At 50.0% G+C, this 117,060-nt stretch overlaps 5 protein-coding genes across 13 annotated transcripts; 3 read left to right on the top strand and 2 right to left on the bottom strand.

The window, feature by feature from the left end:
- Positions 1-28,987: 28,987 nt before the first annotated feature.
- On the top strand, positions 28,988-32,037 carry TMEM265 (transmembrane protein 265). The gene is made up of 3 exons (XM_066577162.1): positions 28,988-29,145; positions 30,039-30,242; positions 31,702-32,037. Exons 1-3 carry the CDS (start codon positions 29,122-29,124, stop codon positions 31,852-31,854), a joined length of 381 nt encoding a protein of 126 aa, XP_066433259.1. The 5' UTR covers positions 28,988-29,121; the 3' UTR covers positions 31,855-32,037.
- A 9,910-nt stretch (positions 32,038-41,947) lies between these two features.
- Positions 41,948-56,151, top strand: PHKG2 (phosphorylase kinase catalytic subunit gamma 2). Its single transcript, XM_066577163.1, has 9 exons — positions 41,948-42,138; positions 45,460-45,635; positions 47,312-47,366; positions 47,454-47,519; positions 52,919-53,082; positions 53,244-53,334; positions 54,409-54,562; positions 54,645-54,770; positions 54,899-56,151. Exons 1-9 carry the CDS (start codon positions 42,044-42,046, stop codon positions 55,157-55,159), a joined length of 1,188 nt encoding a protein of 395 aa, XP_066433260.1. The 5' UTR covers positions 41,948-42,043; the 3' UTR covers positions 55,160-56,151.
- Positions 56,152-57,939: 1,788 nt separating this feature from the next.
- On the bottom strand, positions 57,940-66,433 carry CFAP119 (cilia and flagella associated protein 119). 6 transcript variants are annotated; one of them, XM_066577175.1, is made up of 9 exons: positions 66,179-66,424; positions 64,983-65,014; positions 62,954-63,028; positions 62,710-62,879; positions 62,489-62,559; positions 62,292-62,408; positions 62,046-62,115; positions 58,371-58,440; positions 57,940-58,282 (listed from the first exon to the last, which is right to left on the bottom strand). In XM_066577175.1, exons 1-8 carry the CDS (start codon positions 66,242-66,244, stop codon positions 58,388-58,390), a joined length of 654 nt encoding a protein of 217 aa, XP_066433272.1. In that variant the 5' UTR covers positions 66,245-66,424; the 3' UTR covers positions 57,940-58,282; positions 58,371-58,387. The 6 variants fall into 6 exon arrangements, with proteins under 6 accessions (XP_066433272.1, XP_066433270.1, XP_066433269.1 ...); XM_066577173.1 differs by lacking the exon at positions 58,371-58,440 and having other exon boundaries at positions 66,179-66,433; XM_066577172.1 differs by lacking the exon at positions 62,046-62,115 and having other exon boundaries at positions 66,179-66,426.
- On the top strand, positions 66,392-84,428 carry RNF40 (ring finger protein 40). Of its 4 annotated transcripts, none has more exons than XM_066577168.1 (20): positions 66,392-66,465; positions 73,993-74,188; positions 74,271-74,438; positions 78,784-78,934; positions 79,870-80,097; positions 80,536-80,654; positions 80,819-80,965; positions 81,052-81,126; positions 81,199-81,318; positions 81,393-81,572; positions 81,642-81,777; positions 81,855-81,976; positions 82,173-82,510; positions 82,625-82,742; positions 82,828-82,977; positions 83,058-83,270; positions 83,348-83,473; positions 83,554-83,694; positions 83,777-83,878; positions 84,059-84,428. In XM_066577168.1, exons 2-20 carry the CDS (start codon positions 74,057-74,059, stop codon positions 84,233-84,235), a joined length of 2,943 nt encoding a protein of 980 aa, XP_066433265.1. In that variant the 5' UTR covers positions 66,392-66,465; positions 73,993-74,056; the 3' UTR covers positions 84,236-84,428. The 4 variants fall into 4 exon arrangements, with proteins under 4 accessions (XP_066433265.1, XP_066433264.1, XP_066433267.1 ...); XM_066577167.1 differs by having other exon boundaries at positions 66,449-66,538; XM_066577170.1 differs by having other exon boundaries at positions 66,449-66,538; positions 81,855-81,967.
- A 703-nt stretch (positions 84,429-85,131) lies between these two features.
- Positions 85,132-112,182, bottom strand: LOC136578074 (coiled-coil domain-containing protein 42-like). Its single transcript, XM_066577982.1, has 5 exons — positions 112,012-112,182; positions 98,996-99,100; positions 94,384-94,584; positions 93,981-94,202; positions 85,132-85,465 (listed from the first exon to the last, which is right to left on the bottom strand). The coding sequence occupies exons 1-5, from the start codon at positions 112,180-112,182 to the stop codon at positions 85,241-85,243; spliced, it is 924 nt and encodes a 307-aa protein (XP_066434079.1). The 3' UTR covers positions 85,132-85,240.
- Positions 112,183-117,060: the final 4,878 nt, after the last annotated feature.

Below are 117,060 nucleotides of genomic sequence, written 5' to 3' on the forward strand. Positions count from 1 at the left end.
GGTTACCACTGCAAATTTGGTAAAGTGGTCCACCATTACGAGGCAATACTGATGCCCGCTGTTGGATGGGCCCACCATTAGATAGTCTATCATGACGATTTCCAAAGGTTCCTGGGTCACTATGGTTTGCAGGGGAGCGCTCTGTTCTATTGCCTTATGTGCCTTTAGGAAAAGCATAGATGTACCGTTAGGTGTCACAATTGCAAACCGGCCCCTGCGGTGAGGGAACTCAGAGGCCTCCACCATATAAAGAATGTGCATGGAGTGCGTTACTAGCCTGCCGCACTGCCTGTTGTGGGAGGGGGTGGAGGGTTGGCCAACGCAGTGTACATTGCGGAGCTGGATGATGACATCATCATTCTTCTGCTCCTGGCACCCGTGTTGTCTCCTCACACTACCAGACGCCTGTTGTGGGAGGGGTGGAGGGTCGGCCGACGCGGTGTACGGCGCGGAGCTGGATGATGACATCATCATTCTTCTGCTCCTGGCACCCGTGTGGTCTCCTCACACTACCAGACGCCTGTTGTGGGAGGGGTGGAGGGTCGGCAGACGCGGTGTACGGAGCGGAGTTGGATGATGACATCATCATCCTGCTCCTGGCGCCTGTGTGGTCCCTTCACACTCCCGGACGCCTGTTGTGAGAGGGGTGGAGTGTCGGCCGACGCGGTGTATGTAGTGGAGCTGGATGATGACATTATCATTCTTCTGCTCCTGGCACCTGTGTGGTCTCCTCACACTGTAGAGAGCATTGGTCCTGTTCCGGAGGGCTGATCCCATGACTGTCCTATTCTGACTGCCCTGTGTTTGCCCCCCCCCCTTCCCCACAGCTCAGGGGTCAATGTATTTCTTGGAAGCCCCTTGAGGACATGGCCATATGAGGGCTGGTGAAGTGTAGTTCTTATTTTCCCATCTCTCGACGCCTGTGATGTATTCCAGCATTAATGCCCGGATACATTGTGTCCTGCTGGGGGCAGATTATCTCCATATCAAACACAACACTTGGTTTTGGAAGTTCTTTTCCCATCCCTGCATTCAGCATCCCATAACTTCTGCATCTTCCCCGGTCAGAGGTATGTGAGGCCTTGCTTTCTATGTGACGAGCTTTTTGCCCCATTTTGGGTCCATACTTTTGATCACTTAGTATTTTGCCTCCATTTATTAGAGGTTTGTCTTTTTCTCCAGTTTTTTTGTGTTTAATAGTGTATTCAGTGTATTGTACAGGCCATTACGGATATGGTGATACCAAATATGGGGGTCTTCACCCCCCCCCCCCATAAGAAATAGAGGAAAATGCACAGAAAAGTTGAATATCTATATATCTCTCTATAGGGGCCACAACAGCTATGATTATACAAGAGGCTTCTGTACCGCAATCCCTCATCAGTTACAGTAGTGATCATAGGTAATGGCAAGCAGGGACACCTGTTGTCATGGCAACCCATCGGCCCGCCACGATTACAAGGGCCAGGCGACATAACATAGGGAGCACACTCCCTCGGGGAATCCTTTACTTTCTGCCATCTCAAAAGAATGTAGGAGTTTAATAGTAGGGATCGCTATCCTTATGTACCACGCTGTAGCAGTGGGAAGCCCGCTATCGGATGGTGTGAGCTCAGCTTCTGATCCCACGCCATCCACATGATGTACGTTTGTGTCCTGTTGTGGCAAGTACCACACAGCCAGAACAGACGTACATCCGGTGGCATTAAGGGTTTAACCCCTTAAGAGATAACTTATGTCCTGGGTGGCTGGTACTTGCTGTAAACTCATGGGAGCAGCATCTGAGCCTGTACTATCCCACAGTGGGAGATGGCTGGGACTGACAGCAATCTATGCTGACCGCGGCATGTAAAGGGTTCACAGAGGGAGCTGGCTGGGGCTGACAGCAATCTATGCTGACCGTGGCATGTAAAGGGTTCACAGTGAGAGCTGGCTGGGGCTCACAGCAATCTATGCTGACCGTGGTATGTAAAGGGTTTACAGAGGGAGCTGGCTGGGGCTCACAGCAATCTATCCTGACCGTGGCATGCCGCACTGCCTGTTGTGGGAGGGGGTGGAGGGTTGGCCAACGCAGTGTACATTGCGGAGCTGGATAATGACTTTGTCCCAGCCTTATGGCAATAGGAGTGCTGCTTCTGTGCATATACTTGTCCTAATATACAGCCTAATGATGTGCCAAGTTTCATTTGTTTAAACTGTGTTAAAGTTGAGTGTATATGTGTTTCTGTGATTCTGGTCAGCAGCCCCTGCACTGGGAATGTGATGCTGGAGGGACCCCTATGAGGTCAGCCTGCCTGTCTGCAGACCCAGTATGAGAAGGAAGCAGGATGTGACGACACAGAGAGAGCAGCAGCCATCTTTGCAGAGAGAGAACCAAGTGTCTGTGCTGCATTGAGAGTGTGTGGAGATCTTAGAGGACTTTCCTGTGCAGCTAACCTGTGTGTAATTCAGTCCAGACAGAGTATAAAGAGACAGAATGTTCAGTGGAGCCATGCTGAAAGGACTGTGCCCAGTGGCTAACCAGTAATACTGACATTGTGGCTGTGGACATTGCCGCCAAAGCTAAAGACTGGCAGTGCTGTTGAGTACCGGACGGTAACTGCACAACCCCTGGCTTATATCACCCCGCGGTGTATGGATTCTGCAGGACTGTCAGTGTGCTGAGCTACTTGCTGTTGGATCCAATTTCATCCATTTTGTTTTCCTGCCTGCTGAGAAGAATCTTATTGCCTCGGATGTTGTGATAACCGTGAGGAGAGGACACTTTGCTATACTAGAAAGGGACGACATCGGGCCCCAACGCGCGCTTCTACAAACTGTAAGCAGTCCACCCAGACCACTGGTAAGAGGGGTGCGCACCCAAATGTGAAGTTAGGGTCAGTTAGGGATAGTTTTGGGACTATTGTTCTTTCAGTGTCCGTGCTGTGGAGGTGGACATAGTAAACGTGGAATATATTGTGAAATCTAACTTGAATTGTTCAAACTATACTGTGATTTTGCTTGTCCTTATTCCTGTTCTTTTACCATTAATTTGCCTTTATTAACCTGTAGTAAATACATTTTTCTTAACTTGACCACCCCGTGTGCGTCCTTTCTGGTTGCGGAGACCAAACCACCTGCCTTGCTCTCGGTTCACAAATCCTAGGCTTGCAGAGCCTGCAGGACTCATCACCTCCCTACGCAGGATGGTTAAGCAGGCGATGACACTAGAAGCAAGCACTAGTTTGCCTCTAAAGGTGCGTCCGTCGGTCGGTTTGAGAGATCTATTTTTGCTGGACGCATTTCGAGTGGGGACGGACGGAAACTTTTTCCCAAAAATGAGGAAAATTGGCTTCGACCCCATAGGGCTTTATTGGCTTCCCCTGGGCTGGCATTAGTAGACCCTAGTAAGAATAAGAATAGATCAGCATGGTCAACTGAAGAAGTTAAAATGTACAGCAGGCCTTTTTTTCCCCCCGCCATACATAAATAAATCCATCCATCCATCCATCCAACTATAGATTATATAGAGAAATAAATCTTGCTATTTGTATAGAGATAGATAGATAGATAGATAGATAGATAGATAGATAGATAGATAGATAGATAGATAGATAGATAGATAGATAGATAGTGTAGATTATAGACATACATTATATCCAGATGAAAAGATTCCTGAAAGTCGCCCAAAGAAAATATGGCGGAGCGAGAAAACCAAACTAAACTGACGCAGACTTTTTTTGTCTCCATTTGACTAATGAAAGCTTATTGTTGTGTCCGGGAGCTCCGTCTGAATGACCTGGACATACAAGATCTGTGACTGAAGGCTTAGAAGGGTATTTCAATCTCAGCAAATAAAAGTAATACCTTGTATAATCAAAAATTAAAATTTTCCAATATAATTTATAAGCGACTATATGCATAAAACAATGCGGGTGTCCCGTAGTGTACTAACGGTCTATGTGATGCCGACTCTGTCGGCAGAGACTGCGTATGGCAGCGAGTGTACTGCGCATGACTACGTATCTCACGTACACGATCATGCGATGTGTGACTGTCTTTTTTCTTCTAATTCCCTGCTCTGTTTCATCGTGGGGGTTGCATATGTATTGCGTATGGACAGTGCTGTATATACGCTGCCCATACAAAAGTATAGGGCTCACACTGCGTGGTATGTGGAGAAATAGAGCAAGCTGCCATCTTTTCCTCGCTCGGATCTACACACAGTGTTTACACGCTAATGTGAATGGATCAATAAAAGTCAGACAACAAAAAAAAAAAATCACAGAGAGCGGCCATATACTCACTGATATACTGATTCACCACGTGTCACACGGCAGTACATCGCATGAGCCCTAAAGTAGAACATGCTGCGTACCTATTTATGTGCGTATTATACACAATGATTATACACAAGTGTTAATGGATCAATGTACTTTCATAGACTCCATTCACCGTGTATCATGTGCTCGTTATACGCAATGCAGGCCTACACTAAGGCGGTATTTACACACAAGAGAATTGTTGCAGAAATTTAATTTGGGTGATGTTTGCAGAAACCCATGTCTGTGCGGCCGAGACGACCCCATTACACACGGATGGGACAGATGTCTGCAACAAATCTGACACGAGTGAAGAGAACATAAAGCCGTCCGTAGACTAAACGTTTCAGGCGGCCTTTATTGAACATCCTGTCATTCACGGTTGGCCTGTGAAGGCTGTGATGATGATGATGATACCACCATAATTTTAAATGACAATTTGAACAAAGCGACTGAAGGATCTGTTCCATGATCGGAGACTGAGCCCGGGCTTCTGTTAATGAGATGCAAATCTGTCATTCAACAGGAGGGGAGATTAAACTTCAACTTTTACGTGATCACCATTATCATTTGGATAATGGTTAATCATTAGAGATGAGCGAACATGTCCGTTACGGACACATCCGCACCCGGACACCGGCTTTGCCGAACACTGCAGTGTTCGCGCGTAAAGGTCCGGGTGCCGCCGGGGGGCGGGGAGATGCGCGGCGGCGCGGGCGGCAGTAGCGGGGAACAGGGGGGAGCCCTCTCTCTCTCCCTCTCCCCCCCACTCCCCGCCGCACCCCCCCGCGCTGCCACGGCGGCCCCCGAACTTTTTCGCCCGAACACTGAAGTGTTCGCAAAGTTCGGTGTTCGGGCGAAAAAGGGGCGGGGCCGAACGTGTTCGCTCATCTCTATAATCATGTGATGAAGGATAAAGATCCCGTCGGGGACATTGCCGGAGGCTTTAGGGAAATATTTTCATCTCCCCTCACCAATCGGATCCATGTCGGGAGATGAAACATTAACTTTTTTTTTACTTTTACACGTAACCAGGGACCGCGGCCCATCGTGAAATCTCCAGGCTTTCAGCTACGTTTGCTAGCCAGCAACAGGGAGATTTTAAATTACCCCGGCAATCTGGGGTAAGGTCCGCGGATAAATCCGGGGGCTCTAGGTATGTAATTTCATCTCCACTCACGGATATGAGGAAAGATGAAATTTTAAAGTTTTTAACTGTTTACTTGGATAACGGCAATAGCGTGACTGGGGGTCACTGCGGCAGCTTTCAACAAGGAGCTGTCATGTCCACAGCCCCCAGGGCTTTAATCCTCAGAGTGAGCATGTTTTTACGGCCCTAGGGATCAAAAACACTATAGGGCGGTCAATAAGGGGTTAAGGAGCAAACAGACGTTGTCACTAAGGCCTCTTTCACACAGAATGTTTTTTACAGCATTTAGCGTGGTTTGTGAAAAGCCACAAAAAACCCACTGATTGATCACAATGGAGCTGCGTTCGAACACTACAATTTTCTAACGCTATCTGCTCTAGTTTAGTTTGTTTCAGCCCTTTTTAACGCCCCTCATCACCCATTGTAATGATGGAGTGCGTTACACAACGCTGTTGAACACATTTAAAAATGGCGTTCGAAAACGCTTTAAAATGCAGCATTTTACCAGACGCCTGTGTGAAAGCAGCCTTAGGGCTCATGTCCACGGGCGTATACGTAATACATTGTGGGTCTCCCGCGGTGTTTTACAAATTACAACCAATACTCTCTGCCGGCAGAGGTCGTGTATGTGGCAAGTATAGCACTGCGCATGCCCACTAATCTCACATCACGGACATGCGCAGTGTGATTTTTTTTTTTTTAATTCCCGCTCTGTTCAGAGCAGGAATGTGTATGTGGTGTCTGCTCCGTCTCTGCTACCTGGTGCCCGGTACCCTGCTGACACTTTGCGCCGCTACCGCAGACACTCCTAGTGGAGGCTCTACTACACTGTTGTATCACCCCTGGCTTGGATACTTGATGTGATACAGGCAGGCATGGAGGCTGTAGTATCCTGTTGTACCGCCCCCAGCTTGGATACAATATGTGAAACATGTGGGCAAGGAGGCTCTGGTATCCTGTTGTACCACTTCTAGCTTGGATACAAGAGGTTATACAGATGGGAATGGAGGCTCTAGTACCCTGTTGTACGCCTTGTAGCTTGGATAAAAGATAAGATAAGGACAGGCAAGGGGACTCTAGTACCCCGTTGTACCACTTTGAGCTTCTAGAATAGAAGAGGGGGAACAGGCGGCTATAGAGGCTCTATTCTAGAGAATCAATACAGTAAGCAGTGGAGTAGGTCAGTAAATCAATGGCTGAAATAACAGTTGAATTGTGTTACCACGTTACTATAATGAAAACAAAGATCTGGTACCGTGTTAGCCAGTAGAGCAAAATGTGATTGTTCTCAGCAAGAGAAACCACGTAATCTTGTGGATATGATACCTTTTAATGGCTAACAAATATACATGATGTAATAATAGCGAGCTTGCGAACCAACGCAGGGTTCTTCTTCAGGCTTATGGATTGGATCTGAAGAGGCATGGATATTTATACACACTTATAACATACATACTTATGACAAGGCACAGATATGGATGTGATTGGTTCGCACTTAAAAGGAATTCTGCAACAGCAAACAAACTTTTTTTGTCTAGGCACTGATAGCGGAGTGAAAGTTTTATGGTCCCTAAATTACCGTTGGAGGCGGGGAGGTCAGCAGGCTTGAATTGCTACAAGATGTACACAAACATTTTTAGCTAAACACTGATTAGGGAGTGAAAGTTTATGGTCCCAGAATTACTGTTGATGGGGGTCTTATCTGTGCAATCAAGTCTCACACTTCCCATTCATGCATAAATCCTGGTGCATTCCACCCCACCATAAAACTGACATTAAGCTACTCACATACAGAAATCAACTTTTTGGACACCACCATAAAGATTTCAAACAACTCAATACAGACATCCCTATACCGAAAACCGATTGACCGACCCACATACCTCAGGTGGGACAGTTTCCATCCTAAACACATCAAAAAGTCCATTGTCTACAGCCAGGCCATCAGGTATAACCGGATCTGCTCCAACCCAACAGACAGAGAGGAACATTTGTACCATCTTAAAAGAACATTTATAAATCAGGGCTACCATCCCACCTCAATTGATGACCAAATCACCAGAGCCACCAGGATACCCAGAAATCAACTACTCCAATACAAGGAGAAGGAAAGAAACAATCGTGTGCCTCTAGTAATGACCTACAATCCACAACTAGAGGTACTAAGGAAAACCGCAAAGAAACTCCACCATACCCTGCACAAGGATGACAGTCTGAAAACCATAATCCCGGACCCTCCGCTTCTGTGTTACAGGCAACCCCCTAACTTGAGGAACGTTATAATCAGGAATGCATTGCCCTCTGACACACAAAAAGGAACTTATCCCTGTAATGTAAGGAACTGTAAGACCTGCTCACATATACTGACTGCGGACAGGATACGGATCCCCAACACACAGCAGGACTATAAGATCCCAGGGACATTTACGTGTTCCTCGTCCAATGTTGTGTACCTGATCATGTGCAGTAAATGTCCTGTTGGGGGTCTTTATGTTGGAGAAACGGGACAGAAACTGAAAGCGAGGATGAGATCTCATCGCCACACGATTGAACACAGAAAAATAGAATTACCTGTGGCCAAGCACTTCTCTAACCATGGACATGACATAGGAGATATGAGAGTTTTGATATTGAAGGGTGGTTTCAAGTCACAAAACCACAGAAGAATTTGGGAATATAAATTGATAACAACCTTTGACACGCTGAATACGGGGTTAAATTATTCCCCAGGATTTATGCGTGAATGGGAAGTGTGAGACTTGATTGCACAGATAAGACCCCCATCAACAGTAATTCAGGGACCATAAAACTTTCACTCCCTTATCAGTATTTAGCTAAAAATGTTTGTGTACATCTTGTAGCAATTCAAGCCTGCTGACCTCCCCGCCTCCAACAGTAATTTAGGGACCATAAAACTTTCACTCCGCTATCAGTGCCTAGACAAAAAAAGTTTGTTTGCTGTTGCAGAATTCCTTTTAAGTGCGAACCAATCACATCCATATCTGTGCCTTGTCATAAGTATGTATGTTATAAGTGTGTATAAATATGCATGCCTCTTCAGATCCAATCCATAAGCCTGAAGAAGAACCCTGCGTTGGTTCGGAAGCTCGCTATTATTACATCATGTATTTTTGTTAGCCATTAAAAGGTATCATATCTACAAGATTATGTGGTTTCTCTTGCTGAGAACAATCACCACGTTACTACTGACAGTCCTCACCTCTTTAGTAACCGGTGGCAGGGCTGAAGCCTCATCACAGTATTTCAGTCCCAGAGCTTTCTGTCCTCGGTCTTTGAAGCACTGGGATGAAAGATAAAAAACACCAAAAAAAACAAAAACCAGTAAAGCAATAGAATCTTACAGTAACTTTGGGGCATTACAGCAGCACACAATGTCCCTGCAGGTTGGATTACAGATGGGTGCTGCTGTATGGTGCCTTCATACCTCTAGGGCAGGATACCTACCTGATATGTATTGTCATGGGGCGCACCAAGAGTTTAATCATATTAATGCTGAGGTACACTATAGACCCATACAAGGCCAGGACAGCCCTACAACACAGATCTGTAAGACAGCAGCGTGCATGAGGCCTTCGCCTTTCTGGCAATGGTAGGAAGAACACTTCGTAGTTGTATTTGCAGTACCCAGGATGCATTTCTTCAGCCTTTAATATAATGAACAAAGTTTTATTAATAAGAGTATTATGAAAGCAGTTAAAGGGGTTGTCCCGCGCCGAAACGTTTTTTTTTTTTTTTTTTAACCCCCCCCCCCCCCCCCCCCCCGTTCGGCGCGAGACAACCCCGATGCAGGGGTTAAAAAAACAAACCGGAGAGCGCTTACCTGAATCCCGGCGGTCCGGCGTCTTCATACTCACCTGCTGAAGATGGCCGCCGGGATCCCCTCTCTCTGTGGACCGCAGGGCTTCTGTGCGGTCCATTGCCGATTCCAGCCTCCTGATTGGCTGGAATCGGCACGTGACGGGGCGGAGCTACACGGAGCCGGCATTCTGCACGAGCGGCCCCATTGAAGACAGCAGAAGACCCGGACTGCGCAAGCGCGGCTAATTTGGCCATTAGAGGCCGAAAATTAGTCGGCACCATGGAGACGAGGACGCTAGCAACGGAACAGGTAAGTATAAAACTTTTGATAACTTCTGTATGGCTCATAATTAATGCACAATGTACATTACAAAGTGCATTAATATGGCCATACAGAAGTGTATAGACCCACTTTGTTTCGCGGGACAACCCCTTTAAGGATACAATATACTGTACGGGCATTACACCCACAGCAATACCGTTATATAAAAAGTGGGGGAATGGGAAGGGGCATCTTTATAATGCAGAGTGGGGCATGAGAAGATATGGAGATGGTCAGTAAGTGCCATACTAACATTTACATTCATTGCTGAACAATAGTAAGAAACTGGACAACCCCTGTAAGCACTCCTGTAGGGCATCATGATGATGGGCTCCGTCAGTGGAGGTCCAAGATCACAAACACCACTGTAATAGCCTCACATGTAGCTATGACATAGCATAGGATCTCTCTTTACGTTTCACGTAGATATAAAGATGTTGCCCCGTACAACAAGCTTTCTGACCCTTCGGTATAACACTTGAATATTTTGCTCTGGAGCCTCCCATTTCATTTGATCGTCTTTGAAATGTTTCTACACCTTGATTGGAGTATATAAGATTTCACAGCTCACAATGCATATCAGAACAAAAAAAAAACCAAGAATTAAAAAGGTATGCAAAATGATCAGTTCTTCCAAAAACAAAGCTTATTACACTGCAAGGTTCGTATTCCCATTTCTCATTGAACAACTGCACTGACTATAAGACACCATAGAAATAATGCTTAGCAAACGACAGCTATCGAAGACAGCACTTTGTTATGTGGGTACAATAAATAATAGCATGAGGTCTGTACATTTAAAGAGCCGATTCCATGGGAAAAACGCATTTTCCGTCAGCTCTGTACAGGTAAGCGGAAACATTTGTCCATTTTCATCAACAAATATTTAATTGATTTTCTAAATTATTGATTTGACAAAGTATATAAAATGCAAATCACAATAATAAAGTATATAATAAAACAAAAGAACTGTTGTGATGAGTCTATGGATGAACCTCGCCTTGTTTCTCAGTGGTAACGGGTCTAAATCATATTCCACATTATTTGAAAGATGCAAAATTGGCCATTCGTTACATTTCGTATTATTCGGTTTGCATAATTTAATTCTTAACCCCTTAGTGACCAGCCCATAGTGTTTTTACGTCCTGCCCAAGTGGGCCTTAATCCCTGAGGACGTAAAAACATGTGTCTGGACAAGACAGCTTCATGCTGTCTGTGTCCGCAGGTAGCATGGAGCTGTCATCCCGGGCTGCGGGGAAGCCCCCCGGCAATGCAATCGGCGCTATCCAATGGATAGCGCCGATCGCATAAAAGTTCAAAAAAGTTTTTAAAAAGTTAAAGATTCAGCTGCCCTCATGGGAGCAGCTGAAATTACTTATCCCCATCCGCCGCACTGTTCTCCGCTGTCCTGGTCCTCCTGATCCCGAAGCCGGCCTTCTGCGCATGCGTCATTACATTAGCCACATGCGCAGAAGGCCTGGAGCTGCAGGAAATTTAAAATCACCTGGCCCCCGGCTCCTTAGGTAGCAGGGAGGAAAGAGGGGTCACCGCGTTGAGCGGTCCCCGATACCGTGATGGCTGTTACCCAATGAATAACGGCGATCACGGAAAAGTTAAAAAAAGTTTTAAAAAAGTCAAAGTTTCACCTCCCCTCATGGATCGGATCCATGAGGGAAGGTGGAGATACTCACCCCACTTCGTATCCGTAAGGGGAGATGAAATTATGTACCCAAGGTCCCCGGATTTGTCCCCTGATGGGATGTTGATACGCGGACCTTACCCCGGCGATCAGCGAGAGGAGATAAAACATCTTCTCGGAGGCTTCCGCATTTGAATCCAGATGCGGTTATCCTCCATTGACCCTTCTGGCTTCTGCGCATGCACCCGCCAGCAAAATGCCGGACACATTCGCAGGAGCCCAGGAAATTTTAAACCTCCCTGCTGTCGGCGACCAATGGTCGCGGAGTGCTTGGAGCAGTGATTGGTGGCCTTGATGAGCGGTCCCTAGTCACATGATAAAAAAGTAGGGATCTAACATTGGGCCGGTCTCACTCGGCCGGATAGGAATTACGGGTTCTGCATGCGCTTGATCAGCGGTAATCCATGGATCAATCACAATTCCCCCCAATTAGCATGTCGGAATTACCTAATCCACTCGCAGAAAACAGAACACAGCATGTTATATTTTACCGCGGATATCCACGACCTCGAGCCCATTGTGCTCTATAGTCGCGGATATACCCGCAGCCCATACGCAACTATATTGTGCATGGGCTGCGGGTACCCGAGTCATATCTAAGTGATGGTGCGGGAAATACAAACAAAAACCGGTGTACTGCGCATAAACAGGCAGTCATGCTCAGTACACCGTTTTTTGTTTGTATTTCCTGCATCCGTATGCAGCGCCATGGCTGGGCTCACAGCTGGGATCTGCAGACGGCCTCCACAAGTGGATTCTACATACGGCAGTGTGATCCCAGCGTTATTCAGACCACTACCTAGAATACATAATTTACAAGAACCCCCGGGAACGCTTGCCTTCCTGCAGTTCCAAGAGCAGCTTGTTGAGAGTCTTCTGTGTGAGACTTCCGCACCATGGCAAGCATACGAAGCCTCACAGAGCGGCACTTTTTACACCCCATACCCGCCGCTGAGGTCAAGAAATACCCCCAAAAAAGCATGAGAGGAGTGGGGATACCTGATTTTCTTGCCCCATGTGCCCATCTCAACCAGCCTCTGTAATTACCCCCGCCGTCGGACATAAAACGCAGTTTACATTATTACTTTTATCTAAGAGGGGGGGTTGTAGAGGGGGGATTATTTTTAGAAAGTCATTTTTTTTTCCCCGCACAAGTGGGCAATGGGGCCTGGAATTTTTTTTAGTTGTGCACTGAAATCCAACGGGTGTTCCCTCCATTATAGGCCGAGCCATGTCTCCTGTAAGCAGATTAGGGCCACAACGAGTATATTTCTGAACACGGGACAAACAGGGGGATCCATTTTGGCGTGAAAGTCTTCATTTATTTGTATGCTGTACAAAAAAAGCTATTTTTAAAATGACAGAATTGACCACAAAAACGAAAATTGTAATGTTTTCCTTCTGCTTTGCTTAGATTCATTCAAAAACGGTGCGATCAAAATATGCAGTACACCTCTAGATGAATTCGTTAAGGGGTCTAGTTTTCAAATGACCCAGGGCGTATGAATTAAAAATGGTATCAACGCAAGCTACTGGGCGTCCTCGCACAACTATGTCAACGGGAAATATTATAATAATAAGGAGTTATCCATTGGCTAACAGCAATCACGTGACTGGGGACCACGTACTGCGGCCCACCATGAAATCTCCAGGCTCTCGGCTATGTTTGGTAGCCAGGAGCAGGGATATCTTAAATTACTCAGGCAATCTGCGGCTCTTGCATCGGCCAATGTTGACGACGGGCGCGTGCGCAGAAGCCGAGGTGAGGTCCAAGGGTAAATCCGGGGGCCTTAGGTATGTAATTACATCTCCCCTCACGAATATGAGCGAAGATTACATTTTACCATTTTTTAACTTTCTGTTTACTTTTAAGGGTGACTGGTGGTCGCGCCAACAGCAGGGAGTTGTCATGTCCACAGCCCCCAGGGCTTTAATCCCCAGAGCAAGTGTCTTTTTAAGGCCCTGGAGATTAAAGCCCACTTAGGCAGGAAGTCACTAAGGGGTTAAGGAGCAAACAGACTTCGTCACTAGGGCCGCTCTCACACAGACAGTTTTTACAGCGTTTAGCTCGGCGTTTGAAAAGCCACGGTAAACACTGTAAAACACCTCCATTGATTTCAGTGGAGCTTCTCAGTGATGTGGATTTATTTTGGGGTCTATGGCGTAATCAATAGGAATGTTTGTACCCTTCCAGATTTATGTTCAGAGATTGTGCGCACAATGTAAGAGATCACACGGAGACAAGACTGTCAGTGTAAAAAGTCTTCCTGACTGTTTATTAGTAGGCGTATAGCATCTTATATAGCATGATGAGTTAATTGCCCTTTATGGGCAGCAGGAAGCCATACGTGGTTGGGAATCAAAGCATGGGATTGGGTGGTCCAAATATGGTCTTTTTCCATCCGGTCCTGCGTGAGTTGCTGTAGTCATGGACGTCCGACATCACGTGGTTTCAGGTACAAAATCAGCGCCATCTCTCTGAGTTTGATGGAGAGGGCAGGGGCGAGAATGAGCAATGTGTCGTCAAATGACGCCTGAGGGTTATGTGCAGGTAAAATGTGTCCTGAGGTTATGAGCGTGTGTTTCTATCATGCTGCATATTCTGATGACGGTTAGCAGTAATGAAACTGTCTGTTTTACTAACTGTCCCTACACTACCCCGCAGCCCTCAACGGTTGACCCTCCTCGACCTCCCAGATCGAGGCAGGCCCATCGAGCAAGCTAAGGCAAGCTCTCCGGGTCTACCACAGGGTTTTTCACAGCCCTTGCGACTGGACCACAGCTAGCCTGAGTCCCCTGTATTAGTTTAGTCGCTCTTCTTTGAACCCCCTCCAATACTGTAACATCTTTCCTGAGCAGCGGTGATGAAATAAGAACATCTAAAATCTATTTGGTATCTTCGTGTCCATAACAATTTGAACTCTCAAAAAATCAGCATCATTTATGTTGTCAGAAAAAAAGCCAAAATGTCAGAATTGTACTTTTTGGGTCATTCAATTTCCCCCCCAAAAAATATCATAAAAAACGATGAAAAAGTGGCATGTAGTCCAAAATGATACCAAGAGAAACCATAGGTTGTCCTGCAAAGTATGAGCCCTCACAAAACCCCATTAATTAAAAGATAAAGCTATGGCGGTCAGAAGATGGCGAGAAAAAAAATAATTAAAAAAATATATATAATTTTTTAAAAAAAGGGACTTCCGGTTCCGGCGCCATGGAGTGAGGGAGCACCGCTCCGAAAACAAGCAAATACAGCCGCCGGACGGACTTCACACACGCTCTCCCCGCTGTCAATCAAACCCGAGCATATCGGAGGAGCGGGGAGACCCGAGGGAAGGCTGTACAAGCGGCGCTAACCACTGCAAGTGCCCCACAAAACTCACCCGGCCCGCTGCAGGGACCGAAGGAGACGACAGCAAGCTACACCAGGATCCCCTCTGACAGGAGCTGCTGCCGTGGGGTAGGTGACTTGCGGGCTCAAGCTGGGCTTTGCATGAAGCACTACACTGAAAAGCTGTAGTGCAAGGGAGAAGACTCTGCTATACATCGCAGGGCAGGCACCACATCGGGACAGCTGCAGCGCGGGAACCCTGCACTCAGTGAGGAGAGAGCTCAGCATACACCATAAGGCTGTAGCCACCCAGTGGTGAAATATAGGAACTGCAACCCCCAGCCCAGGAAAACCACCTAATAGACATGCTGGAATATATGTGTATATATATATATACATAAAATATAAAAATAAAATAAAATAAAGAAAAAAAGAGCCCAGCACCTTCAACTCCCCTGAGACAGCCGACTGGGAGATCCAGTGACTTCCAAATACATAAAACCCCACACCGAGACCCTGCTAAGATATATAGACTTATCCTAAAATCTACAACCAACCTGATGTAGAAGCAGCACCATAATAAGAGACCACACTGGTGTCCTTTCACAGAAACCGCACAATAAGTCCCATCCTAGTGCGAAATACAGCTGTCTATTACTATACTGTATGGAGGAATTTATCCAGAAAATGAGCCGCTCTAAAACAAGACAACCCGAATTAAACGCAAAAACAGCCCCAAAGCAAAATTCAAGGACTGGAACCATGAATAAGACAACCAAGTCGCCCACTATACCACCTACATCCCCTACAACATTAGAGAGTGAAAACTCCTTGGGAGATGAAGGAACAACGATGGATTATAAAAAGCTGGCAATGGAGGTGGCAAAGATAATATCCCCTGATATCCAGGAAACATTAGCGAATACAGTCGCAAGCTCTCTACGTCAACTTCAAGAGGTGGTAACGCAGCACGGCAACCGCCTAGATGCCCTAGAACAAGAAATTGAAGAGGTATCATCAGAATGTAATGCAACATCCCAACATATAGAGAACCTCACGAGAGAAAACAAAAAACTCTGGGAACGCATGGAAGATCTGGAGAACAGATCCAGACGAAACAATCTCCGTATTATAGGGGTACCAGAGTCATATCTACAAAAAGACCTACGTCACCTCTGCGAGACTACAATTCCAAACGCCCTGGGCATCCCTTCCAACTGCAAAACGGAACGCGCACACCGCCTAGGCCCAGATAACAGAGCCTCAATAGCTAACCCACCTTTAGCGATAAACATGCGACCTAGGCCAGTTATAGTAAAATATCTGGACTATACAGATAGAGCCCTAATTCTGCGAAACTTCAAGGGCCGACAGAATGCGCTGGAGATCAAAGGACACAGAATCCTAATCTTTGCTGATTTCTCTGCAGAAGTCCAACGCAAACGAAAGGCTTTCTCCCCAATTTGCTCGGCACTCTTTAGAAAACAACTTAAATTCGCACTCATGTACCCGGCGGTCTTGAAAGTGTACAAGAAGGACGGAACCACACTAACATTTTACGACCCAGAAAAGGCGGAGAGCGAGCTCCGTTTAACATCACCTCAATCCTCCCCGGCCAGACAAAGAGACGAACCTTCTCAAGAGAACACGACAAGTAACAACAAACAGAAGGCGGATCGAGTCCCTCCGGCGGCACCAAAAGAACAACGCCAAAAGCCTACAGCCCCATCAACACCAACGCCTAAACAATTGGGAGGCGAACCGTGAGTGTGATATAACGAGGGAAAGGACTATGTTGTGGGGGGACTGTTGAGAGACACTAGAAGAGAACTCTAGATTTACGAGAATCATATAGATACTGAATGTAAAAATGTAGAAAGTAAGGATAGAAATGCTGTTTGAAAAGATTAGAGATGTCATGCGAAAATTATGGGTAGGGGAGATCTATGGATCACCCGCGGTGCATTCAAAGGCAGGAGTACTATTACTAATTAGGAGGGGGGCAGGTCTAACGGTAGAAGATCAGTGGCACGATTCAAATGGAAGGATCTTACACGTCCACCTGAAAAATAATTTAGAGAATTTGAGTATCTATAATAATGTATACGGCCCCAATGGCAATAATAAAGAATTCTTTAGAGAACTGACAGACAGACTTACGATGGACGCGGTGGAACTTAAAATACTGGGAGGTGATTTTAACTCTGTGCTTAATGCAGCCGAAGACCGACGCAGCCACGCGACCAGCGGAAACTCCCAAAGACACCAAGACGCCATGTTCTATAATTTCACCAATACACAACAATTAAGAGATGTGTGGAGGGAGATCAACCCAGAAGGCCGGGAATTCACACACTACTCCCATGCACACGACTCCTGGTCCAGGATCGATTATATACTAATGGCCCCTAGCTTACTACCCAGAGTTACTAACACAGACATAGCAGAGCTTGTGATCTCAGACCATGCCCCGGTGCTGTTGACACTACAAGATAAAATCCCCAGGGGCACAGACTACCTATGGAAATTCCCTACATTCCTGGCTGAAGACGAGACATTTCAGGGGTTGTTGCGGGGATGGTGGCTAGAATTCATATCAGATAACGAGACACACTCAGATAATCCCCAACTTTTATGGGACACAGCGAAGGCGGTCATTAGAGGTAAACTGATTGGTTATACAATATCACTGAAAAGGAAAATTAAAGACAAGATCAGACATTATAGCTCCCTCCTACGAGTGGCATACACAACTTTTCAATCCAAACCAAACTTGGAAAACAAACAGAAATGGACAGAATCTAAAGAATCATATGAAACATGGCTACATGAACAAGAACAACTGTCATACTCCTATAACGAAGCACGATTATTCAAATTTGGGAATAAAGCAGGCAAATTAATGGCTAAACTAGCAAACGGACCTTTCGCGGTATCAAATATTTCGGGTCTGAAAGACCAATCTGGTAAAGTACAATCCCATCCGGCAAAAATAAATGAGATTTTTTATCAATTTTATTCACAACTCTACGCAAAAACCCCAATGCATTCAGACGTCCCATTAACCCTCCCCCCTGACATCCCGTTGACCGCGCTGAATGAAGAACAATGCTCTTTCTTAGGGGCCCCGATCACACAAACAGAAGTGCAGGAAGCCATATCAAATTTAAAAAACAACAAGGCTCCAGGCCCGGACGGATACACAGGAGAGTTCTTTAAAATACTAAAAGACCAGACGACACCATTAATAGAAAAGCTATTCAACGGCTACATGCAGGGGACTCCTATCCCATCAGATATAAATATGGCCCACATTAAACTTCTCCCCAAACCGGGTAAAGACCCTACGGACGCAACAGCGTACCGTCCAATTTCCTTAATTAATACAGACCTAAAACTGATGGCAAAAATCATGGCAGACCGCCTGGCCACCCTGCTGCCCCTTCTGATTTCCCCACTTCAGAGCGGCTTTGTAAAGAACAGATCCGCGACAACTAATATAAGAAAAATATTAACAATCCTGGATGATATAAAAATGAACCCAGCAGATCACCCTCAATCGGCACTCTTGACAATAGATGCCGAAAAAGCGTTCGACAATGTCTCGTGGAGGTGGTTGGAGACAGTGATGGACAAAATGGGCTTTAAAGGCCCTTTTCACACTTCTATATGGAATCTATACGCCTCCCCGCTGGCTCAAATTTATACTCCAGGCTTCCTGTCCCCAAGGTTCCCATTACAAAAAGGCACCAGACAAGGGTGTCCACTGTCCCCGCTCCTTTTAAACCTTGCGATAGAACCACTGATACACATATTGGAGGGAAATAAAGACATAGAGGGAATCAAAATCTGAAACAAGACTATCAAATCTATGCTCTTCGCAGACGACATTCTGTTAGCCCTAGCATCTCCGCATACAGATCTGCCACAGGTATTTGCCCTCCTAAAATCATTCGGGAAGCAATCAGGATTTAAGGTCAGCACCACAAAGTGTGAGTTACTTGACTTTTCTCCTCGAAGTAATCTACACACCATCGACACTAAAAAAAACTCCTGTCACCATGGCAGGGAACTCTATTAAATACCTGGGGATAAATATAGGAAGGGTACCCAAGAGCCTATACAAGCTAAACTACCCCCCAATAATACAAAAAATCATAAACGAACTTCAAAGATGGAATAACCTCCCGCTAACATTTATGGGGAGATGTCACCTAATTAAAATGATCAGCTTTCCAAAACTACTATACTAACTACAGACTATCCCACTCTTATTAAAAAGACAAGATATAGGAAAACTATATGCAGCATTCTCAACGTTTATCTGGTCACGCAAACGACCTCGTATTGCCATGAAAAAACTAATGATGTCTAAAAAATAGGGAGGCGAGGGGGGGGGGGGTTGAACCTACCAGACATACGCACATATAATGTGGCCAGTTTGATGAGACATTCATTAGAATGGCTCCAGGGATCGGATCACTTTTCAAACTACACACTTGAGAGGGAATTACTACACCCATGGAATTTAAACACCCTATTACACACAGGCTTTGCTAAGCTCCCACCTGAGGTTAAACACTCAAACATGGCAAGAGACACTATCGCAGCTTGGAAAACTGCACGCAAAGCAAATAAACTATCATTCAAGCTCTAAAAGCATATGGAGTTATGGGGGCACCCTGAATTTAGAGAAGAAAGGACAAACAAAATGTTTAAAGAGTGGCATAGTAAGGGTATTGGAAGAGTTCAACACCTTCTCCACCATAAAGAGCCTAGGTATAAAACATTCAAGGAGATGCAGGAAACATATGACTTATCTCCATCTCACTTCCTACCATATGCACAAATGCGGGGATTCCTGCGGACAAGGCTAATTGAGATCTCAAAAGAAGCAATAAATAACCCAATGGATCTACTTATAGGGAACCCTCCCCCAAGACATTCCATATCTGACCTATACCACCGATTCAGGGAAGGATGGGCTTTATCAGACAATAACCAAATGTTTAAAAGATGGGCACGAGAATTATAAGACCCCGAGATAACCCAAAAAATCATCCAAAGCTGGGACGCAGTAAGAAAGGCCATAACAAACGAAAGATGGCGCGAAACTTTCTTCAAAATAATACATGGCGCAATATACGGCTTTAACATCCCCCCACACCAGGGAAATCCAGACAGATTACAGGCATGCCCCAAATGCTCCCAACCAAATTCTGATCTACTACACGGACTCTGGCACTGCTCCAAAATTAAAATGTATTGGGAGCAAGTACAAGTGTTGATACAGGAGATAGGGGAGATACTTATCCCCTTGACTCCACAGGCCTACGTATTCCATGTCCTAACCAGCCTCGGCATTCACACTAAGATCATTCATACTATCCTTATAATAAGCAAAAGATGTCTCTTGTCAAACTGGCTACAAGCAACTCCACCGACAACCCTAGATATAATGAAACAACTAAAATACCTACTAAAAATGGAGAGACTGGAAATAGAAAGAAGCGCAGAAGCCCGGGCACCAAAGTTTTTCGCAAAATGGCAAATCTTTATAGAAAAATTTCTAGACCCTGAAGAGATCACTACATGTGTAACGCCATTTAGAAATACATCTTGGTACTATATCCAGACAGACACCAATCGTCTGGGGAGACTTAAATTAGATTAACATCAACAAATAACGCCACAGCAGATGGGAGAGGAAGTAGGCAGAAACGAAGGATAGCTATAAAGTTAGACCTAAGCCCGACCCAGGTTTCAGTCCCAAATCTAATCTAATCCTAAGAATAATAGAAAGATCAGGAAAAAGCATAAGATATTAACACAAAGTTCACATATGGAAGAAAATGATCACCACCACGATCTTTGTTATTGATTTGTATATGTATATGTATATACAAGTACTGTATGTGGAAACGTACATATATATTATCCTCTCTATTTCTATATTTTTTTTCTCCCCTTTCTTTTTCACTATTATTCTACTTTCTCTTCTTATTCCATTATTATACCTTATACAATATGTTGATACCAGCCGAATGAACACAAACAGAAACCTTTGAGATACACCAAGGACTTTTCGACTGGAAAATGTTATGTTATATATTATACTATGCTGTTTAAACATATGAAAAACTTCAATAAAAAAGAGTTTATAAAAAAAAAAAAAAAAAGGGAGCATAGGTGCAGCACATTTCTGTAAAACCAATAGAGGGCGCTGCCATGTTACTGTAGAAACCAATGGACAGCATGGCAGGTAGCTATACATAGATTTTAATGAGGACCACTGCCAAGGCTAAAGCCCGTGTATATTCCATAGACTATAGCTATCTCCAGGATAGCTGCATGCGCAGTCGTGTGCCGGGTTTGCACGTGCGCAGTCGCGCCATTGTCTCGCACAGCTGCTTTCATTCCGCGCTTCCTGACAAGGCAATGTACGCATACGTCACTAGTGAAGGAAGCGGAAGGTAGCGCAATGCACGCTTTTTGACCGGATGGAGGAAAATCGGGTTGCTGGAGGTCACGTGACCGAAGTGACAAGCGGCTCCAGGAGAAGATTTGGGATAAGAAGAAGAGGTAAGCAGGCTGCCTGGGGAGCAATAGGTAAGTATATATTTTTTTGTTTTTAATGACAGAACCCCTTTAAGGCTCTATTATGACACTTTTCGAACCGTGGTATGGTTACATGCGGGGAGTGTGAAGACGGTATGGTTACATAAGGGGGGTGTGGTGACAATACGGTTACACTAGGAAAGTGGGCTTACATGAGGGGAGCGTGGAGGCGGTGCGGCTACAGAAGGGGAGTGTGATGGAACCCCTAACAATAATCTGTGCCGTGTCATTTCCATAAATGTCATAGAAGGTAATGAAAATGAAGTGAACAGTTTAGCATACAGTAATTCCCCTTTCACACGAGCCAAAACTCTACGTCTGTATGCTCCACGTATTCGGGTCATGGGCGTATGTACAGTGGGTGCGGTCGCACCTGGGGCCCGGAGCCCTAGGGGGCCCATAAAGTCTCTCTTTCCCACATTGTAAACCAATGCTATCAATGAAGCTTTATAGTTGGGGGCCCAGTTCCAGACTTCGTACTGGGGCCCCGCAGCTTCAAGTTACACCTCCGGATTAGGATAATGCTAGGCCATTCCAACCAGCCTGTGTGAGTGACCTACAGTCGCTGCTAGTTCAAAAGCGGCAAGCATGCAGGCTGGCCCCTGATGCGTGCTTCAGAGCCAACGCTTATAGATGGAGCGACATTCGGGGAGCAAAAAACTCCAATGAACGGATGTCTACTTTAAAAGGATGTATTGCTTTATTCAATGCCTAGACACAGCAACAGTTCAACCGCTCGATAAAGACCGCAGTCAATAAAGCAAATAAAGAAATGTGTCTGTTTAATGTAAACTTGCATGGGAAACGTTTGCGAGCCACTGACTGACTGAATGCTGCTGGTGCCGCTGCTGCATGTCTGAAACTTGGTCTGACGTTACATGCACCACCAGGAATAAGGCCTTGCCTATAAGCATTCCACAGCTGGCAAAAACGGAACCTCCCTGCCTATTCCTCACTGTGGAAGGACAGAACCTACCTTTAAAAAAAAAAAAAAATAGGCCACAGCGGCAGCCAACTGGATTTTGGTAGGCCGCTGTCTCCCCCTTGTGTGCTGCATTCAAAATGCACTCTGCTAAAAATAAAAAAGATCCAGTTCTGTGGCTTCTCGGAGGAGATAGGGGTTCCCCCACCTCCCGTCTCCGAGCTGCAGCGGAGACTGACTAACATGGCTGCCAAGTCTGGTATTTATACTTCTAAATTGATGACATCACAATGCAGTGACATCAGCCTGCCAGACACCTGGCTCATTTGCATACAGTGTGTATGTATGTATGAATGAATGAATGAATGAATGAATCTATCTATTTATTTATTAATTATGTAGATTATAGATATAGATTATATCTGAATTATAGATTTCGTGCATATAGATAAAAGATAGATTTTAGATGAGAGATATATATATATATTTATATATCTACATACATACACAAACACATATAGCTGTATTATGTATATATGTAGATTCTATAATGTATGTTGATTATATAATAGATCTATTGATTGATAGATAGATAGATAGATTGATAGATAGATAATCCATAGATCTATTATATAATTAATATAGATGATAGATTTTAGATTATTTATATCTATGTATTCAGTTATTCCGTCATGAGCGGTTTTCGAGATCGTCCGCTTTTTGTCTCCAGTACTCGGCTTTCTGTGTGAGGTCTCGTATTGCGGCCAACATTGGAGAGACAGAGTCATCTAGTGTAGAGATCCTGTCTTCCGTATTAGTAACCCGTTCTCTTAGGTTTTGAAGATCTTGTCTCAATAGGCTCACGTCCATTTTTACTTCGTCAATTTTGCCAGTGAGAGTGGCCGTGGACGTTTGTATTGCGGATAGAAGTTGTTCGGATAACTGTTGCAAAGTTTGGACCGTGCCCTCTGGTGGGCCTGGGCTGCCGCTCTTTGCTACTGATGTTCCTGCTGTGGCGGGCGTAGTGGGTTCAGGGCTGGAGTCTTTACGCGTCTCCCCCTGGCAAATGCTTTAAGTTTGTCGACAGATGAGCTCTGTCTAGTGGGGCCCATGATGAGATAGTTTAGTATTTTGTGCTGGAGGGAGGTTCTGCGGCGTATTCAGTTCCCCACAGGGAGCTTATAAATGTCTCTGCTATGTTGTATGATTTCTTTAAGACTTTAATGGCTGTTGCGACACTAGTTCACACCAGTAGGGATGCAGTTCTGCGTTTCTTTCCCTCTGGGTGGCTGCTGGTTATGTTATGTTCCCTGTATATGAGGGTTAGTAGCTGTATACCCTTGGGGGGTGGCAGCAGTGCGATGGAGTTGGTGAGTGTCTCTCTCAGGAGTATATGCTGTGCTTCCCTTCTCTGCCCTCGCTCTGCAGCTTCCCCCTTGGCCCCCCCCCCGCGGGTTATGGCGGGAAAGTATGCAGCTCCCTCTCTCAGGATATTATAGGGCCTTCTATTCGGTTACTCTCCCCTCTATTCCTCCATGCACTCAGTACTGCTTCAGGGTACTGTTTCCTCCACCTGGGGGGGACCTCCATGTATTTCCTCGGCTCTCCCCTTCTCCTCGCGGCCGGCGTTAACTTCAGTATAGTAGCGGAGGCGGTCGCGACGTCGCGGGTCCGCCGCCAGCGTCTCCTCCGCCTCGGATACTGCGAGGTTGCTGCAGGGGGTCCGGTCTCTCCCCTCTTCATTTCGGTCTCGCGGCCGGCGTTGCCTTCCAGACGGCGGCGGCAGCGGTCGCGGCGGGTCCGCCGACTGTGTCTCCTCCGCCTCGGTTGTTGCGGGGTTTCTGCAGGCGGCCCAGTCTCCCCCCTCTTTTCGCTTCAGCTTCGCGGCCGGCGTTACCCTCTAGATGGCGGCGGCAGCAATCGCGGGCCCACCGCCGGTGTCTCCTCCACCTCAGGTGCTGCGGGATTGTTACAGGTGGCTCGACCTCTCCCCTCTTCACTTCGGCCTCGCGGCCGGCGTTGTCTTTAAGATGGCGGCAGCAGCGGTCGCAGCGTTGCGGGTCCGCCGCCGGTGTCACCCCTGCCGCGGATGTTGCGAGGCCGTTGCTGATGGCTCAGTCTCCTCTCCCTTCACCTCGGCTGGTGTGCTGGTGGGTCCAGGGGCCCTCAGGATGGTTGCAGAATATCAGGTATGCCGGCTTGAGCGGGAGCTCTCCTTACATGCGGCCGGTCTGCTCGGCTGCTTGGCCACGCCCCTGGAAATCATTTTTGAACTAAAATGAGCCACTAAAACAGACTAAAATGGTTTCTTCTTCCTGTGAGGCTCCTCTTAGTACATTTACACTTGTGAGTAGCATCTGGAATGTCTCTCTGAAGCATCCAACGGTAGGCTGCCATCATTGGAATGCTCCATCTTCCCTGGTATCTTTCCATCTCTATAATGTTCTGGTGGAATCGTTTACCTTCTTCTTCACTCACAGCTCCTGCGTTTTCAGGAAAGTAGTCAAGCTGGGATTGGAGGAAATGCACTTTCAAACTTATCAGGCAACCTAAAGCTTGAGATGCCTTCAGCATTCGTCCGACGATCTTTTTGTAGTCAGGATCTTTCTTATTGCCTATAGGTTTCTCTACGATCTCTTTAAATGCAATCCACCCTTCTTTTTGAGAATCTGTCCTGGTATTGACAAACTCTTGATCAGCTATAAGCCTTCTAATGTCTGGTCCGACCAACACACCTTCCTTCAATTTTACCTCCGAGAGGCCTGGAAACTTGGTGACCAAATATTTGAAGCATTCTCCGTCTATTGGAAGTGATTTCACGAGTTGGTAGAAGAACTTTATGTGGAGGTACCAAAGTTTCTCTGAGAACATTTTTTTGACTGACTGTGAGCACCCTCGGCTGCCAACTCTTCTTAGTCCAGTGATTTTGTCGGTCTTGACTGTCCCATAGACACAGAAAACAAAGTATTTGGTATATCCAGCTTATTGCCCGAGCAGCATGCACAAGACCTTTTAAATCCTCACACACTTGCCAATCGTGGTCTTCATATTTAAGTTTACGAAGAACCAATTCCAAGTTCTTGTAGGTTTCCTTCAAATGTACGGAATGACCTACAGGGCTGGAAGTGTAAAAACCGCCATTGTGGAGCAAAACTGCTTTGAGACTCCTTTTTTAAGAACCTATGAAAAGACGCCATTGCGTTGAATCATATTGGATTCTGAATTGACCCATCAAACCTTCGACATTGATGCAATAAACCAGCTGGTCTTCCTGGGCAAAGTAACAAACAAACTCCTTTTACACAATGTCTGAACCATGAAAAAGACACTCCTGGCAATAATAAATTCCTGCTTTTGAGCCTTGAACCGAGTAGCTCAGCAGCATCTTTGGGAAGATTCAAGTCTCTTTAACAAATCATTCATCTCCTCCTGGGAAAAAAAATTTGGTCTTGTATCATCTTCAAAGTCAGAACTTGATTCTTCATCTGGTTCAGGTATGACTCCACCTTCATTGGAGCTGGGTATCTCTTCCAAGGTAGCAGGGGGCTTGGGTACTGGTATATCTGTGCCATGGGGGATGGGACGAATTGCTGAGTAAAGATAACCAAACAGCTTTTTAGTCGTAGAGCTGTGTAATTGAAAGCTGGCATCCTGCGTTTCTTCCGTCTCCCACCCTCTATAATGTTGCATCTGGGAGGCTAAGAAGTATGCTACTGGGTTAGGCAGAGCCAATACTCCCTCTGCTTTAGAGTTGCAAAATGTTTCTAATTTAATAAGGGCACTTTTTTCCCGCCTTTTAAGATCTCTAAATAAGCTATTCACTTTATAGAAGCCGCGTTGGACTCACGGGGACATTCTAATAAATAAATAGAATCATGTAGTTTTTCTATTGTTGGGTTCCCCCCCTTTCCACTGTTGTTTAGTTCTATGTTTAACGCAATTGTATAGGTGGAAACCACACCTATAGCCCCAACAATAGGCTCTAGGGTGTTAGTGACATTATACATTATATTCCCAAGCTTATTCTCAGAGATGATGGTGCCAGAAGGTTCTTCAAGGTTTTCCCATTTCCGAAAATGGTACAGGGTTTTTGGGGATTAGGTCTTTTAAAACTTTTAGCCTTTTAGCTGACTCCAGGTAGAGCAGGTTTTTATGGTCACTGTGTTGTGCCCCTTCGAGGAAACGATGCCACTCTTCCGAAGCTAATTTGATAGATAACAGTTCCCTGTCCATATATACATATTAGTTTTGTCCTGCTGCCAAGAATTTTCGTGAGAAAAGGGCATGGGACAGAGGTTCCGCAGTGTGTCCATACCGTGAGAAAGCACAGCCCCGACCCCATCTTCAAGGCGTCCACCTCCACCACAACAGAGACATAAACTGTTTATAATGTCCAAATGTTGTGAATTAAAAAGTATATTTACTTACTACCCTCCTGAGTAGTAAGGACTACTTCTTTTTTTTATTACTAGATTGACCTGATGCTTGCTACGCGAACATAAAATGTTTGGAAAAATGGTTGTTGTGAATCTTCTAAATCAGCTTGGTTAGGTGATTATTCAGTGTCACTTTATATTTGGAGCAGATATCTAATATAAAAAAGTCTACAGGCGTCTCTCTGTCTATCTCTCGCTCTGTCGGTCTGTCTCTCTCTCTTACTCTCTCTGTATGCGTGTGTGGATATATGTGTCTATGTGTGTATAAGTCTGTGTGTATCAGTGTGTATATGTGAATGTATGTGTCTATGTGTGTTTGTATGTACGTGTATGAATGCATTTGTGTGTCTGTGTGTAGGTACATGTGTCTGTGTGTTTATGTATGTGTGTAAATGTATGTGTCTGTGTGTGCATGTGTGCGAATGTATGTGTTTGCGTGTCTATGTATGTGTCTGTGTGTGCATGTCTATGTATGTGCCTGTGTGTGTGACTGTGTGTATGTATGTACGTGTGTGAATGTATTTGTATTTGTGTGTGTGTGTCTGCCTTTGTATGTATGTGTCTGTGTGTGTATGTATGTGTGTGTATGCATGTGTCTGTGTGTGTTTGTATGTACGTGTGTGAATGTATTTGTGTGTGTGTGTGTCTGCGTTTGTATGTATGTGTCTGTGTGTGTATGTATGTGTGTGTATGCATATGTCTGTGTGTGTTTGTATGTAAGTGTGTGAATGTGTCTATGTGCATGTGTTTGTGTGTGGGTCCTTTGCTTCTCTTATAGCAGCGCTGCAGCCAGCAGTGATGTTAATAGTCTCGCGATGGTGAGGAAGATGCTGCGAGACTTTGAACAATGCTTGAATCTCCCTAATGGAGCTCGCCGCTATACTTAGAAGTCTTCCCTTCTCATACCTTACACCACAAAGAACCGACAGTCCTCCATCTTCATACCTTACACCACACAGAACCCACAGTTCTCCATCCTCATACCTTACACCACACAGAACCCACAGTTCTCCATCCTCATACCTTACACCACACAGAGCCCACAGTCCTCCATCCTCATACCTTACACCACACAGAGCCCACAGTCCTCAGTCCTCATACCTTACACCACACAGAACCCAGTCCTCCGTCCTCATACCTTACATCACACAGAACCCACAGTCCTCCATCCATATACCTTACACAGCACAGGACCCATAGTCCTCCGTTCTCATACCTTACACTGCCCAGAATCCATAGTCCTCTCACCTTATACCTTACACCACACAGAACCCACAGTCCTCTGTCCTCATACCTTACACCACAGAAAACCTACAGTCCTCTGTCCTCATACCTTGCACCACACATAACCCATAGTCTTCTGACCTCATACCTTACACCACACAGAACCCATAGTCCTCTGTCCTCATACCTTACACCACACAGAACCCACAGTCCTCAGTCTTCATACCTTATATGGCACAGAAACCACAGTCCTCCGTCCGCATACCTTACATGGCACAGGACCCATAGTCCTCCATTCTCATACCTTACACCGCCCAGAATCCATATTTCTCTCACCTCATACCTTACACCACACAGAACCCATAGTGCTCCGTCCTCATACCTTGCACCACACAGAACCCATAGTCCTCTGACCTCATACCTTACACCACACAGAACCAACAGTCCTCTGTCCTCATACCTGACACCACACAGAACCCACAGTCCTCCGTCATACATTACACCACACAGAACCCACAGTCTTCCTTCCTCATAGGTTACACCACACACAACCCACAGTTTCCCGTCCTCATACCTTACACCACACAGAACTCCTAGTCCTCCGTCCTCATACCTTTTACACCACACAGAACCCACAGTCCTTCGTCCTCATACCTTACATGGCACAGAAACCTGAGTCCTCTGTCCGTATACTTTGTACAGCACAGGACCCACAGTCTTCCGTCCTCATACCTTACAGGGCACAGGACCCACAGTCTTCCGTCCTCATTCCTTACAGGGCACAGGACCCACAGTCTTCCGTCCTCATACCTTACAGGGCACAGAATGAGCTTTCTACATCCAAATATATTACACCACACATTACAATGTATGCGCAGCTGCCCCCCCCCCCCCTCTTATCTTGAGAACTTTAGTTTTTTCTGTAAACTCATTATTAATGAGAACTTCCCTGCGCTGCTCACGTTGCACATATCTTTCCACTGTTATTCACACGAAAACTTCCTAATGACACAGTAAGAACATGTCATATTGTCATACTCCGCTCATGTCACAGTGCAGGGGACGGGCCTGGACAGAGGAATGTGGTTTCATTCCAGGCATTGTGCGTCACAACAACGAGAGTCCCACACCTTTCTCAGGTATGTCATACCTGTCGCACTGAGTCATGGTCTGTGGTGAATATCACAGGCTCCAATAACACGGTGTAGAGCTCACCACACAGCATTGTTTCCTCTACATCCACAAGCAAGGACGTGGAAAGTACCGTCAGTTTTTCGGCACCCTGCAGGATGAGAGAACATGACTGAGGCACAGCAGCCACAGGTAAGGAGAGTGCAGAGAAGGGATCCCCAGGTGGAGGAGCACAGAGAGGGGGCCCCCAGGTGGAGGAACACAGAGAGGGGGCCCCCAGGTGGAGGAACACAGAGAGGGGGGCCCCCAGGTGGAGGAGCACAGAGAGGGGACCCAAGGTGGAGGAGCACAGAGAGGGGACCCCAAGGTGGAGAAGCACAGAGAGGGGGCCCCCAGGTGAAAGAGCACATAGAGGGAACCCCCAGGTGGAAGAGCACATAGAGGGGACCCCCAGGTGGAGGAGCTCCGGGCACACTCTCAGGAAAGTCACTGACTCCAAGGTGCTAAGAGCCAGTTGTCTGATACCATCGGTGTGACTGTCAGTGCCTGTGTTGTTGTCAGGCAGGATCACACACATGGAGTCAGTAGCTTTGGGCCATGGGGAGGGATCACAGGCAGGCTTTCTCATCAGCAGGGTACAAAAGCTGTGTGGCAGGTCCCCAATGGGCAGTGACAATGGTTGGTGGAGGAAGACCAACGCCTGGGGAAGGGGCACTGTCGGCTCTTGGCTGGTGGCTTTGGGATGGATGTGTGTTCGTTCAGCATGTGAAGGGCTGCATTTCTTGCCACATGAAACTGTTCTATGTAATTGAGATGTTTTTGAAATGACTTATATCAGTACCTCTCGTTATGCCTCCTGTATAACTAACATCATGTTACAGCCAAAATGACTTAAATATCTCTCCTGGTTTGTGGAAAACAGCATTTATTGGATTTATCCCTTCAACACTTATAATGTTGGTAGAGGGGAGAAGGAAGGCGGGGGGAGAGATGGGGCTCCAAAATAGCACTGTATGTAAGTTAAAATAATGGCGTCCTCAGATACACCCTCATACGTCTCCCATCTTGTCCTAACTGTTGACCAGAATCTTCAAAATGGAGCAAGAGAAGAAGAAATCCAGATACTGGTTAGCAACCCCTCACAGCCTTCGAAACCTCCCGGCTTTCAGCAGAATGGACGGAATGGTTGTGGATATTTCGCATCCTGCAGTCTCCGAAGATTGGCAATAGTGAGCATCGTATGCGGCTTCTCTTGTGTTGGGATCAAGGCTTTAATTCTGGCTCTGCAGGTAAATGATGTAGCGACCCGGTTCTCTGTCTTCCACCTACTGACCTCCATCCATTGACCCCTCAATATCCTTTATCTACTATCCTCCATCCAGTGATCTCAGCTGTCCTACTTATCTTAATTTACTGACTTCTGCATTCTGCCCACCCACTAGTGACCCCCATCCCTGTACCACCATCTGCAGAGCCCCACACTCAGTCCATCCTCTGCTGCTGAGCTTCACGCGTGGGCCAAACTCTGCTACTAACTCTTGCACTCGGTCCACTGCAGACCCCCACACTCTGCCTAGCCTTTACTGCTAACTCTAACATTCCACTCACCCTTTGCTACTCTACTCCGCACTCTATCCACTCTTTGCTGTTCTACCTCGCACTCTATCCACTCTTTGCTGTTCTACCTCGCACTCTATCCACTCTTTGCTGTTCTACCTCGCACTCTATCCACTCTTTGCTGTTCTACCTCGCACTCTATCCACTCTTTGCTGTTCTACCTTGCACTCTATCCACCCTTTGCTGTTCTACGCCACACTCTGTCCACCCTTCGGTGTTCTATTTCGCACTCTGTCCACCCTTTACTGCTCTACCCCGCACTCTGTCCACTCTTTGCTGTTCTACTCTGCACTCTGTCCACCCTTTGCTGCTCTACTCCGCACTTTGCCCACCCTTTGCTGCTCCACGCTGCACTCTGTCCACCCTTTGCTGCACTACGCCGCACTCTGTCCACCCTTTGCTGCTCTACGCCGCACTCTGTCCACCCTTTGCTGCTCTACGCCGCACTCTGTCCACCCTTTGCTGCTCTACGCCGCACTCTGTCCACCCTTTGCTGCTCTACGCCGCACTCTGTCCACCCTTTGCTGCTCTACGCCGCACTCTGTCCACCCTTTGCTGCTCTACGCCGCACTCTGTCCACCCTTTGCTGCTCTACGCCGCACTCTGTCCACCCTTTGCTGCTCTATGCCGCACTCTGTCCACCCTTTGCTGCTCTACCCCGCACTCTGTCCACTCTTTGCTGTTCTACTCCGCACTCTGTCCACCCTTTGCTGCTCTACTCCGCACTCTGTCCACCCTTTGCTGCTCTATGCCGCACTCTGTCCACCCTTTGCTGCTCTATGCCGCACTCTGTCCACCCTTTGCTGCTCTATGCCGCACTCTGTCCACCCTTTGCTGCTCTATGCCGCACTCTGTCCACTCTTGGCCGCTCTATGCTGCACTCTGTGCAACCTTGCCATTGATACCCACACTCTGCCCACTCTGACCCCCTCAGCTTATTCTTTGCTGCTGATCTCTCTGTACTCTGAACCCCCAGCTCATTCTTTGTTGCTTACCCCTCTGCACTCTGACCCCCCCCCCCCCCCCAGATCATTTCTTGCTGCTGACCCCCCTGCACTCTGCCCCCCCCAGCTCATTCTTTGCTGCTGACCCCCCTGTACTCTGCTGACCCATCTATTTCTTATCTCACAGGCAGAGCAGGAAAGTGACCAAGGGAAAAGAAGGATCCTGTCTCAACTCTCCCGAAAATTCTCCATCCTCAGTATCCTGCTATTTGTGGTGGCTCTGCTGTCACTGCCTGGCGTTTTGGTTCTCATATCATACCTGATGACACTGATTGAGTGATGGCAGCCGTGGATGGGTCACTCAACAGATGGCATTCAAGCAGCCTCATGACTGGTTCAAGGATCTGCATTTTGAAGGCCACAAGAAGATGCCTCTCCAAAGAATGTGAACCTCAATATTTCTGTAAAAAGTCCGTGTATATAGAAAATTTTATACTATTTAATAAAACCACCTGAAACAAGAGACGTGTCCACAGTTCAATTTACCGCTCACCACGGCGATCACTACAGCCCCAAATAAGACCATACCAATGACCAGAGCAACTCTCCGTCCATCAGCTGTCATCTCCTATATCAAGGGTGTCACTGAGCGGCAAATCAGACTTATGGTTATCTTCAAAGGGCCGATTGTAATTGTATAGTAAGAACTCGTTCACATGAGCGTCCCTGCACATAGTACGCAGTAGAAGAAGCCATTGATTTCAATCAGTTTGTTCACATGAGCACATTTTTTCACGCGATGTGCAATTGCATGAAAAAAAACACAGCATCGTCCTCATACCTTATACCACACAGAACTCACAGTCCTCCGTCCTCATACCTTACACCACTCAGAACCAACAGTCCTCCATCCTCATACCTTACACCACACAGAACCAACAGTCCTCCGTCATCATATCTTACACCACAAAGAACCCACAGTTCTCCGTCCTTATACCTTACACCACACAGAACCCACAGTCCTCCGTGTTCATACCTTACACCACAAGGAACCCACAGTCCTCCGTCCTCATACTTTACACCACACAGAACCAACAGTCCTCCGTGTTCATACCTTACACCACAAGGAACCCACAGTCCTCCGTCCTCATACCTTACACCACAAGGAACCCACAGTCCTCCGTCCTCATACTTTACACCACACAGAACCAACAGTCCTCTGTCCTCATATCTTACACCACACAGAACCAACAGTCCTCCGTGTTCATACCTTACACCACACACAACGCACAGTCCTCCGTCCTCATACCTTACACCACACAAAATCAACAGTCCTCCGTCCTCATACCTTACACCACACAGAATGCACAGTCCTCCGTCCTCATACCTTACACCACACAGAACGCACAGTCCTCCGTCCTCATACCTTACACCACACAGAACGCACAGTCCTCCGTCCTCATACCGTACACCACACAGAACGCACAGTCCTCCGTCCTCATACCGTACATGGCACAGAAACCAGAGTCCCCCGTCCTCATACCTTACACCACACAGAACCCACAGTCCTTCGTCCTCATACCTAACATGGCACAGAAACCAGAGTTCCCCATCCTCATACCTAACACCACACAGAACCAACAGTCCTCCGTCCTCATACCTTACACCACACAGAACCAAAAGTCCTCCGTCCTCATATCTTACACCACACAGAACCCACAGTTCTCCGTCCTCATACCTTACACCACACAGAATGCACAGTCCTCCGTCCTCATACCTTACACCACACAGAACGCACAGTCCTCTGTCTTCATACCTTACACCACACAGAACGCACAGTCCTCTGTCCTCATACCTTACACCACACAGAATGCACAGTCCTTCGTCCTCATACCTTACATGGCACAGAAACCAGAGTTCCCCGTCCTCATACCTTACACCACACAGAAATTAGTCTTCCATCCACATACCTTACATGGCACAAAAAACCACAGTCCTCTCTCTGCATACCTTACACGGCACAGAACCCACAGTCCTTCGTCCTCAAACCGTACATGGCACAGAAACCAGAGTCCCCCGTCCTCATACCTTACACCACACAGAACCCACAGTCCTTTGTCCTCATACCTTACATGGCACAGAAACCAGAGTTCCCCGTCCTCATACCTTACACCACACAGAACTTAGTCTTCCATCCACATACCTTACATGGCACAGAAACCACAGTCCTCTCTCTGCATACCTTACACGGCACAGAACCCACAGTCCTCCATTCTCATACCTTACACCGCCCAGAATCCATAATGCTCTCATCTCATATCTTACACCACTCAGAACCCACAGTCCTCCGTCCTCATACCTTACACCACACAGAGCCAACAGTTCTCTGTCCTCAAATCTTACACCACAAAGAACCCACAGTTCTCCGTCCTTACACCTTACACCACACAGAACCAACAGTCCTCTGTCCTCATATCTTACACACACAGAACCAACAGTCCTCCGTGTTCAAAACTTACACCACACGGAACCCACAGCCCCCCGTCCTCATACCTTACACCACATAGAACCCACAGTCCTCCGTCCTCATACTTATACCACACAGGACCAACAGTCCTCCGTCCTCATACCTTACACCACACAGAACACACAGTCCTCCGTCCTCATACCGTACATGGCACAGAAACCAGAGTCCCCCGTCCTCATACCCCACACCACACAGAACCCACAGTCCTTCACCCTCATACCTTACATGGCAGAGAAACCAGAGTCCCCCGTCCTCATACTTTACACCACACAGAACTCACAGTCCTCCGTCCTCATACCTTACACCACACAGAACCAACAGTCCTCCGTCCTCATATCTTACACCACACAGAACCCACAGTCCTCTGTCTTCATATCTTACACCACACAGAACTTAGTCTTCCATCCACATACCTTACATGGCACAGAAACCACAGTCCTCTGTCTGCATACCTTACACGGCACAGAACCCACAGTTCTCCATTCTCATACCTTACACCGCTCAGAATCCATAGTGCTCTCACCTCATTCCTTACACCACACAGAACCCACAGTCCTTGGTTCTCATACCTTATATGGCACAAAAACCAGAGTCCTCCGTCCTCATGCCTTACACCACACAGAACCCACAGTCCTCCGTCCTTATACCTTAAATGACACAGAACGCACAGTCCTCCGTCCTCATATCTTACACCACAAAGAACCCACAGTTCTCCGTCCTCATACCCTACACCACACAGAACCCACAGTCCTTTGTCCTCATACCTTACATGGCACAGAAACCAGAGTCCCCCGTCCTCATACCTTACACCACACAGAACTCACAGTCCTCCGTCCTCATACCTTACACCACACAGAACCTACAGTCTTCCATCCACATACCTTACATGGCACAGAAACCACAGTCCTCTGTCCATATACCTTACACGGCACAGAACCCACAGTCCTCTGTTCTCATACCTTACACCGCCCAGAATCCATAGTCCTCTCACCTCATACCTTACACCACACAGAACCCACAGTCCTTAGTTCTCATACCTTACATGGCACAGAAACCAGAGTACTCCGTCTTTATGCTTTACACCACACAGAACCTACAGTCCTCCGTCCTCATACCTTACACCACAAAGAACCCACAGTTCTTTGTCCTCATACCTTACACAACACAGAACCCACAGTCCTTCGTCCTCATACCTTACACCACACAGAACTCACAGTCCTCCGTCCTCATACCTTACACCACGCAGAACTCACAGTCCTCCGTCCTCATACCTTACACCACACAGAACCCACAGTCCTTGGTTCTCATACCTTACATGGCACAGAAACCAGAGTACTCCGTCCTTATGTTTTACACCACACAGAACCAACAGTCCTCCATCCTCATGCCTTACACCACACAGAACCCACAGTCCTCCGTCCTCATATCTTACACCACACAGAACCTACAGTCCTCCGTCCTCATACCTTACATGGCACAGAAACCAAAGTCCTATGTCCGCATACATTACACAGCACAGAACCCACAGTCCTCCGTTCTCATACCTTACACCGCCCAGAATCCATAGTCCTCTCACCTCATTCCTTACACCACACAGAACCCACAGTCCTTGGTTCTCATACCTTACATGGCACAGAAACCAGAGTCCTCCGTCCTCATACCTTACACCACACAGAATCCACAATCCTTCATCCTCATACCTTACATGGCACAGAAACTAGAGTCCCCCGACCTCATACCTTACACCACACAGAACTCACAGTCCTCCGTCCTCATACCTTACACCACACAGAACCAACAGTCCTCTGTCCTCATATCTTACACCACACAGAACCTACAGTCTTCCATCCACATACCTTACATGGCACAGAACCCACAGTCCTCCGTTCTCATACCTTACACCGCCCAGAATCGATAGTCCTCTCACCTCATACCTTACATCACACAGAACCCACAGTCCTTGGTTCTTATACCTTACATGGCACAGAAACCAGAGTCCTCCGTCCTCATACCTTACACCACACAGAACCCAGTCTTCCGTTCTCATACCTTAGACCACATAGGACCCACAGTCCTTCGTCCTCATACCTTACATGGCACAGAAACCAGAGTCCTCTGTCCTCATACCTTACACCACACAGAACCCACAGTCTTCTGTTCTCATACCTTACACCACACAGGACCCACAGTCCTTCGTCCTCATACCTTACATGGCACAGAAACCTGAGTCCTCCGTCCTCATACCTTACATGGCACAGGACCCACAGTCTTCCACCCTCCTACCTTGCATGGCACAGAATGAGCTTTCTATATACTCATATTTTACACCACACATTACAATGTATGCGCAGCTCCCCCCCCCCCTTATCTTGAGAACTTTTTTCTGTAAACTCGTTATTAATGAGACCTTCCCTGCGCTGCTCACGTTGTACATATCTTTCCACTGTTATTCACACGAAAACTTCCTAATGACACAAAAGAACCCATTGATGTCAATCAGTTTGTTCACATGAGCACGTTCTCACGCGATGTGCAATTACATGAAGAGATACACAGCATGACTTATTACACCCCTCAATAGGCCACTGAAGTGAATGGAAGGAACCCAGTGTATTTGCAGAAACCCAGTGTGTTTGCGCACCATTTCTATGAGGCTTGTCTGCGTTCTTTTTTTGTGTGAAAATACGCAATGTGTCTGTACACCTAAAAACACGTTGGACAGCCAAAAAATGCGGGCATGAGTGATTTTTGGCTGTGCAAATATGAAGCAAGTCTCATGATCGAAATGCCCTTACACACATGTGAACAAGCCCTAATAGTGACCACATAAGTTATAGTGACCCCCCACAGTAACCCCAGCAGTAGTAATAGTGACAGCTGTAGAGGCCCCTGGTAGTTTCAGTATTCCCTATAGTGGACCCAGTTGTAATAGTGTCTCCCATACTGGCCCCAGTTGTAATAGTGACCCTCATAGTGGCCCCAGTAGTAATTGTGGCCCCTAGTAGTTACAGTATTACCCATAGTGGCCCTAGGGGTAACTGTAGTAATAGTGGCCCCAGTAGTAATAGTATCCCCCATAGTGGCCCCAGTAGTAATAGTGTCCGCCATAGTGGCCCCATTAGTAATAGTGACCACCATAGTGGCCCCAGTAGTAATAGTGACCACCATAGTGGCCCCAGTAGTAATAGTGACCACCATAGTGGCCCCAGTAGTTTCAGTATTCCCCATAGTGGCCCCAGTGCTAACAGTAGTAATAGTGACCACCGCAGTGGCCCCAGTAGTTTCAGTATCCCCCATAGTGGCCCCACTGGTAACAGTAGTAATAGTGACGCCCACAGTAGTCTCAGGATGTTGCCCAGCCACAGGCCAATAGCAACTCCCCTATTGGCTTCTGGCCAGGCAGCATCCGTTCAGGCCTTAAACTCACCCCGCCTGCGGCTCTGGTCTGGCGGCAGTGGCAGACGCCGGTGAGTGCGTGACTGCTGACCTCTTACCTTGGTGCAGACGTCAGCGGTCAGAGAGATCGGCGGTCACAGACTCTGCACTGCGTCACCGGACCAGAGCTGCAGGCAGGATGAGTAAAATTCATTTAAATGGGATACACTGAGGTCATAGTGGAAGAGCTGCTCCAACCTCGGTGCAGGCCGACGCTCAGAACTACAGGCTGGGGTCCTACTGATTTCAATGAGAGCTGCGCCTGCAATTACAAGCGCCGGCCACCGGGGTCAGGGCAGCACTTCTGCTACAACCTAAGTGCATTCTGGCAGATGCTGAATGGAAAACTGATCTAAGGTCCAGTGTACGGCCAGTGGCAGTCCGTGGCCCTGTATGGAGAGGGCCCCTCCCGGAATGTTCAGCACCTCAAGGTGACCAGACGACCCAATTTAGGCAGGAAAGTCACGCTTTGGGACCCTGTGTCCCGCTTTCCCAAGAGCACCCCCTGCTGTTTGTAACATGTCATTCCTACATAAGGAGCGCCCTCTGCTGTCTGTCACGTCATCTCCTATAAAGAGAGAGCGCCCTCTGCTGTCTGTCACCCATCATCTCCTATATAGAGAGAGCGCCCTCTGCTGTCTGTCACCCATCATCTCCTATATAGAGAGAGCGCCTATGCTGTCTGTCACACGTCATCTCCTATATAGAGCGCCCTCTGCTGTCTGTCACCCATCATCTCCTATATAGAGAGCGTCCTCTGCTGTCTGTCACCCATCATCTCCTATATAGAGCGCCCTCTGCTGTCTGTCACCCATCATCTCCTATATAGAGAGAGCGCCCTCTGCTGTCTGTCACCCGTCATCTCCTATATAGAGCGCCCTCTGCTGTCTGTCACCCATCATCTCCTATATAGAGAGCGCCCTCTGCTGTCTGTCACCCGTCATCTCCTATATAGAGCGCCCTCTGCTGTCTGTCACCCATCATCTCCTATATAGAGCGCCCTCTGCTGTCTGTCACCCATCATCTCCTATATAGAGAGAGCATCCTCTGCTGTCTGTCACCCATCATCTCCTATAAAGAGAGAGCGTCCTCTGCTGTCTGTCACCCATCATCTCCTATAAAGAGAGTAACCTCTGCTGTCTGTCACCCATCATCTCCTATATAGAGAGCATCCTCTGCTGTCACCTATCCTCTCCTATATAGAGAGAGCGCCCTCTGCTGTCTGTCACCCGTCATCTCCTATATAGAGAGCGCCCTCTGCTGTCTGTCACCCGTCATCTCCTATATAGAGCGCCCTCTGCTGTCTGTCACCCGTCATCTCCTATATAGAGCGCCCTCTGCTGTCTGTCACCCGTCATCTCCTATATAGAGAGAGCGCCCTCTGCTGTCTGTCACCCATCATCTCCTATAGAGAGAGCGCCCTCTGCTGTCTGTCACCGATCATCTCCTATATAGAGAGAGCGCCCTCTGCTGTCTGTCACCCGTCATCTCCTATATAGAGCGCCCTCTGCTGTCTGTCACCCGTCATCTCCTATATAGAGAGAGCGCCCTCTGCTCTGTCACCCGTCATCTCCTATATAGAGAGAGCGCCCTCTGCTGTCTGTCACCCGTCATCTCCTATATAGAGCGCCCTCTGCTGTCTGTCACCCGTCATCTCCTATATAGAGTGCCCTCTGCTGTCTGTCACCCGTCATCTCCTATATAGAGAGAGCGCCCTCTGCTGTCTGTCACCCGTCATCTCCTATATAGAGAGCGCCCTCTGCTGTCTGTCACCCGTCATCTCCTATATAGAGCGCCCTCTGCTGTCTGTCACCCGTCATCTCCTATATAGAGTGCCCTCTGCTGTCTGTCACCCGTCATCTCCTATATAGAGAGAGCGCCCTCTGCTGTCTGTCACCCGTCATCTCCTATATAGAGCGCCCTCTGCTGTCTGTCACCCGTCATCTCCTATATAGAGAGAGCGCCCTCTGCTGTCTGTCACCCGTCATCTCCTATAAAGAGAGAGCGCCTATGCTGTCTGTCACACGTCATCTCCTATATAGAGCGCCCTCTGCTGTCTGTCACCCGTCATCTCCTATATAGAGAGAGCGCCCTCTGCTGTCTGTCACCCGTCATCTCCTATATAGAGAGAGCGCCCTCTGCTGTCTGTCACCCGTCATCTCCTATATAGAGAGAGCGCCCTCTGCTCTGTCACCCGTCATCTCCTATATAGAGAGAGCGCCCTCTGCTGTCTGTCACCCGTCATCTCCTATATAGAGAGAGCGCCCTCTGCTGTCTGTCACCCGTCATCTCCTATATAGAGCGCCCTCTGCTGTCTGTCACCCGTCATCTCCTATATAGAGAGAGCGCCCTCTGCTGTCTGTCACCCGTCATCTCCTATATAGAGAGAGCGCCCTCTGCTGTCTGTCACCCGTCATCTCCTATATAGAGCGCCCTCTGCTGTCTGTCACCCGTCATCTCCTATATAGAGTGCCCTCTGCTGTCTGTCACCCGTCATCTCCTATATAGAGAGAGCGCCCTCTGCTGTCTGTCACCCGTCATCTCCTATATAGAGAGCGCCCTCTGCTGTCTGTCACCCGTCATCTCCTATATAGAGCGCCCTCTGCTGTCTGTCACCCGTCATCTCCTATATAGAGTGCCCTCTGCTGTCTGTCACCCGTCATCTCCTATATAGAGAGAGCGCCCTCTGCTGTCTGTCACCCGTCATCTCCTATATAGAGAGAGCGCCCTCTGCTGTCTGTCACCCGTCATCTCCTATATAGAGCGCCCTCTGCTGTCTGTCACCCGTCATCTCCTATATAGAGAGAGCGCCCTCTGCTGTCTGTCACCCGTCATCTCCTATAAAGAGAGAGCGCCTATGCTGTCTGTCACACGTCATCTCCTATATAGAGCGCCCTCTGCTGTCTGTCACCCGTCATCTCCTATATAGAGAGAGCGCCCTCTGCTGTCTGTCACCCGTCATCTCCTATATAGAGCGCCCTCTGCTGTCTGTCACCCGTCATCTCCTATATAGAGAGAGCGCCTCTGCTGTCTGTCACCCATCATCTCCTATATAGAGCGCCCTCTGCTGTCTGTCACCCATCATCTCCTATAAAGAGAGAGCGCCTATGCTGTCTGTCACACGTCATCTCCTATATAGAGAGAGCGCCCTCTGCTCTGTCACCCGTCATCTCCTATATAGAGAGAGCGCCCTCTGCTGTCTGTCACCCGTCATCTCCTATATAGAGAGAGCGCCCTCTGCTGTCTGTCACCCGTCATCTCCTATATAGAGCGCCCTCTGCTGTCTGTCACCCGTCATCTCCTATATAGAGAGCCCTCTGCTGTCTGTCACCCGTCATCTCCTATATAGAGAGAGCGCCCTCTGCTGTCTGTCACCCGTCATCTCCTATAAAGAGAGAGCGCCTATGCTGTCTGTCACACGTCATCTCCTATATAGAGCGCCCTCTGCTGTCTGTCACCCGTCATCTCCTATATAGAGCGCCCTCTGCTGTCTGTCACCCGTCATCTCCTATAAAGAGAGAGCGCCTATGCTGTCTGTCACACGTCATCTCCTATATAGAGCGCCCTCTGCTGTCTGTCACCCGTCATCTCCTATATAGAGAGAGCGCCCTCTGCTGTCTGTCACCCGTCATCTCCTATATAGAGAGAGCGCCCTCTGCTGTCTGTCACCCGTCATCTCCTATATAGAGCGCCCTCTGCTGTCTGTCACCCGTCATCTCCTATATAGAGAGAGCGCCCTCTGCTGTCTGTCACCCGTCATCTCCTATAAAGAGAGAGCGCCTATGCTGTCTGTCACACGTCATCTCCTATATAGAGCGCCCTCTGCTCTGTCACCCGTCATCTCCTATAAAGAGAGAGCGCCTATGCTGTCTGTCACACGTCATCTCCTATATAGAGCGCCCTCTGCTGTCTGTCACCAGTCATCTCCTATATAGAGCGCCCTCTGCTGTCTGTCACCCGTCATCTCCTATAAAGAGAGAGCGCCTCTGCTGTCTGTCACCCGTCATCTCCTATATAGAGCGCCCTCTGCTGTCTGTCAGCCGTCATCTCCTATATAGAGAGAGAGCGCCCTCTGCTGTCTGTCACCCGTCATCTCCTATATAGAGAGAGCGCCCTCTGCTGTCTGTCACCCGTCATCTCCTATATAGAGAGAGCGCCCTCTGCTGTCTATCACCTATGATCTCCTAAATACAGAGAGCGCCCTCTGCTGTCTATCACCTGTCAACTGTTATATAGAGAGCGCGGCCTCTGCTGTCGTGCATCTGTCATCTCTTATATAGAGAGAGCGCCCTCTGCTGTCTGTCACCCGTCATCTTCTATATATAGAGAGCGCACCCTGCAGCCCGTTAGCTGAATAAACTTGCTCGTTGTCTAATCCCCACGACGTCCGTTACAGGTCACATGGCTATATGTCTGTAGAGTGATTGGCTGATTCGTTGCCTGGCAGCAGAGCCTCACAGTGGCTGCGGCGCAGGCGTCCATGACGTCACTTCCTGTCGGTTAGCATGGCGGACGGGCTACGGCAGTGAGACACTGCAGTTGAATTGCCGCTCTCGCAAGCTGCAGAATGACCCGAGATGCGGAGTCACGCGACGAGCTGCCGGACTGGGCCGGGGCCAAAGAGTTCTACCAGAAATACGACCCCAAGGAGATCATCGGCAGGTAGAGGCGGAGCTTGTGCGCGGGGGCGGAGCTGGAGGGGCTGACGCTCCGGGTGGGGGACGCGGGGATGAGCTGTTATACTGTAGGGGGGACACGCGCCGAGTGGCCTCCCGTGGTAGAGAGTCATGGTGATTCTCCGCTCGCGCCCGCAAAATTGCAGCATGCTGCAAATTGTCGCGATTCTTCACGGTGAGCCTGTCAGGCTCACAACGGAGATCCGTCTGCGGGCTCCTGCTGCAGGGCGGCGGAGATCCGTCTGCGGGCTCCTGCTGCAGGGCGGCGGAGGCCCGTCTGCGGGCTCCTGCTGCAGGGCGGCGGAGGCCCGTCTGCGGGCTCCTGCTGCAGGGCGGCGGAGGCCCGTCTGCGGGCTGCTGCTGCAGGGCGGCGGAGGCCCGTCTGCGGGCTGCTGCTGCAGGGCGGCGGAGGCCCGTCTGCGGGCTGCTGCTGCAGGGCGGCGGAGGCCCGTCTGCGGGCTGCTGCTGCAGGGCGGCGGAGGCCCGTCTGCGGGCTGCTGCTGCAGGGCGGCGGAGGCCCGTCTGCGGGCTGCTGCTGCAGGGCGGCGGAGGCCCGTCTGCGGGCTGCTGCTGCAGGGCGGCGGAGGCCCGTCTGCGGGCTGCTGCTGCAGGGCGGCGGAGGCCCGTCTGCGGGCTGCTGCTGCAGGGCGGCGGAGGCCCGTCTGCGGGCTGCTGCTGCAGGGCGGCGGAGGCCCGTCTGCGGGCTGCTGCTGCAGGGCGGCGGAGGCCCGTCTGCGGGCTGCTGCTCCAGGGCGGCGGAGATCCGCCGCGGGATATCACAACGCCTGTGGACAGGCAGCCTAACTCTTCTCTGAACTTGCTCCAGTTTGTCTATGTCTTTTTTTAAGTGGGGTGCCCAGAACTGGACACAGTATTCCAGATGAGGTCTGACTAAGGAAGAGTAGAGGGAGATAATGACCTCACGGGATCTAGACTCTATGCTTCTCTTAATACATCCCAGAATTGTGTTTGCCTTTTTGGCTGCTGCATCACATTGTTGACTCATGTTCAGTCTATGATCTATTAGTATACCCAAGTCTTTTTCACACGTGCTACTGCTTAGCCCAATTCCTCCCATTCTATATGTGCTTTTTTTTTTCTTCATTTTTCTTGCCCAGTTGTAGGACTTTGCATTTCTCCCTGTTAAATACCATTCTGTTAGTCGCTGCCCACTGTGCAAGCTTTTCTAGATCTTTTTGGATAATCTCTCTCTTCCCTAGTGTTAGCTATCCCTCCTAGCTTTGTGTCATCAGCAAATTTGATCAGTTTTCCATCAATGTCCTCCTCCAGATCATTTATAAAAATGTTGAACAACACTGGGCCCAGGACAGAGCCTTGTGGTTCCCACTTGATACATTCTTCCACTTGGATTTACAGCCATTTATGACCACTCTGAGTACGATCACTCAGCCTGTTGTGAATCCACCTAACAGTCTCCTTGTCAATCCCATATTTGGTAATTTTCAATAAGTATGGTATCAGATAGTTTGTCAAATACTTTACTAAGGTCAAGATATACTATATCCACCGCATTTCCCTGATCAACCCAGTCAGTGTTACTATCATAAAAGGAAATTAGATTAGTCTGGCATGACTTGTTTGTTACAAACCCATGCTGGCTCTGCTTAATTTCTCCTTTTTCCTCCAAATACTTGCATACATGCTGTTCAATAATTTGGTCAAAGATCTTTCCTGGTATAGAAAATTCCCAACAAATGTCTGATGGGTAAAATCTCCCATGATCACCATGTTGGGCTTTTTTGAGAGCTTGGCCATCTGATGTAGAAAGAGTTCATCCATATCTTCTGCTTGTCCAGGCGGCCTATATAAATGCCTACAATGGTGTCCTTTCTGTTGTTCTCTCCTTGTATTCTTGCCCAAACACTTTCTACAGAACTACCAGCTCTGAAGTTTGAATCTCTAATTTTCCTAACGTACAACACAACACCTCCTTCCCTTTTTTTTGGTCTGTTTCTTATAAATACATTGTATCCTTTAAGCCTGGTATTCCAGCCATGTGTATCATTCCACCAAGTTTCCGTGATGCCTATGACCTCATATTTCTTCTCCTGTGTGAGGAGCTCCAATTCTCCTTGTTTGTTTCCTATGCTCTGTGCATTTGTGTAAAAACATTTTAGTTTGTGTTTGGTGTCTCTTAGGCCTCCTGAACAGCTGCAATAAATGGGAGTTGAATGTGATAGATTTGGTCTTCAGTGAGTGGCAGAGTACAGCCCCTCCCCCAGGTAGTGGCAGAGTACAGCCCCTCCCCCAGGTAGTGGCAGAGTACAGCCCCTCCCCCAGGTAGTGGCAGAGTACAGCCCCTCCCCCAGGTAGTGGCAGAGTACAGCCCCTCCCCCAGGTAGTGGCAGAGTACAGCCCCTCCCCCAGGTAGTGGCAGAGTACAGCCCCTCCCCCAGGTAGTGGCAGAGTACAGCCCCTCCCCCAGGTAGTGGCAGAGTACAGCCCCTCCCCCAGGTAGTGGCAGAGTACAGCCCCTCCCCCAGGTAGTGGCAGAGTACAGCCCCTCCCCCAGGTAGTGGCAGAGTACAGCCCCTCCCCCAGGTAGTGGCAGAGTACAGCCCCTCCCCCAGGTAGTGGCAGAGTACAGCCCCTCCCCCAGGTAGTGGCAGAGTACAGCCCCTCCCCCAGGTAGTGGCAGAGTACAGCCCCTCCCCCAGGTAGTGGCAGAGTACAGCCCCTCCCCCAGGTAGTGGCAGAGTACAGCCCCTCCCCCAGGTAGTGGCAGAGTACAGCCCCTCCCCCAGGTAGTGGCAGAGTACAGCCCCTCCCCTAGGGAGCGGCAGAGGAGCTGCATACAGAGTAAGGTCTGAGACCTCTGCACCTTGCGTTACGGCCTTGTTCCCTCCAGGAGAACGTGCGCTGGAAGAATTTACACCTGGTATCTGCTTACACGGAGCCTGTCGTCATCTTTGAGCCCCATGAACTGTTATGGGCCTCAAAGGTGAGGGAACAAGGAGTCGGGGAGCGGTGTATCATAAGCCAGTGAGTATGAAGCGTAGCTCTTCTGACTCCCCTCTACCTCACTTTTGAGTCCCACAGCTTAGTGTAGGGGGACAGGAGTGCTCTATACCGACCTCTATACAGGGTGCAGGATGGCGGAGCAGGAAACCCATCAGACACCCTCAACGTCTTCATTTCACAGTATAGTCGCAGGTTGGCACAGTCGTGGCCTTCGAGGGTGAAGACACTTTGTAGCATTTAAATGACTTCTTATTGTAGTCTGTAGAACTGCAGAGACCTGACTGGGGAAACTACACTGGTAACCAATCTTCTCTGCTGGTCTAAGGGGAGTGTCCAGCACAGTGCGGCGCTGCATCCACCGAGAGACAGGGCGACAGTATGCTGTGAAGATCATCGAGGTAACACCAGAACGCATGAGTCCAGAACAGCTGCAAGAGGTCCGACTGTCAACTGCCAAAGAAATGGAGATCTTGCACCAAGTATCCCAACATCCCTTCATCAGTATGTGCCTACTCCCATCTACATTACATACAGTACACTCCACTCCTGTGTACATTCTTCCTTTACCAGTAACCATCTGTAATCTCCTTTCCTGTGTGCACCCTCTCACAACTCTTCTCCATCGTTTGATCATCTACTGTAACCTCCTTCCTGCTCTTCCTCCATCAGTGACCATCTATTGTAACCTCCTTCCTGCTCTTCCTCCATCAGTGACCATCTACTGTAACCTCCTTCCTGCTCTTCCTCCATCAGTGACCATCTACTGTAACCTCCTTCCTGCTCTTCCTCCATCAGTGACCATCTACTGTAACCTCCTTCCTGCTCTTCCTCCATCAGTGACCATCTACTGTAACCTCCTTCCTGCTCTTCCTCCATCAGTGACCATCTACTGTAACCTCCTTCCTGCTCTTCCTCCATCAGTGACCATCTACTGTAACCTCCTTCCTGCTCTTCCTCCATCAGTGACCATCTACTGTAACCTCCTTCCTGCTCTTCCTCCATCAGTGACCATCTACTGTAACCTCCTTCCTGCTCTTCCTCCATCGGTGACCATCTACTGTAACCTCCTTCCTGCTCTTCCTCCATCAGTGACCATCTACTGTAACCTCCTTCCTGCTCTTCCTCCATCAGTGACCATCTACTGTAACCTCCTTCCTGCTCTTCCTCCATCAGTGACCATCTACTGTAACCTCCTTCCTGCTCTTCCTCCATCAGTGACCATCTACTGTAACCTCCTTCCTGCTCTTCCTCCATCAGTGACCATCTACTGTAACCTCCTTCCTGCTCTTCCTCCATCAGTGACCATCTACTGTAACCTCCTTCCTGCTCTTCCTCCATCAGTGACCATCTACTGTAACCTCCTTCCTGCTCTTCCTCCATCAGTGACCATCTACTGTAACCTCCTTCCTGCTCTTCCTCCATCAGTGACCATCTACTGTAACCTCCTTCCTGCTCTTCCTCCATCAGTGACCATCTACTGTAACCTCCTTCCTGCTCTTCCTCCATCAGTGAAAATCTACTGTAACCCCCTTCCTGCTCTTCCTCCATCCTTGAAAATCTACTGTAACCTCCTTCCTGCTCTTTTTCCATCGGTGACCATCTACTGTAACCTTTTTCCTGCTCTTCCTCCATCAGTAACCATCTACTGTAACCTCCTTCCTGCTCTTTTTCCATCGGTGACCATCTATTGTATCCTCCTTCGGTGACCATCTACTGTAACCTCCTTCCTGCTCTTCCTCCATCGGTGACCATCTACTGTAACCTTTTTCCTGCTCTTCCTCCATCAGTGACCATGTACTGTAACCTCCTTCCTGCTCTTCCTCCTTCCTTGACAATCTACTGTAACCTCCTTCCTCTACCTCCTCTGGTGACCATCTACTGTAACTTCCTTCCTGCTTTACCTCTATTGGTGACCATCTACTGTAACCTTCCTGCTCTTCCTCCTTCATTGACCATCTACTGTTACCTCCTTCCTGCTCTTTTTCCATCGGTGACCATCTATTGTATCCTCCTTCGGTGACCATCTACTGTAACCTCCTTCCTGTTCTTCCTCCTTGGGTGACCATCAACTGTAACCTCCTTTCTCTGTTTTCCCCTCCTCACGATCCTGCTATCACTGCTTGTTACGTTCTTCCGTTTCTCAACATGTGACCTCTTCTCTCTTGTCTCCCTTGTAGTAACACTGATTGACTCGTATGAATCTTCCACGTTCATATTCCTGGTTTTTGACTTGTGAGTATTATATCGCCATATGGTGCTTCAGAGAATAATGTTCCGGTTATTGTCATGATTTACATTTTGACAGAGTTTTTTTGTCAGAATGAAGAGGGGAGAGCTGTTTGACTACCTAACAGAGAAGGTGACCTTAAGTGAAAAGGAGACAAGGTAAGTCCAATAGTGTTTTACGTCTGCGTGCTTTGGTTGTCTGTACGGTATTTGCTTCCTTCCTGGCTTCATCTGATGTTTGGTTCATGAGGAAATGATACAATTATGTACAGAGGTTTAGCAGATTTAGACTATTGATGTCATCAATAGGTAATTGGTGGGGATTCGCCACTCATGATCCCTACCAATCAACTGTTTGCTGTGCCCATTGTGCTATTAAAACAGACCTGCTGTGGACCTGAAACCTACAGCGCCGTGCATTGTGAAATGGCCCTCCATGGTATTGCAGGCACACTTCACATTTAAGTGGATAGGAGAGCCTGCAGGAACCCTGGGCTTTTACAACGGCTATAGAGGGCGTTCCTGGAAACCCCTTTAATCGCCTAACAGTACCAATAAAATGGAAAAGCCCTCCCAAAAATGTCACTTTTATTGTAAATATGGCACTTGTCTCATGTAGAGGTATTTGGTGCAGAACTGAGTCGCTTTAGGTCCACCTTTAACCCCTTAGTGACCTAAATAATGTTAGCCTTAAGAATCAGTAAATCGTTTCCCCTTTGTGTTGCAGCGGTCACAACCTTAGCTTTTCATCAGTGTCGCCCTACGGCATCTTGTAGTGGAACAATTACATATAATGTATTGAAAAACTTTTATTAATTTTTGCTTTGGTCAAAGAAAAATAAGCCATTTTCACCACAGTTTTTTGTGATTTTTAGTTTTCTGGCGTTCATCACGTGGTATAAATGTTACCTTCATTGGAAGCCGTCCGGATCCGCGGAACACCCGTACGTGAATTAAAACTCACCTGTCTTGGACGCTGCGGGTCTCCCCTCCGTCGCGGCCGGATCTTCTTTCTTCGGCCCAACACATGCGCCGGGCTGATGAAAGGAGGTCCGGCCACGACAGAGGGGAGACCCGCAGCGTCCAGGACTGGTGAGTTTATTCTTATTTTTAGCCTCATGTCCCCGGGAAAGGAGGGACCCGCTGCGAATTCTGCATGGAGAATCCGTGGTGGGCCTGATTTTCCCCGTGGACATGAGGCCTTAATGATACTTTAGGAATCATCTGTAGTATTTAACCCCCCTCTACAGGCCCAATATCTGCCTCCCACTCGCTCTTACATGTATCTATGAGCTGTGAGTTGAAGTGATCCTGCAAATGGGAATATGACAGCGATATTTGCCCGGCTGATGAGGACGATGTTCCTGTAATACTGGCCAATGGAGAATGAGTTCTCTTCATGCCTGGAGACCAGCTCTGTCTTAAGGGCCTCCGCTGTAGGTATCTATGGAGCTGTGCATGTGACGGAGTGCCATTAGTTTGTATCGGGTCAAACGACTTCATTATTTTAATACGTGTGAGACGTCTTGTACCTCTGTTTTTCCAATGTTCAAAATCTATTAAAGGGGTTGTCCCGCGGCAGCAAGTGGGGGTATACACTTCTGTATGGCCATATTAATGCACTTTGTAATGTACATTGTGCATTAATTATGAGCCATACAGAAGTTATAAGAAGTTTTTCACTTACCTGTTCCGTTGCTAGCGTCCTCGTTCCCATGGAGCCGACTAATTTTCAGCGTCTAATGGCCAAATTAGCCGCGCTTGCGCAGTCCGGTCTTCTTCTTTTCTCAATGGGGCCGCTCGTGCAGGATGCCGGCTCCGTGTAGCTCCGCCCCGTCACGTGACGATTCCAGCCAATCAGGAGGCTGGAATCGGCAATGGACCGCACAGAAGCCCTGCGGTCCACCGAGGGTGAAGGTCCCGGCGGCCATCTTCACCAGGTAAGTAAGAAGTCAACGGAGCGCGGGGATTCAGGTAAGCACTATCCGGTGTTCTTTTTTAACCCCTGCACCCTGCATCGGGGTTGTCTCGCGCCGAACGGGGGGGGGGGGGGGGGTTGAAAAAAAAAAAACCCGTTTCGGCGCGGGACAACCCCTTTAACTTATTGAGTTCTGGCAACCAGGGGTACCCCAAATAGGTGTGTGTTGTGTGCAGCCCTCCAATCTACGATACCTCTAGCCTTCCACCAAATCTTTAATCTGCAGCCCTCTGGATCCTTAAACAGGTATGTACTTTTACGTCTTCTAGTGAACGTCTTATGCGTCCTCCAACTTCAGTGCTGCATCTGCGAGGCCAGGAAGTATGTCATGGACCGGGGAACGCTAAAGCACCCTGTACTTTAGTCCTGTAGACCAGTGTTTCTCAACTCCAGTCCTCGAGGACCTCCAACAGGTCATGTTTCAGGATATCCTATAGAGAGAACACCTGCGGTAATGTCTGAGGACTGACAATAATCACCTGTACAACACTGAGGAAATCCTGTAAACATGACCCGTTGGGGGTCCCCGAGGACTGGCGTTGAGAAACCCTGCTATAGGTCGTCTCCAGCTTTATGCCTGCACCTCCCTTCCACCATTTAAGGTCCCGGAACAGACTCTTTACCTTGGGGGTTATCCATTGTGGAGAGTTCTGCAATAGATACAGTAATTGCAGCAGCCAGATCATTTTTATCAAATGGACGTTTTACACGGGTGGGCAGTCGTTTAAATGGCTGCATGGGCGCCGATGTCACCGCTAAGGTCGTCCGCACTCGTGCAGAGCGTTTACACTGAAAGACCGCATTGGCTTCATGCTCAGTGCTTCACCTTCTATGCGAAGCGTTTACACACAACGAGAAACCAGTGATACTTTCTTCGCTGACTGAAAGTCAGAAAAAAAACCCAACCACGAGTGAATAGTGAGGGATTTTTTTTCTGCGTTCACACGAAACGATTGTCGCTCCAATTCGTTTGTTTGAATTTTGAGCGATAATCGTTACGTGTAAATGGGTCATATCTCTCCCACCGAAAGAGGGAGATCTGCAGATCTCGTTCCAGAGACAGATTTTGCAGTCAAACTACCTCCGGCCGCATATCTCTGAGGGCTCCCACACACTTGGGATTTTTTTTTTTTTTTTTTTAGCGCTGCGATTATTAACGCGGCTGTCCCATGGTGCCATTATGGCGGGTCCTGAGAATACAACTAAGCCGTTATTATGCCAGACACAAGTCAGCGGTCCTGACAGAACACACTGACCTACCACCACTGCTGTGGGAGGAGCCATTCTGGAGTTTGGTAGTACTGTATCCTGTATAAGCCAATAGAAACTATCAGGACCTGTGATGTCACACCATCATGTGATCACCTGTGTGAATGGAGCCAGGGATCACATGACCAGGGGCTCATCACTGTATCCAGGAGCTGTGTGTGTCATGCGTGCAGTCAGCATAAGGTCTCATGTCCACGGGCGGGGCGGGTTCCGTTGGCGGGAGCCCACCCTGCCTGCGGCATCAGGACATTACTTACCAGTCCAGATGGATGCGTGCGGGTTGTCCTTCATTTACTCCATGCATGTGGGCAGGCGCCGGGCCGCCCCCCCGCACATGTGCAGTGGAGATTTTCAAATTTTTTTTTTTTTTTTTTTTTTAAATCTGCTTTCCCGCAAGACCCGGAGTGACAGTTCTGGGTGTACTGCAGATCGGACGGCTTCCATAGACTTCAATAGAAGCCGTCCCTGCGGGATCCGCAGCAAGATGGAGCATGCTGCTCTCAGTGTGTTCAAATAATAAGGTTCTTTGTCCCACCTTTGTCGATTCACTGCTCCCAGGTCCTAATAGCTGTCCGCAGGACTTCACCTTCGCCATCCGGTTACTCTGGCTTTCTTGTACAGATAAATTTATGATCATTAAAGGGGTTATCCAGCATTTTAAAATTGGTTATCTTTCCGATGGACCATCAGTATCTGATGGGGGCATTCCAAGCAGTGGACCTCCGCTGATCAGATATTGATGACATATCCTGAGGATATGTGTAAAGGCTGTATAACCCATTTATACCAAGTGCATGGTGGAATAGGACTTTCGTATACTGTCCTTGGTAAATTTGTCAGAGTAAGGTTTTTCAAGGAAAATAAGTTCAATGAGGATATTATCCCAGTTCTAGCTGTTTTGTGACAGAAAGCAAACAGCTCTGTATATTGTGCTGTGGCCCAAGCTGGTACTGCAGGCCGAGTCCCATTCACTTCAATAGTATGCTGTCTGCAGTATGAACTTCAGCAGCTGCACAATGTACTGTTATCTGCTTCCTGCACCAAAACAGCTGGAAGTGGGCTAACCCCTTTAATCAAGGTTGTATGCTAATTAACGCCTTTAATCAAACTGTATGTTAATTAGTTACCTGGAGTCCTGAGGTAAAAAGGAGGGCAGCACAGTGATCCCAACTGATGGTGTCATGGTCTGTAGACTACACCCTGCATGACTCAATAAGACCTGAGCATTACGGCTGTCTGTGCGTTACTAGTTATGTTGTGTTGGTCTAGAATTGTGACATATATATATCGGCCCATTTTACTAGCTACCCCAGCAGAAATACAGAGTGAATTTCAAAGGGTTCACTTACTTGTCCTTGTTCCTGGAAATCCTGTGTAAAAAGTTACAGGGGTTTTTCAAGGAAATATTATTGATGACCGATCCTCAGGATAGATCATTAGTAGCTGATTGGCTGTGGTCTGCCACTCGGCACACCGGTTGATCTGGTGCCTGCTGACAGCGCCACAAACACACAGGGCCCAAAGCAGAAGCCGCTACTCTGACCCTCAAGTAGTGGTCAGCTCTTGCAGTTACAGGTGTTGGCCACTACACTGGTTGGAGCATTTGTGGTGCTGTCAGCAGGCTCTCGATCTAAGCAGCGGATCTCAGCTGATCAACTATTGATGGCCCATCTCAGCTGATCAACTATTGATGGCCCATCTCAGCTGATCAACTATTGATGGCCCATCTCAGCTGATCAACTATTGATGGCCCATCTCAGCTGATCAACTATTGATGGCCCATCTCAGCTGATCAACTATTGATGGCCCATCTCAGCTGATCGACTATTGATGGCCCATCTCAGCTGATCGACTATTGATGGCCCATCTCAGCTGATCGACTATTGATGGCCCATCTCAGCTGATCGACTATTGATGGCCCATCTCAGCTGATCGACTATTGATGGCCCATCTCAGCTGATCGACTATTGATGGCCCATCTCAGCTGATCGACTATTGATGGCCCATCTCAGCTGATCGACTATTGATGGCCCATCTCAGCTGATCGACTATTGATGGCCCATCTCAGCTGATCGACTATTGATGGCCCATCTCAGCTGATCGACTATTGATGGCCCATCTCAGCTGATCGACTATTGATGGCCCATCTCAGCTGATCGACTATTGATGGCCCATCTCAGCTGATCAACTATTGATGGCCCATCAGTAGTAATTTTCATGGAAAACCTCTTTAGATAAGATTTAAAATTTCACAGACGCTCGCTGCCCCCCTCCTGTAATGGGGGCGTCTAACCTCATTGTTGTATTCCAGGTGTATCATGCGCTCTCTCTTGGAGGCGGTCTCATATCTACATGACAATAACATTGTTCACCGGGACCTGAAGCCAGAGAATATTCTCATGGACGACTGTCTGAACATCAAGCTGTCTGACTTTGGCTTTAGCTGCGTCCTGACGCCCCCGGAGAAGCTGCGAGGTGCTTTCCTTCTCTTACACTCTTGAAGTTGACTCTTAGATAGTAATGACTCAGTGACATTGATGGGACCGCGGTGGGTACTCCCGCCGTGGCTTTAGTGGTCATTGCGGCTCGTGCTGTTCCTTACACATCGCATTCTCTTTCTTCCATGTGGCTCTCAGAGCTCTGCGGGACCCCAGGATATTTGGCTCCAGAAATTCTGAAGTGTTCAATGGATGAAACACACCCAGGATATGGAAAGGAGGTGGATCTGTGAGTATGTCCGTCTGTTGGAGCTATACGAGTCCTACTGGATTAGAGACCCCCTATCTAGCAGCACTTTTAGACTTTCTGTGGCCCTCAGACGTAGAAATTCGTTGTATCGTCCATCCTTGGGTATCAAAGGACCCAAGATGTGCCAGCCTGAATAACTCATTGATTCATGGTGCTTGCGCCAAATTCTGATCTCCTATCAGCACGATGCAACAGAAATCTGGACTCCCCGACCAGGCGATGTTTTTACGCTGCTCAGTGATACAATTTTTGTGCTCTTGCCCCCTGAAATCACATTTTTGTTTCTCTTAGCAATAGAACTAGAATTAGTTGTCTGCTGTTACAGACCATCCATGCTAAGGAAACTGTAAGTTGTGCGTTCGGACACGTTAGTTGGAGCTCTAGTGTTGTATTCTGCTGCTCTTGACTGTGCAGCGCCTGTTAGAACGACTCCTGACATCCTCCTCTGACCCCTTTCGGGGATGAGTTGTTTCCTTCTACAGGGTTCCCTTTTGCTGGATGTTTTCCTTCACCCCACAAGCTTGGCAGTGTTGCCTAGCACCGATGATCAGGCTTGTTGGAAGTAGCTCAGATCGCTGGATTTTCCCATCTAAAGATACATGCACACGGGTGTTAAAGTTGTGACTGAGATTCGCACAGCACACGGACATCCGGTCCGTGTGCTGTCCCGTGTACACAACATGTGCTATTCTTGTCCAAAAATCGGGACAAGGACATGCTGCAATTTTTTAGTCTTTTTTTTTTTTTTCTCTGACTCTTCGAGTAAAAAAAGTAATAAAATCGCCCATGTGCATGCCCCCAAACGAATGGGTGCTATTCCCGTCCAATATTCAGACTGCAAATCGGATGGGGAAAAAGGCCTGTGGATTTGCATTCCAACTGATCCATGGAAAACTTGTCACTTGGTTTTATGCTGCACTCCGGGGTCATCGTGGGTCTGGTTTCCATACAGGGAAGCTTCAGTTGTGAGAAGGCGGTCAAGGGGCCATTCGGTGCATATTAGGCTGGCACGCCGTGGTAGGAGGCTATACATGTTCTCTTACTACTCTCCAGGTGGGCCTGCGGGGTCATCATGTTTACCCTACTGGCTGGCTCTCCTCCATTCTGGCATCGCAGACAGATGCTAATGCTCCGAATGATCATGGATGGACGGTATCACTTCAGCTCTCCGGAGTGGGATGACCGATCGGATACAGTGAAAGATCTGGTAAGGTCTCTGGTAGCGTACAGTTGGGTGGGCAGACATTCAGGGGCATCTGATCCAGTCTGTTCTTACATCTTCTGTTTAGATCTCCCATCTTCTGCAAGTGTCTCCAGAGAGGCGATTCACAGCAGAACAGACTCTTCAGCACCCGTTTTTCCAAAGTCACCAGAGAGACCGTGGCTCCACTGTCACTCCATATCATCGCTTCAGGGTGAGTGCTGCCCATCCCACAGCTGCGGTTTATGACGTGCCTGGGCACTAATATGGTCAGGTCTTGTACATGATATGTAGATATAGGTCACGCCCTGACAGATGGTTTCTATATGCTTTATTCCACAGATTGCAGCCTTGACAGCTTTGGCTTGTGTTCGGATTCTGCTGGGATGGCGACGAGCCCGGCCCGTTACCCGAGAACTTCTCATAAGAGATCCATACGGGGTGAAGGGCATTCGAAGACTTATCGATGCCTGTGCCTTCCGGATCTATGGGCACTGGGTGAAAAAGGGAGAAAGACAAAACCGTGCAGCTTTATTTCAGAACCAGCCGAAAGCCCTTCTATGGACAATAGGTGACGATGAGGACCACGATGGCGAGCTTTAACTTGACGATTGTAGCTGAACGGTGAAAGACGACCTCTCGGATGGGTCATCATGTGCGCGGGGCATTTCTCACATAGAGGAAACTACGGGTAATAAACATTTCCTGCAGGCTGTAGGTGGAGATTTGCTGCTTAAAGGGGTATTCCCATCTCAGTCCATCATAGCTAAGATGAGAATACCTGCCTATAGAGCCATGTCTAGCGATGGCCAGGATTATGGAAACCTCCGAGCTGGCTGTCCTGCACGGTTTCCGTAGCTCACTCCCATGGGTTTTACAGAAATTGTAGAACAGTCCTTTCAGCTGTTTCTGTGGTCTTGGCCACCTCTGGTTGTGGTATACAGACAGATATTCTCTTCTCAGCCATGACTGATTGAGTTGGGATTACCCATCAAAACCACAAGCCTGTTTTCCCGATGATGTAATGGCACATACATCCGTCCTGCTGCGACAAAGCCCGGTCTCCGTGACCTCTTGGGGAAACTTCGTGGCCAGCAGATTTGTCTGTCCGTTCATCTGAATTTAGGTGCATAAATTCACGTTCTTGCTGCTAAAATGACCCCGTTGTGATGAATGGAAGGGATTTCCAGTTGTAGAAATGCCTGCAGTAAATCTGCAGCGTGCGAAGATTTCGAAGAGCAGATTTAATATTCTGCGGTATTGTCCCCCCCCCCTCTTAGAACCGGGTGCGTAGTGGGGTTGCATCTACCCACGGCACACTTGTTGTAGGCAATTTTCATTTATCTGACTTCTTTTGGTGGTAAGCACATGGATTTCTTTAGCCTCTCCCCCCCTTCAGATAATAGGGCAGTCACAGAAACGTCTGTCGCATGTGAATATATCCCCTTGTTAGAATCCCTTACGTGACTGCCCCCATAGTCTCATATTAGACCTCGGTATGTTAGTCTACTGCCCTACTTCCTATGTTTTGTATGACCGTATTACATGACTGTGACTTTAATTTCAGTTAATAAAAGATTCCCTGTAAATGCAAACCTGCCCCGGGACCTGCAATTAGTTGCAAGGGGTTGTCCCGCACCGAAACGAATATTTTTTTTTTTTTTTTTTTTTTTAACACCCGCCCCCCCCCCCGCCCCCCCCCCCGTTCGGCGCGAGACAACCCCGATGCAGGGGTTAAAAAAACAAACCGGGTAGTACTTACCCGGCGGTCCGGCGTCTTCATACTCACCTGCTGAAGATGGCCGCCGGGATCCTCTCTCTCTGTGGACCGCAGGGCTTCTGTGCGGTCCATTGCCGATTCCAGCCTCCTGATTGGCTGGAATCGGCACGTGACGGGGCGGAGCTACACGGAGCCGGCATTCTGCACGAGCGGCCCCATTGAAGACAGCAGAAGACCCGGACTGCGCAAGCGCGGCTAATTTGGCCATTAGAGGCCGAAAATTAGTCGGCACCATGGAGACGAGGACGCCAGCAACGGAGCAGGTAACTATAAAACTTTTGATAACTTCTGTATGGCTCATAATTAATGCACAATGTACATTACAAAGTGCATTAATATGGCCATACAGAAGTGTATAGACCCACTTGCTGCCGCAGGACAACCCCTTTAATAAAGGGATTTTCAGGACTTCTGGATGGACTATGGCTGGTGATGGGCCAACTAGATGCTGTGGCCTCTTCACGGTCTACCGACAGTCATTTACATGATTGCACTAGCATTGATGTCACCACTAAAGTCGTCAGCGCTCGTGCAGAGTGTTTACATAGATTTGCCTCTGGGTTGCAGGTTTCTCCCTCAGCATTTCACCCCTTCTGTGAAGCCCTGAGCAGGGAGCATTTACACTTGGCGAGCCAACAGGTTTCTCTCTGGCCCAGCTGCTGATAGTGCCCAATGACCATCTATTAGTATTAAAGTGAGATACCACAATCTAAAAACAGAAGTCTTGCCATACAAAGGTGAGATTAAAGGCAGTCGGAGTAACAGACAGGTCAAAGTAGGTAGCGATCCAAAGGCAGGAAAGAAGCAATCGTCACAGATGGACAGGAAGCGTGTAGTTAGCCGGGGTACGACAGTTCTGAATGTAATACGGGGAACTCTGTGGCCAAATGGCATCTGCCAGTCCCAGCCCAACATCTAGTGATCCAACCTTGCCTGATGGACAGTGGCCACATAGGCAGGTGGATGAGCAGCTGGCCTCCTGCTGTCAGAACGTGGTGGTCAGAGAGTGGAGGACTTTCTCCGCAGCCACAGGCCTGGTTCACAGGGCCAGATTTTGAATCAATATTTGCAAGTCAAAACCAGGAGGGAAGGAGTAACCAAAAGGTGAAGGTTTTCAGTCACACATTCTGCAGCTGGAGGCTCCTGGTTTTGACTTGAAAAACATGTCTGTAAAATCCAGAGGAGTAAATAATCTATTCCTGTCCTTGGCCCTACGACAAAGCTGCCCCGTTCCCTGGAGTGGATGGACACCAGGTATCTAGTGACTGCTACGGCCAATCAGAGGCTGCAACCTCACCATCATGGCACCAAAGATGTAAGCAGTGGCCTCTGCATGGCCACCGCAGTCACCTGCCCTCCAGGAGCTGTCCCCTCTGGGTGATGGGGGGAGGGCAATGGGTCTTAGAATATAGCGACACAGAAGCATTTTTGGTTTTCTCTTCTAGAATACATGAAAAAAATGGAATAAATTTGGTATCGCTGCATCTGTACTGACCAGCACAATAAAGCTGAGCTGCACCATACAAATGGTCCTATGGTGGGCTTACCCTTTCCTCACACTTAATGTATTGAGAAACATTTAAAAAAAAAACAACTTATGGGGTACATTAAAAAGCACTATTCAAAAAATACAACTTAGCCAACAAAAACCAACAAGCAGCGTTCACACCGTTACGGTGACAGAAAGTGACGGTTGTAGAGCCTGAAGAGTAGGGATGAAAAGGTGGGAAATCTCTGGTGTTTAACCGGGTTCTGATTGGAGCGACCACTCCGAGGTGACAGATTTGTTTTTGCTCTGACAACGTCCGGCCGGTGCAGACTGGGGTGCTGGTCCAGCTGAGAGCAGGACATCACATGATTCGTTTTGATCTATATTCCCTTAGCGGCGTCCCTTCCTCTTCCTTGGACGCCCCGTCTGCGCTGCTGCAGCTCATGTGCTGTCAGTCCTGGGAAACGGTGGAAGGAAAACAGTAAATCGGGAGGAAACCAGAGCAAACCTCAACAGATGGTCTCCAAGAAGAGAACTTGTCTTACGTTGCATGCTGCGTGCTTCAGTCACGCCCAGATGTCTCCTCTCCAGGATAGACATCAGTCTGCTCTTTGGCTGAAAGGCACAGCAGTTCTACATGTTAGCATGGTGCAACAACCCGGATTAGTAGTGGTGGCAGTGTGCCTAGTCAGTACTCCCAATCAATACTCCGTGTTAGCCTCACTGTCCAGTACTCCTCCATCAACAGTAATAGCATCACCATCCAGTACTCCACCATGAACGTTCAGTGTTTCCTCAACCGCCATGACTGCCCCTTCTGCTGCCCACTCCTCAGTATACAGTAGTCCTAGTCACTGCTCAGCACTCCCGGGTTACTGCTGTCCACTCCTCAACATACAATTGTCCCCCGTCATTGCTCAGCACTCCCTCATATCTGCTGTGCCACGGCTCAGAATACAGTAGACCCGTCACTGCTCAGCACTCCCTGTTCTCTGCTGCCCACTGCTCAGTAAACACTAGTCCCCGTCACTGCCCAGCACTCCCCGGTCTCTGCTGCCCATTGCTTAGTAAACACTAGTCCCCATCACTGCTCAGCACTCTCCAGTCTCTGCTGCCCACTACTCACTATTCAGTAGTCCTCGTCACTGCTCAGCACTCCCCGGTCTCTGCTGCCCATTGCTTAGTAAACACTAGTCCCAGTCACTGCTACCCACTACTCAGTATACAGTAATCTTAGTCACTGCTCAGCACTCCCCGGTCTCTGCTGCCTACTGCTTAGTATACAGTAGTCCCCGTCACTGCTCAGCACTCCCCGGTCACTGCTGCCCACTGCTCAGTATACAGTAGTCCTAGTCACTGCTCAGCACACCTGGGTCACTGCTGCCCACTGCTCAGCACTCCCTTTTCTCTGCTGCCCACTGCTCAGTATACACTAGTCCTCATCACTACTCGGCACTCCTGGGTCTCTGCTGCCTACTCCTCAACATACAGTAGTCCCCCCTCACTGCTCAGCACTCCCTTTTCTCTGCTGCCCACTGCTCAGTATACACTAGTCCTCATCACTACTCGGCACTCCTGGGTCTCTGCTGCCTACTCCTCAACATACAGTAGTCCCCCCCTCACTGCTTAGCACGCGCTGGTATCTGCTGCGCCACCACTCAGAATACAGTAGACCCGTCACTGCTCAGCACTCTCTCGTCTCTGCTGCCCACTGCTCAGTATACAGTAGTCCCCATCACTGCTCAGCACCCTCTAGTCCCAGTCACTGCTCAGCACTCCCAAGTCTCTGCTGCCCACTGCTCAGTATACAGTAGTCCTAGTCACTGCTCAACACTCCCTCGTCTCTGCTGCCCACTCCTCAGTATACAGTAGTCCTAGTCACTGCTCAGCACTCCCAGGTTACTGCTGCCCACTCCTCAGTATACAGTAGTCCCCATCACTGCTCAGCACTCCCGACTTACTGCTGCCCACTGCTCAGTATACAGTAGTCCTAGTCACTGCTCAGCACTCCCCTATCTCTGCTGCCCACTGCTCGGTATACAGTAGTCCCCATCACTGCTCAGCACTCCTTGGTCACTGCTGCCCACTACTCAGTATACAGTAGTCCTAGTCACTGCTCAACACCCCCGGGTCTCTGCTGCCTACTGCTTAGTATACAGTAGTCACCGTCACTGCTCAGCACTCCTTGGTCTCTGCTGCCCACTGCTTAGTATACACTAGTCCCCGTCACTGCTCAGCACTCCCCGCTCTGCTGCCCACTCCTCAGTATACAGTAGTCCCCGTCACTGCTCAGCACTCCCCGGTCTCTGCTGCCCACTACTCAGTATTCAGTAGTCCCAGTCACTGCTCAGCACTCCCCGCTCTGCTGCCCACTCCTCAGTATACAGTAGTCCTAGTCACTGCTCAGCACTCCCCGGTCTCTGCTGCCCACTGCTCAGTATACACTAGTCCTCATCACTACTTGGCACTCCTGGGTCTCTGCTGCCTACTCCTCAACATACAGTAGTCCCCCCTCACTGCTCAGCACTCCCTGGTCTCTGCTGCCTAATGCTCAGTATACAGTAGTCCCCATCACTGCTCAGCACTCCCGGGTCTCTGCAGCCCACTGCTCAGTATACAGTAGTCCCTGCTCAGCACTCCCCGGTCACTGCTGCCCACTACTCAGTATACAGTAGGTCCCTGCTCAGCACTCCCCGGTCACTGCTGCCCACTACTCAGTATACAGTAGGTCCCTGCTCAGCATTCCCGGGTCTCTGCTGCCCACTACTCAGTATACAGTAGGTCCCTGCTCAGCACTCCCCGGTCTCTGCTGCCCACTACTCAGTATACAGTAGTCCCTGCTCAGCACTCCCCGGTCTCTGCTGCCCACTACTCAGTATACAGTAGGTCCCTGCTCAGCACTCCCCGGTCCCTGCTGCCCACTACTCAGTATACAGTAGGTCCCTGCTCAGCACTCCCCGGTCACTGCTGCCCACTACTCAGTATACAGTAGGTCCCTGCTCAGCACTCCTGGGTCTCTGCTACCCACTACTCAGTATACAGTAGGTCCCTGCTCAGCACTCCCCGGTCACTGCTGCCCACTACTCAGTATACAGTAGGTCCCTGCTCAGCACTCCTGGGTCTCTGCTGCCGACTACTCAGTATACAGTAGGTCCCTGCTCAGCACTCCTGGGTCTCTGCTGCCCACTACTCAGTATACAGTAGGTCCCTGCTCAGCACTCCCCGGTCTCTGCTGCCCACTACTCAGTATACAGTAGTCCCTGCTCAGCACTCCCTGGTCACTGCTGCCCACTACTCAGTATACAGTAGGTCCCTGCTCAGCATTCCCGGGTCTCTGCTGCCCACTACTCAGTATACAGTAGGTCCCTGCTCAGCACTCCTGGGTCTCTGCTACCCACTACTCAGTATACAGTAGGTCCCTGCTCAGCACTCCTGGGTCTCTGCTGCCCACTACTCAGTATACAGTAGGTCTCTGCTCAGCACTCCCGGGTCTCTGCTGCCCACTACTCAGTATACAGTAGGTCCCTGCTCAGCACTCCCCGGTCACTGCTGCCCACTACTCAGTATACAGTAGTCCCTGCTCAGCACTCCCCGGTCTCTGCTGCCCACTACTCAGTATACAGTAGTCCCTGCTCAGCACTCCTGGGTCTCTGCTGCCCACTACTCAGTATACAGTAGGTCCCTGCTCAGCACTCCCGGGTCTCTGCTGCCCACTACTCAGTATACAGTAGTCACTGCTCAGCACTCCCCGGTCACTATTGCCCACTACTCAGTATACAGTAGTCCCTGCTCAGCACTCCCCGGTCTCTGCTGCCCACTACTCAGTATACAGTAGTCCCTGCTCAGCACTCCCCGGTCCCTGCTGCCCACTACTCAGTAGGTCCCTGCTCAGCACTCCTGGGTCTCTGCTGCCCACTACTCAGTATACAGTAGGTCCCTGCTCAGCACTCCCCGGTCCCTGCTGCCCACTACTCAGTAGGTCCCTGCTCAGCACTCCCCGGTCCCTGCTGCCCACTACTCAGTAGGTCCCTGCTCAGCACTCCTGGGTCTCTGCTGCCCACTACTCAGTATACAGTAGGTCCCTGCTCAGCACTCCCCGGTCACTGCTGCCCACTACTCAGTATACAGTAGGTCCCTGCTCAGCACTCCTGGGTCTCTGCTGCCCACCACTCAGTTTTCCCTCTAACACTACAGCTAATTCTGCCTGCTAACATCCGCACCTTCATCACTTGTCTTTGGATCTTCTGTCTCAGACATTCCATTGTAACTGAGTGAGATGTCCAAACGAAGCTGCAAGGGAAAGACAGTGGGGCTTATTTACTGTTTAGAATACGACTGCCTTCTGTCGTGAATTACCTGCTTTCTGCCACATTTACTGTTTGTAGACACTTTCAGTTATCTAACTTGTCTGAAAAAGGGACGTAGCCTAAATTGGTAGAAACTAAGCCAACTAATAGGAATCTTACCTGAGAACTAAACACGCATTTATACAGCTTGAAGTGGCGGAAATAGGTGTTCAGAATATAGTCCCGTATGTGGAGAAGCTCTTGTGGGGAGAACAGGTTAATGCTGAATGGAGGTCGCTGCAAAAGGAAAGGAAGACAACTTCCATGCACGCTCCGCAGCACGTGGATGGCGACTCACTACGTAACACAGAACTTACAGATACGGCGTGACAAAGGAGCAACTGCTGACAGTGACGGTAACACTCGGTCACGTCTCCAAGCGTTGAACCTAGAGAGACACAGCAGAATGAGGGGGGTCAGTCCAAGATGTGTGACACCAAAGGGCGTCATGCTTTATCCACACCACTGGCGGTATTCTAGGGGCTCCAGGATGTACCTGGAAATACCTCACAAACCAGCCGAGTCCATGGCTGCTCACCTACACAAGCTGCATGGATCTCCTTCACGATGGAGAAGACGCAGGAGGTCTGCTCCGCGCTGAACCCACAGTCCCAGCAGAAGCGCAGAGTGTAGTAATGGAGGTCCAGCAGTGCCGAGGCTCGGACATCACACGGGCCACTCCTCACACCCAGCACTTCAGACAAGGCCCTGTGTACAGAGGAGACATGAGGAGGCGGAAGGTGTGGAAGGGGGGCAACTGGTCAGCGGGGTTCGGTCACTACCTGCGCACATCTTCATTGCTCTGGGCACGCTCCAGTTTCTCCAGGTCACACAGTGTCACATCTTTCCTAAGAAACCTGAATTTGTAACGCCCCTTTTACACGAACACATAACAAGCAGTGATCACTGATATAACAAGTCATATAGCACATTTTATTATGGCCTTTCAACTATACAAAACTGGCATTAACACCACTGGGCCCACTGTGGGGGACACTAACACCACTGGGGCCACTGCTGGGGGCACTAACACCACTGGGGCCACTAACACCACTGGGCCCATTGCAGGGGGCACTAACACCACTGGGCCCACTGTGGGGGACACTAACACCACTCGGCCCATTGCAGGGGGCACTAACACCACTGGGCCCACTGTGGGGGACATTAACACCACTGGGCCCATTGCAGGGGGCACTAACACCACTGGGGCCACTGTGGGGGACAGTAACACCACTGGGCCCATTGCAGGGGGCACTAACACCACTGGGGCCACTGCGGGGGGCACTAACACCACTGGGCCCACTGTGGGGGACACTAACACCACTGGGGCCATTGCAGGGGGCACTAACACCACTGGGGCCACTGCGGGGGGCACTAACACCACTGGGCCCACTGTGGGGGACACTAACACCACTGGGGCCATTGCAGGGGGCACTGCGTGGGGCACTAACACCACTGGGGCCACTGCTGGGCGCACTAACACCACTGGGGCCACTGCAGGGGGCACTAACACCACTGGGGCCACTGCAGGGGGCACTAACACCACTGGGGCCACTGCAGGGGGCACTAACACCACTGGGGCCACTGCGGGGGGCACTAACACCACTGGGGCCACTGCTGGGGGCACTAACACCACTGGGGCCACTGCGGGGGGCACTAACACCACTGGGGCCACTGCGGGGGGCACTAACACCACTGGGGCCACTGCGGGGGGCACTAACACCACTGGGGCCACTGCGGGGGGCACTAACACCACTGGGGCCATTGCGAGGGGCACTAACACCACTGGGGCCACTGCGGGGGGCACTAACACCACTGGGGCCACTGTGGGGGATACTAACACTACTGGGGAAACTCTAATACTACTGAGGCCACTGTGGGGGGAACAATATTCATACTAAGGCCACTATGGGGGACACCATGGGGGACACCATGACTACTGAGGCCGCTGTGGGGGACATCATTACTACTGAAGCCGCGGTGGAGAACACCATGACTACTGGTGCCACTGGGTGGGACACCATGACTACTGGGGCCACAGGGGGGGTCACTATTACTAGTGAGGCCTCTGTGGGGGACACCATTACTAGTGAGGCCACTGTGGGGGACACCATTACTAGATAGGCCACTGTGGGGGACACCATTACTAGCGAGGCCACGGTGGGGGACACCATTACTAGCGAGGCCACGGTGGGGGACACCATTACTACTGAGGCCGCTGTGGGGGACATCGTTACTACTGAAGCCGCTGTGGGGGACATCATTACTACTGAGGCCGCTGTGGGGGACACCATTACTACTGAGGCCGCTGTGGGGGACACCATTACTACTGAGGCCACTGTGGAGGACACCATTGCTACTGAGGCCACTGTGGAGGACACCATTGCTACTGAGGCCACTGTGGGGGACACCATTACTACTGAGGCCACTGTGGGGGACACCATTGCTACTGAGGCCACTGTGGGGGACACCATTGCTACTGAGGCCACTGTGGGGGACACCATTGCTACTGAGGCCACTGTGGGGGACACCATTGCTACTGAGGCTACTGTGGGGGACACCATTGCTACTGAGGCTACTGTGGGGGACACCATTGCTACTGAGGCTACTGTGGGGGACACCATTGCTACTGAGGCTACTGTGGGGGACACCATTGCTACTGAGGCTACTGTGGGGGACACCATTGCTACTGAGGCTACTGTGGGGGACATCATTACTACTGAGGCCGCTGTGGGGGACACCATTACTACTGAGGCCACTAGAATAACAGAGTTAAAAGCATACATTGTAACACATTGCAGCCCGACTCACCACAGACAGACTTGTGGCTTTCTTATCTTTATCTGAGGTAAAAGAATATACAAGTTAGAATTTTAGCTCCAGAAGCCAGGACCCCACATCCCTCCGCTCACCACACATCCCCTTACATACCCCTCTACTCACCCCACATCCCTCCGCTCACCACACATCCCCTTACATACCCCTCTACTCACCCCACATCCCTCCGCTCACCACACATCCCCTTACATACCCCTCTACTCACCCCACATCCACCCTGCTCACCCTACGTCCCCCCTGCTCACCCTACATCCCTCCGCTCACCACACATCCCACATCCCTCCGCTCACCACACATCCCCTTACATACCCCCCCGCTCACCCCACATCCCACATCCCTCCGCTCACCACACATCCCCTTACATACCCCTCTACTCACCCCACATCCCCCCTTCTCACCCCACGTCCACCCTGCTCACCCTACATCCCCCCTGCTCACCACACATCCCCTTACATACCCCTCTACTCACCCCATATCCCACATCCCTCCGCTCACCACACATCCCCTTACATACCCCTCTACTCACCCCACATCCACCCTGCTCACCCTACGTCCCCCCTGCTCACCCTACATCCCTCCGCTCACCACACATCCCACATCCCTCCGCTCACCACACATCCCCTTACATACCCCTCTACTCACCCCACATCCCCCCCTTCTCACCCCACGTCCACCCTGCTCACCCTACATCCCCCCTGCTCACCACACATCCCCTTACATACCCCTCTACCTCACCCCACATCCCTCCGCTCACCACACATCCCCCCATGCTCAGAACACATCCCCTCACATCCCTCCCCCGCTCACCCCACATCAACCCTGCTCACCACACAATTCCCCCCTGCTCACCACACATCCCCTTACATACCCCCCCCTCACCCCACATCCCCCCTGCTCACACCACATTCCGCCGCACACCACCCATCCCCTTACATACCCCCCCTCACCACACATCCCCTCACATACCCCCCTGCTCACCCCACATACCCCCATGCTTAGAACACCCCCCAAATCCCCTCACATCACCCCTGCTCAATCCACATCCCCCCGCCCCCGCTCACCCCAAATCCCCTCACACCCCCCCACTTACCCCACATCCTCCCATGCTCACCCCACATCCCTTCACATCTTTTCACATCTCTTTACATCTCCTCACATCCCCCGCTCACCCCACATCCTTTCACATCCCCCCGATTAACCGGGCTCGGGCTCCAGCTCTCTCTCTCAGCAGACATTGCAGCTCGGCGTCTGGTCTCCCTGACAACCGGTTACCATGGGTGACGGCACTGGGCGGGCTCAGAAACCAGCAGCCACTGGGAGCCGCCTTTGCTCTGACCGACACTCGCACCAACCAATAACCGAAAGCTGGAGTACCCAGGTCCCGGAAGTGACGTAACACTTGCTGCTGTAGGCGAGCATGCGCAGAAGAGCGAGATCGACTTCCGGCTGTCCGCAGGTAAGATGGCAGAAAGCGTAAGAGCGAAAGCATCAGCATTTACCTGTCAGATGTGTCTTCTTCGCCGCAGACGGTGAGCACTGAGCCCCGGAGGAGCCAGAGCCGTCAATGGGAGTGATATGCGCCGGAGGGGAAGAGAATAACATGTAATGTCGGGGTGTAGATGATAGTGATGGAGTGGCTGGTCCGGGGGGGGGGGGGGGGGGTGTGGTCGTCATATAATGTGCAGGGGGGCATATAGATAATAATGTTCACCGCGGGGGCTACAGGGTGTAGATAATAATATAATGTCCGCTGCGGGGGGGCTGTACGTAGATAATAATATAATGTCCGCTGCGGGGGGGCTGTACGTAGATAATAATATAATGTCCGCTGCGGGGGGGCTGTACGTAGATAATAATATAATGTCCGCTGCGGGGGGGCTGTACGTAGATAATAATATAATGTCCGCTGCGGGGGGGCTGTACGTAGATAATAATATAATGTCCGCTGCGGGGGGGCTGTACGTAGATAATAATATAATGTCCGCTGCGGGGGGGCTGTACGTAGATAATAATATAATGTCCGCTGCGGGGGGGCTGTACGTAGATAATAATATAATGTCCGCTGCGGGGGGGCTGTACGTAGATAATAATATAATGTCCGCTGCGGGGGGGCTGTACGTAGATAATAATATAATGTCCGCTGCGGGGGGGCTGTACGTAGATAATAATATAATGTCCGCTGCGGGGGGGCTGTACGTAGATAATAATATAATGTCCGCTGCGGGGGGGCTGTACGTAGATAATAATATAATGTCCGCTGCGGGGGGGCTGTACGTAGATAATAATATAATGTCCGCTGCGGGGGGGCTGTACGTAGATAATAATATAATGTCCGCTGCGGGGGGGCTGTACGTAGATAATAATATAATGTCCGCTGCGGGGGGGCTGTACGTAGATAATAATATAATGTCCGCTGCGGGGGGGCTGTACGTAGATAATAATATAATGTCCGCTGCGGGGGGGCTGTACGTAGATAATAATATAATGTCCGCTGCGGGGGGGCTGTACGTAGATAATAATATAATGTCCGCTGCGGGGGGGCTGTACGTAGATAATAATATAATGTCCGCTGCGGGGGGGCTGTACGTAGATAATAATATAATGTCCGCTGCGGGGGGGCTGTACGTAGATAATAATATAATGTCCGCTGCGGGGGGGCTGTACGTAGATAATAATATAATGTCCGCTGCGGGGGGGCTGTACGTAGATAATAATATAATGTCCGCTGCGGGGGGGCTGTACGTAGATAATAATATAATGTCCGCTGCGGGGGGGCTGTACGTAGATAATAATATAATGTCCGCTGCGGGGGGGCTGTACGTAGATAATAATATAATGTCCGCTGCGGGGGGGCTGTACGTAGATAATAATATAATGTCCGCTGCGGGGGGGCTGTACGTAGATAATAATATAATGTCCGCTGCGGGGGGGCTGTACGTAGATAATAATATAATGTCCGCTGCGGGGGGGCTGTACGTAGATAATAATATAATGTCCGCTGCGGGGGGGCTGTACGTAGATAATAATATAATGTCCGCTGCGGGGGGGCTGTACGTAGATAATAATATAATGTCCGCTGCGGGGGGGCTGTACGTAGATAATAATATAATGTCCGCTGCGGGGGGGCTGTACGTAGATAATAATATAATGTCCGCTGCGGGGGGGCTGTACGTAGATAATAATATAATGTCCGCTGCGGGGGGGCTGTACGTAGATAATAATATAATGTCCGCTGCGGGGGGGCTGTACGTAGATAATAATATAATGTCCGCTGCGGGGGGGCTGTACGTAGATAATAATATAATGTCCGCTGCGGGGGGGCTGTACGTAGATAATAATATAATGTCCGCTGCGGGGGGGCTGTACGTAGATAATAATATAATGTCCGCTGCGGGGGGGCTGTACGTAGATAATAATATAATGTCCGCTGCGGGGGGGCTGTACGTAGATAATAATATAATGTCCGCTGCGGGGGGGCTGTACGTAGATAATAATATAATGTCCGCTGCGGGGGGGCTGTACGTAGATAATAATATAATGTCCGCTGCGGGGGGGGGGGGCTGTACGTAGATAATAATATAATGTCCGCTGCGGGGGGGGGGGGCTGTACGTAGATAATAATATAATGTCCGCTGCGGGGGGGGGGGGCTGTACGTAGATAATAATATAATGTCCGCTGCGGGGGGGGGGGGGCTGTACGTAGATAATAATATAATGTCCGCTGCGGGGGGGGGGGGCTGTACGTAGATAATAATATAATGTCCGCTGCGGGGGGGGGGGGCTGTACGTAGATAATAATATAATGTCCGCTGCGGGGGGGGGGGGCTGTACGTAGATAATAATATAATGTCCGCTGCGGGGGGGGGGGGGCTGTACGTAGATAATAATATAATGTCCGCTGCGGGGGGGGGGCTGTACGTAGATAATAATATAATGTCCGCTGCGGGGGGGGGGCTGTACGTAGATAATAATATAATGTCCGCTGCGGGGGGGGGGCTGTACGTAGATAATAATATAATGTCCGCTGCGGGGGGGGCTGTACGTAGATAATAATATAATGTCCGCTGCGGGGGGGCAGTACGTAGATAATAATATAATGTCCACTGCGGGGGGGCAGTACCTAGATAATAATATCGTCTACACGCCGTTCCATCCTCTCAGCCCCGCAGCGGACATTATAACGGTATAACGGATGGTGTGTAGATAATATGTCCGCTGCAGGGAGGGCGGCGCGGTATTAGTGTACCTTGACTCCACCAGAAGTTAGGGGTTTGACAGGAGCAACGCCCCTCTCACCCCCCCAGCTCCCGATAGGGTCAAGGCACCCAGGTCCTAGTAGGACGCTGAGGATGGCTTACTGGCCGCCCTGCTGCCTTAGGCTGACGGTGACTTCCCTTCTTTGCCTTCCATTAACCGGTGTAGATGCTGGCGTGTTCCTGCAGTCACCGTCAGCCTAAGGCAGCAGGGCGGCCATTAAGCAATCCACAGCGGCCTGCAAAAACTGTGAGCGAAGCATTCGTCCCCGACTCCTGCCGCCTCACTGCTGCTGACTACTGCTCCCCCGCTGACCGCGATGTTGCCACTTGGTGCGCCTCGGTCGGGAAAGGCTCCCTGACGGACGCTCACAATCTTGCTGGGCCTGACTTCTATCCGCTCACCTCCCTGAGTCCTAGAGTAAGTGACAGCTCAGGCGGGGAAGGTGGCGGCACAGCGAGGGGAACAGTGGGCCCCAGCCAGCAGCGGATGACTGGAAGTCAGAGCGGACGCCGGAAGACTAATGGAAAGGCGCCTAAGTGATGCGGAGGAGGGGGCCGAACATCAGTGCCCACACAGTGCGGATGGTAAGCCGTAGCCAGCACTGCAACTAACTAGTGGCCTTCCAGGACCTGCAGGTGACCATTTTCTGCAGCCAATCACATACAGGGGGCATCACCCTCCTGTCAGTCTTGTCTCCACCAACAGTTGCTGGTGGCGTCAAGCTACACTAATACTGGGCTGCATGTAGATAATATATTGTCCGCCACATGGAAGACGGCGCGTAAAGGTATAACGCCCGCCGCGGGGAGGTCGGCGCGTAGAGGATAACGGTATAACGGTCGGCGCGTAGAGGATAACGGTATAGCGCCCGCCGCGGGGAGGTCGGCGCGTAGAGGATAACGGTATAGCGCCCGCCGCGGGGAGGTCGGCGCGTAGAGGATAACGGTATAGCGCCCGCCGCGGGGAGGTCGGCGCGTAGAGGATAACGGTATAGCGCCCGCCGCGGGGAGGTCGGCGCGTAGAGGATAACGGTATAGCGCCCGCCGCGGGGAGGTCGGCGCGTAGAGGATAACGGTATAGCGCCCGCCGCGGGGAGGTCGGCGCGTAGAGGATAACGGTATAGCGCCCGCCGCGGGGAGGTCGGCGCGTAGAGGATAACGGTATAGCGCCCGCCGCGGGGAGGTCGGCGCGTAGAGGATAACGGTATAGCGCCCGCCGCGGGGAGGACGGCGCGTAGAGGATAACGGTATAGCGCCCGCCGCGGGGAGGACGGCGCGTAGAGGATAACGGTATAGCGCCCGCCGCGGGGAGGTCGGCGCGTAGAGGATAACGGTATAGCGCCCGCCGCGGGGAGGTCGGCGCGTAGAGGATAACGGTATAGCGCCCGCCGCGGGGAGGTCGGCGCCTAGAGGATAACGGTATAGCGCCCGCCGCGGGGAGGTCGGCGCCTAGAGGATAACGGTATAGCGCCCGCCGCGGGGAGGTCGGCGCGTAGAGGATAACGGTATAGCGCCCGCCGCGGGGAGGTCGGCGCGTAGAGGATAACGGTATAGCGCCCGCCGCGGGGAGGTCGGCGCGTAGAGGATAACGGTATAGCGCCCGCCGCGGGGAGGTCGGCGCGTAGAGGATAACGGTATAGCGCCCGCCGCGGGGAGGTCGGCGCGTAGAGGATAACGGTATAGCGCCCGCCGCGGGGAGGTCGGCGCGTAGAGGATAACGGTATAGCGCCCGCCGCGGGGAGGTCGGCGCGTAGAGGATAACGGTATAGCGCCCGCCGCGGGGAGGTCGGCGCCTAGAGGATAACGGTATAGCGCCCGCCGCGAGGAGGTCGGCGCGTAGAGGATAACGGTGTAGCGCCCGCCGCGGGGAGGTCGGCGCGTAGAGGATAACGGTGTAGCGCCCGCCGCGGGGAGGTCGGCGCGTAGAGGATAACGGTGTAGCGCCCGCCGCGGGGAGGTCGGCGCGTAGAGGATACCGGTGTAGCGCCCGCCGCGGGGAGGTCGGCGCCTAGAGGATAACGGTATAGCGCCCGCCGCGGGGAGGTCGGCGCCTAGAGGATAACGGTATAGCGCCCGCCGCGGGGAGGTCGGCGCCTAGAGGATAACGGTATAGCGCCCGCCGCGGGGAGGTCGGCGCCTAGAGGATAACGGTATAGCGCCCGCCGCGGGGAGGTCGGCGCCTAGAGGATAACGGTATAGCGCCCGCCGCGGGGAGGTCGGCGCCTAGAGGATAACGGTATAGCGCCCGCCGCGGGGAGGTCGGCGCCTAGAGGATAACGGTATAGCGCCCGCCGCGGGGAGGTCGGCGCGTAGAGGACAACGGTATAGCGCCCGCCGCGAGGAGGTCGGCGCGTAGAGGACAACGGTTATAGCGCCCGCCGCGAGGAGGTCGGCGCGTAGAGGACAACGGTATAGCGCCCGCCGCGGGGAGGTCGGCGCGTAGAGGACAACGGTATAGCGCCCGCCGCGAGGAGGTCGGCGCGTAGAGGATAACGGTCGGCGCGTAGAGGATAACGGTATAGCGCCCGCCGCGGGGAGGTCGGCGCGTAGAGGATACCGGTGTAGCGCCCGCCGCGGGGAGGTCGGCGCGTAGAGGATAACGGTGTAGCGCCCGCCGCGGGGAGGTCGGCGCGTAGAGGATAACGGTGGGGAGGTCGGCGCGTAGAGGATAACGGTGTAGCGCCCGCCGCGGGGAGGTCGGCGCGTAGAGGATAACGGTGTAGCGCCCGCCGCGGGGAGGTCGGCGCGTAGAGGATAACGGTGTAGCGCCCGCCGCGGGGAGGTCGGCGCGTAGAGGATAACGGTGTAGCGCCCGCCGCGGGGAGGTCGGCGCGTAGAGGATAACGGTGTAGCGCCCGCCGCGGGGAGGTCGGCGCGTAGAGGATAACGGTGTAGCGCCCGCCGCGGGGAGGTCGGCGCGTAGAGGATAACGGTGTAGCGCCCGCCGCGGGGAGGTCGGCGCGTAGAGGATAACGGTGTAGCGCCCGCCGCGGGGAGGTCGGCGCGTAGAGGATAACGGTGTAGCGCCCGCCGCGGGGAGGTCGGCGCGTAGAGGATAACGGTGTAGCGCCCGCCGCGGGGAGGTCGGCGCGTAGAGGATAACGGTGTAGCGCCCGCCGCGGGGAGGTCGGCGCGTAGAGGATAACGGTGTAGCGCCCGCCGCGGGGAGGTCGGCGCGTAGAGGATAACGGTGTAGCGCCCGCCGCGGGGAGGTCGGCGCGTAGAGGATAACGGTGTAGCGCCCGCCGCGGGGAGGTCGGCGCGTAGAGGATAACGGTGTAGCGCCCGCCGCGGGGAGGTCGGCGCGTAGAGGATAACGGTGTAGCGCCCGCCGCGGGGAGGTCGGCGCGTAGAGGATAACGGTGTAGCGCCCGCCGCGGGGAGGTCGGCGCGTAGAGGATAACGGGTGTAGCGCCCGCCGCGGGGAGGTCGGCGCGTAGAGGATAACGGTGTAGCGCCCGCCGCGGGGAGGTCGGCGCGTAGAGGATAACGGTGTAGCGCCCGCCGCGGGGAGGTCGGCGCGTAGAGGATAACGGTGTAGAGCCCGCCGCGGGGAGGTCGGCGCGTAGAGGATAACGGTGTAGAGCCCGCCGCGGGGAGGTCGGCGCGTAGAGGATAACGGTGTAGCGCCCGCCGCGGGGAGGTCGGCGCGTAGAGGATACCGGTGTAGCGCCCGCCGCGGGGAGGTCGGCGCGTAGAGGATACCGGTGTAGCGCCCGCCGCGGGGAGGTCGGCGCGTAGAGGATACCGGTGTAGCGCCCGCCGCGGGGAGGTCGGCGCGTAGAGGATACCGGTGTAGCGCCCGCCGCGGGGAGGTCGGCGCGTAGAGGATACCGGTGTAGCGCCCGCCGCGGGGAGGTCGGCGCGTAGAGGATACCGGTGTAGCGCCCGCCGCGGGGAGGTCGGCGCGTAGAGGATACCGGTGTAGCGCCCGCCGCGGGGAGGTCGGCGCGTAGAGGATAACGGTGTAGCGCCCGCCGCGGGGAGGTCGGCGCGTAGAGGATAACGGTGTAGCGCCCGCCGCGGGGAGGTCGGCGCGTAGAGGATAACGGTGTAGCGGCCGCCGCGGGGAGGTCGGCGCGTAGAGGATAACGGTGTAGCGGCCGCCGCGGGGAGGTCGGCGCGTAGAGGATAACGGTGTAGCGGCCGCCGCGGGGAGGTCGGCGCGTAGAGGATAACGGTGTAGCGGCCCGCCGCGGGGAGGTCGGCGCGTAGAGGATAACGGTTGTAGCGGCCGCCGCGGGGAGGTCGGCGCGTAGAGGATAACGGTGTAGCGGCCGCCGCGGGGAGGTCGGCGCGTAGAGGATAACGGTGTAGCGGCCGCCGCGGGGAGGTCGGCGCGTAGAGGATAACGGTTGTAGCGGCCGCCGCGGGGAGGTCGGCGCGTAGAGGATAACGGTGTAGCGCCCGCCGCGGGGAGGACGGCGCGTAGAGGATAACGGTGTAGCGCCCGCCGCGGGGAGGACGGCGCGTAGAGGATAACGGTGTAGCGCCCGCCGCGGGGAGGTCGGCGCGTAGAGGATACCGGTGTAGCGCCCGCCGCGGGGAGGTCGGCGCGTAGAGGATACCGGTATAACGCCCGCCGCGGGGAGGTCGGCGCGTAGAGGATAACGGTATAGAGCCCGCCGCGGAGAGGTCGGCGCGTAGAGGATAACTGTATAATGACCGCCAGATATCATCATTGTCTACACATCGTACTAATATAGTCTCCGTTCTGTCATTTCCAGGTAGGAGACATTTGGTGCAGTCACATGACCGCTATATCCTATGAAGTGACTGATTGGGTCCAACATGTCGGCTTCCAGCGGTAAGAGGGCCTCCGGGGACGGAGCGTCAGGTCCTCCAGAGAAAAAGCCCAACCATGAAGAGAAGACGCCAACAACCCTCATTGAGCCCATCCGCCTGGGCGGCATCTCCTCCACGGTCAGTGTACTCGGGGTTTTGTGGATCCCCGCTCTCTGTCACCCCCTCCTGGCCTCATGACGTTGCTTCTTCTGTTCCACAGGAAGAAATGGACATGAAAGTTCTGCAATTCAAAAACAAGAAACTAGCAGAGCGTCTGGAGCAGCGGCAGGGGGTGGAGGACGAGCTGCGGGAGAAAATCGAGAAGCTAGAGAAACGGCAGGCCACGGATGATGCCACGCTGCTCATCGTCAACCGCTACTGGAGCCGAGTGAGTGGGAGAACTCAGACTTGTGAAAAGGGAAAGAACACTTATTATTGAGGTCATATCCAAGATGGGGGACACTGAGGAGCTCCTGTCCAGCGCTGGTAGTAGAGTTAAGGGACATTTTGAGGAGCTAACGTCCACCGCTGGTGGTAGATTTAGGGGACTTTGTGGAGATCGTCTCTAGCGCTGGTAGTAGTTGGACTTTGCGGAGATCGTCTCTAGCGCTGGTGGTGGTTGGGGGACTTTGCGGAGATCGTCTCTAGCGCTGGTAGTAGTTGGACTTTGCGGAGATCGTCTCTAGCGCTGGCGGTGGTTGGGGGACTTTGCGGAGATCGTCTCTAGCGCTGGCGGTAGGGTTGGGGGACTTTGCGGAGATCGTCTCCAGCGCTGGCGGTGGTTGGGGGACTTTGCGGAGATCGTCTCTAGCGCTGGCGGTGGTTGGGGGACTTTGCGGAGATCGTCTCCAGCGCTGGCGGTAGAGTTAGGGGGGACTTTGCGGAGATCGTCTCCAGCGCTGGCGGTAGAGTTAGGGGGGACTTTGCGGAGATCGTCTCCAGCGCTGGCGGTAGAGTTAGGGGGGGGACTTTGCGGAGATCGTCTCCAGCGCTGGCGGTAGAGTTAGGGGGGGGACTTTGCGGAGATCGTCTCCAGCGCTGGCGGTAGAGTTAGGGGGGGGACTTTGCGGAGATCGTCTCCAGCGCTGGCGGTAGAGTTAGGGGGGGGACTTTGCGGAGATCGTCTCCAGCGCTGGCGGTAGAGTTAGGGGGGGGACTTTGCGGAGATCGTCTCCAGCGCTGGCGGTAGAGTTAGGGGGGGGACTTTGCGGAGATCGTCTCCAGCGCTGGCGGTAGAGTTAGGGGGGGGACTTTGCGGAGATCGTCTCCAGCGCTGGCGGTAGAGTTAGGGGGGGGACTTTGCGGAGATCGTCTCCAGCGCTGGCGGTAGAGTTAGGGGGGGGACTTTGCGGAGATCGTCTCCAGCGCTGGCGGTAGAGTTAGGGGGGGGACTTTGCGGAGATCGTCTCCAGCGCTGGCGGTAGAGTTAGGGGGGGGACTTTGCGGAGATCGTCTCCAGCGCTGGCGGTAGAGTTAGGGGGGGGACTTTGCGGAGATCGTCTCCAGCGCTGGCGGTAGAGTTAGGGGGGGGACTTTGCGGAGATCGTCTCCAGCGCTGGCGGTAGAGTTAGGGGGGGGACTTTGCGGAGATCGTCTCCAGCGCTGGCGGTAGAGTTAGGGGGGGGACTTTGCGGAGATCGTCTCCAGCGCTGGCGGTAGAGTTAGGGGGGGGACTTTGCGGAGATCGTCTCCAGCGCTGGCGGTAGAGTTAGGGGGGGGACTTTGCGGAGATCGTCTCCAGCGCTGGCGGTAGAGTTAGGGGGGGGACTTTGCGGAGATCGTCTCCAGCGCTGGCGGTAGAGTTAGGGGGGGGACTTTGCGGAGATCGTCTCCAGCGCTGGCGGTAGAGTTAGGGGGGGGACTTTGCGGAGATCGTCTCCAGCGCTGGCGGTAGAGTTAGGGGGGGGACTTTGCGGAGATCGTCTCCAGCGCTGGCGGTAGAGTTAGGGGGGGGACTTTGCGGAGATCGTCTCCAGCGCTGGCGGTAGAGTTAGGGGGGGGACTTTGCGGAGATCGTCTCCAGCGCTGGCGGTAGAGTTAGGGGGGGGACTTTGCGGAGATCGTCTCCAGCGCTGGCGGTAGAGTTAGGGGGGGGACTTTGCGGAGATCGTCTCCAGCGCTGGCGGTAGAGTTAGGGGGGGGACTTTGCGGAGATCGTCTCCAGCGCTGGCGGTAGAGTTAGGGGGGGGACTTTGCGGAGATCGTCTCCAGCGCTGGCGGTAGAGTTAGGGGGGGGACTTTGCGGAGATCGTCTCCAGCGCTGGCGGTAGAGTTAGGGGGGGGACTTTGCGGAGATCGTCTCCAGCGCTGGCGGTAGAGTTAGGGGGGGGACTTTGCGGAGATCGTCTCCAGCGCTGGCGGTAGAGTTAGGGGGGGGACTTTGCGGAGATCGTCTCCAGCGCTGGCGGTAGAGTTAGGGGGGGGGACTTTGCGGAGATCGTCTCCAGCGCTGGCGGTAGAGTTAGGGGGGGGACTTTGCGGAGATCGTCTCCAGCGCTGGCGGTAGAGTTAGGGGGGGGGACTTTGCGGAGATCGTCTCCAGCGCTGGCGGTAGAGTTAGGGGGGGGACTTTGCGGAGATCGTCTCCAGCGCTGGCGGTAGAGTTAGGGGGGGGACTTTGCGGAGATCGTCTCCAGCGCTGGCGGTAGAGTTAGGGGGGGGACTTTGCGGAGATCGTCTCCAGCGCTGGCGGTAGAGTTAGGGGGGGGACTTTGCGGAGATCGTCTCCAGCGCTGGCGGTAGAGTTAGGGGGGGGACTTTGCGGAGATCGTCTCCAGCGCTGGCGGTAGAGTTAGGGGGGGGACTTTGCGGAGATCGTCTCCAGCGCTGGCGGTAGAGTTAGGGGGGGGACTTTGCGGAGATCGTCTCCAGCGCTGGCGGTAGAGTTAGGGGGGGGACTTTGCGGAGATCGTCTCCAGCGCTGGCGGTAGAGTTAGGGGGGGGACTTTGCGGAGATCGTCTCCAGCGCTGGCGGTAGAGTTAGGGGGGGGACTTTGCGGAGATCGTCTCCAGCGCTGGCGGTAGAGTTAGGGGGGGGACTTTGCGGAGATCGTCTCCAGCGCTGGCGGTAGAGTTAGGGGGGGGACTTTGCGGAGATCGTCTCCAGCGCTGGCGGTAGAGTTAGGGGGGGGACTTTGCGGAGATCGTCTCCAGCGCTGGCGGTAGAGTTAGGGGGGGGACTTTGCGGAGATCGTCTCCAGCGCTGGCGGTAGAGTTAGGGGGGGGACTTTGCGGAGATCGTCTCCAGCGCTGGCGGTAGAGTTAGGGGGGGGACTTTGCGGAGATCGTCTCCAGCGCTGGCGGTAGAGTTAGGGGGGGGACTTTGCGGAGATCGTCTCCAGCGCTGGCGGTAGAGTTAGGGGGGGGACTTTGCGGAGATCGTCTCCAGCGCTGGCGGTAGAGTTAGGGGGGGGACTTTGCGGAGATCGTCTCCAGCGCTGGCGGTAGAGTTAGGGGGGGGACTTTGCGGAGATCGTCTCCAGCGCTGGCGGTAGAGTTAGGGGGGGGACTTTGCGGAGATCGTCTCCAGCGCTGGCGGTAGAGTTAGGGGGGGGACTTTGCGGAGATCGTCTCCAGCGCTGGCGGTAGAGTTAGGGGGGGGACTTTGCGGAGATCGTCTCCAGCGCTGGCGGTAGAGTTAGGGGGGGGACTTTGCGGAGATCGTCTCCAGCGCTGGCGGTAGAGTTAGGGGGGGGACTTTGCGGAGATCGTCTCCAGCGCTGGCGGTAGAGTTAGGGGGGGGACTTTGCGGAGATCGTCTCCAGCGCTGGCGGTAGAGTTAGGGGGGGGACTTTGCGGAGATCGTCTCCAGCGCTGGCGGTAGAGTTAGGGGGGGGACTTTGCGGAGATCGTCTCCAGCGCTGGCGGTAGAGTTAGGGGGGGGACTTTGCGGAGATCGTCTCCAGCGCTGGCGGTAGAGTTAGGGGGGGGACTTTGCGGAGATCGTCTCCAGCGCTGGCGGTAGAGTTAGGGGGGGGACTTTGCGGAGATCGTCTCCAGCGCTGGCGGTAGAGTTAGGGGGGGGACTTTGCGGAGATCGTCTCCAGCGCTGGCGGTGGAGTTAGGGGGGACATGGAGGAGCTCCCGTCCAGCGCTGGTAGAAGACGAGGAAATTGAAGGGATCAAGTCCAGTTCTGACAGTAGAGATGGGGACATTAAATACATCCTGACCAATGCTTAAAGTTTAAGCAGGGAGCAGCATCAGAAAGGTGTAGTTCAAATTTCCAAATGCATATTGGAAAAAGTCTAGTTTCTTCAGAAAACCATCTTTATTCCCGCAACCGTAAAACAGCTGTTGGATTTTTGGGATATTAGTCCAGTCCCTTTAAGGAGCATGCATTATCTGAGCCCCTCTGGAGCCGGATGACTGGTGAGTGCCGCTGATTATACGTTTGGTGAATTAAATACATCATGACCAGTGCTGGTGGAACATAGGGGGACATTGAGGAGACCACTTCCAGCAGCAGATGCCCCCCCATACTCCTGTTGTCCCAGAGGCTTCTGTTGTATATCTCAGGGGTCCCCAACTCCAGTCCTCAGGTACCACCAACAGGTCATGTTTTCAGGATATCCTATGGTAAGAACACCTGTGGGAATGTCTGAGGCACCGACATCATTACATCACCTGTACAACACTAAGGAAATCCTGAAAACATGACCTGTTGGCGGCCCCTGAGGACTGGCGTTGGGGAACACTGGTATATCTCACCTGATTCTTTCTCTCATGTTTCTAGCTGGATGAGAATGTGCAGCTGCTACTGAAGCGTTACGACTCGGAGCCGGGTGTACAGAGTGCTGCTGCCGATGTGCCGTCTGACACCACAGAGGTTCCAATGGAGACGGAGCCTGTCGAGAAGGCAGATACAGAAGTCCCTGACAATAAAGGTACGTGTGGTGAGCGGCTGATACATTTTTATCCCTGTGGTTGATGCAGTGTGGACCGGATCACCCGGGGTTGGGAGGATTATCCTTCCTTGATCACCCGGGTGGTTTCCTCCCGACTTGCGTTCCTTCAGAAGTGTTGCGTTCCTTCTCTCGTGTTACTGTGCAGCAGCTGCAGCTCTTCTTTTCTCTTTCTTGGGCACTATAATATAGGGAGAACTTTCAGGGTCACCCAAGGAGGAGTAAGATGCATCTTCACCATCTTCTTCCAGTATTTCCTGTTCTTATTAAATATATTAAACCCAAGAGATTCTCCCTGCTTCATGGAAGAAGGGATCCTTGTGGCATAGTAGCTGCTCTCCTGCAGGGAAATGGGTTGGGGGGTTGGTGTACACCCCCACTTGTGCCACGGCTCCTTGTACTATCTCCATGGATATTGAAATGAGCTATGTTCTCCGGAAGCCCCATAGAATCCTGTCTATTGAGAGTTTCGGTTCTGATCAGAGGTCTCCACAGGCGCATGCATTTGATTTACGTGTATAAGACTAAACCATAGAAAGGTGCAGCTTCATTCTAAGAAGAGATGTGTGGTGATTGGCAGCGCTGCCTACTTCTCCTTGCCAAGGGATGTCCTCCTTGTGTGAGTGTTGGGATCCGTTCACATGTAGCAGTAATGGTGTGGGTTTTCTGCATCACAATCCACATACATGTAAGACACGTGTGGCCTCATCCACGCTGGAGCACAGTAGAAGATTGGGAGGCAGGAGGGAGTATGTGACAGTCGGCTTCTCCCTGGGTTGTTGTCTCCCTCTGAATCTACGTTGTAGGACGATGGGGTGAAGTGGATGGGGATCGCTAATATCCGTGACACTTGTATGACGTACACTAATATACTTTACTATGACTTCTGTAAATTAACCCCTATTTCATTTCTGCAGACTCTGCTGCACCTCCGGCTGCTCCACCAGCGCTTGCTGCATCAGGCATTCTCCCAGAATCCTCTCTTACCTTTTTGGCTACACTGGCCTGCAGCACCACCGAGGAGATTGAGCTTCAGCTGCAGGAACGCATGGAGTTCAGCAAGCGAGCCGTGTCCTGCATCTTCGACACCTCTAACAAGCTGCACGGCCGGATGCAGGAGCAGTGTGTGCGGGTTCACAGCGCCGGTAAGTGGTGCCGGGCCAGAGAGGATTATGGGATGGCATCAGTGGGAAGTTACAGGGAAAGTATTTATGCTGGTATGAAGGTCTCCGCTTCTAGCACATTCCACGTACTTGTGCAAACATTTGCGACTAACTTTTTCTGGCTGGGGTAGACTTCATACAGACATCCTGAAGATGCCTGTCTGGGCGAGAATGTCTGTAAGTAAATGGTCAGGGATAGAAAGCAGAGGAGGGCTGTTAATGGCGCATACTCTGATTGTGTTACTACTGGGGTACCACAGGGGGCAGTACTGGAGGGGTTGCAAATATAGAACTGAATGGACATATGTCTTTATTCGGCCTAGCATACTATGTAAGATACATGTCATGTTTCATGTAAAATAATGGTCTAAGTAAATCCCACTCCCCTCCCCCATCCTTGTATTTCTGGGTGTTTTGTAGACATTGAACAGGTAGATGAGACTCCTCAAACTCAGAACAAAGATCTCCTTTGTGAGAACCACAAGCTCCAGGACCGGGCAATCATCCTTCAGGAGAAACACCACCGGATCTCCTTACAGGTAAGTGACCTGCCCTGGAGGATGGGTGGGGCCTCTTTGCGTCTTACTTACTCTTTTATGACCTTGACCCTAAAATCTAAAGTATGAGTTGCAGAGCGTTCCCACAGCTTCCATGTATCCCCTTGTATCACATCATGTGTGATATGTATGATATCTGCCACTAGCATCATGAACTGCAAGATCGAGTCACATCATCGGAAACCAAAGTGTCTGAGATGGAGCGAAGCATCGAGGATCTGCAGTGGGACATAGAGAAGCTGCGCAAACACGAGCAGAAGCTTAACCGTCACCTTGCGGAGGCCCTAGAGCAGGTATGGGCCACCCCGTCACCGTGCCAGCGTGTATATGTGGATTTCTTTAAAACTTCATGATGTTTGCTCATTTTTCTCACGTGCAGCTGAATTCAGGATACCACATTTCTGGAAGTTCTGGCAGCTTCCAGGGAGGACAGACAACATTGACTGTGCAGAAGGTAAGTTGGCTGTGACTTACCTGCTTCATGTCTACCACTGACTGCGCTGCTGACTTAATTTTCTTTGTCCAGTTTGAAATGCTGAACGCAGAGCTGGAGCAAAACCAAGAACTGGCCAATGGTCGCATATGTGAACTGGAGAAGCTGCAGAATGAGCTGCAGGCTGCCGTCCGGCTAAAGGAGAAACTGAAGGTATATGGAGATGGCTAATTGGTGGGAAAGGGTCCCGAGGGCCTGGGGTCTTTACTAAGATTATATTATTCCAGCTGGATCTGCGGACCCTCCCAGAGGAAGCGGTGAGGAGCACGCAGGACTTCCGCTGTCTGCAGTCCCAGTTCTCACTTCTGTATAATGAGTCCCTTCAGGTGAAGACTCAGCTGGATGAGGCACGAGCTCTTCTCCTCAGCACCAAGAACAGCCATCTACGCCAAATTGAGCGCATGGAGGTGGGTTTCATCAGGGGGAAAGTGGGTGTCATTGCACTACCCCTATTGTGACCATTGATGCTTCCTCAGAGCGAGGAGTTGTCTGTCCAGAAGAAACTGCGCACAGAGGTGATCCAACTCGAGGACACGCTCGCCCAGGTGCGCAAGGAGTACGAGATGCTGAGGATAGAGTTTGAGCAGAATCTGGCTGCAAATGAACAAGCAGGTAACCGAGAGCACAAAATGTTACCGACGCGGTGGAGAGGGGTCAGGGAATGATTGTGGACATGACTTGTCTTTCAGGTCCCATTAATCGTGAAATGCGTCATTTGATTGGGAGTCTTCAGAACCACAACCACCAGCTTAAGGGTGATGTCCAAAGATACAAGCGCAAGGTGCGAGATGCCCAAGGAGAGGTGAGCAAGGTGAGGGAGGGTTGAATGAGACAAAGTTTGGGGGGTGGGGGGGGGTTGCGGCTAGAGGCAAGCTGTATATATATGACATTGGCGAACAGATCCATCAGTTCAGTGTCCATCACAGGTCCCTGCCGTCACCCTCCATGCCACAGCATCCAGTAGGAGGGTGCAGACTGCTTACTTCTGTCCTCTCCTTTCTCTCTAGATGCGTTTACAAGTCCCCCTATGTCCAGCATCTGGACTGTCCAGCGCTGAAGTCACCGCTCCGGCCATTAAAGAAGAAGAACCAGCAGCAGAGGTGAAGAAGGAACCTCCTGTTGTAGTTGCACGAGACTTGGAAATGCCAACTACCCCTGAGGTGAAGAAAGAAGAAGAGGAGCAGAAAAAAGAGCTAGAACGCAGCAAGACACGAGAGAGAGAACTAGAAAGGGAGCGCGAAAAGGAGCGGGAGAAGGAGCGAGAACGGGATAGGGACAAGCAGAAGGGCGAAGATACCAAGAGGAAGGACTCGGACATCTTAAAACAGCTCAGAGCAGAACTCAAGTAAGGGAGATGTTCCTTTCAACTCTTTGTGTCGCTGCTAGTCCCTATTTCTCTCCTACTTGAAGCCTATGAAGCCCTACAGCTACCTCATCTTCACTTCTTCCTTTTCCGTAGGAAGGCCCAGGAGAGTCAGAAGGAGATGAAACTGCTACTCGATATGTACAAGTCTGCCCCCAAGGAACAGAGGGACAAAGTACAGCTAATGGCGGCTGAGAGGAAGACCAAAGCCGAGGTGTGTCTGCGGCGTGTCGCCACTCCCTGGGGGTTCTGCTTGTCACATGCTGGATCTATAACTAACTTCACTATACTTCTGTCAGGTGGAGGAGCTGAGATTACGAGTTCAGGCTCTTGAAGAAAAGGATCGGAGAGAACGGAAGAAGCTGGCTGATGAAGAAGCGCTACGGAAGATTAAACTGGCTGAGGAGCAAATTGACCATTTACAGCGGAAACTCAGTGCAACCAAACAGGCTAGTGGGAGTCCGACCATGCGCTGCGAGAGAGTACCTGCGCGTATGCTGTCTCATGAGACTCTGTTCTTCCTCTGCAGGAGGAGGAGGCTTTGTTGTCTGAAATGGACGTGACTGGGCAGGCCTTCGAAGATATGCAGGAACAGAACATCCGCCTGATGCAGCAGCTGCGAGAAAAGGATGATGCAAACTTCAAGCTCATGTCTGAACGGATCAAATCTAATCAGATCCACAAACTGCTGCGAGAGGAGAAGGAGGAGCTGGCTGAACAGGTGCAAGGCCTGAAGACACAGGTGAGCGTCCTGCTGCGGTGACCCTCGGGGGCTCGGGGTGGTGCCTTACCTCTGTCTCATGGCTTCTCCTGTGGTAGGTGGATGCTCAGCTGTTACAAGTGCAAAAGCTGGAGGAGCGGGAACGGGTCCTGCACACGTCACTGGCTGCCATAGAAAAGGAGCTAACGCTCAGGACGCAGGCCTTAGAGATCCAGAAGAGGAAGGTGAGGACCTGGAAGACTTCAGGTATGAGGGGGAGCTGTGGGGGACCATTTTGGTTACTGTCCTTGCGTTGGTATTACAGGCGGTGGAAGCAGCTCAGCTGGCAGAGGACCTGAAGGTTCAGCTGGAGCACATCATGAGTACGCTACGTGACACCCAGAGCTTTGTGTCCGACAACCGCTCTGCCAAGGAGAAAGAATCTTTCAGCCTAAAGCGAGCGCAGGTAATGTCCCACCTGTCTACTGCCTTCCCATCTTTCAGTATTTGGTGATCTTCCTTCTACTAACACTTCTGATTCTTTGTAGGAAGAGATCTCGCGGCTGCGCAGAAAACTAGAAAAACAAAAGAAGATGGAGGTGTACGCGGACGCTGACCAGATTCTGCAGGAGGAGATTAAAGAGTACAGAGTAAGATGAGTGATAAGGGTGCTGCTCTTCTTCAATGTCCGTGTCAGAAAAGTAAAAAAACACAAAACACATTTGGGGGGGCAGGAACTGACAACTCAGGAGGGATGGGCAGAGGACATTGGTGACCAGTGGGAGATGGGGTAGAGGACCAGACTTGATGTATTGATGCTTTCTCCATAGGCTCGTCTCACCTGCCCATGCTGTAATACCCGCAAGAAAGATGCCGTCCTCACCAAGTGTTTTCATGTCTTCTGCTTTGAGTGCGTAAAGACCCGATATGACTCCCGACAGCGAAAATGTCCCAAGTGCAACGCCGCTTTTGGAGCACACGATTTCCACCGAATTTATATCAATTAGTGGAGGAAACGTGAACAGACTCTGAGAGAAACTTCTCGCTTTGGACCATAGGGTGGGGGAAACGCTGTTCAGATTGAACAATAAAAGACCAATTTGATCAAGCAGATTGATCGGCAGGACATGTGACCCGTTTTGCTGTATTACACGTATGTTTTTAATGTCAGATAAAAGTACATGCAGCTGTAGATCACAAGAGCTTGTGGGTCTGTAAATGGCGGTGCGTGTTCCTGGCATGTCTGTTTACTTGTGTGCGTTCAGCTGAACGGCCGCCTGTGAATACTGCCAAACAGATCACTTTGGTGCGTCCTACCTGTGAACTGGGAGACATCGGTCCGGACCATCCTCCCATGTGAGGTGATGAGATGTGGCAACTGTCACCTCAGTTATTTCTGTCACATCAAGCGTCGGCTGATCAGTTGCCGATGCGATGATAGAAACCGAACTCTGGCGTCTGTGGAGTCCAGAATACAAACAGCTTTTTATTTGTAAGTTTCATGTGGGTATATCCCTGCAGTGCGCACCAGCTTGGAGTTGCATGCTTATGCGGTGCTGGCGCAGTCTGCCTATAAGGAGGACAGGATGGGGTCTGGCAGTTGTGGGAACTCATGTTCTTTATTTTCTCTTCACGCTGCATCGGTCATCAGTTTGCGTCATGTCCTCCATAGATGTCAGAAAGATCCAGGATATATTGCTGGACCTGTGCCAGAGGAGTAGTTAATAATACGTTCATAAATACGTAAAAGCATTTACTCTTCTATAGGTACCCCAGGCCTAGAAAGTCCCCTACTTGAAGACCCTGTGTTGCTTCTATGCTGCTGATGGGGCATGATGATGCTACTTGTACCTCCTAACACTATCCTCCCCATAGGGACCAGTGACTTGCCCTGACCTAGAGGCTACTCCACTAGTATTAATGGAACTAGAGGGCCGTGGGTGAAGTAAGACTATAATAATCTGGGGTTCCCTGTCACGTTACCTCATTAATGTACATAGTGTGAGCACAATTTAACTCCACATCTTTATGCCCTGTATAATGCAGAACTGTAGCCTGTGTGATGCCCCTGTTAACCCCATCCTCACCAACTCCAGCTGTCTCACGGTGTCATCCATGGCAATAATCCCGCTTGGCATAGCGATACATTGGAAGAGGTTCAGCACTGCCATTTTTATTGTACCAAGGAGTAGGGTCTTCTTTGTAACCAAGTTCTGAATATGTCCCCAACGTGCCTCCTGGTGCGGATAGAAGCAAAAAAGAAAAAAATCATCTCTTGCATCCCACCCTCGCCCTTGTGATGTTCCATCAGTGGCGCTCCTGCACACCAACATGACCTGTCTGTAGTGCAATTTTCCATGACAGTAGAAGCCGGACTCCCACCCAGGAGAATGTTCTCCAATGGCGCCTCCAGTCCTCCCATCACGTCATGATTTTAGAACTTCCGCTAGACAGAACACCTGTGGTCATTTCGGAGGTGCTGACACTAATGACCTAGCGCTGCAATACTAAGGAAATCCTGAAAACATGACCTGTTGAGGGGACCAGAGGAGAAGCTCTATTCTAGAAGCTCTTGGGGCCTTTTGGCCCTTTTATAAATGATCTGGAGGGGGGAATTGATGGGAAACTGCTCAAATTTGCTGACCACACAAAGCTAGGAGGGATAGCTAACACTAGGGAAGAGAGAGAGAGGATTCAAAAGGATCTAGACAAGCTTGAACAGTGAGCAGCGACTAACAGAATGGTATTTAACAAGAAGAAATGCAAAGTCCTACATCTGGGCAAGAAAAATGAAAAAAGCGCATACAGAATGGGAGAAAGTGGGCTAAGCAGCAGCACATGGGAAAAAGACTTGGGTATAGTAATAGATCATAGACTGAACATGAGTCGACAGAGTGATGCAGCAGCACATGGGAAAAGACTTGGGTATAGTAATAGATCATAGACTGAACAGAATGGTACCAAGAAAGCTACAACTCTTGCCATAAAAAATGAGACTTCACAAAACGCTGCTGCCAGAAAAATATTATGGGAATGTGGCGACGTGAAGGCCATAGTTTAGAACAATAAAAACACGTTTTTAAAGAAAAATAGTAAAAATTTAAAACCCGTTATTGTGGTAATCGTTCTGATAAAGTTATCAGGTTATTTTTACTGAATGGTGAACGCTGTAGAAACAAAACCCAAACGAAAAAGGTGGAACTTCTGGACAATTTTGTGATTCCCACACGACCCCCCAAAAAAAAAAAGTGATGTTCTACACTAGATGGACCCCTGAGTGCTGCTAATAAATTGGTGACAGCCGTGTGAGAGCAAGTTGAGTTAAGGCAACATTTCAATAATCTGGAATTTTAAGAACTCAATTCTACAGAAAAATAGTGTGATTATTGCATAAAACGTGTCTATTTTTAAGAGAAGGGAGGTTTTGAATGAATCTGTTGAGATTGCAGGTTGGGAGCAGGCTTCTTCTAATACTTTGGCTACTGAGTGGTCGCAATGTGTGGAATGTGGTCGCATGTTTGCAAAAAGTCAAATTGAGGAAAGACAGATTTTATGAATGTGAGCAGACATGGATGGATATTGGTAGCAGCTTCGCGTATACAGCGATAAGAGAGCGAGCGAATGTTAGTGCGAGAATTAGAGAAGCAGTTGTGTGATGCAGAGAGTGCACGGAGTATCACACAATGTCAGAACAAGCTGCTTATGGATAAATGCGATGGGCATCAGAAAGTGGCTGAGAAGGCAGTAGTACGAGTGGCTCAGTATAAGGGTGCATTCACATGAACGTATATCGGCTCGGTTTTCACGCCGAGCCGATATACGTTGTCCTCGGGTGCAGGGGGGGGGGGGGGGGGAGGATAGAAGAGCCAGGGCCAGGAACTGAGGCTCCCGCCCCCTCTCTGCCTCCTCTCCGCCCCTCTGCACTATTTGCAGCAGGGCGGGGCTAATTCCCGGACTTTAGCCCTGCCCCTGTTCCGCCTCCTCTCATTGCAAATAGTGCAGAGGGGCGGAGAGGGGGGCGGGAGCTCAGTTCCTGAACTTGGCTCTCCCATCCTCCCCCCCCCCCCCCCCCGCACCCGAGGACAACGTATATCGGCTCGGCGTAAAACCCGAGCCGATATACGTTCGTGTGAATGCACCCTAAGTGTAAGAAAAGACGAAGAGTAAATAAAAGGAAAGTTGCTTTGGCCATAGCTGAAGCAGGGGTTAAATGGGATGGAAATATCTGCGATTCCAGCAGTAGTGAAGAAGATGATGAGGGTTGTGATGAACAAAGAGGAGTAGATTCCTTATCTGTTGAGGCTAAACCAGCTATTAGGGGAAAGCAGGTAAATACTCATGGGAATGGACAGACACTAAAATGACTAATATGATCGAGGACTTTTCTCAACAAGAACTAACTGATCTTATTGATAGATTTCAGCAGAAGTCAGGAGAAAGTAGCTTGGATGGTACAAGGAGCGTGCGGTTATCTTGGATGCACATGATATGAAAATGTTTATCACCTTAAGGCCTATTTACACCAGCCGATAATCGCAAAAAAAAAAATCACTAAAAAGCAATCATTTTAGCGATAATCGTTGAGTCTAAATGTGCGCCCATTACGATATATGGCTTAAATGGCTACACACCTTTGGTCTTATTGGCTCGGACTTACTCAGAAACTAAGGGTGCATTCACACGAACATATATCGGCTCGGGTTTTACGCCGAGCCGATATACGTTGTCCTCGGGTGCAGGGGGGGGGGAGGATGGAAGAGCCAGGGCCAGGAACTGTGCTCCCGCCCCCTCTCTGCACTATTTGCAATGGGGAGAGGCGGGACGGGGGCGGGACTAATTCCCAGACTTTAGCCCCGTCCCGCCTCCTCTCATTGCAAATAGTGCAGAGGGGCGGAGAGGAGGCAGAGAGGGGGGCGGGAGCTCAGTTCCTGCACTTGGCTCTTCCATCCTCCCCCCCTGCACCCGAGGACAACGTATATCGGCTCGGCGTAAAACCCGAGCCGATATACGTTTGTGTGAATGCACCCTAAGATAGTAAATGTACTAAAATAATTGTTGTTTGGGGAGAGGGAGAAAGAATAGCGTCACCAAGGTCACGGAATTAATTGAACATGCCACTGATCAACACATGGAAAATCCCCACAAACAAGAAGAGTGGATCAAGAGCACAGCGGACTTATCCTCGCGGAGCGTGAGAGACTATTTGGGATATGTTTTAGTGTTTTGTATTGTTACTTAAACGTCTTCGGACGAGGAAAATTCAATAAAAAATATTTGAATTAAAAAAAAAAAAAAATGTGCGCCCATCGTGCACTGCTAGCTGATGGATAAATTCTGTCCAAACTAAAAATCGTCATTCAGCCTTATCAGCAGTTCTCCGCGGATAGTGCCGATAGCATAGTTTCCCCCTGGAGAACAAAGGATCTGAATGCAGATAAGAGCCCTAGGGCTGTTAACTGCATTCAGCTAAAGGCTGGTTTACACAGGCCGATGATCGCTCAAAGTTGGCTCAAATGAGAGTTTGAGTGACAGCTTTAAGCGATCATTTTGCCTAAACTATTAAGTAGCTACTTAAATACCAATTAGGGGTGCAAATGAAGCCTTCCCTGAGAGCACCTTATAGCCCCAGGCTCTCATCTGCACTCAGATCCTTTGTTTTGCACAGGAAAACAATGCTATCAGAACTCCCCATGGAGAACTGATAAAAGTGAACAACGATTTTTAGGTAAGCTTGAATTTAACGATCAGCTAACAGTGCGCCCATCGTCTGCTTTTCGGGCACATTTACACACTGATGATTGCTAAAACGATCACCGATTATTTTTTTTTTAGCGATCGGCTGGTGTAAATGGGCCTTAGCGTGCATTCACACGAACGTATATCGGCTTGGTTTTCACGCCGAGCCAATATACGTTGTCCTCGGGTGCAGGGGGCGAGGATGGAAGAGCCAAGTGCAGGAACTGAGCTCCCGCCCCCCTCTCTGCCTCCTCTCCGCCCCTCTGCACTATTTGCAATGAGAAGAGGTGGGACGGGGGTGGGGCTAAAGTCCGGGGATTAGCCCCGCCCCCATCCCGCCGTCCCCATTGCAAATAGTGCAGAGGGGCAGAGAGGGGGCGGGAGCACAGTTCCTGGCCCTGGCTCTTCCATCCCCCCCCCCTGCACACGAGGACAACGTATATCGGCTCGGCGTGAAACCCGAGCCGATATACGTTCGTGTGAATGCACCCTTAAGGCTTCATTTGTACACTTAATTGCTCTTAAGTAGCTACTTAAAAGTTTATGCAAAATGATCGCTCAAAGCTGTCACTCATACGGTCATTTAAGCGATCATCGGCTGGTGTAAATGGGCATTTAGTCATGGACCAAATGTCTAAACAGCATTCCATGATTATAGAGCAAGAAGGGTTAACGAATGTGTTAGCTGTAGCAGCCAGGGGGTGTAATGAGGAATATCCCAGTGAAGCTGATTGGCCTTCTAGTGATAGACAGCGGTTTACGGTAAGAGATTGTATTCAGCGTACTAAAGAAGACATGATGAAAACAGCTCTTGTTGTGGGACGTCTGTTATTATGACGTTATAGGTGAATGGGACTGGGCAGGAAACGTCCTGGAGACGGTCACACAATTGGGAGACTTAGGAGAATGGGGGCCCCAGCAATTTTCTAATAGGGAAAGAGGAGATGGGAACAGAGTATAAATGTTAAAGGGGTTGTCCCGCGCCGAAACGGGTTTTTTTTTTTTTTTCAACAGCCCCCCCGTTCGGCGCGAGACAACCCCGATGCAGGGGTTAAACAAGAAAACCGGACAGCGCTTACCTGAATCCCCGTGCTCCGGTAACTTCTTACTTACCTGCTGAAGATGGCCGCTGGGATCTTCTCCCTCGGTGGACCGCAGGGCTTCTGTGCGGTCCATTGCCGATTCCAGCCTCCTGATTGGCTGGAATCGGCACGTGACGGGGCGGAGCTACAAGGAGTCGCTCTCCGGCACGAGCGGCCCCATTGAGAAAAGAAGAAGACCCGGACTGTGCAAGCGCGTCTAATCCGGCGATTAGACGCTGAAAATTAGACGGCTCCATGGAAACGAGGACGCTAGCAACGGAACAGGTAAGTGAATAACTTCTGTATGGCTCATAATTAATGCACAATGTACATTACAAAGTGCATTAATATGGCCATACAGAAGTGTATAGACCCACTTGCTGCCGCGGGACAACCCCTTTAAGAATTGGGTTTTCAGAAAAGAAGTGTTTGTTGCATTATTGAATGATGGTGTCATCAGAGATACAATAGATGGTATAAGCACAGGAGACATGTGGAGGATGTACTAGGAAAGGGGGCTGAATAAGAAACGGGGGTCCCAAAATAAAAAGGTAATGATTAAAGATGCAGAAATTCCACAGTGGAGGTGCAGCAAGTCACATGGCAAGAGAGACGTCCTTCCTTCCATGTCGCCGGAACAACCCACTGCATCCAGGTTAGAGGATTTTTATTCAGAGGTAAGATCATTGGTGAAAGAGTTAAAACAAAAAGAGGAGTCGCAACAAGATAGAAAACCCAATCCTACTAGAAGAACTCAGGTGACTGCAGACAGAGTAAGCAGGAAAGAGATGGGTCCCACAGGAGAAAATAGACGGGATCCGTACAGATAGAGAATGTGTAAGAAAAGGGGATTCTATGACCCGGGGGAAGAATTCAGAAAAAACTCCAAATCCTCCAATGTGGAAAGATTATAATGATTGCTATAATCTTTTGAATAATGTGATATTTGTCTTGGTCATGCATTGATGTGTGAGATCACCAAACACTAGATACAAGATACAGTGTTAGGGTGCATTCACACGAACGTATATCGGCTCGGGTTTCACGCCGAGCCGATATACGTTGTCCTCATGTGCAGGGGGGGGGGGGAGGATGGAAGAGCCAGGGCCAGGAACTGAGGCTCCCGCCCCCTCTCTGCCTCCTCTCCGCCCCTCTGCACTATTTGCAATGGGGAGAGGCGGGACGGGGGCGGGGCTAATTCCCCAGACTTTAGCCCCGCCCCCGTCCCGCCTCCTCTCATTGCAAATAGTGCAGAGGGGCGGAGAGGAGGCAGAGAGGGGGCGGGAGCCTCAGTTCCTGCTTCTGGCTCTTCCATCCTCCCCCCCTGCACACGAGAACAACGTATATCGGCTCGGCGTGAAAACCGAGCCGATATACGTTCGTGTGAATGCACCCTTAAGGCCCATTTGCTCGAGCTTTGAGCAATCATTTTGCACAAAAATTAATTGGTATTTAAGTAGCTACTCAGCTACCTAAATACCAATTAAGTGTGCGAATGAAGCCTTCACTGAATGCAGCCAATAGCCCCAAGCTATTATCTGCGCTCAAATCCAATGTTCACCACGGGGAAGCAATGCTATCAGCACTCCCCGTGGAGAACTGCTGATAAGAGTGAAGGATGATTTTTATGTTGGACTGATTTTAATGATCAGCCGAAAAGCTGACGATGGGGGCACATTTACACGCACCGATAATCGCTAAAACGATTGCTGATTAGCGATTTTTTTGCGATAATCGTCCAGTGTGTATGAGCCTTTAGATTTGCTTCAGCCCTGAATGTTGTTAAAACAACATAAATTTAGACAAAGTTTTTTTAATTTTCATTTTTTTCTGGAGCTCCAGTGCATATGGCGTTCAGAAGAACTCCTTTACAGACTGTCTTTATTATGAACATTAGCTGTAGGAAGACCCTTGTTCAATCTCTAATGTCTGTCTGGGTACAGCCACATTGTTAAAGGTTAGTAGATCTCGGTAACATCTGAGACGATGCAGAACACAATACAAATGGGGGGTTTATGAAGTGTCTGGTTATTTGTGTAGAACAGAAACTACTGCATGTTGAATGGATTGGTGAAGATAGGGAAGGTGTGAGATGCACATGACTGAGGACCTCAGGCAACAAAATGGTGTATAGAGGGCATCTGCAGCAGTGGAATCTAGAGAGGAAAGTGGCTCTATAGTCGGTTATGTATATCTGCACTTTTTAATGGAGATGATTGACTGACACCAATGGAATGGGTGAGGACAGAGTCCTGCTTAGGGTCTGTTTGGCTAACCAGGCAAAGCAGTAAGGGCACAATAATCTCCCTGCTTCCCTGCATCAGAGACCTTGTAGGTATAGGGACCAAAAAAGATCAAGAACAGAAAGTCCTTGAGATAAAGAGACATTTGTATTCAATAGAAGACCGTTTTTGAATTTCTCATTTTTCTTCGAGCCAAGATTTGTCGAGATTTGTTTTATGTTGCTAGCAAATGAAAAGATGTAATAAAGGTGAATGTATCACTGCTATGAAAAAATATGGAACATTAGAAAGAAACGTGGAAGCTGCTAATCATTCATTATTAGGACTTGAAAATCAAACCATGATGTCAAAATGTATAAATCATAAAAAGCATAAAGACAGGAGAGGCTTTTGGGGAGTGAGGGCATTCCCCAACCCAGGTCCAAAATGCTTCTGTCACAGTGTCGTTCCCAGGAGGCCCCCCTGTTCTCTGCCTTTTTTCAGTTGCTTCTCAGGTTGATGCACAAAGCAGATAAGTATACTTAAAGGGGTTGTCCCGCGGCAGCAAGTGGGGGTATACACTTCTGTATGGCCATATTAATGCACTTTGTAATGTACATTGTGCATTAATTATGAGCCATACAGAAGTTATCAAAAGTTTTATACTTACCTGCTCCGTTGCTGGCGTCCTCGTCTCCATGGTGCCGACTAATTTTCGGCCTCTAATGGCCAAATTAGCCGCGCTTGCGCAGTCCGGGTCTTCTGCTGTCTTCAATGGGGTCGCTCGTGCAGAATGCCGGCTCCGTGTAGCTCCGCCCCGTCACGTGCCGATTCCAGCCAATCAGGAGGCTGGAATCGGCAATGGACCGCACAGAAGCCCTGCGGTCCACAGAGAGACAGGATCCCGGCGGCCATCTTCAGCAGGTGAGTATGAAGACGCCGGACCGCCGGGATTCGGGTAAGTACTACCCGGTGTGTTTTTTTAACCCCTGCATCGGGGTTGTCTCGCGCCGAACAGGGGGGGGGGGTTAAAAAAAAAAAAAAAAACGTTTCGGCGCGGGACAACCCCTTTAAGGCTCTTGGTGATGTAAGTATTGATGTAACCGTTGTTTAAGAATTGTTTACAAAACGTTTGGGCAATATCACCTATTTTTATGTAAGGGCACCTGCAGGCGGGCGGGTCGGATCCGGCGGCGAGAATTCTCGCCGCGGGACCCGACCCCAGTGCCTGCAGGCAGGAGCACGTACTCACCCGCGCCTGGCGGCCCCGGCTCTTTCATGAGCCGGCGGCCGGGTGAGTGACGTTTCTGTGCGAGGCTCTGCAAGCCCCGCACAAAAATAGGACATGCCGCAGTTTGTTTGCCGCGCGACATTTCGCGCGGCCGTCTGCATAGGAGTGCGTATTGTAATGCACTCCTATGCAGGCTTTCAGTGGCGGAAATCCCGCGGATAATTCCGCTACGGGATTTCCGCCCGTGTGCAGGCGGCCTAACTTTGTTTTATTTTTATTATTTATTCATTATTATTACTAGATTGTGTTAACCCACTTGTCCTTCTTTAAAGACGTATCCAAACTTGTTTTCCAGTTGGCAAAACAACTGCAGACCTACTCCTAGGCTGTGATCTATCCAACCTCCTGCAAATCCCATGATAATGATCTGGTAAATTATAACTTTCAACATCTGGAGTACCTACAATGGTTCTGTCCTCACCCACAGAAGTCGCTGGTTCTGAGCTTGTTCTAGGTCGGCCTGCAGTTGTCCCAGCTGGTTGTCGAGTTGCTGCATCTTATCGCTGTTGTCTTCCAGGAAGCTGGAGAGTTGCCCCTTGGTCTGGTCGATGGAGGCTTGTGTGTCCTGCACCACTTGCTGGAGATACTGGGACGTAGCAAACAATGTGTGGAACCGACTGAGGACATCATCAGAGCACTGGAACTAAAACAAGATCAAATGACAGTCATCGCATTGTCAACTGAGCCTTGAGGGTTGTCAGCAGCCATGAGCTTCTTCACCACAGAAGCTGTGAGAGTCTGAGTGCCTACTGTCCTGTCTGCCCCCTCCATGCCTCCTCTTGGATTGCTCTGTGTTTCTTGCTGCAGTCATTTCCTTCTCTCACCTCTTCTGAAGCCTCCACGATGCTTTCCAGGTAGTCATAGAACTTTCTGTACTGCTGGATTTGGGTCTGGATCTTCTTCTTCCTTTTGAGCAGCGATTGTTGCTCCTCCTGCAGGAGGCGCAGCTGTTGCTCCTTCAGCTTACAGAGGTCTTGTGCCCCCTTCGCTTTCTTCACCGCCTGCAGGCATTTCACCTCCTTCTCCTGGAAGACATAAGCAATATATATAAACTAGCTGATATACCCGGCTTCGCCCGAGTTCATATGGTACTGGTGTTTATCTGGTGTTCAGAGATGCTAAGGAAAAACATATGTTCACCATTTTGCATGGTTCTTTGTGTTACCCAGGAAAAACCACGGGAGGTAACCATGCGATGTTTCCTTTATATAAAAGGACATCAGGAAGTGAGAGAATTACATTCCGTACGTAAAATTTGGACGCTAATTCTTTTGCGCTTAGAATTGAATAATCGAGTTGGGACCCATTAGCTTCTCCTATTTATGACATAATCAATGCTCGTGCCAAATTTCCCGTTTCTATGACACCGGAAAGTGAGAAAATTACATTCCGCACGTAAAATTTGGACGCTAAATCTTTTGCGCATAGAATTGAATAATGGAGTGGGGACCCATTAGCTTTTCCTATTTATGACATAATCAATGCTCGTGCCAAATTTCCTGTTTCTACGACACAAGCCTATCACCGAGGGAATCACTAAAATATAACTTTTATTAGGTAAAGATAAAAATAAAAATGTATAAAAGGCGTGGACTCTTATTCCAGTTACACTCCTACTGGACAAGTAGATATTCTAACAGTAGTAAGTCCATATAAGTATATACCAGATGATGCGCTAAGTTCTAACTCCACAACCACAATGACCCAATCTATACCATTGCTGCTCATTTTCACACAGCCGTTCAGGCTGTTCGGTTCTATAACCTAGACTCACCATCCTGATGATGCGGTCACTGCATTAAGGACCGTGGAAACGCGTAGATGGTGTTAGCCAGCCTAAGATAGCCTTATTGTTGTGCTTGACATGCCACAGATGTCCACATCATTGTATATCGGGCTATCTATGCTTAAATGGTGATAGTGAATGCAGCAGTTACTGACAAAGAGGGTTCATTATATATCTTATTGAACCCTCTTCAGTTCAGCTGCTCGTAGCTGCTGGTGATTATAAAATCTCACAAACAGCGGCATTCATCTTTAGTGAAGCAGTGATCAGCTGTTTTTATTAGCTGCACTCAGCAGTGTTTAGTCCATGTGACAGGGTCTTATGAGTTAATGACCCTGGTCTAAGACTCTCCGCTGTGTCTGTCCCTAATGGGAATGTGGTAAAATAAAAGGAACGTTTGGTGCTGTAATATGTCCTTGCACCATTTAACTCCTAGTTACAGACCACTCAGCGCTGCAGTCTATTTGCCAGCTTTTATATAAACTAGATAAACACGCTAAATGACGTCAGTCAAGCGAGTCACTATATAGATGAAATTAGTGACCGTGTTTACTATAGCTGGTTATCACATCAGGGTATTATCCACCATAATAGGGGATATACCACATAGTATATACCTGATTGATGCTGTATTTCCTGGGCATTAATATATGCCTCAATACTCTGCCAGACGGGGGTTACATTTATTATTCTGGCCTTTACCCATTTATCGGCTCCAACGTATAAATACAAAAAATATAACCTACATTGTGCTTTGTTAGCCCTTGTGGCCATTTATACACGTGGAGCTGTACACAACCATAATATATATCTCGACCCATGCACCAACAATATAGATTGGGTCATTGTGGTTGTGGAGTTAGAACCTAGCGCATCATCTGGTATATACTTATATGGACTTACTACTGTTAGAATATCTACTTGTCCAGTAGGAGTGTAACTGGAATAAGAGTCCACGCCTTTTATACATTTTTATTTTTATCTTTACCTAATAAAAGTTATATTTTAGTGATTCCCTCGGTGATAGGCTTGTTGACACACAGGGTTTTCCTTTCTGTCATGGTGACAAATTCTATGACACCGGAAAGTGAAAAAATTACCTTCCGCACGTAAAATTTGGACGCTAATTCTTTTGCGCATAAAATTAAATAATCGAGTTGGGACCAATTAGCTTTTCCTATTTATGAAATAATCAATGCCTGTGCCAAATTTCCTGTTTCTAGGACACCGGAAAGTGAAAAAATTACATTCCGCACGTAAAATTTCGACGCCAATTCTTTTGTGCATAGAATTGAATAATGGAGTTGGGACCCATTAGCTTTTCCTATTTATGACATAATCAATGCTTGTGCCAAATTTCCCGTTTCTATGACACCGGAAAGTGAAAAAATTACATTCCGCACGTAAAATTTGGACGCTAATTCTTTTGCGCATAGAATTGAATAATGAAGTTGGGACCCATTAGCTTTTCCTATTTATGACATAATCAATGCTCGTGCCAAATTTCACGTTTCTATGACACCGGAAAGTGAAAAAATTACATTCCGCACGTAAAATTTGGACGCTAATTCTTTTGCGCATAAAATTGAATAATCGAGTTGGGACCCATTAGCTTTTCCTATTTATGACATAATCAATGCTCGTGCCAAATTTCCTGTTTCTATGACACCGGAAAGTGAAAAAATTACATTCTGCACGTAAAATTTCGACGCCAATTCTTTTGCGCATAGAATTGAATAATGGAGTTGGGACCCATTAGCTTTTCCTATTTCTGACATTATTAATGCTCCTGCCAAATTTCGAGTTTCTATGACACCGGGAAGTGAGAGAATTAGATTCTGCACGTAAAATTTGGACGCTAATTCTTTTGCGCATATTATTGAATAATCGAGTTGGGACCGATTAGCTTTTCCTATTTATGTCATAATCAATGCTCGTGCCAAATTTTAAGTTTCTAAGGCATTGGGAAGTGACAGATTTAGATTATGTACGTAAAATTTCAACGCCAATTATTTTGCGCTAGAATTGAATAATCGAGTTGGGACCCAATTACTTTTTCTATTTTGGAGATAATCTATGCTAGTGCCAAAATTCATGTTTCTACGATATCGGGAAGTTGGAGAACTTTTGGCGAGTCAATCAGTGAGTCAGTGAGGGCTTTCAGCTTTATATATATATATATAGATATACTAGCTGATATACCCGGCTTCGCCCGAGTTAATTTGGTACTGGTGTTTATCTGGTGTTCACACGGAAAATCTTATGAAGTCGTGGTTACTTTAGAGATGCTAAGGAAAAACATATGTTCACCATTTTGCATGGTTCTTTGTGTTGCCCAGGAAACACCACGTGAAGGTAACCATGCGACGTTTCCTTTATATAAAAGGACATCAGGAAGTGAGAGAATTACATTCCGCACGTAAAATTTGGACGCTAATTCTTTTGCGCTTAGAATTGAATAATCGAGTTGGGACCCATTAGCTTTTCATATTCATGACACAATCAATGCTTGTGCCAAATTTCATGTTTCTGTGACATTGGGAAGTGAGAGATTTAGATTATGTACGTAAAATTTGGACGCTAATTCTTTTGCGCATAGAATTGAATAATGGAGTTGGGACCCATTAGCTTTCCCTATTTATGACATAATCAATGCTCGTGCCAAATTTCCCGTTTCTATGACACCGGAAAGTGAGAAAATTACATTCCGCACATAAAATTTGGACGCTAATTCTTTTGCGCAAAGAATTGAATAATCGAGTTGGGACCCATTAGCTTTTCCTATGTATGACATAATCAATGCTCGTGCCAAATTTTCCGTTTCTATGACACCTGAATGTGAGAAAATTACATTCCGCACGTAAAATTTGGACGCTAAATCTTTTGCGCATAGAATTGAATAATGGAGTTGGGACCCATTAGCTTTTCCTATTTATGACATAATCAATGCTCCTGCCAAATTTCCTGTTTCTATGACACTGGAAAGGGAAGAAATTACATTCCGCACGTAAAATTTCGACGCCAATTCTTTTGCGCTAGAATTGAATAATCGAGTTGGGACCCATTCGCTTTTCCTATTTATGACATAATCAATGCTCGTGCCAAATTTCACGTTTCTATGACATTGGAAAGTGAGTGATTTAGATTATGTACGTTAAATTTTGACGCCAATTCTTTTGCGCTAGAATTGAATAATCGAGTTGGAACCCAATTTCTTTTCCTATTTTGGAGATAATCTATGCTTGCGCCAAATTTCATGTTTCTACGACATCGGGAAGTTGGAGAACTTTTGGCGAGTCAGTCAGTCAGTGAGGGCTTTAGCTTTATATATATAGATATAAACAAGAGGGGCAGAAAGGATGCAGCACCAACCTGTTCTGTTACCCTGTAGGGAATCATGGCATTTTACAGAGTGACCTCATTATATTCAGTGATGTCATCATATAATGCTTCTAATACTGTAGCATGATCTCCTTATATGCAGGGATCTCCAGCTATACAACAACATCTCCCGATACATTGAAATCCCATCATATAGTGTCCTCATTGTGTACATATACGGACCATATAGGGAGTTCATATACAGCAATCTCATTCTATCCTTGGCACATACAAGGTCACTAATATTTAAATAATTTTTATATACTCACCGCAATGTGAGGCTGGAACCTAAGTAAGTGACCCTTCAGCTCTGCCTCCTGTGCACGCAGCTCCTCCCATCGCAGGGCGAGTACTCCTATGGTGCTGTGTCCCTCCTGAGCAGAGCAGCAAGTGGTATATTGGGAGAGATTCACAGAACAGTCACTGAGAGGCGCTTCAAGTAACAATTCCATTATAAACACACACCCTATGTGGGAGGGGCCTAGAGATCTTTATCTTGCACAGTCTACAGTGAGGACTGACACATGGGCGGAGGAAGGGCAGATCGGGAAAAAGTTGTCTCTTACACGTGAGACTTTGGATTCAGTGACTTTGCAAAAGTTCAAATGTATTGATTTATGGCTCATCTAAGTGACTCTTCCATATACTACTTTCATCTAATCTCCCTGTACGATCCCCATTTAGAATGGGCTCCATGACTGACAATGCCGCCCCGCGTACATCTTGTGCCATGTATGCAGTCCTGACCAGCTGGGTGCGTACTGCTGTATGAGATGTGAAGGTGTTGTACATTTGGAAGCCCAGATCCTGGATCTAAATGAGCAGCTTGTAACACTGGGATCTACTGGCACCATGGAAAGGAGTTTGCTGCTCACTGAGCACTCGCTGGGGTAGATGTGGGGGATGGATGGTAGTATGGGAGTGCAGGATGAGAACGGCAATAGGATAGGTCGCATAAATCTAATCAAAATGAAGCTACTGCCCATATTTCTATGTATATATATTCTAAAACACACCTATTTTGATCCCTAAAAGGGTTTTTTACAGCTCTCCAGAGGATACTTGTCCATATAGCGTGGCAAGGATCCACCCCGAGAATTCAACTAGAGCTCCTCTGTCTGCCTGTGGAGGGTGGGGGGCTGTCTCTCCCCCATTTTCACTACTACCTGGCCAGTCAGCTTGTATGTGCGGGGGTGGTGGTTGTCCTCTACTGACTACAATCCAGTGGTGGGGCTTGAACGCAGAATAGTAAGTCCCAAGCAAAGTTTGAGCAGATTTTTGCTAAGGGGCCTGACCTCACACATAACTACGCTGCCTATGTGGGTGACACTTAAAGGGGTTGTCCCGCGAAAGCAAGTGGGGGTATACACTTCTGTATGGCCATATTAATGCACTTTGTAATGTACATTGTGCATTAAATATGAGCCATACAGAAGTTATTCACTTACCTTCCCTAGGCTGGCGTCCCCGTCTCCATGGCTCCGTCTAATTTCAGCGTCTAATCTCCCGATTAGACGCGCTTGCGCAGTCCGGTCTTCTCCCTTCTGAATGGGGCCGCTTGTGCCGGAGAGCGGCTCCTCGTAGCTCCGCCCCGAACGCACATGGCCCACGGTGCACCATGGGAGAAGACCTGCGGTCCACCGTGGGTGAAGATCCCGGCGGCCATCTTCGCAAGGTAAGTAAGAAGTCACCGGAGCGCGGGGATTCGGGTAAGTACTATCCGTTTTTTTTTTTTTTAAACCCCTGCATCGGGTTTGTCTCGCGCCGAACGGGGGGGCTATTGAAAAAAAAAAAACCCCGCTTCGGCGCGGGACAACCCCTTTAAAGTTTGGAGTAAAGCCCTCAATTTGACTTCGGACGAGGCAGCAAAATGGTCCCCTCCATACTCCCCTAACCTTTAGAACTTGCAGTTAATGCCAGACATTATCTTCTGGAGACATCATGCAATAACTACCCTCGCAGATGTGGTTGACAATAGGCTTCTTAGTACCTTTTCACAACTACAAATATGATCGGACCTTCCCAATAACTCCCTCTTTAGATACTTCCAACTGCATCATGCCCTCGGAGCCCAATTTGGAGGCCTGAACATACCCCTCACACTGACCAGGCTAGAAGATCTGGCACAGATGGCCAACACTCTGAAGCCACTGTTCTGCATCTTTAGACAACTGACGGGGGGGTTAAGAGATGGGACTCTTGAAAAATGGGGCTTAGACATACCAAACCATGACTCAGATGACCAAACAGCCGTTTGAACCACCTGTGATTAGTGCAAGAAACAGGTTAATCCAAGTCAGGTTCTTGCACATAATCTACTATACTCCCACTTGTTTGTGCATCATGGGCCTAATTCCTAATGCAGACTGTCCAAGAGTGAGGGAGGGCACCATCATGTTCATGTTTTAGGAATGCAACGTTTTACAGACTTATGGGAGAGATGTCTGCAGCATCCAAAGAGTGGGCCCTCAGCCTAGGAGACAGCAGGGTTGAGTTTGGGCCTTGTCACGGGGCTCTACCGTCTCCCACCCTGAGTGTAGCTCGGGACCCGTCCAAGTAGTTGAGGGACGGCCTACAAACAGGGAAACCCATGGTGCGATGTACCTCCTTCCTTCACGGTGAATCCGGATGATGAAAGAACTGGTGCACACGCAGGGAGTAGTTTGAATTAGCAAAGTCGGGAACGGTCAGCAGCGCCACTTTATTTAAATAAACTTATTTATAGTCCAATAAGAAATAATCTACAGCAGCACGATACTCAGTACAAACTTCACAAAGTGGTGTGACAGGGAGGAAGATCACGGGTACACCAGGTAGTCTATAGTTATCTGTATGGCTGCGGGCCCGACACAACTTCTCCAGCTACCAGTCAGCACTCACGTCCAACACACAGTCCCCTCTGCCATGGCGGGCCATTGTCCTTGTTTACTTTAGTACATCAGTGGATTGAAACCATCGGCATCTCCTGGGAGAAACCGAGTCCAGGGAAAGTTGTGGTCACCTTTTTCCCTCTTCCATCATTGCACCCACAGACTGAAGGTGTCCGCGTGGGTCTCAGGCAGCTCCACTCCCTCCATCTGCTGCCACGTTCAGCACCTCAACCACCAACTCGCTCACTCACTCCCTTGCATACACCTTGCAGGCACATATATCAAATAGGATCACATGACATACACAAGATACATTTCCAGACATAACCCAGGTAACCAATTTAGTGCTGCAGAAGTGCAATACACATCAAACTCATGCAACATGAAAGACATTGAAGACACGTAGGCACAAGACGATTTCATTTATGCATTATGGAGGGGCCCCGCTGTTCCGGGTCACTACATGTCCTCGAGTCTATGGAGACGCATCTGGGGGCCCGTGCATCCTGCATCCCAAAATTTGCCTCTTTGGCCTTATGGAGGATATTCTGGTTGACACAGCAACACGCACCCTATACAAATTGCTGTTCTTTAATGCTAAAAAAATGTGATATTTCTTAACTGGAAACTCCCAAAAAGCCTACTAGAGCTGCCTAGCAACGTGAAGTAAATGGGGTCCTACCTATTTATAATCTCACATATATGGTCCAAGGTTGCCCCACCAAATTCACTAGGATATGGGGCCGATGGATTGACCGCCCTAATACTGCATTAGGGGTATCTGGCTAACGTCTCTGCCAGCAGGCCAGGGCCTATCATCTTTCACTCCTCAATATACACGAGGATACTGAGTGCTTACTGTGATGACAGTCGTGTCGTCGGGAGAACGTTTGTTTTGTTTTTATGTTAAGTTATTAAAATTTCCCAGGTTGGGAATCTTGGGCTCTGTTTCTGGAGGGGAAACAAATAAAAAGGGTATATGCAATTCTTAAACATAGTAACATAGTATGTTAGACTGAATGAAGACAATGTCCATCTAGTTCAGCCTGTTTCAACCCCTTCCTTGTTGGTCCAGGAGAAGGCAATTCCTTCCTGACTACATAAGGGCAGCCAGAGCAACGCCTGGATCAACATGTGAGATCATCAACCCCACTAGACTCCTAATGTCTAGATCCTGTAATATCCTTCCGCTCTAGAAAGACATCTAGCCCCCTCTTAAACTCCTCTATGGATTTTGCCATCACCACATCCTCAGGCAGAGAGTTCCACAGTCTCACTGCTCTTACAGTAAAGAACCCCCTTCTGTGTTGGTGATGAAACCTGCCTTCTTCTAGACATAGCGGATGTCCTCTTGTTACCATCGCAGTCCTGGGTATAAACAGATCATGGGAGAGATCCTTGTATTGTCCCCTCATATACATAGTTATTTGATTTGATCGCCCCTTAGCCGTCTTTTTTCCAGGTTAAATAATCCCGGTTTTGATAGCCTCTCTGGGTATTCCACTCCTCTCATTCCATTTATTAATTTAGTCGCCCTTCTTTGAACCACCTTCAAACGCTGCTACATCTTTCCGGAGCACCGGTGTCCAGAACTGTATACAGTATTTGATGTGGGGCCTGACAAGTGCCTTTTATATCAATTCTGAACTTCATTTGCCATTTTTCTGCCCAAGCCCCCAGCTTATCTCGGTCCGTTTGTAGCCGTACCTTGTCCTCCGTTGTATTAATTGTCTGGTATACTTTTGTATCATCAGCAAATATTGATATTTTACTGTGCAGTCCCTCTATCAGGTCATTGATAAATATATTGAACAGAATGGGGCCCAATACTGAACCCTGTGGCACCCCATTAGCGACGGTGGCCCAATCAGAGTACGAACCATTTATTACCCCCCTCTGCTTTCTATCTCGGAGCCAGTTCCTTACCCAGATACACACGTTTTCACCCAGTCAGAGCTTCTCATTTTATATATCAACTTATTATGCGGCACGGTGTCAAATGTTTGGAAAAATCCAGATATACGAGATCAATAGACTCTCCCAGGTCCAGCCTAGAGCTTACTTCATCGTAGAAACTGATCAGATTGGTCTGACCTGATCGACCCCTCATGAACTCATGCTGATCAGGAGTTATACCGTTTGTTTTCCTTGAGGTATTCTAGGATGCCGTCTCTCAGAAACCCCTCGAATATTTTTCCAGTTATTGAAGTGAGACTTACCGGCCTGTAGTTAGCAGGCTACCTTCTTGACCCCTTTTTGTATACTGGAACCACATTGGCAATGCGCCAATCCAGTGGTACAACCCTGGTCTCTATAGTTTCCATAAATATAAGAAATAGCGGTCTAGCTATCATGTCACTTAGTTCCCTTAGAATCCTTGGTTGTATTCCATCTGGGCCTGGAGATTTATCAATTTTATTCCTTTTTAATGGATTCTGCACTTCCTCCTGTGTTAGGCATGCAATATTTAGCGGGGGGGGGGGGGGGGTGAGTGGGTGGTTATTTTATTCCCCTGCATCTTGTGTGACATTTCTTGCTCATTCGTGAATACACTTGAAAATAAACTATTTATAGATAGTTATAGGCTTCTTATTGTATGACAGCTGGAAATTAACTATTTCCCAAGTACCCCTCAACCTGCACCGTCATGATTCGGTTTGTTAGTTAATAGGTTCAGAGTGGCCCTCCCTCTAGTTGACTCCCACACAAGTTGGGAAAGGTGGTTGTCTTTAATTGTTCTCAAGATCTTAATCGCCCTTGTGAGATTTGCAGGTTTCGTCTTCCTATACAATATCCGGATAATTATAAAATTCCCCCATAATAATTACTTCATTGCGGTTTGACACCTCTTGTATTTGCCTTAATAAGATTTCCATTTCTTCTGTTGCTAGAGTTCCGATGACTTAGCTCTACGAAATACTGCTGATGTATCTTCCTGTACATATTTGTATTGTATGCGAATACCCAATAAATGTTTCTTAAGATATAAAAATAGAAAGGGAATTAGAGCGCAGGGCATGCTAGACAGGTCCTGGTAGTGGGAGACTCAATTATTAGGACAATCTGCCATAAAGACCGGGATCGTTGAACGGTGTGTTGTCTTCCTGGCGCTCGAGTTCAACACATCCCTGATCGGGTTGACAGATTACTGGAAGGGGCTGGTGAGGTTCCAGCGGTCATGGTACACATTGGCACTAATGACGAAGTTAAAGGTAGGTGGAAGATCCTTAAAAATAATTCCAGGGAACTAGGATGTGAAAGAAAAACCGACAGTTATGTGGAGGGCAAACTCAAGGGCCTGGGTCACCAGGCAGATCTTTGTGCAGTGGGTGAATTTGGTCTTTGGTCCTGACGTCAAGAAATATCTCCAGGAAAATAACCTACACCTGCAAGCCCTTCTCCTTGACAACGCACCTGCTCACCCACCTGACCTGGAAGAGGACATCATCGAAGAGTTCAGGTTTATAAAAGGTTCTCTACCTTCCACCCAACACCACCTCTATCCTGCAGCCCATGGACCAGCATTTGATTTCTAATTTCAAGAAGTTTTTCACTAAGCACCTATTCCGCCGCTGCTTTGAGCTGACGGAGAGCACAAACCTCACCCATTGAGAGTTCTGGAAGAACCACTATAACATTGTGATGTAAACGGACTTTGAAGTGGCAGTGGTGGAGGAACCCGAAGAGGCAGTGGTGGAGGAACCCGAAGAGGCAGTGGTGGAGGAACCCGAAGAGGCAGTGGTGGAGGAGATTGTATCCCTCGGCAAAACTATGGGCTTGGACATGGATGAAGGTGACATCAACAAGCTGATAGAGGAGCACTCCAAGGAACTGACAACAGAGGAGCTAAAGGAGCTACAAACGCAGCAGCACACAAAGGTTTTTCAGGAAGCGGGGTGACGTGGAGTTGGCGGAAGAGGTGATCTCTACAAGTGAGATAAAGGAAATTTTGGGAACGTGGGAGAAACTTTCATACGGGTCACACAAAATAAGAAAATAAGTTAGCACTTACCAATAGAAATCTATAAGTGCATGCTACCATGGCAGCAATATACAGTAAGGCTGGGTTCACATGGGGTTGAATTGCGGACATTCCACACGGAAATTCTGCATACATTCTTAAGCCCAAGACGAAGCAGCAAAGTGGAGGAAATTTGCGGAAATCTCATTCACACGCTGCGGCTTGGGTTTTGAAGTAGCCTTTACACTGCGTAAATCTCTCGAAATTTCTGTGCTGTCCCGCTGCAGACATTCCGCGAGATTTCCACGGGATTACCGTCCCATGGGAACCCAGCCTAGAAGGAGAAACCAAAAAAGTGGTAACAGCACTCAAAATCCTTTTTTTTTTAAGGTGGTTAGTGTATTATCTTAGTTATGTATATTTCTGATAAAAAAAAAAGTATTTTGGGGTGCAGTTACCACTTTTTTTGGTTTGAGCTAGCGGTGACATCATTCGCTCGTTTAAACGATAAATTGGCTCATCTAAAGGCCCATTTACACCAGTCAATGATCGCTTTTAAAAAAAAGAAAAAAATTAAAACAAAATTGCTAATCGGCGATCGTTTTAGAGATCATTGGTGCATCTTAACACGTGCCCATTGTGCGCTTTTCGGTCACTGCTAGCTGATCGTTAAAATTAGTCCAACCTAACAATGCTATCAGCACTTACCTGTGGAGAACGACTGATAAAACTGATCACTAAAATCAAGCTCACTTGATTTTAACGATCAGCGAAAAGAGCCCGAGATGCGTGTGCCCCGCGCCCATTTACACGCACCGATTATCGCTAAAATGATCGCCGATGAGCGAAGTTTTAGCGATAATTGTCCAGTGTAAATGGGCCTTAACTGAGTATAGCTACTTAACAGTTTATGCAAAATGATCGCTTAAAGGGGTTGTCCCGTGAAACAAAGTGGGGTTATACACTTCTGTATGGCCATATTAATGCACTTTGTAATGTACATTGTGCATTAATTATGAGCCATACAGAAGTTATAAGAAGTTTTATACTTACCTGCTCCGTTGCTAGCGTCCTCGTTTCCATGGAGCCGTCTAATTTTCAGCGTCTAATCGCCAAATTAGACGCGCTTGCGCAGTCCGGGTCTTCTTCTTTTCTCAATGGGGCTCCGTGTAGCTCCGCCCCGTCACGTGCCGATTCCAGCCAATCAGGAGGCTGGAATCGGCAATGGACCGCACAGAAGCCCTGCGGTCCACCGAGGGAGAAGATCCCGGCGGCCATCTTCAGCAGGTAAGTAAGAAGTCACCGGAGCGCGGGGATTCAGGTAAGCGCTGTCCGGTGTTCTTGTTTAACCCCTGCATCGGGGTTGTCTCACGCCGAACGGGGGGGCTGTTGAAAAGAAAAAAAAAACCCGTTTCGGCGCGGGACAACCCCTTTAAAGCTGTCACTCAGACTGTCGATTGATCGATCTTTGAGTGATCATCGGCCCGTGTAAACCAGCCTTAACCCAGGAAGACGTGCAGAGCCACCTTGAACAGATTAAAATAGACAAATCACCAGGTCCTTATGCCTTACACCCCCGGGTTCTAAGAGAATTAAGTAATGTGATAGACCGTTGTTTTTTGTGATGAAATCTGTGACACTAGATTGGCGCGTCGCCATTGTGGTGCTAAAGGGGTCAAAAAGTGAACCTGGAAACTAAAGGCCAGTAAGTCTGACTTCCATTGTGGGTAAAATGTTTGCAGGGGTTCTAAGAGATGCCATCCTGGAGGAGCTCAAGAAAAACAGCTGTATAACTCTATACCAGCATGGGTTTATGACAGATCGCTCCTGTCACACCAATCTGATCAGCTTCTACAAGGAGGTAAGTTCTAGACTGGTTCGGGGAGTCACTGAGTCTTGTGTATCTGGCCTTCTCCGAAGCGTTTGATACTGGGCTGTATAACAGGTTGGTATATAAAATAAGAATGCTCGGTCTGGGTGAGAATGTGTGTAAGGGGGTAAGTAACTGGTCAGTAATAGAAAACAGAGGGGGTTATAAATGGTATATAAAAAGCATTGAGAAAGGCGCCACTGAGTACAGAAACGCATTGCAGTTATTTGTTGGTGGGTGAGAGGACCCTCTGTCCACATCCATGCTATTTTCGTGATTCTATGTATTGAAAACTTTTTCATCTTTCCCTGGTGGGGTAATAAATACTTGGATTACACAGAAGCTTTGAATGCGGAAGAATTTTTGTGCTGCTTTTGGCAGTTTCTTTGGTCTTTTGGACATTTACCCCATCCACCTAGCAGGGTTGAGGTCCTTCTTCTGCTGCCGCCTATGCCTTGATAACTGAGGTATCAGGAACTGCCTCTGATACGATAAAAGTGCACCCGGTCTACAGGTGCTGAGTGGGCAAATCCCTTTTATAGGGGTCCCCACTCAGCGCCAGGTGAGTCAATACCTTTATTACTATGAATTTGTGTGCAAAATATCTATAAGAAGATCCAATTGGCGCTCTACTACTTATTACATACTCTGATTAGGTCACCGTTACTAGTAGGGTACCACAGGCAGCAATATTGGAGGCATCACCGTTACTAGTGGGAGACCAAAAGAGTTGGTATTGGCGGGAGTCACCGTTACTAGTGGGGTACCACAGGGGGCAGTAGTGCGGTGGGGTCACAATTACTAGTGGGAGACCACAAGAGTTGGTATTGGAGTGGTCACTGTTACTAGTGGGGTACCACAGGGGGCAGTAGTGCGGTGGGGTTACCATTACTAGTGGGGTACCACAGTAGTCAGTATTGGAGGGGTTACTAGTGGGCGGTATTGGTGGGACCACAGTTACTAGTGGTGAACTACAGGGGGCAGTATTGGAGGGATCATCGTTACTAGTGGGGTACCACAGGAGGCAGTATTGGGGGGGGGGTCACAATTACTAGTGGGGTACTACAGAGACCAATATTGCATGGGTCACCGTTACTAGTAGGGTGCCACAGGGGGCAGTATTGGTGGGATCACCACTACTATTGCGGTTCCACAGGGGGCAGTATTGGATGGGTCACTGTTACTAGTGGGGTACCACAGGGGGCAGTATTGGTGGGATCACCACTACTATTGCGGTTCCACAGGGGGCAGTATTGGATGGGTCACTGTTACTAGTGGGGTACCACAGGGGGCAGTATTGGATGGGTCACTGTTACTAGTGGGGTACCACAGGGGGCAGTATTGGATGGGTCACTGTTACTAGTGGGGTACCACAGGGGGCAGTATTGGATGGGTCACTGTTACTAGTGGGGTACCACAGGGGGCAATATTGGATGGGTCCCTGTTACTTGTGGGGTACTACAGGGGGCAGTATTGGATGGTCACAGTTACTAGTGGGGTATCACAGGGCACAGTATGGGAGGGTCACAGTTACTAGTGGGATACCACAGGGGCAGTATTAGAGGGGTCATTGTTACTAGTTGGGTACCACAGGGGCAGTATTAGAGGGGTCACCTTTACTAGTGGGGTACCACAGGGTACAGTATTGCAGGGTCACTATTACTAGTGGGATACCACAGGGGCAATATTAGAGGGGTCATCTTTACTAGTTAGATACCACAGGGGCAATATTAGAGGGGGTCACCTTTACTAGTGGGGTACCACAGGGGACTGTATTGGAGGGTCACTATTACTAGTGGGTTACCACTAGGGCAATATTAGAGGGGTCATTGTTACTAGTTGGGCATCACAGGGGCAGTAGTAGAGGGGTCATTGTTACTAGTTGGGTACCACAGGGGCAGTATTAGAAGGGTCACACCAGGAATTCCTGGTGGAGTCAAGATTGACATGGGGTCACGCACCCTGTACCTGATTGGCTGAACAGAGTATTCAGCGGCAGGTCCCGCAAGGCCAGTAAACATGTATTGAGAAGCCATGGAGCTGGCGCCGCTGCAGCCGCGCACCCCCAGAACGAAGTGGCTTACCAGCTCCCCCAATAGCGCACACTGCAAAAGGACAGCAGCCGGGGGACTGGCAAAGGGAGGAAGGCTACACTGCCGGGCCCGTCTCATGGGCTGCCGCTACAGGGCCCGGCACTGTCAGAGCCTGAGTTTCTCCGGCGGAAGCACTTGCCAAGAAGGTATGAGCGGGGGACATATATACATTGCATATAATATCAGCGGAAATAAAGAGCGCAGCATGTTCTAGTTTACCACGTATAAGATAAAGCCCTATTGTTCTCCATGGGCGCGTAATAAATGCTGTACACACACACTTACATTATGTTCGGCGTTTATACACACCGTTGCTAATCGACAAAGGGAAATTTAATGAAAGATAAAAAAAGGAACCAAGAAGACTGCGCAGGACAGCGTGTGTGATATGTGCGATATATCTGCTGTCATGTGCAGTCCAAAAGCACTGCCATACGCAGCAAAATGCCGGCTCACAGAGCGGTAAAACGCTGCGTTATACATGCGAGTCCGGTCTTATAATCACCGACTACTCAGAAGGGTCGGTGATGCGGCGATTATTCTGATTTCCAAAATAGAGTCGGGAAGGAATTTTTCTTCCATGAAATGGGGAAAGTTGGCTTCCACCTCACTGAGGTTTTTTTTGCCTTCCTCTGGAACAAAATTGGGGGCAAGAGGCTGAACTGGATGGATGGGGGTCTGTTTCCAGCTGAATCTGGCTGATCACCGGGGGAATCTGGCCGATGACTGCGGGGAGGGGCTGCTGGAGGGAAATTTGGCCGATGACTGGGGGGAGGGCGGATATGGCCGATCACTAGAGGGAGGACCGATGAGGGGGGGGGAATCTGGCCAATCACTGGGTGGAGGGCTGCTTGGGGAGGAGATCTGGCTGTTCACGAGGGAAAGGCCTGCTGGGGGGGGGAATCTGGCTGATCACTGGGGAGGAAGCTGCTGGCATAGGGGATCTGGCCGATCACTGAGGGGGAGGGCTCCTGGGGGGAGGGGGGGGGGAGATCTGGCTGGTCACTGGGGGGGGGGGGGGGAGGAGATCTGGCTGATTACAGGGGGGAGGTGATCTGGGCAATCACTGGGTGGAGGGTTGCTGGGGGAAGGGATCTGGCTGATCACTGGGGGGAAGGGATCTGGCTAAACGCTGGGGGGAAGGGATCTGGCTGATCGCTGAGGGGGAGGGATCTGGCTGATCGCTGAGGGGGAGGGATCTGGCTGATCGCTGAGGGGGAGGGATCTGGCTGATCGCTGAGGGGGAGGGATCTGGCTGATCGCTGAGGGGGAGGGATCTGGCTGATTACTGGGAGGGATCTGGCTGATTACTGGGAGGGATCTGGCTGATTACTGGGAGGGATCTGGCTGATTACTGGGAGGGATCTGGCTGATTACTGGGAGGGATCTGGCTGATTACTGGGAGGGATCTGGCTGATTACTGGGAGGGATCTGGCTGATTACTGGGAGGGATCTGGCTGATTACTGGGAGGGATCTGGCTGATCACTGAGGGGGAGGAAGCTGGCTGATCACTGAGGGGGAGGAAGCTGGCTGATCACTGAGGGGGAGGAAGCTGGCTGATCACTGAGGGGGAGGAAGCTGGCTGATCACTGAGGGGGAGGAAGCTGGCTAATCACTGAGGGGGAGGAAGCTGGCTAATCACTGAGGGGGAGGAAGCTGGCTAATCACTGAGGGGGAGGGATCTGGCTGATCACTGAGGGGGAGGGATCTGGTTGATTACTGAGGGAGAGGGATCTGGCTGATTACTGGGAGGGATCTGGCTGATTACTTGGAGGGATCTGGCTGATTACTGGGAGGGATCTGGCTGATTACTGGCAGGGATCTGGCTGATTACTGGCAGGGATCTGGCTGATTACTGGCAGGGATCTGGCTGATTACTGGCAGGGATCTGGCTGATTACTGGGAGGGATCTGGCTGATTACTGGGAGGGATCTGGCTGATTACTGGGAGGGATCTGGCTGATTACTGGGAGGGATCTGGCTGATCACTGAGGGGGGGGATCTGGCTGATCGCTGGGGGGGATCTGGCTGATCGCTGGGGGGGATCTGGCTGATCGCTGGGGGGGATCTGGCTGATCGCTGGGGGGGGGATCTGGCTGATCGCTGGGGGGGGGATCTGGCTGATCGCTGGGGGGGGGATCTGGCTGATCGCTGGGGGGGGGATCTGGCTGATCGCTGGGGGGGGATCTGGCTGATCGCTGGGGAGGGGATCTGACAGAACACTGGGGAGGGGATCTGACAGAACACTGGAGGGGAAGGGATATAGCTGATCACTGTGGGAAGGGATATGGCTGATAACTGTGGGGGGGGGATCTGGCTGATCACTGGGGGGGGGGATCTGGCTGATCACTGGGGGGGGGGTCTGGCTGATCACTGCGGGGGGGGATTTGGCTGATCACTGGGGAAGGGATATGGCTTATCACTGGGGGAGGGCTGCTGGGGGGATCTGGCTGATCCCTGAGGTGTCCCCCACACCTCTTCACGGTCTTACCTCTCTCTCGGCCGCCAGCGCCCCCTGCAGCTGCAGGTCTTCCTGTCTTCTCTCCAGGAGTCGGAGGATCGGGGGGAGCCGCCGCTCCTGTATGGATGAAGGCCTCCTGCACGGTACACCCGGCGCGTATCCCTGGACCCACCCGGCAGGCTTCAGGCTCCGCGGCTCCATTTTGTGGCGCAGAAGACGGCAGCGTCTTTACCGGTCAACGGAGCCGGTGCGGGGCGACAGTAAACCTGTATGTAACCCCTCCCCCCCCCCCCCCCCGTGCACCTGTATATAGAACCAACACCCTCCCGTATACGTGCTCTCTCCATATACCAGTGTAGTACACGAACATCCCCAGTGTACCTGCATATAACCCCTCCCCAATATAGCTGTGTATAACACCAGCATCCCTCCTGGACCTGTGTATAACACCTCACCTCCATAGACCTGTGTATAACACCTCCCATACACCTCACCTGTATATGACATTATCTCTCCCTATACCTGTGTATAACACAAACATCCCCGTGTATACTTGAAGAAAACCCTCTCATGCAGCTGTATATTACACCATCTTCCCCCCCTATATACCTGTGTATAACACCAACATCCCCCCCCTGGACACCTGTATATTTCATGATCTCCCCAGTACATATCATCCCTTTACACAAAAGCAACATCTCCCGTTATACCTGTATATAACACCAAAATGTCCCCCCAGCCTGTACATCTATAAACATCCCCAGCTAGATCAACATCCCTCGCCTGCCTGTATCACCAGCATCCAATATTCCTGTATATAACCCCTCCCGTACACCTGTATATTACACTAAAATTCCCTCATCTATACCTGTATATAACTTCTCCCACCTGTATACAACACCATCCCCCCCATATAACCCCAACTTCTACCCTGTAGATTACACTAACCCATCTAAACTTGTATATAACACCAACACATACCTGTAAATAACATTTGCCTATACCTATATATAACACCGCTATATTCCTGTATATAAAAGATATCCCCCATATACATGTATGTAGCACAAACAGACCACTTTTCACTACATACAACACTAATATCTCCCCCTATACCTGTATATACCCCATTCTTCTATAAACCTGTATATAACACCCCTTGTATTAGTGCATTTAACTCTACCATCCCCCATATGCCTTTATATAACACCCCTATACCTGTATATAACATCACCATTTCTGGACTACAAGCTAATTACATAAGTTATGACTAGAGATGAGCGAGCATCGCTCTTCTCGAGTAACTGCTTACTGGTCTGAGCAGATTCGGGAAGGGGGGGGGGGGGGGGGCGGGGGAGAGAGAGATCTCTCTCACTCTCTCCCCCGCTACCCCCCTCTCCAAATTTGCTCGGACCAGTAAGCAGTTACTCGAGAAGAGCGATGCTCGCTTGAGTAACTGCTTTATCTGAGCGTGCTCGCTCATCTCTAGTTAGGACTCCATCTCTGGATTATTGTAGGCAGTAAGTTATAGGAAAGAAGAATCGCAGAAGTACTCGGGAGTCACTGAGGAGATGCTTATCTCTGAGCATCATGTGTCCTGACTGACCCATGCAGGAGGCTCCTTCAGATGTGATCCAGAGGACTAATCTTTAGAGGAGGTTCTTTCAGAGATGACCCAGACGACTGATCTTCTGAGGAGGCTCCTTCAGACGTGACCCAGAGGACTTATTTTCAGAGGAGGCTCCTTCAGACGTGACCCAGAGGACTGATCTTCAGCAGAGGCTCCTTCAGACGTGACCCAGAGGACTGATCTTCAGCAGAGGCTTCTTCAGACGTGACCTAGAGAACTGATCTTCAGCAGAGGCTCCTTCAGACGTGACCGAGAGGACTGATCTTCAGCAGAGGCTCCTTCAGACGTGACCGAGAGGACTGATCCTCAGAGGAAGCTCCTTCAGACGTGACCGAGAGGACTGATCTTCAGCAGAGGCTCCTTCAGACGTGACCGAGAGGACTGATCTTCAGCAGAGGCTCCTTCAGACGTGACCCAGAGGACTGATCTTCAGCAGAGGCTTCTTCAGACGTGACCCAGAGCACTGATCTTCAGAGGAAGCTCCTTCAGACGTGACCGAGAGGACTGATCTTCAGCAGAGGCTCCTTCAGACGTGACCGAGAGGACTGATCTTCAGCAGAGGCTCCTTCAGACGTGACCCAGAGGACTGATCTTCAGCAGAGGCTTCTTTAGACGTGACCTAGAGAACTGATCTTCAGAGAAGGTGGTTTCAGAGATGTTTATTCCCCACTGTTCATTGTCCACTTCTGCAGTGTACATCCACATGATCGCTGTAGTGTAGTCCCTTAGTTCCTCATCAGTTCTCCTCGGTGTGTGGTCTATGGACTTCAACTTTCTGTGTCCATATATGGCTCATTCTGTTTCCTGGGGAGAGACGATCAGAGACAAAGGGGAAGAGCACTCAGATGAGCACTTCTGTTCCTTCATTTTAGCGATCCAAAGATCTCACCATCTGGACCTCGAGCAATGAAACTTCTTATTTCACACTATGACATGTTAAGACTTTTTGGAAATGATATTTACCTTTTAGCCCTTAAAGTTTTGCCTGAAATGTAAGATCAGCGTTATATTGATGATTACAGTTCAGAGGTCACTTCAAATCAGGAAATGACTAGAAGTCAAGTGTTTACGCTGCACGGACTTTTTAAACATTTGGCGTTTATTTTTTATGTACAGCCATCAACAGGCATTTCATCATCATCAGGGGGCGGAATAACAATGACAGGTAACACATCTATAAAGTGGCTGGAGGCTGAGAAAACAGGTTAACAGCATGCACAATAGGTGGTGATGGGCACAGCTCACCTCCTCCCTGGATAACGACCTCCATATAATAGAAAGCATGCTCATTACACTCTCCTGTAGACATGTATAGGTGATGGGGACAGTTCAGTTCCTTCCTGCACAGTGACCTTTGTACATGTTACACTCTTGTATAAAAGTCTGTGACTTGTTTCCTGACTTCGTTTGTCCCGGTGGCTGCATTAAAGCTGGGCACACGGAGGCGGTTTGTAGCGCTACTGATTGTAACTATGGAGCTACAACTGCAGCGTAGAGGTAGAACACGGAGTCGCGGGTCGCCTGGTGGAAGAACCGAGTCGCGGGTCGCCTGGTGGAAGACCCGAGCCGCGGGTCGCCTGGTGGAAGACCCGAGCCGCGAGTCGCCTGGTGGAAGACCCTGTTACCATGCAGGGCGGCGCGGGGGTCCCGCGGTCGGCGCGTGTCGGCTACGGCGTCCTGGAGCTCTGGGGTCGGGGCGGCCGGTGTGCGGCGGCGTGGGCGTGTCCGCAGGTAGGGTGCCGCCCGCACGCCTCCATCCTTCTTACGCAGTGGGAGGAGTTGCCTCCTCCCACTCTCCGCCCCTGGGCGGAGTCTTGTAGTTAAGGGACTGGCAGTGATCTGAGCTCACTGCCAGTTATTGGTTCTGTCTGCAGTTCCCTCCAGTCAGTCCGCTATTCTGCTCGTCAGCTTCCTTTCCCTAGCTTGTCTAGTGCTCAGCATTTTTCTGTTTGGTTACTCCATCTGCCTTCCTTGTCGGCACTCTATCCCGTTAGTTCATCTAGGTAGTCGCCAGGTCCCTAGCCAGAGTAGGGACCGCCGCCCAGTTGTCCGCCTAGGGTTAGCCAGGTCGAAGCAAGTAGGCAGGGACAGTGGGGTGCGGTAAGTTCAGGGCACCCCACCTGGCGCTCGGGGGTCAGAGTGCCGTAACATAATAACTGGCCCTTAAAACTGTTGTTTCCATGGAGGCGATCAGCGCCCTCGCGAACCAGCTGCAAGCCCTGGGGCCGGTGATCCAGGATTTATCCGCTCGCATGGCGGCCCAGGAGCAGCGGGGGTTGTCACAGGGTCCGGACGCCTCAACCAGTCCCGAACCCAAGTGCCCTCTTCCCGAGGTGTTTGCTGGGGAGAGGAACAAATTTTTCGTTTTCCAACAAGCTTGTCGCTTGTTTTTTCGGATGCGTCCCCGTTTTTCCGGGTCGGAGGCCCAGAGGGTCGGGCTTATAACATCCCTGTTGCGGGGCTCTGCCCAGACTTGGGCTTTTTCCATTCCCGAGGGTTCCCCCTCCCTGCAGTCGGTGGGCTCCTTTTTTCAGGAACTCGGGGGTATCTTTGATGAACCGGACCGAGTGGGGTTGGCGGTTTCTCGGCTGTTGGCGTTGCATCAGGGGTCGCTTTGTGTGGAGGATTATTGCTCCAACTTCAGACGCTCTGCAGGTGATACAGCATGGAACGATAGCGCTCTGAAAGACGATTTTCTGCAGGGCCTCTCGGACGCGGTTAAAGACCTGTTGATTTCCCATCCCGTTCCCGGGTCCTTAAAGGAGGCTATGGAGCTAGCAGCGAAGGCAGATAGGAGGCTCAGGACTAGGAAGCAAGAAAGACAGGCCCATAGAGTCAGGGAGGTCGTCTGTCCTGTTCCCTCCTCTTCTGTACCAGTCTCTATTCCCGAGCCTATGGAGCTGGACCCGCTGGACCCCAAGGAGCGACGCCGGATTCGTTTATTGCATCGTCTCTGCCTCTACTGCGGGAAAGCTGGACATCAGGTGATAACCTGCCCCTGAAGCCTCAGCGCCCACAGTCTGAACCGGCGGAGAAACTCCAAGTCCTAGGCGATTGCAGGGAGGATCGCCTAGGACTACAGGTACTTCCTAAACTTCTGGTACCTTGTCAGGTTAGATTCTGGAACTTTTCCCACCCCGGGCAGGCATTTATTGATTCCGAAGCAGCCACTAACCTGATAAGCATGCGTTTCGTTAGACCCCTGATGGCTGAATTTGTGGCGCTGAAGACGCCAATTCGTTTTACTAGCATTGATGCTACCCCTCTTGCTACGGGCTTGGTACGATGGAAGACCCCAGTGTTACAGTTCCCGAAAATATCCTGGAACCTGGGGTTGTGGTTACGGCTGTGGACTCTGGTCTCATTCCCCCGCCTTCAGAGTGCTCAGCAGGACGCTCCACCAGGGGTTCCCGAGGGCAGATGGTTTGTGCCAGAATCATTACGCCTCT

The sequence above is a fragment of the Eleutherodactylus coqui genome, chromosome 8 (assembly GCF_035609145.1).
Source record: "Eleutherodactylus coqui strain aEleCoq1 chromosome 8, aEleCoq1.hap1, whole genome shotgun sequence".
Taxonomy (NCBI): domain Eukaryota; kingdom Metazoa; phylum Chordata; class Amphibia; order Anura; family Eleutherodactylidae; genus Eleutherodactylus; species Eleutherodactylus coqui.

Excerpts from the sequence above, each read along its gene's own strand:
- TMEM265 (XM_066577162.1), top strand. The coding sequence starts at position 29,122 with ATGACTGAGGCACAGCAGCCACAG. Across the intron at positions 29,146-30,038 it reads CTGAGGCACAGCAGCCACAG|AATCTTCAAAATGGAGCAAG; the intron begins GTAAGGAGAGTG and ends ACTGTTGACCAG. Across the intron at positions 30,243-31,701 it reads CTTTAATTCTGGCTCTGCAG|GCAGAGCAGGAAAGTGACCA; the intron begins GTAAATGATGTA and ends CTTATCTCACAG.
- PHKG2 (XM_066577163.1), top strand. The coding sequence starts at position 42,044 with ATGACCCGAGATGCGGAGTCACGCGACGAGCTGCCGGACTGGGCCGGG. Across the intron at positions 45,636-47,311 it reads ATCCCAACATCCCTTCATCA|TAACACTGATTGACTCGTAT; the intron begins GTATGTGCCTAC and ends TCTCCCTTGTAG. Across the intron at positions 53,335-54,408 it reads TATGGAAAGGAGGTGGATCT|GTGGGCCTGCGGGGTCATCA; the intron begins GTGAGTATGTCC and ends ACTACTCTCCAG.
- CFAP119 (XM_066577173.1), bottom strand. The coding sequence starts at position 66,244 with ATGTCTGCTGAGAGAGAGAGCTGGAGCCCGAGCCCGGTTAATCGGGGG. Across the intron at positions 63,029-64,982 it reads AAGCCACAAGTCTGTCTGTG|GTTTCTTAGGAAAGATGTGA; the intron begins GTGAGTCGGGCT and ends TTACAAATTCAG. Across the intron at positions 62,560-62,709 it reads GATCCATGCAGCTTGTGTAG|GTTCAACGCTTGGAGACGTG; the intron begins GTGAGCAGCCAT and ends GTGTCTCTCTAG.
- RNF40 (XM_066577168.1), top strand. The coding sequence starts at position 74,057 with ATGTCGGCTTCCAGCGGTAAGAGGGCCTCCGGGGACGGAGCGTCAGGT. Across the intron at positions 80,098-80,535 it reads TGTGCGGGTTCACAGCGCCG|ACATTGAACAGGTAGATGAG; the intron begins GTAAGTGGTGCC and ends GGTGTTTTGTAG. Across the intron at positions 80,655-80,818 it reads ACCACCGGATCTCCTTACAG|CATCATGAACTGCAAGATCG; the intron begins GTAAGTGACCTG and ends ATCTGCCACTAG.
- LOC136578074 (XM_066577982.1), bottom strand. The coding sequence starts at position 112,182 with ATGGAGCCGCGGAGCCTGAAGCCTGCCGGGTGGGTCCAGGGATACGCG. Across the intron at positions 99,101-112,011 it reads CGCTGGCGGCCGAGAGAGAG|GAGGGACACAGCACCATAGG; the intron begins GTAAGACCGTGA and ends TGCTCTGCTCAG. Across the intron at positions 94,203-94,383 it reads TCGTGGAGGCTTCAGAAGAG|TTCCAGTGCTCTGATGATGT; the intron begins GTGAGAGAAGGA and ends ATCTTGTTTTAG.